Source organism: Vulpes lagopus, chromosome 21 (assembly GCF_018345385.1).
Source record: "Vulpes lagopus strain Blue_001 chromosome 21, ASM1834538v1, whole genome shotgun sequence".
NCBI lineage: Eukaryota > Metazoa > Chordata > Mammalia > Carnivora > Canidae > Vulpes > Vulpes lagopus.
Genome location: NC_054844.1, coordinates 23,028,581 through 23,153,468, shown reverse-complemented (window position 1 = coordinate 23,153,468; position 124,888 = coordinate 23,028,581). Strand labels below are relative to the sequence as shown.

The window sequence follows — 124,888 nt, the reverse complement described above, 5'->3', positions numbered from 1 at the left end:
ACTGAGCCACCCAGGTGTCACTTAATCCCTCTTCCTTGTAGGAAGGGAATGTTGGTCTAGTCCTAACCAGCTCACTCAACCTCTGATTTCATACTTCTGTTTTCAAATGGCTTCTCTTTTTCTCTGGGAACTCTATGTTTGTACCAGGGCCTCGTCTACTGATAGGTCATCAACTATATATGAGAGAGGATGCTTGTGTGCTTTACTGCCAAAAATAAGCCAAACATTTAATTAGGCTTCTTACCAGAGCCTTGGGTATAAACAAAATGAATGAGAGTTCCATATGAGAACTCTGAAGATATACATGACAAAATACTCCTTGACTAATTTCAGGCCTTATCCAGTGAGCACACCTAAGGACTGGCCACCTAGTGCTCTGAGCCTGCCCCTGGATACCATAAATGACCATGGGCTTTCTGAGACACATAAAAGGATAGAGTTTGGCCCTGGAGGTCACAGCCCAGGGAAGCCTTCTCCACAAGCAGCACATACCTGCCCATATGTAGTCTCAAGAGGCTACTAAAAGTTCAATCTAGATTCCTTATAAAAGTCCCAGCAAAGCAGATTTTAAAAGATCTATATGGCTAATTGCTATTCTTGCTGAGCTTATGTAAGTAATTAGCCAAGTTTGTTAAAATTGGACTTATCTTGCAAACAAATTAGTCCTGATTTGGCTCTCTGTGATTGTGATGAGGCTTATAGAGAAAAATTATGTTTCAATAACCCACTTTTGTAGATGTTAAATTCCAGTTCTCGTTGTCTTTAAATGTTTATTGTTTGCCTAAACTAGACAACTTGAGGTCAGCTTCCAAAAATTGCCCCCAAAATTCATGTATAGACAGTCGTGCCTGTTGCTCTATGGGCCATTCAAAAGGATCTCTCAACCTCCTCTGAAGATAATTCCACTTGTTTCTATGAAACAATTGAAGATCTCCAATTCTTAATAAGGGCAAGTAATCCACTATGAAGGTAATCCCTACATAAACCTTAACCATTACATGGACTGTAATCCAGGCCACCTGGACCTTGAAATGTACTATCTTAACATATGAAGTTATTTTTTTAAATAAATTTTTTATTTATTTATGATAGTCACACACACACACAGAGAGAGAGAGAGAGAGAGGCAGAGACACAGGCAGAGGGAGAAGCAGGCTCCATGCAGGGAGCCCGATGTGGGATTCGATCCCGGGTCTCCAGGATTGCACCCTGGGCCAAAGGCAGGCACCAAACCACTGCGCCACCCAGGGATCCCAACATATGAAGTTATTAATGTCACTCCAAGGATGCCCCTGAGTCTTACTTATTGGTCTGATTGTTCCATACCAGTAGGTCCAACAGTATGGAAAAAAGGAAGACATATTTTCCAACAAAGGGCCATGAGTTTTCCTCATTTCACTAATTTAACTGCCCAATTAAAGAGGCAAAATAAACGTTTTCATACAATTAACTTTTGGTACTTTACTAGACACTGGCAAATAGAGACTTGTCCTCCCTGCCTCCCGATTGTGACGACAATGTCATCCTCATGTCTGAAGGAGAAACCATAGCTTTTGTCTCTATCATCCTAGGAATTCCAGGCATGACAACAGGTTTACAACATGAAATAAGTGAAAACAGTCTGTCTTCTTAGCCAAACCTCAAATGACATGTCACCGGTATTAGATGCACTCAACCAAGAATTAAGTGAAGCCAGCGTGGGACTTTTCCAGAACCAGGCCACTATTGACTATCTACTATTGCTACATCATTTGGGGTATAAGCAGTTTCCTCACAAGTGTTGTTTTAACATTGGAGGAGATAACTCCTGCAAAGTGTCTCATTAAACAGAGAACATCCATGATCAATTAAGTAAGGTCAGGATGACCCCTGGTCTATTTAACAGAATTGGTGACTGGGGATTTTATCTAAGGGATGTGATCATAATTTGGGGCCTAATACTTGTTTTATGCTTATTCTTTTTCATGTGCTCATGCATGTACCCTTTGCTGTCCATCATAACCCCCCTGAAGCCATACTGCAGGACCTGGACCAACCCCTGAATAGATTCTAACTGCCACATAGCCTGCAGCCAGGAAGCAGCCAGACCCATTCCTTAAAGGCAGTTAGGGTTACTAATTGCAGGGAGGCTGAATGTATAAGGGAAAGGCAGGGGGTGGGTAGGTAGGGAAAGATAGGTAGGGGGCTATGTGATCAGGCTCACAGAAATCCCAGAAATGCTGAGGCCCAATGAAACCAGAGATAAGGGAGCATAACCAGACCATCTGGTTTGTCTTAAACATCAGAGATCAGATATTTAAAGGAGAAATTATCATGGTGCTATCAGTGGTGACATCAAGAAGATTTAAGTTCCCGGGCAGCCCCGGTGGTGCAGGTTTAGCACTGCCTGCAGCCTGGGGTTTGATCCTGGGGACCCTGGATCGAGTCCCATGTCCGGCTCCCTGCATGGCGCCTGCTTCTCCTTCTGCCTGTGCCTCTGTACCCCCCCGCCCTTGTGTCTCTATGAATAAATAAATGAAATCTTAAAAAAAAAAAAAAAAGCTTTAAGTTCCCTAATCAGTTTTCTACAAAGACTGACTATAAAAACTCTCAGTGGCAACCCACTCTGGATACCTCTCACTCTAGAGAGCCTTCTTTCTGGTCTCACCCTCACTTAATAAACTATCACTTCATCCTTGTGTGTCCCTGAGATTCATTCTTGACTCCATGAGACAAGAACCCTGCATCCCTATAACAACATCAAAAGAATCCTTATGAAGTTGTTGACAGGCATGCTCTAGGACTTACACATTAATTCATTCAGGTCTGTTGCCCTATTATGTTCTTTTCTCTTACCATGCTGTTTTCTCATGAAACTTAGCACTTGCTACTTGATTTAAAAAAAAATAACATTTTTAGTGGCACCTGGGTGGCTCAGTGGTTGAGTGTCTGCCTCTGGCTCAGGTTATGAGTGATCCCAGGGTCCTGGAATCAATAAAGTCCCGCATCAGGCTCCGGGCAGGAAGCCTGTTTCTTCCTCTGCCAATGTCTCTGCCTCTCTCTGTGTCTCTCATGAATAAATAAATAAAATCTTTAAAAAAATAACATTTTTATGGAGATATAATTCATGTATTATACAAATCATCTATTTAAAGGGTATAATACATTGGCTTTTAGTATGTTCAGAGTTGTGCAACCATTACCACAATTAAATTTTAGAACATTTTAATCACCCCAAAAAGAACTCCTGTACCCATTAGCAATCACTCCTCACTCCCCCATCTCCCTAGATTGGCAATGACCATTTTCTGTCTCTGAATCTTGTATTCTAGACATTTCAGAAAAATGGAATCACACAGCATGTGGTCATTTGTGACTTTCTTATTTCCTGTAATGTTTTCAAGGTTAATTCAAGTACCTAAGCATCTATCAGTAATTCTTTTGTTGCCAAATAATACTTTGTTGTATAAATACACTCATCATTGCGTGGGCATTTTGCTACCTGAATTAGTGTTTATTTTCTGTTTCCCACACTAAAATAAGAATATTTTTGTTGTTTACCACTTTATGCCTAGAATCTTGCCTGTGATAATCTGATATGTAATAAGAGATCAATAAGTTTGTTGAATGATTTAATCATTCATTCAGCTAGCCAACATTTGTTAAGCACCTCCCTACACACATTTCACACTGGGATCTGTCTTCAAGAATCTCATAATCTGGGGCACCTGGGGGGCTCAGTGGTTGAGCATCTGCCTTTGGTTCAGATAGTGATCCTGATGTCCTGGAATCCTGTTCCACATCGGGCTCCCCAGGGGGAGCCTGCTTCTCCCCTTGCCTATGTCTCTGCCTCTATTTCTCATGAATAAATAAATAAATAAAATCTTCTTCTTCTTCTTCTTCTTTTTTTTTTTTTAAGAATCTCATGGGGATCCCTGGGTGGCTCAGCGATTTAGCGCCTGCCTTTGGCCCAGGGCGCGATCCTGGAGACCTAGGATGAGTCCCGTGTTGGGCTCCCGGCAAGGAGCCTGCTTCTCCCTCTGCCCGTGTCTCTACCTCTCGATCTCTCTATGTCTATCATGAATAAATAAATAAATAAATCTTTAAAAACATAAAAAAAAAAAAAAAGAATCTCATAATCTCATGAAGTGCCATCAGTGCAAATAATGCAAAGAGAATGGATTTTTAAACAGGGTAAGGACAAAGCACACCCATACAGAAAAGGCTCAGGTTGGCTTGAGAGACTCGGTGAGACCTTCCTAGAAAAGACTTCATCTGAGATGAACAAAAACAGGAGGGTCCCAGAGGGGGTGATCAACCAGGAGGGCATTTAAGCAAAAGTTCAGGTGCTTGACCTGATCATCTGGTCTGGAAAAGTAACAGCCCTGGAGCTCTTGTAAACAGGGAGGATCCCACAGAGGATGCACCGGGCTAGCAGCAATGTTCAAATCAGAATTCTATATGCTCAAGGCAAAGGATTAAGGATTTTTTTTTTTCCCCCAGATCCAGAAGAAACTGGCAAAAAACGGTGGTATCCGAGGGTGGGCTGTGGCACTGAAACAAAGGCTGGGGGAAACAGACTGGCAAACGCAAAAACCAGACACACGTCCTCCACGTTTCAACTTTTCTGCTTTTGAGGATGGGAATCCACTGTGTGATTCTGGTCAGGACGTGCGGGAAAGTTGCTCCGGGGGAGCGGGCAGTGAGGCGGGCGGGCGGGCGGCCGGCGGGGAGGGGTGCGGCGTGATGGTTCCCTCCTGCTCCGTGGCACCGCGGCGCTCGCCGTCAGGAACTAGGGCGGAACACGTGGAAACGCGTCGGAAACTCCGGCAGCCCCAGGGCGCGGCGCTGGGCGAGACTCGACCCTGCGGGGCGCGCTGGGGAAACCCGCCGCGGGGCTCTTCCTGCTGATGCAATCTGCCCGCGGGCCCGCGACCTCCGCCGCCCCCGCCCAGGCTGCAGGCCCGCCCGCCCGCCACGTGGAGCAGCCGCCGCCGCCGCCGCGCGCTCCGGGCCCCGCACCACCGCCCCGGACGCACCGCGCTGCCCGCCGCGCGCCCCCCGCCACCATGAAGGTAACAAAGACGCGCCCGCGACTCCGCGGAGACACGGGGGCAGTGGTGTGTGTTATCGAGACCTTCCATTCCTTCCTTCCTTCCTTTTTTTTTTTTTTTTAAGATTTTATGTATTTATTCATGAGAAAGAGAGACACAGACGGAGAAGCCAGGCTCCATGCTGGGACTCGATCCGGGGTCCCCAGGATCCCGCCCTGGGCCGAAGGGAGGCGCTAAACCGCTGAGCCACGCGGGCTGCCCATGCAATCATCATCATCTTCTTCTTTTTTTTAAAGATTTATTTATTTATTTATTCACGATAGACAGAGAGAGAGAGAGAGAGAGAGGGGCAGGCTCCATGCGGGGAGCCCGACGTGGGACTCGATCCCGGGACTCCGGGGTCACGCCCTGGGCCGAGGGCAGGCGCTCAACCGCTGAGCCACTTGGGCTGCCCATTGACATTCGTTTTTATTTAAGATTATATTTATTTATTCATAAGAGGCAGAGACACAGGCAGAGGGAGAAGCAGGCTCCATGCAGGGAGCCCGACGTTGGACTCGATCCTGGGTCTCCAGGATCACGCCCTGGGCCGAGGGCAGGCGCTCAACCGCTGCGCCACCCAGGGATCCCCTCATCTTCTAATTGGTCTTCCTACTTATTTTCTTGTCTTTTTTTCCCCTAAGGATTTTTATTTATTCATAAGAGACACAGAGAGAGAGGCAGAGACGCAGGCAGAGGGAGAAGCAGGCTCCACGCAGGGAGCCCGACGCGGGACCCGATCCCGGGTCTCCAGGATCCCGCCCTGGGCCGCGGCGGCGCTAAACCGCGGGGCCACCCGGGCTGCCTCCTTTGCAAACTTGCTCACAGGATGTGCCCTCCTCGGGCTTTTTCACAGCTGCGTTTGTAAACGGGAGATGAAAGGCTGCTCGCAGCCCCCCTCCCTCCCCCCTACCTGTTTTGAAGTTTGGAAAGGAAGAGGAAGGTTTTTTTTTTTTTTTTTTTTTTTTTTCCAATTGCTACGATGCACGGGAGGCGGGGGGTTTGGGGGGGGGGGGACCAGGTCTTGGGGGGCGTTCCTGGCTGTAAACAGGGCTTTCCTGGCGGGTGTGCGAAACGAGGGAGGGATGGGAGGGATGTCGGTCATGCAGAACCCGGGATGACGGTGGGAGAGGGAGGGGAGTCTGCCTCAGCGCTCTTTAAGCAGAAGGCTGGTCTTTGGCTTGTGGAAATTCAAAGCTTCTATGAGTTACAAATCATATTAGCCTGAGGGCATTCTCTTATTAAACTGTGTGAGCCGCCTTAATGGTTCATTCTTATGCTAATCAATGATAATTAGCCTAGCGGCCTATTACTTCTGATGATTTAGGTGTAGGGAAAAAAGTCTTCCTGCTCTTATTCACTGGAAGACTTCAATTACGTTAAAAACTGAAGAGCAAAAAAAAAAAAAAAACCAAAAAACTGAAGAGCAGCCTTTTTTTTTTTTTTTTTTTTTTTTAAGGAAAGTAAAGGATGGGCAGGTAGGCCTGTCACCTAAATATCTTGGGAGGAAGAGCTATGCACAGTGAACTTTTAGGAGACATAAACCCACGTTTCAGCATTCTGAAGGAGGAAGATTGAAGTAAGGTTCCAACTTCACTTACCCGCAACCCATCCCAATCCACGATTTCACTTACCAGAAATAATGTGTAAACGGTGCCAAACAAAAATTTCTACTAAGATTAGTCAGGAATTGAGTGGAAACCCTCTTTTGTGTTAAAACGAGATCACGCTGCTGCAGTGAAAAATTTAGCACCCTGTATTTCCATAGTCAGATATTCTATTTCTGCCCTGCTCATTGCTAATTTCAACTGAAATATACACTTCCATTGAGTATAGGGTGAGTAAAAAGAGAATTATGAGATTAAACGCTTTTGCCTTTCCAGCTTTTCCCTATCCTATGTGGAGTTGTTGATTATGCCTTTTTGTTAATTCATGGATGCTTTAACATGAGTCCAAAAACCCCAATCCCTTTTGCAAAGAACTTTTATAACCCGGGAAACTAGAAGATATCTTCAGGTAGTCTCATATCTCTTTTCTGATATTTTGCTGAGATTAGGATAGAAAAGGTTGATTTCTAGGCATGAACTAAGAAGTACACGGAGTTCCTTTAAGTTTGTTGTTTTTATTTCAAAAAGATCTGTACCTTCCTTTCACCTAGGTATTGCTGCTCTGATTATTATTATTTTTTGAATGTTCTTTGCACATGGCATCCTTGGCATGTTTTCCAGGCATGGCTCTTTTCCCCAGGACCTTGTATGTTTAGATGGACACATACAGCATAGGCAACTGAATAAGAAAACTAGCATATACATTGAATAGAATGTGTATAAGAATAGTAAGTACATATTATGATTTGCTAAATTAAGGTGGAGATTTAAAAGAGCTGCATATCTAAAGGGGTAGAGACAGGAGAAGTCATTGTCAGTGATGTGAAGGAAGTGAGAGGGTTTGACTGGCAGCAGGGGTGGAAAGGGCCATTTGTCTGTGTGCAGGGGGTAGGACCTGGGGCCTAGCAGGGAGAGAGGTTTATTTTTCAGACACAGAATGGGGCCCCTCAGGCAAGGCTCAGGGATGCATAGCTAGTGCAGCAGGCCTAACAAAAGGATATGGGTAGAAACTGGTGGTGAGAAAAAAAGGACAAAGGGAGGAAAAAAAGAGAAGAATTTAATTTGGGCTTATATTTCATTTAGTGAGTTTCCATAATAAATCATTTCATTTGATTTTAGAACTACAGAGAGAGCGGTGCCTGGGTGGCTCAGTTGGTTAAGCTCTGCCTTTGGCTCAAGTCATGATTCCAGGATTCTGGGATCCAGCCCTGCATCAGGCTCTGCTCAGTGGGGAATCTTGCTTCTCCCTCTCACCACCTCTTACTCTCTCTTGCTATCTCTCTCTTGAATAAATAAATAGAAATCTTAAAAAGGAAAACAAAAATACAGAGAGAAAGGAAGGAAAATTTTCCATTTGTATGCAAGAATTTCTCTTGCCCAATCAGCTCATTGAACCCTGAGAAGGACTAATGATTAGAAACGGGTTTAAAATCTTATAAAAGAAAGTTGAAAACAGTCATTTGATTATTATAGAGATTTACAATAAGAATGAAAAAGAAGCTGTGATTTCCTTCAGTAGCTGTGTATTTCTCCATTGTTTTCATAATTTTGTTTTTTCAGAGATTGTCCTGTGTCTGACACCTCTCAACAATAACCAGTCCAAACTAATTATTATGCCAAAGAGCCATAATTTTGGCATGGCATATTCAACTTCCCTCAGGGTCCTTATTTCAAATGTCAAGATATAAACCAGCAAAGTGAACAGCTTAGTAGTACTGTTATTAACATGAGAGGTCTGGGCTTATGAGTAAACTATTTCTGTCCGTCAATGAAAACTTGTTTCTAAACTGGCTGTCTTGAGTGGGTTGGTTATATCTTTTGGGGTTTTGTGTTGTCTGCTTCTTTGAAGGACCTCCTCTCAGTGGGTGGAGGAAGATGGAAGTTAAGAGCTTTCTCTTTTTCCCTTTAGGCTTGGCAACCACAATTCCTATAAATAACAGATCCCCTTATGCCTAAGGGGATTTGGTTACCATCTAATGGAGAGAATCTAGGACCTTGCATGATACTTTATCCCAGGCATCCTCTACTTTCAGTATGGTACTGTCATTCTTCCTGAGTACAAGGGGAAACTGGTCTGCTCACTTTACAGTTGTAAATGTGGGCAGTCTTTGTGTTGCAACTTCATTCCCTCAACAGCTGTACAAATGCTCCAAACATTTAACATAACATATGGTAGACATTCCTACCGATTGGTTTCCTGAACCTCTGTAGCCCATTTGTAATACATGTCAGTGCCCATTCTAACACCTCTGTCATTAGATTCTGCATAAATCAACTGAGATATAAATGTGAGGTGCAACTCAGGTTTTGAAAATATTTCAAAAGTAAGCATTTGGGGGGGTGGAGAGGAATCCCTGGGTGGCTCAGCGGTTTAGCACCTGCCTTTGGCCCGGGGCGCGATCGTGGAGTCTTGGGATCGAGTCCCGCATCCGGCTCCTGGCATGGAGCCTGCTTCTCCCTCTGCCTGTGTCTCTGTTTCTCTCTCGCTTTCTCTATCATGAATTAAAAAAAAAAAAAAACTTAAAAAGAAAGTAAGCATTCGGGATGCTCTGATTTACAAATATTACTTTGCAAATATTTGTGGACATTTTAATCCTAAGATCTGGTCTGATTCACAATGGCAGTGGTGAATGCAAAGTCAAAGCAGAGTGCTAATTGCACCAATGCTTCTAATTAGTCCTCTCAAATCCACAAGCTAAATAATATTACATCTATAAATTGAGGGTTTTTATTTTAAAAAGAAGTTAAAAATTACATCACCATATTAATGCAGCACAGCCCATCCCATAAACATTTTCCCTTGTCATATTGGCTGTGCCTTTTTTGTGAGAAAAGTTACTTTGCAAAAACATTTCTCTTGTGTTCAGTGATTAATGGGTGAGAGTAAAAGATATTCATGTTTCAAAAATAAGATAAAAAGTCAAGAGAGGGAAAAGGGAAGACAAGTTAAGAAAATAGAGGAAATTATATTGCTACAAGCAATAAGTTGTACTGAAAAACACATGATTCTTTGTAATTGAAAAACTGTCGAATACTTATAAAATCCAGCTAGTTCCCTTCATACTTGTCATATAGTTCATCTAAAAAGAACCAATTTATTCATTATTTTGATATGTAGATCTGAATATTTGATCAATTGTATTTATAGTCTATCCTAGTCTGAGAAATGTTTTTACTATTTTAATTATAGGTGGTTAGTGGCCTTAGGAAATGCTAAGAAGCCTAGGATGTAATTAGAACATTCCAATTCTATCTGACTCCTTATAAGTCTAGACAGAAGGAGCACCTGTTGGGATGTTCAAGGCCAAACATGCCACAGATATCTCTTACATGACCTACAAAGATCTCAACACAGTTTGGGCATGAGGCCAAGGATGGATTTGCACAGGGTGATCACTCAGCAGTTGTTAGCATTCCACCAATACATTAAAGGGTGATTTTGTCTAGTATATTTTATTTTAGCTGATTCAGGTTCAAAGATACATTGTTTTGATCTTAGTGCTAGATGGTAGCTCAGGAATCTGAAATTACAATAAATGTTAATTTGAATTTTGAAGATAAAAAGTAGAGTTAAAATGGAGCTATAAAGTTTATGGTGGAAACAATGCATTCCTTAGGGATTCCACGGTTTTCTTTTTCTTTTTCTCTTTTTTTTTAAAGATTTTATTTATTTACTTGAGAGAGAGAGTGAAGTGCAAGCAGGGAGAGCGGCAGAGGGAGAGGGAGAAGCAGGCTCTCCACTGGTCAGGGAGGCTGACATGGGTCTGGATCCTGGACCCTGGAATCATGACCTGAGCTGAAGGCAGACGCTTAACCGACCGAGCCATGCAGGCGCCCTGATTGTATGGTTTTCAATGTTGTGAATGTTTTATATACTTGCAGGGTTAGTGCTGGTGTTTATAGAAGAAACACATTGAAGTTTGAAGAAGGACTTCTTTGCTTACCTAAGATAATGATGCTTTATATTTCTAAATGCCATATAAATTACATTTTGAATTGTAACCTCAAAACATTTGTATGTGGAAAGCATTACAGCTATTATTAACCCCATTTTACAGATAAGGAAAATAAAGATTAGAATACTAGAATCGTTTAAGATCACAAATAACAGAGCATAATAGAAACTAGATATTTTGAGTCCTAGTCCAACATGGTATCCCCTTTACCAGGGTTCTGGAATCACTTGTGTCCAATATCACGTTGTAAATCTTATGAAAAGTATAAACAAGGGCACCTGGGTGGTTCAGTGGTTGAGCATCTGCCTTTGGCTCAAGTCATGGTGCCGGGGTCGTGGGATTGAGTCCCGTATCGGGATCTCGCAGGGAGCCTGCTTCTCCCTCTGCCTATGTCTCTGCCTCTGTGTGTGTCTCTCATGAAAAATAAATAAAATCTTTTAAAAAATTTTTTTAAAATTTTTTTTTTTTTTAATTTTTTTATTTATTTATGATAGTCACAGAGAGAGAGAGAGAGAGGCAGAGACATAGGCAGAGGGAGAAGCAGGCTCCATGCACCGGGGGCCCGACGTGGGATTCGATCCCGGGTCTCCAGGATCGCACCCTGGGCCAAAGGCAGGCGCCAAACCACTGCGCCACCCAGGGATCCCCTAAAAAATTAAGTATAAGCAATCTCCAGCAAAATGTTCAAACATACATAGGTATAACATTTTGCATCTCAGTTATTTGTTATTAAAACCTGGACAGTAGAGTTCGTATAGCATGGGAGACTAATGGAAGATACAGAAATGATCTACTTATTTAGAGCAGTAGAGAGCTATTGGCTCTTACCTCTGTAATCAACTGAAGTATAAAAATATATAAAGGATCCACCCTGTCCTTTGAATATTGAAAAACCGCAAATAATCGCCTGGCTTTAGCTCAAACAGAAAGGCAGTTTCCTTGTTTTTTTTTTTTTTTTTTTTTTTTGTTGTTGTTGTTGTTTGTTTTGTTTTGTTTTGTTTTGTTTTAGCAGCATGTGAATTATCGGTTTTTTTCTTTATGTTTTATCTCATAAAGTTTTAAGGTATACAGTGTAGGAGAGTAATAAAAACTTATCCCCCATATCCTCTTATGTTCTGTGCCTGGAGTCATGCAAATTAGACTGATACAAGATAGATTAATGAGAGAAGAACCAGTTTATTAGCTCATGCAGTATACATGCACATGAGAAATATGGTGAGGAGTCACTCAAAGGGTGATCAGGACTTGTGCTGATCAGATTTAGTAACTGAACAAAGAATGATAACCTGGTAGAAAAGTAACAAGGATAAGGGCACAGGTTTTAGGCTTCCAGGTGAATCAGACCGTGCGCAGAGAACGGAAGCGCCAGGAAGGTTTCTTTCCACATCTCTTGTCTCCATTCTTGTTAGTTCAAAGTAATCCTTATGCCAAAGTGGCATAGTTTGGGGTGGCATATTTTGATCCTATACTATTCACAGAATAGAACTGGATTTATAGAATCTTCACCCTGATAATCTTTGATCTCAGTCTAGTTTTGAAGTCTGTGCATGGTTGTTTGGGGTTAATACATAATTTTTTTAAAAGATTTTATTTATTTATGAGAGAGAGAGAGAGAGAGAGATTGAGAGGCAGAGACACGGGCAGAGGGAGAAGCAGGCTCCATACAGGGAGCCCGACATGGGACTCGATTCCGGGTCTCCAGGATCACGCCCCGGGCCGAAGGTGGCGCTAAACCTCTGGGCCACCTGGGCTGCCCGATACACAGTTTTTTAGTGGAATTTAATAGTTTTGGATGCCTCATTTTCCCATTTCTTAGATTTAATTCTCTATGTGTAGTGCCTGTGAAAGAGGCAGGCCTACAAGGCCATGTTCCTACCAGGTGACCCTACCTTAGCCAATGTCAACCATCTTTTACTTCTTTCTTATTCTCTTGTCCCCCATATTCGATGAGATATCATATCCTGTGGATTCTATTTTCTCCATATCTATATGTTTTCTCTTTCCCATTGCTAATGGACTGATTTATGCTCTCATTGCTTCTTGCTTGAATTATTTCAGGTTTCTCAGCTGGTCTCAAGCTCAATTTCCTAAGGTACTATTTTAATAATGTCATTCCCTCCCTCAAAATATGTCTATGCCTTCCCTATTGTCTACTGAATGTAGCTTTAGTGCATGAGGTCTTTTTCTAATCTTCTCCCATAACCTTTCCGTCTGTGCATTCCTCTAGTCATAAGCTGTACCTTGGAATGAGCTGTTACATTTCCACATATTTGTTCCTAACCTCCTTTGCCCCATTTATACCTCTCCCCATGTGGTTCACTCCCTAAGCATGTTTTGAGAACAGTGACTATTTTCACAGTGAAATGAATTTAGGTACAAGGTGGAAAGGTACGAATAGAGTTCTATTTTGAAGTTAGGATATAAAATACTGATTATGTCCTGCAATCTCTCTGCACTCACCTTTCCTTTCCTCTGGCCTGAACCTTGTACCATCATTGGTGCTTTAGAGATATTAGCTGAGTTAAATCATCTACTATTTCTAGGCTTCATAGGTCAGATTGGTTTAATACCTCTTCCTTTTCAAACAGCAGCTACATCTTTCCATATCTGGATTTATTTAGGGTCAATGCTTTGGCTGACCTCCAAAAGATAAAGGTTTATAAAAACATAGAAAACAGTACGTATTTTCATGTTTTAATGCCTATTGCCAAAGTCATTTTATATAGAGCTATTTACTGATTGATTTTTTACAGAATGTAAAAAAGACTATAAGCATAAACATATAATAAATATTTCTGAGAAAATTCATAGCATTATGAACTGAAAACCACAAAGTTCCTAACAAATAAACCCAGCAGTGCCACTCTGCTAAATCACTACTGTTTTCATATTTAGGCAGTTTATAACGGGAAACCCCGGTCATATCTCAAGGAACTGACTTAGAATATAGAACAGTCATGTGTCTGGGAATGTTAACCAATTCCAATACTGTTTAACATGTTTTTTTTTCTGTTGTTGCAAACAATGCAGTTTTTAAGCAATCTAATTAATGCATAAACTGACAAACAAATCCAACAAAAGAGGCACTTAGAGGCAGTGTTCATTGAATACTGGAATTTTGAAAGAAAAAATCTATTAGGTCATTTTCGGCATTTACTTCTGCTAAAGAAGGATTGTTCTTTCGAGTTTATTTTTCTAGCATTCAATTCTGTTTCACTTAAATACCTCAACAACCAAGACTTTTCAAATCTTCTGTGGAAGGTCTGCCACTTAGTATATTTGCTGTTTAAAGTTTCCTGATAATCAACTTATTTCGTTTTCCTTTCAGTTATATACATCAACCATTTATGCTTGGCTATGCTGACTCATTAGTCACAAGTCTTTATGCTTTCTAAAAAAATATCATATAACATCATGAGCATTTTCATTACTTGGTCTTAAAGTACAATGTTATTTTTAAAAAATATTTATTTCTGTATTTGAGAGAGAGAGCGAGAGAGTACGTGAACGCCTGTGCATACACCAACGTAGAAGGGGTGGGCTGAGCCCAGTATGGGGCTCCATTCACAAGACCCTGAGATCATGACCTGAGCAGAATAGGACACTCAACTGACTAAGCAGCCCAGGTGCCCCATAATGTACAATGTTATTAACTAAACTGACATTTTGTTTTTCAGTAACATTTGAGCAAATTTTCTATCAGTAATGTCAGCAATTCCATGAATATGTAGCTAAAGGACGTCAATGACATCCTTTCATGCATACCTTTCCTGCATGCCTCTTAACATTAACGTCATTCCTGCTGTCAACCAGGCACCTTATTTCCTCTTGACCAATGTTCTGAGAACATTATTTACGGTAGCCCATCAGTCTACCACTTACTGTAAAGGACAGTACTTCGAAGCTGGGAATGAGGGGTCTTTTGCAACCATATGAACTTAATTACACGAGATAGGTGTGTTTTTTTTAGGGTGATATTATCAGTTATTATGACTAACCCATTTATTTTTAATATCAGTTTAAAATATTATTTCTAATATTTAGTATTTGAAATAATACAGCTCAGAGATCAATAATTCTTTTTTAAAGATTTTATTTATTTATTCATGAGAGACACACACACACACACAGATAAGTAGAGACACAGGCAGAGAGACAAGCAGGCTCCATGCAAGGAGCCCAACATGGGACTCGATCCTGGGACTCCAGGATCATGCCCTGGGCCAAAGGCAGGCACTAAACTGCTGAGCCACCCAGGGATCCCTGAGATCAATCATTCTTTGTTTATAAGATCACACTATTGGTATCTTAAATTCAAGTTAAATTTATTACACACCATAACTGATATATAATGTTACATTTATTTATTATTTACTTATTTAGTTGACAACAAATATGAACAATGACAACAAAATAAAATAAAAACTAATATCCTTTTCAGCCTTAAGTCAGTTTAATTTAGCTTAAGTTATCTATTTAAGCTAATTATAGAAATTAAATATTTAATTTAGCTTAAATTACTTATTTAAATTACTTATTTAAGCTAAATTAAATAGTATAATTAAGTTGTTTAGGATTGAAATATTTGGTTAATATGTTAATATATTTATATGATATGTTTTAGGACTTACGTGATTCACTAGCCTAATTGAGAGTCTTAAGTAATTTTGGTATAACAAGAAAAATAAGAACTCCATCCTTTCTATTAAGGAAAAATTTTTCAGCAAATACAGAGGAAAAATATGTTCTTACTTTTAAAATAATTTAATGACCCATCCTTTGGAGTAAGTATACTCAAAATATTTTACTAAAGGAGAGATCATTAAATTAAAAGTAAGATCGGGAGTGCTGGGTGGCTCAGTCAATAGGTGTCTGACTCTTGATTTCAGCTCGGGCCATGATCTCAGTGTTGTGGGATTGAACCCTGCATCAGGCTTCATGCTTAGTGCAGTCTGCCCAAGATTTTCTCCCTCTCCCTCCCCGCCTCCCCTCCCCACTGCATACATGCTTCCTCCCTCCCCCTCTCTCTCTCAGAAAAAAAAAAAAAGGAAAAGAAAAGTAAGATCATATTTTTCCTCTATATTTTCTGGAAAACTTATTTTATTCTATTTACATTCAATTAGTTAACATATAGTGTATTATTAGTTTCAGAGGTAGAGTTCAGTAATTCAGCAGTTGTATATAACACCCAGTGCTCATTACATCATGTGCCCACATGAGATAGATTTAATAGTTTGACATCATTGTTGTTAATACTTAGTTTAATTGGAAGTGCCTTGTATTTACTTATAAATGTGTGAAATGATGTATAAACAAGAGTATTTATTGCAGCACTGTTTGTAACAACAAAAGATTAGAACTCACCCACATATTCATCAGGTGTGAAAAAGAAGGAGGTAAAAAAACAGTGGAGAGAATAATCGGTAGGCTCTCTAAATATACTAGGAAAATCTCCATCAGACTTTTTGCTGTACATTTTTATGTATTGTTTGATTTTTGACACATAAGTTTATTATATTCAAAATAAAGGAAAAAAAAAAAGAAATGGAAATGCCTTATAGTGAGTCAACTTAGCTTGACTCTAAAGCCATTGTCTAGAAAATCTGAAATTTTGGGAAATTCAGAAATACCAGAAATACTGGGTAATTCAGCACAATTTGTGTAAGACCAAGGATATATATCATGACAAAATTTCTAAACTATTGTATTTAACTTTAACTAACTGAAAATGATCTATTGAGAAGGCAGGTTAAATATAATGTGTAAACCAAACTGCAGTAACTATTATATTAAGAGTATACAAACCCTTCTTCAAATCTAAAATTTATATAATAATGACTAGCAAACAATGATTGATTTGAGTTTCATTTGAGTTTCATTTGATTAGCTCTTACTAAGACCATCAGGCTTTGTACTAGGCAAATGGAAATAATTCAAGCATTATTTTTACTCTTGAGAAGTAACTATTCAGGGAGAGAAATGTATAAAGAGCAAATGCAATAAAGTATAATAGTTGCCACAGTAGGAGTCTGCACAGGTTACGATGGTACATAACAAAGATTAGAGAAATCAGGAAAGGCTTTATAGTGGAGATGAAGTTTGAGCAGAATCATGGAAGAAGGCCAGATGAATATAGATAAGAGCATCGTAGGCACCAGTTTTATCCAACCTTAGACTTTTGAACACAGATTCAACCGCCCATGGCCTTACCATAGAGGACCATGAGGAAGCATATACCTGGCCTCCCTTCCAGACCACTGGTAAAAGCCCTGAATATCCAACATCCTCTAGGGAATGAATTGTTGGAATTCACAACATTGGCAACCTCGCAACCAGTTAAATGCATCTGGTTACACCTTTTTCACGGTGCCTTCATTCACCTTCCCTCTCGATGCTCTGTGGTTTCTGTCTTGACTTAACACGCACTGGAACTTCCCACCCAAATTTGTCCATAATACCTTTTGCAACTCAATATTAGCACATTTCTCGTCACCTTCCCTAAATATGTCCTGCTCCTCCTGGCCTTAGATGAGGTCACTTCCTTACCTTCTACTGGATATTGCTCATTTTCTCCACCTTCCTTTCTCAGAATTAGAGGTATGTTGATCTCCTTTTCTGTGCCTAATGCTATTTCCATATCAGACTCCTTCTGTAAAACCCCTCTCTGCTACTAATACCATCACTCTGTGATACCCCATCTCTTCGTAACTATCATTGAAAGACAGCCTGGTCACTTTGCCTCCATTATCCATTGAAGATTTTAGCACCTGGTTCCTGCTTCTCTCTTCCAACCAAGTCTTATTTTCCTATATTATTTCAAGGTGCATGGATGGCTCATTTTCCTTTCTGGTATCTCAGTCCCTTTAATTTTTCATCTCCCTTAACTGGCTACATTTCCCAGATGCTACCCCACACCTATGGCCATACCCTGGACTTTTGAGTCACACTAAATTATAAGTCCTGTAGGTTATTTTTTGGTTCAAGATATATCTGACATTTGTACAATTCTCTCCATCTTAGCTGCTGTGTGCCCAGTTCAAGTGACTGTCTTCTCTTCACTGAGTATAAATGTTTCTTGCTCATCTCCATCTCCCACTCTTAATCTGTTCTCCATGGAACAAAGTAATGACATCATTCATCTGCTTAAAAGAATTCCTGAACCCCTAACTGTTATGCTTCGGGTAAAACCCAAAGTCTCTACTGTGCTCTAGAAGTCCCAGACAGATCTAGCTCCTTCCTCTTTGCAGCCTTACCTTGTTACTACTGTGTCCGCCTCCCTTTATCCCGCAAACTTTTTCTTCAGGGCCTTTGCACTTGCTGATCCCTCTACTCAGACAGTCTTCTTCTTAATCCTCATCTACCTAGCATTTTATCACCCTACCAGTCTCAGATTGAATGTTGCTACCTCAAAGAGACCCTCACCAACCCCTCTGTGATTCCCAGTCTTTCAGAGCACTAACTGCAATCTACAGTTATTCACTGGTGTGATTATCATTGTGGTTTTGGGATTTATGTTGGACTATCCCACTAGATCATACATTTCTTTTTTTTTAAGGTTTTTTTTTTTTAAGATTTTTTTATTTATTCATGAGATACATACAGAAAGAGAGAGAGAGGCAGAGGGAGAAGCAGGCTCCATGCAGAGAGCCTGATGTGGGACAGGATCCTGGATCTCCAGGATCATGCTCTGGGCTGAAGACGGCGCTAAACCACTGAGCCACCCAGGCTGCCCTGATCATACATTTCTTGAGGGCAGGGAACATACTGCTTTTTACCACAATGCAGCTGTCTTCCAGTGCCTGGCCCATTATATGTGGTTGGTGAGTGTGATAGGCTGCATACTGGCCCCTCAAAGTTGTTCATGTCCTAATCCCCAGAAACTTCTTATTATGAAAGAGATTTTGCAGATATGATTAAATTATGGATCTTGAGCTGGGGAGATTATCCTTGATCATCTGGGTGGGCCCAGTGTGATCACAAGGGTCTCTATAAGAGGAAGCAGGATGGTCATGGTCAGGAGATGTGATGATAAAAGCAGAGGAGGGCAGCCCGGGTGACTCAGCAGTTTAGCGCCACCTTCAGTCCAGGCTGTGATCCTGGCGACCCAGGATCAAGTCCCACGTTGGGCTCCTTGCATGGAGCCTGCTTCTCCCTCTGCCTGTGTCTCTGCCTCTCTCTCTCTCTCTCTCTTTCTGTATCTCTCATGAATAAATAAATAAAATCTTAAAAAAATAAAAAAGCAGAAGAGTGTGTGTGTAAGAGAGACAGAGAGAGAGTGAATTGGATTTGCATATTCTTCACTGCTTGCTTTGAAGATGGTGGAGGAAGGAATATAAGTGGCTTCTGTGGCTTCTAGAAGCTGGAAAAGCCCAGGAAATAAGTTGTCACCCTACAGCTTTCAGAATGAATGCAGCCCTGCTAACACCTTGACTTAGCACTTGTGACCTTTGAAGCCATAATAAATTTCTGTTCTTTGAAGCCACAGAATTTGCAGTAATTTGTTATAGCAGCAATAGGACATGAATACAGATTTTGGTACTTGGAAATGGGGTGCTGCTGTAACAAGTACCTAAAAATGTAGAAGAGGTTTTGAATTGAGCATTGGGCAGAGAACTAAAGAACTCTGAGGAGCAGGATAGAAAAAGCCTCGCTTGCCTTGAAAGGGACTGCTGGTAAAAATGTGGAAATTAAAGGTGCTGCTGGTGAGGACTTAGAAGGAGGTGAGGGATGTAGTAGAGAAAAGGTATAGGCCTGAGAGAATATCTAAAAAGTCACAGACTGTTGGTAGAAACATGGATGTTAAAAGCACTGCTGATAAGAGCTCAGAAAACATGGAAGAACATGTTCTTGGAAACCAGAGGAAAGGGGAGCCTTGTTATACAGTGGAGAAAAGCTTAGTGGAACTGTGTATTACAGTTACGTGGAAAGCAGAACTTGTACGTGATAGACATCGGATATGTAGTTGAGATTTTGCAAGCAAAATACTGGCTTTCAAGCAAAATATTTACCTCCTTCTTTCCGTTTCCCTCATACTGATGACCTCAATAGTATAATGCAGTTATTGAACAGATATATGAAGAGTGTGCATTTATGTAAACATCAGGCATGGCTGAAGATCTTGAAGCCATGAAGACGAAGAGCTGGCAAAGTCATGGCCCTCGTGGCCCTTGAAGAGAAAGGTCGTGTAGAATGGTAGGTACAAGCACAGACTGGGGCCACACTGCAGGTGTGTGAGTCCTGGCTCTGCTCTTGAGTGACCTCTAGCAAGTTATTTGTACCTCAGTTTCCCCAATTTTCTCATTTATAAAGTAGGGTTTATAGTAATAATATCTCCCTTATAGTGTTATGAGAATGAAATGTGTGTGGAACTAAAGGCTTGATGGAGGATGCATCTGATAGTGGGTGGCTGTTGTTATGGAGTATGTTAACTGTTCATATAAAGAACATCTTAAAAAAAAAAAAAATAAAGAACATCTTGTGTTTGTTGGTGTATGCACCTACCTGTCTCTTTGCGGGTAACACCTGACATATCTATTCCAATAGATTAGCTCTTAAATCATTGATGACTCATTTGATGTGAACAACAGGTTCACAAGCCAGTTTATAAGGACTCCTGGTTCTTTCACTACAATGTGCATATGTATGTGTTTACTACCTAACAAGTATTAAATACTTTGGGACTTGTTTCATGGTCCGAATGTGTCCCCACCTAAAAATCACATGCTGAATCCTCACCCACAGAGGGGATGGTATTGGGAAGTGATTAATCCTTCATGAGTGGGATTAATGCCTTATCAGAGAATCTGTAGACAGATCCCTTGCCCTTTCCATCATGTGAGGACACTGAGAAGTCTGTAATGCAAAAAAGGGCCCTCATCAGCCATGTTGGCACTGTGATCCTGGATTTCCAAACTCTAGAACTGTAAGAAAGAAATTTCTGTTGTTTATAAGCTTCTGCTCTATATATTCTGTTATAGCAGCCTAGATGGACTAAGACGGTTTTCCTTTTTTTCCCTTCTCTTCATGCTTTCCCTGGATACGTACCTGGCAATCTGTAAACACATACCACGTTAATGGCAGAAGGTTACAGAAGTGAGGAAGGGGCCTGGAGTGGATTTAGAGAGGAACTTCGCAGTGTCTCGGGTTGTGACTAATAGGAGCTATTAAAACAAAATGTACCAAAGATCCAGCATAAATCCATTCCCTCTACAACTATATTTCTTTTTTTTTTTTTTTTTTTTAATTTTTATTTATTTATGATAGTCACAGAGAGAGAGAGAGGCAGAGACACAGGCAGAGGGAGAAGCAGGCTCCATGCACCGGGAGCCTGATGTGGGATTCGATCCCGGGTCTCCAGGATTGCGCCCTGGGCCAAAGGCAGGCGCCAAACCGCTGCGCCACCCAGGGATCCCTACAACTATATTTCTTACAAAGTTTGTCCGTTGGCTGTCTTGAGGTGGAAGGAATGTTGCTGAATGTCTCATTAAATAATAGAAAGATCCCTAAGGTATGTGATATCTCTTATGATCAAGAAAGCAAAGCACTGAGGATTCTTCCCAGCTGGTATGTAACATGCCTCAACACTACAAGCCCCAGACTGCATGAAAGCTGACTTTGACGAAAAGTACAAATCATACTCACCAAAGGCGAAATCCCAGGCAATATTGGTTTTGGGCTCTGTGGCTCCAAATTTAGAACAGTCTCCTATTGAAAGAGTCCTCCATCCTTGAGAACTGTCCATTCATGCTTACATATATAAAACATGACAGGGAGAGGGGGAGAGGGAGGGGGAGAGGAGACTGCAGGCTTTAGAGTGAAAATTGGCCTTCCCTCCCTTGTCTGCCATCTGCCAACTGGGCAGTATGCAAAATTCCCCCATTCACTGTCTGCTCCTTTTTTTCTGTGTCAGGCCCCAGAGGGCTGGAAAATGCTCCCCAAAGGGCATCCTTCTTCCAGTTCCTCCTGTTCCAACCGATTCTGTACATTCTCAGGAGCATGATATCACCTGTAACTTCTTGAATAAGGTCCAAAGTTTCCCCATTGCCCATAGAATAAACTATTGGCATATATGTTCTTTTATTTTATTTATTTAATTTTTTTGGCATATATGTTTTTTAATAATCCTCACAGTACCTCCCCAATTATTTCTTATTAATATCCTTTATTTCACCCAACTTCCTGGGACTAATCCATATTTACTTTTTTTTTTTAAGATTTTATTTATTTATTCATGAGAGATACAGGGAGAAAGAGGCAGAGACACAGGCAGAGGGAGAAGCAGTCTCCATGCAGGGAGCCTGACGTGGAACTCTATCTTGGGTCTCTAGGATCATGTTCTGAGTCAAAGGCAGACGCTCAAATATTGAGCCACCCAGGTGCCCTCCATACTTACTTTGTACTGCTCTCTGTTTTAAAGAGTTGTATGGTGATGCTGAATTGCAATTTAGACCTGCCCTACAATATTTTATTTGGTCAGAAAAAAATTTATGACCAATAGGTCATTATTCTGATGATTTGAAGTAGCTGGAATCACCACAGCAAAAAACACCATGTAAACACAAGACACATGTATGCTAACACTTTTAAAACTGTCTTTTTAAATGGCAGGTGATACACTGGCAGAAGGAAGTGCAGTTCTTTACTGTTGAGACTATTTTTATATAATAGGTGATTACATTATTTTAAACTCATAATATCTGCTTTTATTTTGTAAGCTAAGCACATTCAAATACCCAAAGTGAATTGCTACTTAAAAGCCATCTATGGGGCAGCCCGGATGGCTCAGTGGTTTAGTGCCTGCCTTCGGCCCAGGGCCTGATCCTGGAGACCTGGGATCGAGTCCCATGTCAGGCTCCCTGCATGGAGCCTGCTTCTCCCTCTGCCTGTCTCTCTCTCTCTCTCTCTCTGTCTCTCATGAATAAATAAAATCTTTTTAAAAAAAAGCCATCTATGGCAAAACTTTTGCATATTAGAAACCCTATGATATATCTATTTTGTGAATTGAGACTGTTGTCTATTGGGCTTACTTAGAGTGGGAAAAAAATGTTTGTCATCGTCATTAGTGAGAGCTTCCCTATCAATTTTTTTCAACTTTTATTTTAATATTTTAATGTATTTTTTTTAATTTAAATTCTATTTGCCAACACCATATCAAGTTAATCAGACTTTTTGAGGAAGCAAGTTTTAACTCACTACTTGAGGACTATACCAAATCCAAACAGTAAAAGAGCCCCTTTAGAAAATTGCTTCAGTAATCTGAAGAAAGGCTAAAAAAACAGTGAACCTCCTAATACAATGGTAGAAGTTCTAGCCACATGGAATGGTCAACTTGCCAAGAGGATTTATGGAGCATCTAAGGTCAAACCACCACTTCTCAGCCAGGCAGCAGGATTCTAAGGAAGCCATGCCACAGGGTTTGGTTTATAGAGAAGTGAAGTATCTATGGATCCTTTCTTCTAAAGCTATAAATAATTTCAGTTTCACAGACACTGCATTTTCTCTAAATACCTTCAGATTCATACTGATGAATCTTCACTGTAATAATTATAACTAGCATAAACTGAGAATTCACTGGGTGCTGGCCTGGGCTTTATGTGAATTTCTCATTTAGTCCTCAATGAAACCTCTATTATTAGTAGCATTTCACAAATGGAAAAATTGAGGTACAGAGAGGTGTAGAGAGAGCTTGCGAAACTATGAAATCTGGCAATGTCACTCCGGATCCATATGTGTCACTGCTGTATTAAAGGGTCTCTATAAGCTTGATAACCTTATGTTAAAGAAACAGGGATGCCTGGGTGGCTCAGTGGTTGAGCATCTACCTTCAGCCCAGGGTGTGATCCTGGAATCTCAGGATCGAGTCCCACAGAGGGGATGTGGGACTCTCTGTGTGTCTCTCATGAATAAATAAATAAAATCTTAAAAAAAAAAGTACAAAGAAACAACTGTGCCATATTCCAGTCAGTGGTTTGCAAAATGCTCTCATTTACATACTTCATTTTTACCTTTATAGGGAAGGTAGCTGAGGTTCAGAGATATTAATGTGAGGTTTAGAGACATTAGGTGATTTGCCCAAAGTCATGTATCTACTAGATAATAGAGCTGTAATGAACTCAGAACTCATGGCTTGAAAAGATTCAGAAAAAAGTTCCAATGGGACTACTCAGAAATTAGAGGAGATAGGCAAAATGTCTTATTAATAGGTAAAAGCAGTTTCAGTAAGTTGAGTTCAATAAATCTATGACACAGAGCCTGAACAAATGACCTTACTGAAAACCTTTTTTTTTTAAATTCTTTTATGGCTAACACAATAGAGTTTATATAGGCTTCAGTCTTCTGCTCTTTTTTTCTCTCCTGGTGGGTGTGGGTATGGCTGTGTGTGTGTGCACAAGAGAGAGAGATGGAGAGAGAGAAACATATCAGCTTGTCTATCATTTTTTTTCAAAAATTTTTTGATTGCTACAATAAGTTTAGCTAACATCTATCATATCAATTTTTACTTTAAACAAAAACATGGTGGATATATACATTCAAACACTGTAATCAGAAAATATTTTTTGAGGCTTGCACATTTGCCTGGTTGTGTACTATGTACTGGAAATCCAAAAGAAAATGAAGTCACTGCCCAGACTGGAGGATACTGGTGTACAAACAAGCAGGTCAGTAATCCAGCGTCATCACTGCTCTAGCAAATGGAAGGCTCAACTAGCATCTCCAGCCTGCAGAACCTGTACCCCTGGGGATGCAGGATGACTTTCCAAAGCAGTACACTGGGCCATGTGAGTGTTGGGAAGCCAATCAATTTCCAGGTTCCTAACCTTCCTTTAAGTCTTTCCCAAGCCCTGCCTGCCAGAAAACGTCGGAGGAGGCAACATCTTGCCAGTTCTTTTTGCCACCTCCTGTTACACAATGGGCCTTCTCTCAGTCTACAAAGGAAAAGCTTTTCTTTCATTCACTCCAAATTGTCCAGCAAGCCACCAGAGCATAAAGAAATGGATGGTTCAGATTATTGTGTCAGCAAAACCTTCTCTAAGTAAGTCACCATAAACCCACTGCCAGGCTTCATGTCTGTCTCACTACTAGCTGGAGTATGGCATTAGAAACCAGAAATTTTGGTTTGTGTTACCATAGTCTACATTCAGATTATGTTAAAGATGGAAGCAATAGGAGCAATGACATTTTTTTTTGTTTTTTTGTTTTTGTTTTTTTCAGGAACTGGTATTTATTATCAAAGTCATATTCGATGAGCAATGACATTTTGTTGAAAGGTCTTGCCTCTTCTATTCCCTGATTCTAGTCTGAATCATCAGGGCTGGAGAGGAACACTGAAGGGGACAGGACCTTATCTCTTCCAGGTGACCGACACATGGCATACTTCTGTGCCTTATCTTTCTGTATTAAAATTAGAGCATTTGAGGTTTATAAAAAGCAGACCAGGAATGACAAATCTATGAGGTGTACCCTTGCATTGTCACCAGGAGGAAAGCTTAATAGATTCTCTTCCCATCTGTTTCTATTGCATACTTAGAATGTTCTCAAAGAGGAGGTGTTAAGTGCCCTGTTTACTTCTGATGGAGAATGGCATATCTAAGAGCAAAAGGGGTGTATCTAAGAGAAGTTCGTGTTTTATATTTTCTTGAACATGTATTACACTCACAGGAAAAGCATTTTTTTAAAGATTTATTTATTTGATATATAGAGAGAGCACAAGCAGGGGGAACAGCAGGCAGAGCAAGAGGGAGAGGCAGACTTCCTGCTGAACAGGCTCAGATATGGATCTCAGTCCCAGGACCCTGGGAGCATGACATGAGTGCAAGACAGATACTTAACCAACTGAGCTACCAGGCCAGGAAAAGTATTTTCATTAACTTTTTCCAAAAAATTACTATGTTCCAAAATACCAAATTTCCCTTTGTCCTTATCTTTTGCTGAGTTTCAATCATCAACTACTTCTCATTTTTTCCCCCCCTATTTACCACATAATTAAAACTAGTTTATCTTAGTGGTAGCATATTGTGGATTCCACTGTAAATAACACACTTAGCAAACATGAGTAAAACTTAATACATCTGGGTTGTGGCCTACTACCTTTTCTTTCTGCTGTTAATTTCCCCCAAATAGATTAATCTGGCCTCTTACCAGCACAGCAGCTAACTTCAGCTACCAGCAGGTACTGGTGTAAGACAAAATGTTCTCTAAAGCAATCCAGGATATAATACTCTAGATTTTAAAAAAACAAGCCTCATTTAATTAGGATTAATTTCTCCCTCTCAGAGTTGATATGTGATTCTATTTTGGTAAAAAGCAAAATTTTAAGCTTACTTATTTCCAGACATGAAATGCAATTTCTAGTCTAGAGTCTATCTGGAATCTTCAGGTATCTGTTCCTCTGTCCATCTTTTTAGGTTGCTGCAGGAAGACCTAGAGATTTGCCATGCTGAGGTTTCTTCTGTGTACAGAGGAGAATGGGAAGTGCAAATGAGGGTGAGGGGAAAGTGAGGAGGGAGAGATCAAGAATCCTGATGGGTAGATCTAGCAGGTGCAGAAGCCCCCCTCCCCCTCCCCCCCACACATACTGAGTTCAGGAGTCTGCACTTTGAGCTCAGGGGTTTCAAAGTGGAGGATGTGCCCTAGGATGTGCAACAGAGACCACTGGGGTGTCAGAAATTTTTGATTATATGTGTGTTTTCTTTAATAGGTAGGAAAAATTACTTGTATTGAACACATGTGGGTTGACAAGGGCACCCTCTGCTCTGTGTATCAGATGATCATACTGTCATAAACTTTCCTTGGGGAGGGGGAGGGGGAGGGGGAGGGGAGCTTTGTGGCTCTAAGGGGCCACTTGTGCGGCCTTCTGCATTTGCCCCTTTCAGCAGGTTGTGATTGTGGCAATTTATGTGAGCTCGATTAAGGAGATTTACAGATTATGCCAGCCAGTGTTAATTGATAATCCTTGAAAAAGGGACAACAACTGGCCTTCAAAGACTTCTGCAAACCAAACAAACACAAATAAGAAATCAAAAGCATAAAATCAGAATAAAGAATATATTGGTAATATAAAAACAAGGATCTAACAAAAATAAGACAGCTGACTTTTTTACACGAGTTCTCCATTATTCATGTTCCTAGATAAAAATGTTAATAATGGTTTAATCAGAGCTGACAGGCAATGGGCCACAAAATTTTGGTTATCATCAAGGAGACTGTTTAAAAGGGATTTATATCTACTGTCATTAATGATTACTTGGGTCTTGAGTATATTGGGCTTTTAGCCAAGGATGGTATAAGAAAACAACCATAATTTGGAAGATATCTTAAAATATTAATAATTCCGTGATTATGTCATCTTTTTTACTATTTGTGTGTGTGACTTATTACTTATTAGGTTATTTTCATAAATAACTAAATAAACATATTAGGCTTGTATGCTGCTTTGCTTAACATTGCTGTATAACCAACCAACTCAAAACTTTGTGGCTTAAAATAGCAATGTACTGTTGTCTCTCATGGTCTGTAGGTTGTCGGGCTCAGCAGGATGAATTTTAACTTGGGGTTTCTTATGTGGTGTCAGTCAGTCTTCTGGAAGCTCTACAGGGTTGGATGTTCAAGATAGACACTCACATGGCTGGCAGTTGATGCTGGATGTTGGCTAGGAGCTCATCTGGGTCGTTGACTAGTGAGTGAGTCTGCACTATGGCCTCTCTATGGGGTTTGAGCTTCTTACATGGTGTCTGGGTTCCAAATGGGGGAGACCCAAATGCCTTCCAAGAGGAAAGAAGCAAAAGCTGCCAGGCTAAAGTATGCCCCTAAAAATGGAACAGCGTTACTTCTACATTTGTGCCATATTATATTGATCAAAATAGCCACAGGGCCCAGATTCAAAATAGTGGGGAAAATAAGCCACCTCATGATGGGGTTGGCAGAAGAGCATATATAATGGAAGATAATATTGTGGCCACCTTTGAAAAATACAGTCTGCCAGAAATGCTAAATTTTTTCCTTTTGGGATGTACAATCATAAAGTTTGGAGCTGTTGAAATAACTCAGAATTGTAGGTAGGGTCATATACCTTGTGGCCAAACTGACTTGACCTGGAGCTGTTTGATCTTGTGAAATTTAGCTGACCTCTCTGAAAATTGAGATAATAGAATCTATAGGGTGGAATGGGGATAGGGATGCTTTTAGTATTAGATAAGAAAATGTGTACCCAAAACTCCCAGAATACCATAATTGGCTGGATCAGTAGCAGATATTATTATGGTTTTGAGTTGGGGAGTGACTGGTTTAGAAAAAGGTTTTCAGAGCAAGCACTCTGATGACAGCATGGAGGATGTATCAGATAGAGGAGAAGGTGGAAGATCAAGAATGGGGCCAAGGGGATCACCAGGGAGATGGTCATCACGTGACAACCATTAAGGAAGGAGAGAAACAGGTGGAGAAATGTGTAGGCAGAAGTCTCAGTGTGAATTGGTGACTTACTGAATGGGGTAAGAAAGGGAAGGGAAATATCTAGAGCTATGTTTTTATGCTTTTGTGATTGATCTTTTGTAGGCAGTAAATTTAAAAAAAAAATCTGGTCTCATAAAAATCATGGAGTCCTAGGAGCACTGTGTCAGAGTCACTTATTTATTTATTTATTTATTTTTGTAAACCAATTCATTTTATTGGTAAAAAATTATTGTTCAAAGTAGAAAACATAACATTAAACATGTCATGATCATTAAATTTAAAATAAAGATAGTTAACTGTTATGGGTTGACTTGAGTCCCCCAAAAAGATATGTTGAAATTGTAAACTCCAGTACCTGTGAATGTGATCTTATTTGAAAATAGGGTCTTTGCAGGTGTAATCAAGTTAGAATGAGGTGAAACTGCATGCATTGCGGGGGGTGGGGGTAGGGGCTTAATCCAGTATGACTTGTGTCCTTATGTGAAGAGGGAAATAGAGATAGACATACATACATACATTTATTTATTTGTGAGAGAGAGAGAGAGAGAGAGGGAGAGGGGGGAGAGAAACATAAGCACACTCCATACTCTGTACAGAGCCTGATGCAGAGCTCGATCTCATGACCCTGAGATCACAACCTAAGCTAAAGCTAAGAGTCAGGTCAGTGCTCAACTGACTGAGCACTGAGCATAGAGACTGTCTTGGGGCTCGATCTCGCAGCCCATGAGATCATAACCTGAGCCGAAATCAGGAGTCTGATGCTTAACGAGCCTAGCCACCCAGGCACCACGCTGCCTCCTTGGTATCTGTAGTTTTAAGCCAGCTGTTGTTATAGCAGTCCTAGAAAACAAATACTGTAACTATACATATACTACAATGAATTATTCATTTTACTTGGTTAAAGGGGCTTGGCATTAAAGTAAGCCCAACTAATTTTTTTTTTAAGATTTTATTTATCTATTCATGAGAGATGCAGAGAGAGAGAGAGAGAGAGAGAGAGAGAGAGAGGCAGAGTCACAAGTAGGCTCCACGCAGGGAGCCGACGTGGGACTCGATCCCAGGTCTCCAGGATCAGGACGTGGGCTGAAGGCAGCACTAAACCGCTGAGCCACCCGGGCTGCCCAAGCAAAACTAATTCTTTTGTCAAGATTTCTTTCTGGTTTACCTTTCCAGAGACATGAGATGGGGCTTTCTCAGGGCAGATAAAAGCTGTGCCTCATCTATGTGTGCCTTCCCAGTGGCAAGCAGAAACACGTAAATAATAGGTATGGGCAGTTTGATGAACCAAACTGAGCCTCTTAAAATTTTTTTTATTAAAACAACAACAACAAAACAAAAACAACAACAACAACAAAAACCACTTGGGGCACCTGGGTGGCTCAGTCAGTTGAGCGCTGACCTGACTCTTGGCTTTAGCTTAGGTTGTGATCTTAGGGTCATGAGATTGAGCCCTGCATCAGGCTCTGTGTGAAGTGTGTTTGAATTTCTCTCTATCCCGTGCCATGGTCACTGTCACTCTCTCTGTCTCAAATAAATAAATAAATAAATAAATAATCTTCGAAAAAAAAAAAAAAACTACTTGAAAGACTAGATATTTTTAAGATTTTCCTCCATTATAATATTGTCCTGATGATTAATATACCCAATCTCAGGGCTACCTATAAGTGAAAAAAAAAAGATTCTTTAAATTAAAAAATAGAAATATAACAATAGCTAATATTTATTGAGCAATACCAAGATGCTAAGTACTGCTGAGTCCCCTTATACATATCTTCATGCTGAATCTCATCACTGCCTTATTACCTACTCTGATTTTAAATGTGAGACTCAAAACAGGTTGGTAATTTGCCAAAGGTCATATAGCTGATAAGTGATAGAATCAGGGTTACAACCCTCCACTATGACCAAATAGATGACAATGCTCAAGGGTACACTGAGACAAGAGCCACATGTGGCTATTAAAACATAAATGAAAATTAATTAAAATTAAGCAAAATTAAAAATTCAGTTCCTTAGGCACACTAACCACATTTCAATGCTCAGTAGCCACATGTGGCTTGGTGCAGGCAGAGAACATTTTTAATATTGCAGGAAGTTTTATTAGAAAGCACTGCTCCAATCCCTTAACAGAATACATTGAAAGCCCATGTTATGGCCAGTTAAGGGGAAAAAAGGCATAGCAGAAGGAAGAGAATAGAGGGGGAAAAAAGGGAGATTTAGGGTGAGGGAGTGCCTTTAAGTGAAGAAGCCTATATCTAGGGGTAGAGTGGCCTCTGAGGACATTTTTAGTCTGCTGAATTGTAAATTTTGGCAGCGGAAATTCCAAAACATATTAGGGAGCTACAATTTAACAGATAAATCTCAACTGTGTGCCTGGCATTGAGTGAGGGGGCTTTTGGTAGGTGGACATATAGGCATAACTTATAAAAATTAGGGCAACATTAATCAAATAATTAGAATAAAGTATGACAGGTATTTTGAAGTGGGAAAAAATTCTATGGAGAGAAATAGCAGAGGGGCCCATGGTAGCCTTGATAGGGTTCAAGGTGCCTCGCTGAAGACAAAGTGCCACATAACCGAGAAAGGAAGGATAAGACAGCCATCCAGCGGCTTGGGGGTGTCTGAGCTGGTTGGCCAGCCTTGAGAAGGCCTGAAGCCAAGGACTGAACTAGTTAAATATGTGGCTGGAGAAAGGGAGAGTAGCAAAAGGTGAGCCAGGGAGTTGGGGCAGAAATCAGAATTTGGGATGAGTGGGAGAGCTTTCTAAAATATTTTGTCATAAGGGTGATGTAAAGCTTTGAGGATTTTCTAGCCAAGAAAGGATATGTGCAGATTTGCATTTTGAGATGATTTCTCTGGTTGCCATGCTAAGGATGGTTTAAGGGGAAGTAAGGCTGAAGATGGAGAGGCTGCTTAGAAGCTGTCGGTACTAGGATGGCAGTAATATGTCTGGAGAAATGGCAACTGTCAGGATATTTGGAGCTAGAATGTACAGACGTTGATCACTTATTTGTCTCTGAAGGACAACCTTTAGGTTTCTGGTTAGGGCAACTGCGCAGAGTAGAGGTCTGCAACCTGTAGCTGACCAGCCAAATCTGCTCTGTCCTGTTTTTGTAAATACAGAGTTTTTTTTTTTTATAAAGATTTTATTTATTTATTCATGAGAGACATAGAAAGAGGGACAGGCAGAGGGAGAAGCAGGCACCCTATGGGGAGCTTGATGTAGGACTCCACCCTAGGACCCTGGGATCATGACCTGAGCCACCTAGGTGCCCCTATGAATATAGTTTTATGGGATCCCAGTCATGCCCATTTTTTTATGTACTGTCCATGGCTGCTTTTGAAATACATTGATGGATCTGAGCAATATCCTCAAAGACCACACCGCCTTCAAAGCCTAAAATATTTGCTATCTGGCCCTTCCAGAAAATGTTTGCCAACTGGGATAAATGATCATTACTTTTATTTATTGAAATATTAACACTTCCCAGGCAATGTTCTAAATAATTTACATATGGTACAATACTCCATCCCAATTGGCAAACATGAAGTGTTGCTATGGTCCCATTTTACAGAAGCACAGGATGTGACATTCACACTCATAGCTTTGGTTACCACCTCCATGCCAGGGACTCATCAGATGTTGACTTCTAAGCCAGACCTTCATTGGAGCTTCAGACAGGCATATCTCTAACATCTAGTCTGAGAGATGGCCCAAAATTCAATATTCCCCAAATCAGACTCCTGTGTGTGCCCTCAAACCGCATCATCTTTCAGTTTTCCATTTTTCTTAGCAAATTTCACCAACCAGAAGAGCAAGCCAGGATAGAAGGAGCCCTTGTTAGCACTTGTCTCTCCTTGTCCCTTCTCTTGTCCATTCTATCTAAAGATTGATGAAATCTCGCTGCTTCTCTTCATCTGGATCATCTACCACCTGCCAAGTCCATCTTATTAATAAGGTCATTATTTGTGTAGGTTCTGTAAAAGTTTTCTCATAAATCCATTTCTCTTCACCCAGGCCGTCCTGCAATTTTCAAACTGCAGCCAGAGTGCACTTTCAATCCTATCAACCTCTACCCTCATTCCCCACCTAACCTACCCTTTCAAAGCCTTTTCTTGTTCTTAGGATTCTCATCAATTTTATCGTTTTTATGTTGTTTCATTGTTTTTGAATTATTCTGCAGAACTGATGGGAATGTATGATAATTCTTGTCAGTACACATGAAATAAATTCTGAAGGTCAAGGTTCAATTAATTTAGTTCCCCAGCTGTGGAAGAAGCCAGTTTTATGTCCATTGCAAATTCATGTCAGGGAAATTGTCCTTAACTCCCTTTATAAGGCACTAACTAGGTAGTTGGCTCTCTGCCAACTGTCCCAAGTCTCACCTGGACCACGCACCCTCTGTCTCCACTCCAGTCCTGCCTCTCTCCTGTCTCTGGGAAGCACCATGTTCCTTCCCTTCTCAGAGATGTCCTTCCCTGGAATTCATTTTCATCTCAGTTGTTTTTCATCCCTTCTTGTAGTAAATATTTTTTAATCCTCCAGGTCGCTAGTTAAGGATCCCATGATGGAAAGCCTTTCCAGACCTTTCTGAGTGGGATACATTCCATTATTAGAGGCTAGTAAAACACAGGCAGCACTGATTACTTTCGCAATTTTACATTTCTAGGGTTAATTAATGCTTTTTAACACAAGTGACATTTTTCTATGTGGCTAAAGGCAATGCATGATAATGGGATGGAGGTATGCTCACACTGCATCCTCAGTACCTAGCCCAGTGCCTTCCCCAAAGTTACATACACAATAAATTTTTTAGACAGATTTTTGGCTATAAGTACTCACTGCTCAGGAGAGAGGTGGATTGAAAAAAATATATATTTGGGAGCCATCACCATATAGGTTCAGCCATGAGAATGCACAGGAAGCAAAATCATTGGGTTGAGCAAAATGAAGGCTATTAGCGACCTTGTTCAGGTGGAATAATTGGCCAGAGGTCAAATTGTAGCCACCTGAAGTGGGAAGAACTAGAAGCAGTTAATACAGATGGCACTTGCACAAAGTTTGGCTCTGAAGAGATGAAAGGTATGGGTGGCACTGTGGGAATTCTTTAATAACCTCACTCTTGTATTATATATACATTCTTGACTGAAAAGCGAGGATTTACAAGTGACACTTAAAATAGCAATAAAATTTAGGGCACCTGGGTGGCTCGGTCAATTAAGCATCCAACTCCTGGTTTTGGCTCAGGTGGTGATCTGGGGGTTGTGAGATACAGCCCCGCTTCTCTGTTGTGCTTCTCTGATGTTGTGCTCAGCGGGGAGTGTGCTTCTCTTTAAAATAAATAAAATCTTTAAAAATGGAACAGCAAGAAAGTTGGAGCTGTGTAATGTCTTCCTTTAAAACAATAACAGGTTTTTAATACATGTCTGGTGTAGTCAGTTAAAGCATTTGAGTGCAAATAAATTGTTAATAACTCAACTAAGGATTTCTTATTTTTAGGCCTGGGGACAAGATTGGAAAATGGCAGCCCTAGAGTTTACTTGGTCTGTTCTTTTTTTTTTTTTTTTTCTTTTTTAAATTTGATTTTAAATTTCTCCAAAGGGTCTCTGGTTTCTAGGTTTCCTGTGACCTGCCTGGGCCATATGGTCCTCAGAGCTTCCCACTCCACCCAAGCATAAGAGGCTTTGAAGGGAAGAGAGGAAAGGAGAAATGAATGTTGTTCTCTGAGTTGGTAAGATTAGAGCTATATTGTCTTTAAGGCTGCATGAAATCAATTCTAAAACCAGACCAGATTGAACCGCTCTTACCCAGAATAAACGGCTCTCCCCCTTTCCAAGAACAAATCAGCCGGTCACCACTACCTATTAATTTAAAAGCCCAGAAGAGCTCATAACTTAGGCTGACGTTACCCTGGGAGAACACAGCAGAAGAGGCAGTAGCTTCGTTTTCCCTTTCAAAGGTCTTTTTATCAGCTCTCTGAATAATTGGTTTCATGGGCTTACATCAGAAAGCTAAGTTCGATTGGGAGCTCTTTATAGTCTATTTTGCCTGAAAACACTTAATGGGTGGGTTGGGTGTAAGTAGCATCGAGGTGTTTGGGCGGAAAGAAATCTTAAGAGATGTGAGCCTGGTAGCCCTGCAACACTCTGCCACAAATCCGGCTTGAGTAAGTAGCACAAAGAAACCTAAAACCCCGGGCAGCGGTTTAGCGCCGCCTTCAGCCCAGGGCCTGATCCTGGAGCCCCGGGATCGAGTCCCGCGTTGGGCTCCCTGCATGGAGCCTGCTTCTCCCTCTGCCTCTCTGTGTGTCTCTCATGAATAGATGAATAAAATCTTAAATCTAAAACCCAGATTCACGTTCTTCCTCAGCAGTCTTCACGTTGGGGGGAGAGGGGGTGCGATGGGAGCCAGTGCACAGCTAACCATCCTGGGCTGCAAACGCGGTTTTGTCCAAAGGCAGCTCTGCCCTGGCGTAAATCCATTTCCCCAAGATTGCCTTCGCCTCGGCCCAGCCAGTGGCGTTTCCAGCGGTTGTTTGGCATAAAGGATGCTCCCGAGGTGCCTGCATCTGGAAGGGCGCTCGCGTGGGGCGCGCGCTCTCGTGCCCCAGCCCGGGACCGGGTGGCAGGGACGAGGGCTTGGGTTCCCGCCACTCTCGAGCCAGAAGGACCCGGCGCTGCGAGGCTCCTCCTCCAGGAATGCTGGAGGGGCTGAGCGGCTCCCTGCGCTCGGCCCTGGCGCGGGGCCCCCGGCGGTGGCAGTGCGCACCGAGCAGCGCGCGCGCCGGGGCCTGGCCGCGCCACCTGCCCTCGCCGACCCCCGCGCGCCGCGTGCCGCCGCCGCCGCCCGCAGCCCCGCGCTCCCGGACCCTGCCCATGGCCCGCCCGCCGCGCGCCGCCGCGGCCCTCGCTCGCCAGGTACCCGGCCCCGGGCGCTCGCGGAAGGGGGTGGCGGGTTGCACCTGGGGCCTCCCGAAGCCCGCCGCCTCCTGCAGCGCCTCCGCCCAGGCGTCTCCTTTCTCCCCAGCCCTGACCCACATCTGCGCCTCCAGCCCGCGAACTCCGCTTCGGGGAGGCCCTTGCCGGGCAGGCCGCCGGCGGGAGCGCGAGGGTCGCCATGGAAGCCGCTTTGGGGGAGGAGGGGGACGCGGAGTTTCTGGGCTGCGAGACCTGACAGCCACATCGGGGGCCTTCGCCATCCCCGGATATTTTGACCGCAACCTTGTGCCTCCTTGGATTCCGCGCCCCCCCCCTCCCGCACCTCCTTTTTCCCTCCCACACGTAGCTATTTAGCAGATTAGGTTTCTTTCTTTATTTTTTTAGGTCTGCAGCTTTTTCCAATTCGCCCCACTTCCATTGTGTCCTTAAGTATCTCGTAAATTACTCCCCAGTTCCCTGAGGTTTGCTCCTTAACCTGCGAGGTTTGGTGTGGGTGCGCCTGCATTGCAGGACCCTGCCCTTGGGGGAAAAAAATGGTTCATTCTCGTCCCCATCCCTTCTCCAGTCTTCCTATTGTGCGCCGCTGATTGACAAGACCACGAGGCTGAGCGCGCCCAGGAGATTTTTCTATAAATGACTTAAAACCCCCCAGTCTAGACTATTTGCTCGGATGGAAGGGGGACAATCACCGTCTTGTTCCTTGCTGGTGAGCCCTGGCTCTGTAGGGGACCCTGGAATTTAACCAGGCTGCCCTAAGCTGGCCAGCGGTGGAGGATGAAAACAGCTGCGTCCTCCGGAAGGGTGGAAAGTGAAGGACAGCGCTCCCCGGGCGCCCTCCTTTGGGGCCGGTGCTTGGTGGGTTGATCCTCCTTTTCCTGTTTGCTTGGGTACCTGAGCGGAGGACGCAGTGTGATGGTGAGTGATGACTGATTACCCCAGGCCTCAGTTCCCCACCTGGTTTTACTCAATGAGCTTAATTCTTTTTAAGGACTGCAATAACGGATGCTCCCCAGAATGTACTGGAGAAGCCGGATCCAAAGAGATGGTGGGGACTTTCAAGGTAAGTGATTTGCCAGAGGTTAAGTGAAGCAACAGTCAACTGGGTGAATCAACTGCAGTGAATTTTCACTGCATTGGTTATACAGTAATTTAGATATGCTGACATGCATTTTTTTTTCTGACATGCATTTTTAAATTCCACTCTTGTGGGAGTCGTTTGGGGAGCAGTAATATCTTCATATCTAAAATTACCTGGCAGTTAATTGCTTATTTCATGAATTATAACTTTTTCTTGGAAAAACAATTAATTTGTAAATATTCACCTGGAGGTTTATCTGATTGTATAAATAAGTAGAACCATTCGCTAGTGGAAAAAGTTATGCTTGTAATGTTTCTCCTTAAAGCAACACCTAACATTTTACAGTAGTGTTGTGTTTCCTTATTTTCTCTCTGAATAATGTTAGATAATCTCATATGTTTGTATGTTACATAATCTCATAACTTCCCAGGCTACTAATGAAGAGCAAATGAGAATCTTGTAAAAAGCACTTTGAAAATCATACAAGTACAAATATAAGGTGTATTAATATTTTCTCTATGAAGCATCATCTCCACTCCACCCCATGGTACCCCCCCCCAACCGTGGAGGGTTTTGCTTCTCTTTATGTCCCCCTCTCCTCTCTTGCCTATTTCAGTCACTGTCAATTGTCATCCATAGCACAGAGTGTCCTAATGATCTCACATCCTGGCAGGGTTCAGAGAGGGAGTGCAAACTTGACTCATCAATTTCCCACACTCCTACTGTGCTAGGCATTGGAAATCTGAGGATAAATTCAAGATACAGTCTCCGATCTCAGGTTAAAATAAAAAAAAAAAAAAAAGAAATAGATTAGAATATAGTAATTTCCTTCCTAGAATAAGTTTGTGAGTTTTATTTGTCCATAATATTCCTGGTCCTTTAAAGATAATATCCTCTATAGCATTATAGCTGATATAATCTACTCTGCTAGCCTGTGAAGACTAAGTTCTAATACATTCTGTGGACTTAGATATTGAGAGATAGATTCTAGAAAGAATGAGATACAATGGACTATTTGATAATCTCTCAGGGTTATTTTATATAGTAGGTATATTCCTCAAAGGGTATATAGACAAATCCAATTTTTTCCCAAAAGGTCTTTATATTTTTATACATAGAAAATTTATAAAGTTAAAATTAATTTATAATGTAGAGTTGCCTGGGCATCTCGGTTGGTTGAGTGGCTGATGACTCTTGGTTTTAACTCAGGTCATGATCTCAGGATCATGGGATCGAGCCTTGTGTTGGGCTAGAGCTCAGCGAGGAGTCTGCTGGAGTTTCTCCTTCTGCCCCTTGTGTGCTCTCTCCCCTCTCTCAAATAAATAAATGTTTATTTATATCATGAATTAATTATTTTAATCTGTTGAATTTAGATTCCTATGTATTAGATTTTAGTTAAAGGGGAAGTGTACTGACATTGTATGCTTATATTTACATATTGAAACATGAGTTGTCATGGTGGTTGCATTTACCGTGCATATGTAATGAGGCAAATGAAAAATGAAATTGATATTGGGGGGTGGAAATGATGGATTTTATGGGACTATATTTGCTTTTGACAAAGTTATTTCTTTAATTTACTCCTTTTGTATTTTTAAGCTGCTTTTTGGGTTTCTCATGGGTATTTTTCATATTGCATCCCCTTCATTTTAATGCAGTTATCTTAAATGAGGATGCAGTTTCCCCACAAAACCCAGAAATGAGATGACTTACTACTTGGGAATCCTACAGAATCTTTCTGTGGACTCCAGAGCTGCCTTTGTTTCAAAGAGATCAGTTGTCTGTTTCTTCCACTTTCTCCTGCTTTATAGATCTCGACAGAATGTGACACTCCAAATCTCTAATTCTCCTCTTCCTACCTTTCTATTTTATTTAAGATAGATTGATTTATTTGAGAGACAAGCTAGGCAAAGGGCAGAGGGAAAGAATCCACAAATAGGTGTCTTTCCCCCCCCCACTCCCCCCATTGAACACAGAGTCCCTCACAGTGCTCTATCCCAGGACCTTGAGATCACAACCTGAGCTGAAACCAAGAATCCTCAGTTGCTCAACTGAGCCACCCAGGCACCTCTCTATTAAGATTCTAAATGAGTGTCTCTAAAAGATAATGAGCTTAGAACCTAACTTTCCAAATAGAATAAGAAAAATACTTATTATAGAACAAAGTCATGTGTTTTCTGATAGCCTTGTAATGCAGAGATAGCTTTTAAATGTTTAAGTGTTGTGTCCAATGCAGAGAAGTACAGATACTATATTGAAGGGTGAGCAAGAGACAGGGCCTGAATGCTGGCTAATAGAGCCCTCAGGTGCAGCCAGGTTGCGTTAGCGGGCTCTGGGCTTCCCCATTTCAGAGCAGATGGTTACCCAAGCATGGATTTTGAGTTAGGAAGTTGTTTTTTAAAGATTTTATTTATTTATTCATGAGAGACACAGAGAGAGAGAGAGAGGCAGAGACACAGGCAGAGGGAGAAACAGGCTCCATGCAGGGAGCCTGATGTGGGACTCGATCCCGGGTCTCCAGGATCACACCCTGGGCTGAAGGTAGCGCTAAACCGCATAGCCACTCCGGCAGCCCGAAGTTCTTGTTTTTAATATGCATTGTTTTTGTCAATGTTTCTTGTCATTTCACAATCCAGTCATATGGCCTTCCAAATTCTTCCATGAACATATGGCCTGAAACATCCTGACTTTGAAGTCATCAGAGAACATGAAGTATCGGAAAGAGACAGATTAATTATGCAGGAGAAAGTATCATTTTACAAATATTGTTATTTTTATCCATCTTTGGAAAGGAAATGTGGAAAAAGGTTTCTAAACACTGATAAAAATTGTTTGCAAAATTTCTTTTATGCCAAAGATTTTTTTTCCCCTTAGAACTAGATTTCACATCTACTTAAAGTCAGTCACAAACCTGTAGCTAATATTGCTTTTAAAGAATTTTTATTCAGTGTCCTAATTGTTTTAATATTCTTTGTTTCTCTTGGAGCTCAGGTCAAAGCTGTTTTAGTTTCTAGAATTACAGCATTTTTTTTTTTTTTTTTTGAGAGAGGAAATTAGACTTCTTGATGAAATTCTGAAGGCACTCAGTTGTGTATTACTTTGAAAATCTGCATGTAAGGCAGTCCTTAATTACAAATTAAAAAGTTAGAGGGTTGCTATTCATATCATTAATAAATCACATCTTACAAAGGGATGTAGTAGCTTACTAAAATAGAACTAATACCTGGTAATTTAATCATTTGTATTCAATTTCTAGAAACTTAACTAGTAGTACCAAGTTATAATTACAAGGGCACCAAGTCCAGCATAAAAACACCATATTCTGTGCCTTTGCCATTAACTAACTTGATTTCTTTGGGTCAGTGGATCACGGTGGGTGGTCCTAGAGCTATTTTAAGGAGAAAGTTTAGAAAAGTAAAAATTACATACTGGTCCATTATCATTCTTAAAGTTGGTTCTTTAAAGATTTGTAATAACAAAAGGGTCTTTTATGAAACACAGCAAGTACAAATGATTTTTATAAGAAGTATATAGCAGTCTCTTATTTTGACATATCCAAACCTATGAGGTCAATCCATGTTTAACGAAATTTAGAAAAGAATTACTAGCACATACTTGATGTGTATAATAGTTACTGTGCTAAGTGGGAGTCCAACATAACCCAAAGAAATGACTCATTTTTCCAACCGTTCAAATTCATTATAAGATTTTCTAGAGCCAAACCAAACACTTCAGTGGTTAGGATGTCTATGTAGAAGGGTTGTATGAGCAACTGCTAGGCCGTTTGAAAAGCTGAGGATACCGCCAGACTGCTGGGCCAGATGGGGTGCTACAGTTTCTACACTTCCTGCTGGAGGAAGAAAGGAAGTTTGGATAAACTGGCTGCACCACATGTCCAGTGTTATAGGTGGAGAAAATGATGGGGGGAAAAAGAGGTGAGGATGGGTAGGCATCTGTGGCCAAGTTTTAGTCCTTCCTTGTTAAACAGAGGCATGTAGACAAGAATGCTTAAAGGCTGGTCAGTGTTTAGGTACCAGGTCAGCGTGGACCCCAAATACAGCCCCACCCATGTTCCTTGTTATCAGGTTCTGTCCTGCCAGCCTCCCTTGCAGCTGGAGAGATCACTGTGACACATTTCTGACCCAAAAAGGCATACAGAAATTCCTGGGAAAATTTTGCTTTTCTGATTAGACGGAATAGATTTGTCTGCTGTTATCCTTTTCCTCCCATATCTTTGGACCTTGATGAAATCATTAAAGCCAAAAGCTATAGCTATAATGAGCCTTCTTTTGACCCTAAGGAGAAGGCTGAGAAAAATCACAGGGCTTTGAGATTGTAGGGGTATGGCCAGGCCTGGCTCCTCCAGATGTATGTGAGAAAGTCAACTCCTATTTGAGTTTGACTTACTTGCAGCTGAGTACATTAAGTGATAAAAGGCTAATGCAGCTCATTAGTGAGAGAAAGACTTGAAAAGACAAGTTAGTGCCATACTTGGGATACTTGATTTTGCATCTGAAGTATTTGGACTTATGTATAGCCATTTAGCTTCTCATGGACTTTGAAGATCCAGGAGGGACGCCTGGGCGGCTCAGCTTTAGCACCGCCTGCAGCCCTGGACGTGATCCGGGGTCCCAGGATCAACTACCACATCAGGCTCCCTGTATGGAGCCTGCTTCTCCCCTCTGCCTGTGTCTCTGCTTCTCTGTGTCTCTCATGAATAAATAAATAAAATCTTTAAAAAAATCCAGGAGCATGTGATTATGTTCAGAGAGTATAAGTAACAGATATAGGATATTTGCTATTGAACGGGTAGTAGAAATTGAGAAATCAGAATTCTTAAAAGAGATTATTGAAAGTACACGTCTTGATTTGATAGGGAAGCAGGGCTTGGAGAATGCTGTTGAGAATGATAAATTATCTTTTTTTAGAAAATATTTCTTTGAGAGAAAAATACAGCAGGAGAAAGCACGAGCCAGTGGGGGAAGGGAGGTATGCAGGGGAGAGGGAGAAGCAGGTTCCCCACAGGACTTGATCCCAGGACCCTGGGATAACAACCTGAGCTGAATTAACCCACTGAGCCACCCAGGCACCCCAAGAATGATAAATTATCTTGAAAGTAATGAAGATGTAAAGAAAATATAGGAAAAAACACAATGAGTTTGTTAACGGAGGTCATGTCTGGGAAGTGGGTGGCCAGGGTGCTAGTTAGGAATGTTATTTATTTCCTTATTTTTTGAAAGTTGGGAATTTTCTACTTTTCGTTTTTCTTCCCTTTACAGTAGAATTTTAAGATAATAAACACACATTCCTCTTAATAGATGAGTTAAGGATTAAATAGAGAAGTAGAACATAATATATCAGAAATAGGGACCTGGCAGCCTGGGTGGCTCAACGGTTTAGCACCGCCTTCAGCCCAGGGCCTGATCCTGGACACCCGGGATCGAGTCCCACATCGGGCTCCCTACATGGAGCCTGCTTCTCCCTCTGCCTGTGTATCTGTCTCAGTCTCTCTGTCTCTGTGTCTCATGAATAAATAAATCTTAAAAAAAAAAAAAAGACCAAGTTTCGAAGGAAATATATGCTCCATTTTAGATACATGAAGTTTGCAGTAACCAAGGTCTTGTGATTATGAAAAATTGTATGGCTTTTTAGAGAATTCACAAATGAGACTTGAATTTCTTAAGTGGTTCTCAGCCCTTCCAGTACTTTGGAGTCTCCTGGAGAGCCTTCTCTGAAAATTGATGTGAAGTCCCACTCCTGAATTTCTTTCTTTTTTTCCTGAGTTTTTGTGCATTGTGGTTATGGCTTGGGAAGTGGTTATTTCCTAAAAAACCCCAATCTAACAACAAAAGAAACCACCAAAACTTCCCAGGTGAACCAATTCAGCAGCCAATGTTAAGAACCATTGCTCTTCAGGTTGCTGAGATCTTTAAGGGAGATAGCATGGTATGGTTCCGAGCCTGAGTGCATGGTTAGAATCACTTGGGTATGTTTGAACAACCAACCAACCTCTCCCCTGCCCTATCCTTCTAAGATTCTGGTTCAGTTCTGGAATGGAATGTGATTTAGTGTTTTTAAAAAGCCTTACAGTTGAATCCAATGCATAGCCAGGTCTGAAGACCCCTGATGAGAGGAGGAAATGTAAAGGTTCAAGGAAAAAGCTCGGTGTTACCCAGGTTCTTATATTTTACCACCATCAAACTATCATTTTCTCCCTTTCTGCTTTGCTCCTTAATACTTCTTAGAAATTAGGAAATTACAGCATGGTAGCCATGTATCTAGTATTATCCCAGATGGCTACTTCTAATTGCCCAGAGTAAAGAGGTCAGCTGAGTTATTTTAATTGCTAAGAACTTCCATGGTAAGGATTCCTGGAGAAATAAGGAAGATGAGGTATAGTCTTTTTTTTCTTCAAAGATTCACTTATTTATGAAACAGAGTGGGTCCAAGAGTGGGGAGAAGCAGAGGGAGAGGGAGAGAGAGCATCCTCAAGCAAGACTCCCCTTGGAACCCAATGTGGGGCTTGATCCCAGGACCCTGAGATCAGGACCTGAGCCAAAATCCAGAGTCAGACATTCAACCGACTGAATCACCCAGGTGCAGATGGTAAACTCTTAATTGCACTGAGCCAGAACCCCTGGAGAATTAGAATGTTGATATACATTGGAATGTATACCATGAAGTACCTAGTTCTCCTGGCCCATCCCTTTCCCCTATTCCAGCAGCCACAGTGCCTCTGTGACCTTTTTTGCCACTCCATTTCCCCCACATTTCCTGAATTCCTGCCACACTGAACCTTTCCTGTTCCTTGAACATGCCAAGTCTCTTCTCTTCACAGGACCTGTGCTCTTGCTTCTTCTGCTTCAAATACTTTGCCTCTAGATAGCTCCATGGCCTACCTTCTTTCTTCATTCAAGTCTTGGCTCAAAGGACACCTCATCAGGAAGGTCATTCCCAACCCTTCCACTAAAAATAAGCTTTTTCCCCTCACTCCATCCTTTTAAGCAGCTTATATTTTCTTCATAGCACTAAGCATTTCCTGACCTCTATTTATCGACTTATTTCTTTATATTGTTTTCCCTGTCCCGAGAGAACAAGACTTTACTTGTTTTATTCCCTGAGAGTCCTTTGGGCCTATAGCAGTAAGGACATAGTAGCTCAACAGGTATGAGGTTGAATGATAATACTTGCTCACAGTGGCTACTGCCTGTCCATGGCTGAGAAGGATGGGGGCTGAGCCATAGGCATCTTGGTGTCTTTTGTGCTCGCTAAGTGCAGTGCCTGAGCCATTGTGCTGGTGCGATTAGTGTTTATTCAGTGAACAAAAGGGCAAAATACTGAGAATAATAAAGCAGATGAGGGAGAAAGAGGAGCAGGGAAAGGAAAAATAAAGAATCACCCTACAGTAATTTAATATGAGGCCATAGTCTCGTTTTTTGTTGTTGTTAGTTTTTAAAGATTTTATGTATTTTGAGACAGAACATGCACGCCAGCAGGGGCAGAGGTGAAGGGAGAAGCAGACTCTCTACCGAGCGGGGAGCCTGATGCAGGAGTACATCCCAGGACCCTGAGATCATGACCTGAGACAAAGGCGGACACTTAACCAATTGAGCCACCCAGGCACCCCCATAATCTCGTTTTAAAATATTATGTAGATTGTTACTGATATAAAGTATATATTCCATTGCCTATTTGTTTCATGGCAGGTGCAGTTATTGATTGGAGAGTTTCGAATTCCTGAATGGTATAAGGATCACGTGTAGTTGATTTCTTGTTGATTAGCTCATAGGAGAATTGGTTAGCTACTGATAGAAATACCTGGGAAGGTGATCTTTATTTTACTTTTGAAGAACCAAGTATTGGTTCTGTCACTGGGGGGAAAGGCTAAGGTCTGTTGCCCTGAAGTATTGAAGATGTACCCTGAATTCAGGTAGAGAAAAACATCTGCTCACGCTCTCACTTCTCCATTTTTACGTACTTCTTTATTTTTTATTTTTTATATATTTTTTTACGTACTCTTATCTTCGTTTTGGGTCTTACTGTCCTTCCCTGTTATTGAGAAACTTTTATTAGTAGTCTTAATAGGTGAAGATTTGCGTTATTTGTGTTACAGGTTTTTCTGTTTTAGCCCGGGACTAAGAAAAGCTGCTAAAAAAAAAACGACTTAAAGCAAAATCACAAGTGCTTTATTGTGCACCAACACTGTGAAACCATGTAATGAAAAATTTATGTTGCAATTTTACTCACTTTAAATTCGGGCCATCTTCTGTGGATGAATTTGTCAGGGATGGGGACGTACATCTGAGATCAGCCAAATATTTTTGGTATTTTAGATAACTTGTACTGTATTGCATGTGTGAAGCACTGTGCTAGGGTCAGAGACTTAACTGGAATATCTACTCAGAGTTCTTGTCTAAATAGTCTAGAGGGACTGGCAAACTTTTTAATGGGTCAGATAATAGTTTAGGCGTGAGGGCCGTAAGGTTTCTGTTGTTATTGGTGGACTATGCTGTCATTAATGGAAAAAGAACAGTGTGACTGTGTTCCAATTAAACTTTTATTTTGTAAAAACACGCCAGAAGCCTGCAGGTGAAATTTGCCCAACATCGTATCCTCTAACCTGGTCTAGAGGATAAAGGGAGAGAAATGGATGCAAGGAACAAAGTAACTGAGCTGGAGTGTATCCCTTTAAATTCATTTTCTTGCAGTTAGTAAAGGGTTTTAAGTTAATTTACTTACTTGGGTTACGTACTGGTAGAAGAAAGTCCTCCCCCTCCCCCCCCCACTTGGCATTTTATTGGCATATTCCAAAGTAGCATTACTAAACCTGAAAATTACAGTAATATGTTGTCTTTAGTGCCTTAGGCTTCCCTGTAATGTGAGCTTTCTAGGTGTTTTAGAATACATTCAGCATGAATATTATTCTAAAAATAAAACTGATTATCATTCATAATATATCAAATGACTAAGGAATGTGTAAAGTGAATTAATCAGAAGCAATTGTTTTTTTCTTTTTTTGAGAGCATGTGTGCACAATGATGAGGTGGGGCAGAGGGACTCTTAAGCAAGCTCCATGCCCAGTGTGGAGTGAAGCGTGGAGCCCAGCATGGAGCTGACACAAGGCTTGATCTCATGACCTTGAGATCACGACGCAGGCCCAAAGCAAGAGTCAGATGCTTAACCAACTGAGACATCCAGTTGCCCCTGCATCATTTCAAATATAAGGATAAGAACTGATGATCTAAAGGGAACTTCTGTCCTTGATTTGGGGGGTGGGGGATGGGGATGAGTACTTTTGTATATAGAGTGGAGTTTTTCCTTACAAGTCAAGGTTAATAAGTCAAACCTGTCCCTGGTTAATACTGTCTTTTAACCCATCAAAGAGCATCCCTTGTGGTTTTGTCAGCAGTCTACAGCTGTTGTGAAGTTAGTGATGGTACTGCGATTCGGGTGTATATGTGTTTGGCCATTTGTAATGGGCAAGCTGGCTATGTGGAGAGTTGGTATAATGCTGCTGTGTGAAGTTGTTTCCTATTATTCTTATTTATCTTTCTTTCAATAAGAGGTCCTTTGTTCACTGTTTCCTCAACACAGAATAGAGGATTTATGTCTTGGTGTTCATTCTCTACTTCTCTGTTTTCAAAGAGGAAAACATTTGTTTCATTCTGCTCCTTCTGTAATGCACCCAGGGGGTTTTGAAGTCTTATGCCAAGAATTCTTTGAGGGAGTTGGAGTACAACCATCGCCAAGAGATTCAGTTCTTTTTTTTTTTTTTTAAAGATTTTATTTATTTATTCATGAGAGACAGAGAGAGAGAGGCAGAGACATAGGCAGAGAGAGAAGTAGGCTCCATACAGGTAGCCTGATGTGGGACTTGATCCCAGGACTCCAGGACACACCCTGGGCAGAAGGCAGGCGCTAAACCGCTGAGCCATCCAGGGATCCCCAAGAGATTCAGTTCTTAATGACTTTTAGTTTAACATATCATTTAAGTGTTGCTGTCTTTGTTCTAGAAGACATCCTTTACCTCTTGCCTGAGTGCTCAAAATGAGTCCTGTGGTGAGAGTGAAGAAGGCATGCTCTTTTTTCCATCATTTTACTCCATCTGCTATTTTGTCCCTCTTTCTAAATATCACTGAATTTAGTTCTGATATTTATTAGGCAGTGTACAGTCAACAAGCCAAATTTTGAATGCCGATGTGATCGTTTGGCTCACAGATGTTAAATTTCTGAGTTAGTGCCACCATTTAAAAATCAAATGATTTCACTTTTCTGTGGCTGGTGACCTAAATTTTGTATTTTCACCGTCTATCATCCAGCTGGTAGATGTTCAGTAACTTTCCTTTAATGGTGCTGATTTCTCTTCCCCAGGCTAAAGATCTAATAATCACACCAGCCACCATTTTAAAGGAAAAACCAGACCCCAATGCTCTGGTTTTTGGAACTGTTTTCACGGATCACATGCTGACAGTGGAGTGGTCCTCAGAGTTTGGATGGGATAAACCATGTATCAAGCCTCTTCAAAACCTGTCATTGCACCCTGGCTCATCAGCTCTCCACTATGCTGTGGAAGTAAGTACATGAGAATCAATGATGGTGATGTACTAGATCTTCACTGTGAGTATGAAGTAGCTCTTCCCACTAAAATAGCTTTGGAGTAGTATGGGCTTTATCACATTTACTTGAGGAAATCATAAATGTCTTTAAAACTTTCTCCACAGACCGTTGGATTGAAGGTAAGTCTTGCAAACTAATCTTTCAGATAATCTTGAACTTTCCATAATGTCAATAAAATAATCATTTACAGCAAATGTGAGGACAGTACGTAAGAACATTAGCAATCAAAAATTCAGTACTGTTAATATTTTACTAAGTCATTTCTCAGATTTTCTAATGACTGAGAAGGTGCCATTGAGTACAGTATTATAGTTAAATGTTAATGCTTACTTCATATTTTTATGACCAGCATTAACTTGTAGGTATACGTGTTGAGATGTGTAATTAAATGTCATCCTTCAGGCATGAATGGAATAATCATAAGCATAAAATACTAAATATGTAGAGAATGCTTTCTCTAGTCCTTGTCAGGATACACAGTTAGATCCTCTGTATACTCCTCATTCCCTTGACCCACATTCTATTTTACTCATTTTTAATGTGTTGGACATTTTTCCCAGGATATTGGAAATTGGAAATAAGCAGTGGCCTACCTTTTAAGCGAGTAAAAATAAAAATAGTAGATATTCATAACAGTAACAATAAAATTACCTGTGTTTATTAAATTCTGGCAATGTACCCTGCACCTCATATGGGTCATTTCATTTAATTTAAGTGAGAAAACCTCTTTAAGTAGTCAGGTTCTATAGTCAGACTTTCTGGCTCAGATTCAGTCTCTGTTACTCCATAAGGTGCTCTCTGACTTGGGAAGCTTATTTAAAATCACTTTATGCTTCCAATTTCTTTACCTATAAAATTGAGGTAGTGGTAATACTTACCTCATAGTGCTATTATAAGGATAAGGTAATTTGTGTAAGCATATATGGCCATGCCGGGTGCATAATGAGAACCCAGTTGTTAGCTATGACTGTTAACCCTTAAAGCAGCCTTATCATCTGTAAAAGCAGGTTCAGAAGAGTGAAGTTTCTTGGCCAAGATTACGCAGTATTAAGGGAGGTCCTCCCATCCCTGTGACATCACTCTTAAACATATACACTAAAATTATGAGGAGTCCTGTCCAATTAATTTGTTTAAAATTATAAATTTGAAGAATTTGGAAACCTATTCAGTGCCCACGTGTATTCACTGGATGTTGAGTCTTTAGTTTCCATTCCCAGTTCTATCTACTTGGATGAGTTCTTTGATTATTTGCTTCACGCCTCAGTAGTAGCCATCCTTGCCTGTGTCATAGGGTACACTAAAATGAAATAAAGGAAGCACTTAAAAATTTGAGGGGCAGCCTGGGTGGCTCAGCAGTTTAACGCTGCTGCCTTCAGCCCAGGGCCAGATCCTGGAGTCTTGGGATCGCGTCCCACATTGGGCTTCCTGCATGGAGCCTGCTTCTCTCTCTGCCTGTGTCTCTGCCTTTCTCTCTCTCTGTGTGTCTCTCATGAATAAATCTTAAAAAAATTTGAGAAAGGAAATATGGCAAATTTTAGGGCAGTGGTCTCAAGCTTAGCACATGTCCTATCCTCAGAGCTTCTGATTTCCACTGAATTTCCAGGGCATGTTAATGCTGCTGTTCCAGGGACCACACTTTGAGAACTGGTAGCTTATGGCAAGTACATGAGAAAGGATTAATGTGATTTTTGAAGCTAAAAATGATTTTTTTTAAAGATTTTATTTATTCATTAGAGACACAGAGAGGCAGAGACATAGGCAGAGGGAGAAGCAGGCTCATCGGGTGGGGAGCCTGATGCACGACTCAATCCCAGGACTCCAGGATGACAACCTGAGCCAAAGGCAGAAACTCAACCACTGAGCTACCCGGGTGTCCCAAAGCTAAAAATGATTTTGATGACCTTGGTTTTTGAAAAACTTGTTGGAAATCTATTTAGATGAGTTGAGAATGCTAATTTGCCTAATTTTGTCAATTCAGATTTTTGTGCCCAGGATAGTTTAAAAAAATTTTAAATTACTATTAGCCTTTGTTAAATAAAAATTGAAAGCTTTTCTATATTAGTCTCCACTTACAATATAGATACAAAAAGTGTTTCGCATGAAGAAGTGGATTGTGTATGACATTAGTTGTCAATTGCAATATAACAGATTATAGCTTAAAACAATCACCATCATTTTTTTTTTTTTTTTTATCTTTCATGATTCTGAGGGTTGACTCGGATGGCATAAGTGGTTCATGCTTGGGGTCTCTCCAGCAGTTTCTGTCAGATAGTGACTGGGGTTGGAGTTAGCTCAAAGACTTCCTGACTCTTGTCTGGTGCCTGGGTGGGGAGACTCAAAAGGGTGGGTGCTGAAAAGCCAAGGCTCTGCCAGAGGCTGTCTTTCTCCATGTGGTCTCTCAAGTATGATGGCTTCAGCATAGTCAGACTTGGTAATTGGTGCCTCGGCTTCTCAGCTTTGTATCTCAAGAGACTGAACCCTGTTGGAAGCTCTACTTCTTTTAACATCCTAACCCCCAAATCACACAGCATGACTCCTACCATAACTATTATCATGGCCATCACAAAGCCCCACTCAAGTTCAAAGAAAGGAGATACCCCTTCTTGACAAGGAATGTCAAGGTTATAGATGAGCATGAAGGACTGAAAATATTGTGTGACTGTTGTTGGAAATATAGTCTTGTGATATGTATCAGTGATAAATGGGAAGGTAGAGGAATGCATTTAATTTGCTTTTTTATCAGATGGGCTCTTAGGTTTAGCAGGCAAAATATTAGGATATTGACATAGGAATTTAGGAAGTGTGATTGCCTTATGCAGAGAAAATGAATCCTGGAATTTTCTGAGGCATATTCTTTCAATTTCCTATTTACTTACTTGTTCAAGGGATGTCGAGTGCCTGCTTGGTTCCCTGGAACTGTGCAGTGTGCTCAGGATTGGATGACAAGCAAACTAGCCATGACCCTCAATTTTTTTTTAAAATTTTATTTGTTTATTTGACAGAGCACAAGCAGGGGGAGCTGCAGAGGCAGAGGGAGAAGCAGGCTCTCTGCTGGGTTGGGGGCCTGATGTGGGACTCGATCCCAGGACCCTGGGATCACAACCTGAGCCAAAGGCAGATGTTTAACCGATTGAGGCCCCCAGGTGCCCCTCAGCAATTTTTAGAAAATCTTTTAACCCCCCACTAATAGGCAGATACTTTATTACAAAAATCTTCTTCCCAAATGTATTCAAAACGCTCATGTTTCAGGCTTTTTCAAACCTATGACTGTTTCTCTTATACTGACCCACTTATGGATGCTACTTTATTGGATGCCAACCTGAGTTTAAGTTCAGTAACAATTGTAACTGTATTTTTTAAATCCCAAAGTGAGTATATGAGCAATCTTTTTTTAAAAATATTTATTTATTCATGAGAGACACAGAGAGGCAGAGACACAGGCAGAGGGAGAACCAGGCTCCATGCAGGGAGCCTGACATGGGACTTAATCCCGGAACTCCAGGATCACACCCTGGGCTGAAGGCGGCGCTAAACCGCTGAGCCACCCGGGCTGCCCCATGAGCAGTCTTCTTAAAATCTGTTCTCCTCCACTCATCAGCTCTATTGATTTTAGAATGCTTTATTTCAAAATCTGCAACTACATGTTGTTTTTATTAATTATGAAAATATTTTTTAATAGATGCGAAGATTTCAAATAGTGAAAAATGAACCATGAGTAGGGAACTTGGATAAAATATGAAACTTGATAATAGTTAATTTTCCAGTTGAAATACTCAAATAAAACATAATTTGATAAAAATGGATAACATATATACTATTATTTAATGAATACTTACAAATGAGTGCTCGTAGAGCTACCATCTAGATATAGAAATAGTACACTTGAACATCCCAGAAGGTTTCATGTGTTCCTTCCACATCCTAAATCCTGTATTTACTGGCAACCATTGCCTTTACTTTTGTGATAATCTTTCTTTGATTTTCTTTTTCAATTTTTTAAAAAAGATTTTATTTATTTGACAGCAGAAGCAGGGGGAATGGCAGAGGGGCTCCCTGCTGAGCAGGAAGCCTGATGCAGGGCTCGATCCCGGGACCCTGGGATCATGACCCAAGCTGAAGACAGATGCTTAACTGACTGAGCCACCCAGGCACCCCATGCTTTTCTTTTTAGGTTATAAATATCTCTAACACTATAGCTTTGCCTCTTTTTGAAACTTTTTGTACATGGAACTGTATTGTGTGTGTGTGCACCTATTGTTTGAGCTCAATATTGTGTAAGATCTATTCATCCAGAACGAGCACAAACATCTGTAGGGCCTGGGACAAAAGTGCAAACAGAGACGCCGTGGTCTACCCACTGTCTCTCTTCCTGCCCTGGCTCCATCCTGTACCACAAGGAGCCTCACACACATGTGGATGCTCACACCATCTGTAAACAGATGACCCTTGGCCATCTGCTGGTCAGGCACACCAGTGATACTACCTGTTTTCAGTGGGATGAACCTAAGAAGAGTCATTCAGGCTCTGAAAATGGGATCAGGGCCATTTGGGCAGGAATTCTATGGAAGTGGATACTTGGAGCCTGGTCTAAAAAAGGAACCTAGGTCCAGATGACTACTTGCCCCAAGGAAAGTTCACAGCTGGAGGAAGGCAGAGGTGAGAGGCCCTCTAAAGTGTGGAGCTCAGGGAAGAGGCCCCAGTTGCCTAGTTCTAAGAGTGGTAGAGACCGCATTGATGTATTCCTTGTATGCTGTTATGTGAATATATTCAGTTTATTGTTGATGGACATTTGGGCAGTTTTTTTTCTGTGAACATTCTTGTACATAGTATGCTGGTGAACTTGTTTATAAGTTTCTTTAAGCAGTTCTCAAAGTTTGGTTCACGTGCCCCTAGGCCTCCTTTCGAGAGGTTGGCAAGGCTAAAACACTTCACGTTAATACCAAGACCTTGTTTTTCTTTTTCACTATGTGTTGACGTTTGCAGTAAGGCTCTGACACCAGCTTCTTCTGCTAGTTAGCTATCATATTCTTTAGGGCCAAGCGTTATAGTATAAGGAGTGTCAGCTTTACTTAAGAATGTTCTTGGTGAAATGGCAATAATTATTAATTTTATTAAATTTTGACTCGAGTAAATGTCATTTTAATCTGTGTAATGAGATGGCAGCTTTGCCTAAAGCACTTCTATACTCTTAAGTACTACTACAGTTATCTCAAGGAAAAGTAATTGTGTGTTGTGGACTGAATCTGCTGCTTTTTTCACCTAGAACCATTTTACTGGAAAGAACGAACTATGGTTATTCAGACTTGGGCATTTTCAGGTGTTTTTCTTGAAAGCAAATGAAGTGAGAGCCTGCCACTTCAAGCAACACAATGGACTATATTTGTTGCCACTGATAAAATTCTAGCTTTCAAGTAAAAATTAGAATTTTGGAAAATTTGTATCTGCCACCACAAGCTTGAGCCTTTGCACTATTAAAGAGTTTTTTGATGATGTTAGTGGTAATATTAACAGAGTTGTATAAAAAAGTATTAACCTTTGGAAGATCTGCATAACTTAAACCAGTGTCTTCCAAATAATCATTGTGTGGCATTACAAATTTATGCATGAGTTAAGACCCATTCAAAATGCAAGACAGGGATGCCTGGGTGGCTTAGAGGTTGAGCCTCTGTCTTCGGCTTCAGTCATGATCCCAGTGTCCTGAGATCGAGTCCTGCATTGGGCTCCCTGTGAGAAGCCTGCTTCTCTCTCTGTGTCTCTGCCTCTCTGTGTTTCTCATGAATAAATAAAATTTAAAAAAAAAAAATGCAAGACAGACTGTGATGGCTTCTGCTGTGTCAATTTGGCTGTCTGAACTGCAGTCCCCAGAATTGAATTTTTAGTCTCCTTCTAGTTAGAACACCTACAAGACACTCTCTTGTGACTGATGGAGGACAGAGGGAGGCATGACCATTTTATTGAATACACATAACCTTCTTCTAGGTATTCAATCAAATGCCGATCTTGGTGCTGTGTAGAATTTTGTAGATATGATTGAAGTCTCTCTGATCAGCTGACTTAAAAGGATAATTTTTCTGGGTGAACCTGACCTTAGGATTTCTGTGAGGTAAGAGATTCCACACATAGTTAGACTTAGCTTTCTTTCACTTTGTGTCTCCCTTTCTGACTGCCCCTTGTGAATGAGGTGCAGCTCATGCCTGCGGTTCCCAGCCTGCTTGTCATCTTCTCTCCCTGTTGGCCTGTCTTCCAGATTTCAGACTTGCTCAGCCAGTTCCTTATAATAAATCACATTAGCCAATTTCTTATAATCTGGTAATAATATCTGGTAATAATATATGTATCTCCTGTTTTGCTTCTCCAGTTGAACTCTGATACACTATTGGATTTTACTAAATTAACACTATGAAACTTCAATGATAGGGTTTCAAATGCCACATTGCATCTAACCTTCAGGTGACCACTTGTCAATTTTTGAAGTGGTAGCAGAGAAGAAACCACAGTTATCTGAAAAGGCTGTCAGAAATACTTCTCCCTCTCTCAACTGCATATCTCTGTGAGATTGGAGTTTTCTTATTGGACTTCAAAACAATATACCGCAAGAGATTGAATGCGAAAGCAGATATAAGAATCCAGTGTCTTTCATTAAGCCACACGTTAAAGATTTGCAGTAGTAAAAACTGCTGCACTTAACAATAATCCTTTTGGAAAATACAGATATTTTTCATTAAAATATGTTAACACATCATGGTTCATTATTAAATGAATTTAAATGGCTCCCTTCTAATTTCTAATATGGTAATTATTGATTGAATAACTGCACATATAAAAGCTTTTGGGGGCCTTCATAATTTTTAAAAATTTAAAAACCTCCCGATACCAAAAGATTTGAGAAATAGTTTATAAGGATATACCAAGGAATAGTGCTGCTTGTCATCATACGTATCTTCAATTTTACAAGGTAAAGGAAATTATTTTCCATAGTGGTTTTACCAATTTTTATACCCAGCAGCCATGAATAAATATTTTTATGGTTCCAAAACTTTGTCAATTCCTAATATAGTCATTATTTTAAGATTTTAGCTACATTTGTATAATGGCATCTGATTATTGTGGTATTAATTTCCACTTACTCTGAGAGGTTGAACACCTTTTCATATATTTATTGGGCAATTGGATATCTTATTTAAATCTTTTTCTGGAAGTGCTTTATATATTTTGAGTATTTTAAGTATCTTCTTTTACTCTGTTCTTTTACTCTTTGTAATTTTTTGATGATAAGAAATGCATTTAAATTTTAAGTTGAATTTATCAGTCTTTGCTTTTTATTTGGTAGTTTTGCATCTTAAACACGATCTTTGAACAAAGATTTTTTTCATACCCTGAGATCATAAAGGTGTCTTTCTATATTTATTGGTTTTTGTCTTTCACAGTGAGGCCTTTACTCCTAGAAGGTGATTTTTATATGAAGTAGAAATCCAATTTGATTTTTTTTCTCCCAGTGGATACCCTGTTGTTCCAGCACCATTTAAAAGGACTGTTCTTTGGTCGGGGCTGGGTGTTGTAGACGGTTAAGTGACTGACTCTTGGTTTCAGCTCAGGTGGGTGATCTCAGGGTCATGAGATTGGGGCCTGCATCAGGCTCTGAGCTCAGTGCAGAGTCTGTTTGGGATTTTTTTTTTCTCCCTCTCCCTTTACTCCTCCCACACAAGCGTATGTGTGCGTGCGCGCGCATGCGTGCAGGTGCACATAGGCACTGTTTCTCAAAGTTTTCTTTCTTTGTTTTTTTTTTTTTTTTTTTTTTTTTAAGGACTGTTCTTTTTCCTCTCCTATGCCATGCCACTTCTATTACATATATATGGATCTGCTTCTGGATCTCCATTTCCCATTGCATGGTCTATCTGGATCTCTGTTCTGTTGTTTTACTTGTCTATTTGCACAAATACCACACTGTCTTAATTTCCAAATCATTAAGTCTTGATGTCTGTCTGGAACAAGTCCTATTTTATCTTTCTTAAAGATTTTATTTATTCATGAGAGATACAGAGAGGCAGAGACACAGGCAGAGGGAGAAGCAGGCTCCATGCAGGGTGACTGATGTGGGACTTGATCATGGGACTCTGGGATCATGCCATGAGCTGAAGGCAGATGCTTAACCATTGAGCTACCCAGGCATCCATTATTTTGCCTTTCAACCGTGCTTTGCATGTTCTCAGCCATTTGCTTTTCCTTATAACTCTTAAACTCGGTTTATCATGCCAATTAACTTGTAATTTAGTTTATTAAAGGAAAATAGAATCTCTGATGTGATTTCCATTTGTATTGCATTGAATATATACATCAATTTGGGAGAATAAACACCTTTATGATATTGAGTCTTTGGATCCATGGGTATGTGATTGCTTTCTGCATTTAGTTAGGTCTCTAATGACTTGATAAAGTTTTATATTGTCCTTATGGGTCTTCTTTTAGGCCCTCACTGTCCCCAAATGTTCCTCTCTCAATTCTATCATAAATAGTGTCTTTACTTTCTATTGCTGTTACATCAGAATACAATTTTGCATTTGGTTACCTTGCCTAAACAAATAATTTCAAAACAGTATGTTGTTTTTTCTGGGTTTTCTACATATTTAGTCTTATCTATGTTTCATCATCTATGACAGTTTTATTTTTTCTTTTCAACCTAATGCTTTTTATCTAATGATTTGATGTATTTGCCTTATTATACTTGTATAGTATTGAATTACAGTAGTCATAGGCAATTTATTATATCCCCACTCTGAAAAGGAAAGCTTTAAATTTCATCATTAAGCCGAATGTTTGCTGCAAGTTCATTGTAGATATTTATCACTTACCAAAGTTTCCTTTTATCTGGGAAACTTAAAAAAAAAAAAAACCTCAAATGAATGTTTAGTTTCATTAGTTGCGTTTATTATATATCTAATGAGAAGATCATATAGTTTTTTTTTATTATCTAAGCTGTTAACATAATGAACCTCATTAATTGATTTTTCTTTTTTTTTTTTTCTTTTTTTTCTTTATTATTTTTTTTTTAATTTTTTTTTTTAATTGATTTTTCTAATGTTAACCTCTGCTCCTGAGATAAATCCAACTTTGTCAGGTTGTGTTATCCTTTTGTATAATTTTGCATCTGTGTTACTTAATGAGATAATCATATAATTTTTACATATATTTGAACCTACATGAGGTGCATACAATTTTAAAATTAAAGTGAAGTAAATGGAACCCAATGAATTACTTTCTTTAATCTCCAGTAATGCTTCTTGAATTAAAATTTAGTTTTGTATTAATAATATAGCCTCACAGCTTTACATTAGAAAGAATTTGTGTGACATTTCGCTTTCTATGTCTTTTTGTTTCAGGTGTGTTTCACATGTTCTCTACTGGGTCCAATCTGACAACCTTCTCTTTTAACAGAGGCTTTACTCCGGATACATTTAATAAGTTAGATTTTTGCACTTAAATCTAATGTAGTGCTTTGAAATTGTGCTACATGATTGATTTCTTTTCTCATGTGAGCTGAGTTTTAAGGCTATAAGCTTCTAAAGGCCTATTATTCAGTTCAAAAATTTTCTAATTTCTATTATTTTCTTGACTCATACTCTATTTAATGATGAATTTCCTTTTTTCCAAAATGTTGACACTTTGTAGTTCTGTTACTGATACTGATTTCTTATTTATGGTTAGAAAATATGTGAAAAGAGCATGCATTCTGCAGGTGTTATGTGCAGGGTTCTGTATGTCCACTAGGTTAGTTTGTTGTTCCTGTTGTTTAAATCTTCCATATCTTTACTGAGTTTCAGCCTGTTTGTTCTGGGAGATATATAGAGAGCCAGTGTTAAAATTTCTCACTAAAATTGATTTTTCTCTTTGTGTATATCAGTATGTGGCTACTTCAGAATCTTTTAACCTCCATGCCCAGTGGTTTGTGTCATGGGGGTAGGGGGCATTTTGAGAAAAGTGGCATGCCTCTAACATAGGAAGGTCTTGAGCTGCTTAGTTTCTGTGATTTGGGGGCTAAACCAGCCCTGGTCACATCTAGATTATCTACTATCCAGAGTTTGAATGAGCCAGATTAAATGAAAGAATGCATGGGTATTTAGGGCAGGGTGCCGTGGATTCTTCGCTTCCATTTTCACTATCTGGGCAGTTAGCCCATATTGTGTGATTGGAGAGGTTTTCTTCCCACCTCCATTGAGGTGTCATTTAGCAATATGGCTCCTGCTAAGTCAAGGATAACTTTAAATTCCTATCAGATTTTGGTACTAAAAGAACTTCTTTTTAGCCAGCTATAAGACCCAGGCTGTCAACTGTTGGCTTTTCTAGATTTAGCGATCTTTGGTTTATGCAACAGCTTGACATGATGAAGATAATGGGTGCCCATAAGAAGTCAATCTTTTAAACACAGAGATTGTTTTCATTTAGTTATCCCCTGAGATTTATTTCTCTTTTTATCTTTAGTTATTTGAAGGATTGAAGGCATTTCGAGGAGTAGATAATAAAATTCGCCTGTTTCGTCCAGACCTCAACATGGATAGAATGCACCGATCTGCTCTGAGAGCCACTTTGCCGGTATGTAAGTTTAGGAGTTTCTTTTGTGTTTCTCTTGATGTAATGGGTCACTGAATTTACCACAAAACAGATCATTGCTGAATACAGTTGAACAATGCAGGATTTAGGAGCGCTGACCTCCAGGGAATTGAAAATCTGTTTGTAACTTCTGATTCCCTAAAAACTAAGCTAAGAGCCTACTGTTGGCTGGAAGCCTTACCAAAACACAAACAGTTGATTAACACATATTTTGTATTATAGAGACTTGGTTCTTAGAGTAAGCTAGAGTAAAGGAAGTGTTAATAAGAGAATCACAAAGAGAAAATACAGTTATACTACTGCACTATATTAAAAAAAATCCACATGCAAATGGACCCATGTGGTACAAACTCACGTAATTCAAGGGTCAACTGTAGTTAGATCAATACTCAGTACAAACCATCTGAACATTTAAGTTACTTCTTATCTACTTTGTAATCAGGTAAAAATACAAGGAAGTAACCAATACCACTTGGCAATTCCACAGTCTTTCTTCATGAATGTCTAGGTGTGTGTGGGGTGAGGGGGAGGATTAATGTGTATATAGGACATAATAGGATAAGGAAGAAAACTCTACCTCAAACTAAAATAAGTAAAATCTGAAGACCCTATGAAATTTATAATATGTGAAGTGGAAAATATGGTGTGCCATGCAGATATTTTGGGAGTATTTTGCCTAATTGCTTTGGACACTAGCAAGTTTGCAGTAATTTAATTATTTTGATACTTTGCCCCCAGCTTATTTAATAAAAAGACATCAAAATGGTTTTTCATGCCGTTGGTTACTGTCTATAACATTGTTAAAGAGCAGAATTCTTTATACGGTGGGTTAGATTTAGATCCTAAGGTTCACGTCTAGGTAGGAGGTGTCTTAGATTATTTCCCTTCCCTGAGACACGATCAGTCTGCCTTTGTGAACCAAAGGAGTCTTTTTCTTCTTTTACAAATCCTGTGTGCCTAACTTTCAGGAACGTAGCCAAAGCTGTGATTTGAAGAAGCCCAAGTAACTATTCCTTTTTAGCCAGGTTTTTCCTTTTCCTCCCTATTTTTGTAACCCATGTTTCACCCACTTCCTTCCGAGGCCATAATAGAGTACCAGAAGGAAAACGAAGGTAAGTTCTTTGGACTAGTTTCACTCTTGTGCCATTACGGACAAATTACCAGGAAGTACTTTAAAGTGGGGACAGAAGGAAAGGGAAGTAACATCTTTTGGACATCAGCTCTGCCATAAACTGTGTGATGTGGTTTTACATTCCTTCCCTGTTTAGTCATAACTAACTAATGTAAGCCTCAAGAAGGTATGTCTAAAAAAAAAAAAAAAGTGTGTTAAACATCTTAGTAGCAGCACCTTTGTACCTAGAAGAAAACTCAAGCCCTGAGAATTTAAATGACTTCTTCCACAGAGTAAAGGAACAGGGCGAGAAATTGGGTGCAAGTCTTCTTAATTCCTAGTCAAGTTCTATTTCCACTAAATCTTCAATGACTTAGGGTGATGATGTGTCTTATATGATTGGTGATCTCAATTTCTATATGTGCTGTGATTGCTGTTGTAAGTTCTCATTTAAGTAGCCAATTCTTGATGTCATGAGTTGTACTCGGATGTGTGTTTCTGACTCGTTTCAACTTTGGATAACCCATGACATACATCTCTGAAAGTACATTTCTTTGCCCTGTTAAGTGAGTAGAAGCGACTTATTTTACAAACTGTCACTTATCTAGTATATGAAAACCTTTTTCTCCTTCGAAATAAATTGCTCTTTGCCTTTGCCCATTTTCCTGTTGGATCATCTGTGTCTTTCTCACTATCTTAACATATTCCAGTTAATGATCCTTGGTTAGTTATGTGTTGGAAGTAACTTCACCCAATTTGTTGCTTCTTAGTGCAGAGTCTGCTTAAGGACCCTCTCTCCCTCTCACACTTCCCCTTCCCAATGCTCTCGCACAAGCTCCCCCTCTCTCAAGTAAATAAATCTTAAAAAAAAAAAAAAAAAAAAAAAAAAACAACAGCTCTTTTCTACTTTAAGGTGACCAAAGTTTTTTTTTTTAATTTTTACTTTATAAAAGTCTTAGTGTTTTATCACATTTAAATGTATAATCCAGCTATAGTTGATATTTGCTGTGGTAAGAGGTAGGGATCCAATATTTTCTTTCTTCTATGGAGATAATCCATCATCCCACCATAATTTTAGAGAAAAAAAATCACAGAAAAAATTTGTTTATTATTACTGGTTTTTTAACAGTCTAAAGCTTTCATGAGGATCATTTCTTATTGCTACAGTGAAGGAAAAACACTATTCATTATGATTTCCGTTCTTTCAGGTATTTGACAAAGAAGAGCTTTTAGAGTGTATTAAACAGCTTGTGAAATTGGATCAAGAATGGGTCCCATATTCAACATCTGCTAGTCTGTATATTCGTCCTACGTTCATCGGAACTGAGGTACAAATTGACTCCCTGTTTCAGGCTGGGCAAGTTATCATCGTTTATTCATATGTGAAACTTCTAGTACATAATTTGAAATAGCCCCCAGTAACACCATAAGTGATTCCTTTCTCCTGATTATCAAGACCAGGTGTCAGCAAACATTTCCTTTAAAGGCCAAATGGTAAATATTTCAGACTTTGTGGGCTGTATGTATGTATGTTTGTTTGTTGTTCTTGTTTTTATGGGCTGTATGGTTTCTGTCACAACTACTCATTTCCACCATTGTGGTACAGAAGCACCACAGTTACCAATGTCAATAAGTCAAAAAATGAGCAAGGCTGCTTAATTAAGATTAACCAGTATTTCCTCATATTTTCCTGAGTTTCCTCAGAGACATTCCTCAATGTAATGTCTCTTTTCTTGACAGCAGTTCTCCAAGGCAGAAGTGGTGATGGTTTTGAAATTTGGAGGAGGGAGAGCTGCTGCTTTTTATTTTCAGTTTTCTGAAGTCTTGGGATTACGGAGGAGTGGCAGTGGAAGGCCCTGTTCCTCCATAGGAAGTGTTGAAAATGAAGTTCACAATGGGAGTTAGGGAAGGATCTTGAGAGCTAGAGTCATAGCTTTAAACAACATGGCCATAAGATCTGCTGGTAGGTCACAGCATACTGATGAGTGCCCTTGAGAAAGGACATGCATGGAGAAGCTAAGGCTATTTGTGTGGGTTGAGTATGTTCTATAAAGACCCTATCACTTGTCTCCTTCCTCTTTTAGGCAGCTGTGGTCTTATATGGAGGGATAATTGAGGTGGGGAGGCTGCGTGTGGGTGGCAAGTAGAGGGACTGTGGCATATGGAGATCTTTAGGAATAGGGAGAATGAGATGGCAGTCTTTACTATAATCTCATCATTCTGCTCTCTACTAGGTAATTGTATGCCTACCAGGTTCTCTACTCTGCCATCTGAATGCAAGAAATAGGGAAATATGTAAGGCCATAGAATAAATACCTAAATGGTCCTTTGGAATCCTTTTGATGCCTTTTGAAAGACTATTAAGAATCTAGATAATGAATTTTGTGAATTGAGGTCTCCCTAACAAACTTGAAAGAACTGGGACAATTAAAAAAGTTATCTACTCCTTATGTCTCTGACATTTTAATATTAATGAACTTCTATTTTTAAATTTTATATATTTTTTCAGTTTTTATATTAATTTTAGGATAGGAAGAAACCATTTTTAAAGGTTGTTGAAACATTGTTAGTAATCTGGGAGCACTGTCTTACATTTATTCTGAAGTACTTTCTCACTCTAAGATCTGATTCTTCTATTCTGAGTTTGAGAGTTTTTGTCATGAATAAATATTGAATCTTGCTGATGCTTTTTCTGAATGTCTTGACATGATTATGTGGTTTTGTCCTTTAGCCTGTGATTATATTTATTCATTTTTTAGTATTAAAACAACCTTGCATTCCTGGACTAAATCCTGTTTGGTTACAGTGAATAACTCATATTAAATCTTGTATTCAGCAAGTATTTTGTTAAAAATTTATGTCAGTGCTCCTAAAAGGTATTGGTCTGTGGTTTCCTAGTGTATTTAGTTCTGTTATTTAGTAAGTTGTTAGGGTTCCAGAATCCTATTATCTAGAGTCAGATAAGCTTTTAAACCTGATTTTATAGTCCAGCCTGCTGTCACAATAATCCTCCTTATTGGTGGTCTTCAACTTTTTGCATTTGAATCACCCAGGGATGTATGTATATATGTATTTTTAGAGAGGGGTAGGGTCAGCGGGAGAGGGAGAAAGAGAATCTTAAGCAGACACCACACCCAGCATAAAGCCTGACATGGAGCTCAGTCTCACAATGCTGAGACCATGATCTGAGCCAAAATCAAGAGCCGGATGTTTAACTGACTGAGCCACCTAGGTGCCCTCACCCAGGAATTTTTTAAAATACATATTGACTCCAATCCCCAGAGATTCTCATTGAGTAGATCAGAATGGTGATTCTGATGCCTGCCCAAATTCAAGAATCTCAGAGACCAAAGCCGTGTCAAGTAGTTCTCTCCCACTATATCAACTTACCTATTTGATTATGCTTTGGACCTCAGAATCAAGAATTTTTTAAAATCTGCTTTGTAAGTAGTAAGTTAAGAATCAAAGGAAATAACTGATATTTGGTAAGTCAGCATTATTTATGTTTGGTTGGTATATTTATATCAACTAGAATTTTTCTAAGTAAAGGTACAGGCCAAAAAACAATTACTTATAATTTGGAAATGAGCCTAATACAAATAATGCTCATTAAAGCATATGGATTTAAACATTCGTACACCACTCAGATGTTATACAATCTAGTCTGGTAATTTTTATGCACTGTCTTTTCATGGTGGCTGCATTTGGTAAGTGAGGTACTGGCTGGAGGATTAGTCCCAGTGGCTCCCAGTTCACTGGGATTCTTTCATCAGGGATGACTAACTTTTGCTGGCTTTTTCTTTCTTTTTTTTTTTTTTAAAGATTTTATTTGGGGTGCCTGAGTGGCTCAGTTGGTCAACTGTCTGCCTTTGGCTCAGGTCATGATCTCAGTGTCCTGGGATCAAGGCCCACATAGGGCTCCTTGCTCAGCAGGGTGTCTGCTTCTCCCTCTGCTCCTCCCCACCCCATCCCCACCCCACCCCCTGCTTGTGCATGCACGCTCTGTCTCTCAAATTTTTTTAAAAGATTTTTTATTTATTTTAGAGCACAAATGGGGGGGGCGGGTAGGGGACAGAAGGAGAGGAGAAGCAGGCTCCCCACTGAGCAGGGAGTCCGACGGGGTGGGGGGGATCCTCTCAGACCCTGAGATCATGACCTGAACTGAAGGCAGGTGCTTAACAGACTGAGCACCCGGGTACCCTTTTCCCAGCATTTTTAGGTTACTTGACTTCTTGATGGCTCTGTATTGTCACTGGCTTCACAGAATAATTCAAGGCTCACCTCTGTATCAGTTACCTGATATTTTGGTCTTATCTGCTGCTGGCTAACATCAACATTTTTCTCTCATGTTCTTTTCATGGTTAGATTAACTGATTAAGTGGATCTTTGATCCAAGAAGTATTTTTGATTTCTCTGAATGAGCACATATATGTTGGGGTAATTTACTAAGTGATATTACCCCCTCCTTGAGCTCATGTTCTCAATCTCTATTCCTGGGTGTGGTATTCCCCTGTGTGTATAGAATACTCAGTATTCTAAACAAGCGTATTTGTACTGAGCTCCAGCTCAGATCCAAATAATCTAAATTTATGGAGCCAGGATCAGAGACTCTGCATTAAAACAAACTCTCCAGGGATTTCTTAACTACTTTCAAGAGTATCACCATCTCAAGCCTTGTGAGAGAATTAACTATACATCTAGCAGTTTTTACTGCTTTATTTGTTCCAGGGATTGCAAGCTGGTACCAGGTAGAGATATCTCTTTCTCTGAAAGCTCAGCTTCATCCCATGGGTAGGGTGTTGTTTTCACTTTCAGGGGCCATGATATAATAGTCTAATAATTATTCCTTCTCATGCCCAGTACAATTTGGTAGCTGCCACATAATAGGGTGGTTCTAATGCCAACTTTTGAGTTTCATTGTATTTGCAAAGTGTTCTTTTTTTTTTAATTTTTATTTATTTATGATAGTCACCCACAGAGAGAGAGAGAGAGAGAGAGAGGCAGAGACACAGGCAGAGGAAGAAGCAGGCTCCATGCACCAGGAGCCCGACGTGGGATTCGATCCTGGGTCTCCAGGATCGCGCCCTAGTCCAAAGGCAGGCGCCAAACCTCTGCGCCACACAGGGATCCTTTTTTTTTTCTTTTTGTTTTTTTTAAGATTTATTTATTTGACAGAGAGAATAAACAGGGGAAGCAGCAGAGAGCAAGGGAGAAGTAGGCTCTCCATTGAGCAGGGAGCCAGAAATGGGGCTCAATCCCAGGACCCTGGGATCACAATCTGAGCTGAAGGCAGACACTTAACTCACTGAGCTACCCAGGTGCACTGAGTTCTGTTTCTTGACATGTTTTATAATTAACTGACCTTACCTTTTTACAGATTTACATAGGTAATACCTATGTATGAATGTTTTTGTGCAATTCTTCATGTCTTTCAGGCTTCTTTGATAATGATTGGATCCATTACTAAAATTCTTTTTAGATTTAGGATTATAATAAACACAACAGTATTTTATTGGAACACTTATAATTAGCCTTAATATGTAACCAGTGGATAGAGATTGCCAATAAAAAATACCAGGCTGCCGGTGGGTAGAAATTTAAAAAACAATTTTTTCTATAAGGTTCATATTATTAAAATACTAAACAGCACATAAACCTCTTGTAATAAATTTTAAATTAGAGGATAAAATCATTCACATTACCAAAGGATTTCTCTTTAAAAAAGAATTTTAGCATCCCTTTAATATCTTCTGAAATATTTATAGGTAGGTAGAAACAAAGAGAAACTGAAAGCTAGAGTGCTTCAGGCTACTGCTGGTTGTGTCAACTGGAGATTAAGATAAAATCTGAAAGCCTAATATTTAAATAAAGAACATTTACATGAACAGTCTCTAAATTTTCACTTTATCAGACAAGAAGCTAAAATTATCTGGCTGTCAGGCTCAATACTGGGTACCGAACAACCTTATATTTTTGGAAGCTGGGTTTTGCTGATTTTAACATGTTTTATGCAACTTCATTCTTTTCAGTAACTCCAAGCAAGTACAATTATATAGACATACAAACAGACACAGGCTTTACTTCCTCAGTGATTCTAATAAGTGTATAGGTGCTTTGACCATAGTCTATAGCAAAATAAGCACAACCACGGAGACTCAGAAATCCCCTTGTGTGATCATGGCTCTCGGCCTTTCACTCTTCCAGTTTTGCTCAGGGTCCTCTCATCCCACTGGAGGTAATTAAAACACTGAATAAGGGATCCCTGGGTGGCGCAGCGGTTTAGCACCTGCCTTTGGCCCAGGGCGCGATCCTGGAGACCCGGGATCGAATCCCACATTGGGCTCCCTGCATGGAGCCTGCTTCTCCCTCTGCCTGTGTCTCTGCCTCTCTCTCTCTCTCTCTCTGTACGACTATCATAAATAAATAAATTGAAAAGAAAAAAAAAAAAGAAATAAAACACTGAATAATAGCAGGGCTGAGAATCAGTGTCACGGAGAAAGGTTGCATCTGATGGTCTCCAAGTCAGCCCACCCTGCCCCTTTGATACGTCCCTGGCTGACTGCCACAGATCTGCAAGCTACCAGCAGATTTGACTTTTTCTGTATTCCTAGACAAACTAACCTTGGCTTATATGGAAGGTGATAAATCTGTCCTATTCAGTTAACTCAGACTTCTACATTCAGACCGCCCCAAATAAACTTCTGGAGTTGAGCTCAACTAGAGAAGCAGTCTGCTTTTGGTTAATTCCAACCTCAGATGCACAGAATACAATCTTAACAGTGCAGAACATTTTCAATCACTTCACATAAACAGTTTCCCCATTCACAACTTCTGGAAATCTTTCAGGATGACGTTTTCATTAGAACTCGCATTTATAAAACTGCTGCTGCCAATTGGTCCACTCCTTGGTTTCTGGTTCACTGCAGAGGGAGCTTAAGGACATAAATTTCATAGACATGTCTTTCTTTTCCTTTTATCACCTTGTAAAATCTTTATATTACACATATAATGTAACGTATAATAATAACAGTTCCCATGAAAAGAATTCCCTTTATTCACTGTCTTTATTTATGCTCATACATCTTATATCTTCTTTTCTCTCCACAATTAGCCTCTATAACTGAAAAAATCTGAACAGATTTGAAAACTAGGTATAGCAGCAATTTGTGATCATATAACTTGTTTTGTCCACACTTTATTTACTTATTAAAAAGATTTTATTTGACAGAGAAAGAGTGAGCACAAGCAGGGGGAGCAGCAGGCAGAGGGAGAGAGAAGCAGGCTCCCTGGCAAGCAGGGACCCAGACACAAAGCTCGATCCTAGAACCCCAGGATCATGACCTGAGCCAGAGGCAGACGTTTAACCAACTGAGCCATCTAGGTGCCCCTTGCTCACACTTTTAATGTATTCTTTTGCAATCCTATTTGAGATAGATATAGATCTATATAGATACAGATTCCTTCATTCATTTGGCTGCTTATAAACAACATTAAACTCTCATTTGTATAACTCTGTTGACATGTTTCAGTTGTTTTCAGCCCCATCTAAGTATCTTCAGACCTTGAGTTTGTTTTTAGAGATCCAGCTTATTTGCATTGATGGTAGCCTGTGATAATCAGCTTGTTATTATCAGCTACCATCCACTGCTGCCAATGGGCAGCCTCTCGAGGCTGTTCTTGTCCATTTCATCCTTATCATATGGGATGATTGTTGTTGTCTTCAGTTTTACTCTTGGAGTTGTGGTGCAGCTGGTTACTACCTCTCAGTTCACAGCACTTCCCATCATGGACGCTGATGTTCTGCTCTATGTTTCCTTATTCCCTTCCATCTTCATTCCCTACTCTATTCTCATCTCCTCCTCCCCTCCATGGAAATCATCTCATGTATTAAATGAATATTCTTTCAGTTTGTGTTTTTAAGTGTATGTCTTATTATATGCCTGGCATTTTAATTTCTACAGATGGTTTTGTTCTATAATTCTTACATATCCTAATGTGTCCCCAAGGCACATTGTTTTTCATTTCTGTGTAGGTTACTATGTGTATATCCAGTCCATAACATCTGACTGCTGGAAAGTTCTCCAAGCTGGACACCTGCCACACTTGGCCCAGTTCCCTTTCTGGGATTCCATTTCCCTGCTACCTTATATAATACTGCAGGGAGCATTGACAATATACAACTCGGAGGATTCTTGAAAGAGTTAGTGTTTCCCAGCAAGATGTGCTTGGCCTGTCTTACTTTCACAATCCAGGAAAGTTCTGCTGCTTTTCAGGGAAGTCCTGGTTCTTTTTGATGAAATATAGTCACTTGTCTGATGCTGTTGCCAGCCCTTAGCATTATGAAGCTCTCCTAAATATCAGGTATGGTGTGTGTGAGTAGGAGCTGCTGATAATCATTTTTGAGATGAGGAAACAGCCCCAAAGAAATGAAATAAGAACCCCTGTACTCTTAGCCTGTGGGGCGGGGTCTAGGGATACAGTGCTGTGCAAAAGCCCCATTTCTGCTCTCAGGGAACTCAGTATCTGGTGCAGTAGTCCCTTTTCATAAGAGAAACCCACAAAATGAATGTGTACTGACAGTCCTGACAGAGGAAGGTCCATGCTGCAGAGATGTGGAGTGTGGCTCAGTAACAGCGGTCAGTGTGGAAAGGTAGTAGACCAGACTCCTAAGATCTTTTCCATCTTGTCTAATATCGGTCCACCTTTGTGTCGATTTCCTTTCCTTCTCTAACAGCTTTCCTGCTCTCCATTGTATTTGATCCAACCACTCCAGATATTATAATACATAATATATTTTATATTACATAAACACACACAATCATTCAATACATACACATGTTATAGAACACACCAACATCTTATGTTCAGTTATAATACTTCCAAGTTTAGGAATATCAGTTTTCACATGCAAACTTGTCAGTCTATTTCTGGGATTTTATTTTTATTACAAATTTTTAAAAATTCAGGTATAACTGTCAGCTATAGAACATAATAATCTAATACTTGCATATATTGCAAATTGACCACCACAATAAGTCTAGTTACATATGTAGTTACAAAAAATTTTTTTATGACAACTTAAAAGATTTACTCTTCTTAGCAACTTTCAAATGTACAATATGGTATTATTATCTATAGTCAACATGCTGTATGTTACCTCCCCAGGACTTATTTTGTACCTAGATGTTTGTACATTTTGATCCCTTTCACCTATTTCTCCCATCCCTTACCACCTGCCTCTGGCAACCACCAATCTGTTCTCTGTATAAATGTATAAATGAGCTTGTTTTGTGTGTGTTTTCATTTTTGTTTTAGATTTTAAATAGAAGTGAGATCATTCAGTGTTTGTCTTTCTCAGTCTGACTTATTTCACTTAGCATAATACCCTCAAGGTCTATCCATGTTGCAAGGCTGGATTCCTTCTTTTTTTCATGACCAAGTAGTATGCCATTGTATGTGTATACTACATTTTCTTTATTCATTCATCCATCAGTGGACATTTAGGTTGTTTCTGTGTCTTGGCTATTGTAAATAATGTGCATTAAGCATGGAGTTGCAGATATCTTTTTGAGTTAGTGTTTTTGTTTTCTTTGGATAAGTACCCAGAAGTGGAATTGCTGGATCATATGGTAGTTGTATTTTTAATTTGTCCGAGAGTCTCCATACTTGTTTTCCATAGTGGCTGCACTAATTTACATTCCTGCTAACAGTGCACAAGAGTAGTTTTCTGGGATTTTAGAGGAGCAATTTAGGGGAGGGAAAACTATCCGGTAACAAGCTCAAATATTACCAAAGGTATTTGAGTTGGAAAGCTTCCTTTCCACTCTCATTCTCATCCAGAGTTCCACAATTGGCCTCCTTCCAAACAATTCCTGTTGCCAGCTTTTCTTACATCCTTCCAGAGGTATATATTCATACTTTTACCTGCATACTTGTGTTTGTACATTAAATATTATCCTCCTTTTACGAAACTGGCAATAGTTCTTTGCTCAGGTTCCCAGACTCAAAGATTTTTACACACACATTCACATATACAAACAGAATTTAAAGAAAATAATTAAATACAAAAAAAAAAAAAAAAAGAAAATAATTAAATACAAAAATCTGTGCACCCAACACCCAGTTAACATTAGAATATGACTAATACAGTTGGGATTAGAAAATGACTAATACCATTAAAATATTTTTTAAATATTACCCTTTCTGAAATATTTTTCTTGATTCCTCTTCTCTCCCCAGAATCAACTGGGAGTAGTACTCCATAGTTCATTCTTTATTCTCTCTTCCTTTTATCTCCTACCCCCAAATATGGGATGATTTTATTATGGATGGACAATCGATATATTTGAGTTTTGGCTACTATAAATCTGTGCACATGTCTTCTGATGGACATATGTACTTTGGTACTTAGGAGTTAAATTGAATAGAAGGATATATGTGTGTTTTGCTTTACTAGATACTGCAAAACAGAATTCCAAAATGCTTATACTAGTTTATTCTTCCATCAGCAATGTTAGAAAATTCTATTTGCTTCATATCCTTGCTATCACTGGTAATATCTTGTTAATTTTACCCATTCTAACATATGTAGTCTTATTGTTTTCATTTTTATTTCCCTGAGGACAAATTATGTTGAGTACCTTTTCATATGTTTGTTGCCTATTAAAAATCCTTTTTGGGAAGCCTGGGTGGCTCAGAAGTTTGAGCATCTGCCTTTGGCTCAGGGTGTGATCCTGGATTCCTGGGATCGAGTTCTGCATCAGGCTCCTTTGTATGTAGCCTGCGTCTCCTCCCTCTGCCTGTGTCTCTGCCTCTCTTTCTGTGTTTCTCATAAATAAATAAAATCTTTAAAAAAAAAATCCTTTTGGGAAGTATTTTTGCAAGTCTTTTGCCATTAAAAAATGATTTGTCTTTTTAATTTTTCTTTTTATATTCTAGATATAAATCTTTTGTCAGAGATACATTTCACAAAGTAACTTTCCATTCTATGACACATCCTTTGTCAGATAAACATATTGCAAATAGTGTTCTAGTCTGTGGCTTGCTTTTGTGTCTAGTCTTTTTCAGTCTTACTGGTATCTTTTAGAGAATGGCAGTATTGGGGCACCTGGGTGGCTCAGTCAGTTGAACATCCAACTATTGGTTTCTGCTCAGGTCATGATCTCAGGGTCATGGGATCAAGTACCACAGTGGGTTCTATGCTCAGTACAGAGTCTGTTTGAAGTTCTTTCTCTGCCTTTACCCCCGCCCCTCTTTCCAAAATAAATAAATCTTTAACAAAAAAAAGTATTTATTTTTAATGTAACTGAATTTATTTTTTTCTATATATTTTGTGGGTTTTATGTGTTTTAAAGAAATTCTTCCTTACTCTGAGGTTATACTTCTGTTTTGGAGTTTTGCTTTGTCATTTAAGTGAAATTCAGTTGGGGATGCCTGGGTGGCTCAGTGGTTGAGCGTCTACCTTTGGCTCAGATCATGAACCCAGAATCTGGGGATTGAGTCCTGTGTTGGGCTCCCCCTGAGGGGCCTGCTTCTGCCTCTGCCTATGTCTCTGCTTCTCTCTCTCTGTGTCTTTCACAAATAAATAAATAAAATCTTAAAAAAAAAAATCCATTTGGAAGCAAACTTTGTATGAAGGATTCAGTTTTCCTTTTCTCCATATGGATACCACATTATTACTATTTATTGAGTGGACTAGCCTTTCTTCCCTGATTTATAGTGCCAGCTGTTGATATGTTAAGTTTCCATAGATGAAGCCTGTTTTTGGCTCCCCAAATGTACCTTTTCTCTTTCTCTCTACATTTGTGTTTGTCTTTTTTTTTTTTTTTTTTTACACAAATGGCAGCCATACTGTGAACAATTTTTTTGTATTACTGTTTTTGCATTCGAATTTGTCTTAAAGATCCTTCCACATCAGTGCATATAGATCTACCTCAATTGTACCCATTTTCTTAGCTGTAAGGTACTCATTCATACATATTTACCACTTAGTTGAATATAGGGTACCGTAAATTATAAGTAACAAATTGTTTTATGCACCAAAATGGAAAAGCATCGCTAAACTATGATGTATTACTTTCCTAACAATCCTGATTGATGAATTACTCATACTAGCTTTTTTTTTTTTAATGGGTGTTTTCAGAGGACATCTGCAATTCTTCCTGCCATCATTTATACTGCTCAGCTTGTGATAGGCATTTTTAGCTTTGCATGTATCTTAATAAAAGTGAACACAGCTTTATATTCATATGGATTTCTTCTGCCAGAGGTCTCATGAGAAGACTGGTTGATGCTTTGCAGGAAAATATTCAGTTGCATTTGTTCAAGGTTACTACAAACATTTATTTGACTAATACCAAATACATGTCCTGCTCCTGTTTTTGCACCTTTCTATGCAGTAATTTTTCTTTTCAGTGCCAAATCTTACTGTAACTTTTTAAAGAGATTTTAAATGGCAAACTCAACATGTATGGCATCACCAATGGCCATAAGCCATTGGAAGTACTATCAGTATGAACAGCTAATTCCAAGTCTGGTAATGCCAGCTCTGCCATGAGGACTACTTAGCCAATAGTAATTGTAAAATGCTAAGTCTGGATTTCAGACATGTTAAATGTGAGAAAAAACAGACATCTTAGAATTAATGAAATAAGGTTGCAGAATTTATGCAACCATTTTGTTGATATAACAAACATAAGAATAATTATTAGTAAATTGAATAAAATGAGACAGTTACATTTGGGAATCTTGAAAATGCAGGCTCTCTTCAAGGAATTCATGTTGTAGACGTATTCCCCCTAGTTCACATGAAGACGTATATTCAAAGATACTTATTGCAACTCACAAAATTTCTGACAGTTTGGATCTGAATATGAAAGGAGAAAGGTCAAGTTTTCCTTTGGGCCAGAGAACCTGGATAAATGACCATTTGTTGGATGGGGAAGAGTGAGGGAAAAGGTTTTTCTTGCATATTTGTTGGAGCAGTAATGGGTAGAAGCTAGAGTTCAGTTTTGGGCATGGTAACTTAAGCTTGAGTTATCAGCTTAAGTTGATAAATTCTAGATTAAATTCTAGATCTACAAGTCTGGAATTCAGAGGAGGGTTTGGAATTTAATACATTCTAGTGTTTAACATATAATACCTTTAGAGTCAAAGGTCTGAGCGAAGTTATTAAGTGAAGAATTCTAGGTACTGATGAAAAGGAGGTGAGGACTAAGCCCTGGGGCAGGCCAGCATTTAGAAAGAAGGGAGATCAAAAGGAATCAGCTAAGAAGTCTGAGAAGTAGCAACCTATAAGGTAGAAAGAAAAATAAAGAGGGCTTGGTGTATCAGATGCCAAATAAAGGATGTGGAAGCATTGATCAGTTGTGGCATATCCTGCCCACAGGACCAGAGAGGTGAGGCCCAAGAACTGACCATTAGATTTGGCAATGTGAAGGTCCTTGGTAAAATGGTTGTTCTGGAGTGGGACATGTGGTAAAGGGAATGTGTTTGTTTTAGATGGGAGATACTATGGCATATTTCTAAGCTGGTGAAATGATCCAGAGGAAAGGGAAAATTAATAAAATATTTAAAAGATTTCCCAAGCTCTACTTCTGACATGGTTCTACTTCTGAGGGTGACTATATAGGCAGGCAGCAATGTGTGACTAGATGAAGTTGACAGAAGTAGAGTGCATCTGTTTCAAACAGTTAGTTCTTAGGGCTTCCTTGAGTGTAACATCCTTTCCCTTGCATCAGTCTACTCAGGATCTCAACTTGGTCAGCTGGGTTGGGACTTGCCTATTCGGGGAGCATCTTCATTGCAGTTGTCAGCAACCTCTGTTGGTCTAAGTTGTCTCTCTATTCCAGGCCCATTTTGTGCTTGGCCCAGTCAATTGAACAAAACTAGATGGAACCCAAAGTCAAATCTGAGTCCTGAGGCTAGGTCAGTGAGGAGATCTTGGTTTTGAGACCATTCTTGATATAAGGAAAATGCTACAGGAGCATTTTCCTATCCTTTAGAGAACGGGTCAGCAAACTTTTCCTGTGAAGCCAGGCAGCTACTCATTCTGCTTTGTAGCACAAAAACCTCAATAGGCAACACATAAATGCATGAATGCACGTATTCCAATAAGACTTAAAAAAAAAAAAAACAGGAAGCAGGCTAAAGTTTGCTGACCCTTGATCTAGTCATTTCAGAAAGGGAAATGAAGCATGCTTTTTCTAAGAGTGACTCATTCTGGCTCTTCTGGGTACTTCCCTATCAAGTTTTTTTAACCACTTGTTTAATAATCCATGCTAAAATTTCTATTTAGGGTTGATTTCAGATATACCAAGCTGTATTTCCCAGGGTATTGGTATAATAATCTTGTCTTTTTCCCAAGCTCTCTCATTTCCCACAATTTCAACATTGAGTGTTGAATGTAAGTTCCATGGTCCCATCTATAGTCATCCTAATGTCACCTTCATGTTTTGCATGTTGTTTCATACTAAATTTTTTTTACCACTGTTACTGTTATAAGTGAGTATTTATAAAAACAATAATAATTGCTATTTGTTGAATGCTTGAAAAAGAGGTACTGGGTGCTTTCCACAGTTTAACTTAATTCTTGCATTGATGCTGTAAGCAGTTACTATCACTGCATTTATATAACCTTAGACAAGACAGGTAGGTGTTCTTTTCTCCTTATCATTAGTTTTCTTTTAACTATGTGTTTTCTGAATTTTATGGTCATTCTTATTAAAAGCTAAAAAAGAGTACTAGCCTTTCTTTTGTCGAGTGTTAAATATATACTGTCTTTCTCTTTGAAAGGCCTGAGATCCGCCTACCCATTTTACAGCCTCAGAAAATTCTGGACATTAGCTTCTCTCATGATATTCTTTGAATGTCTCCATATGATTTCTGTTAGCTTAGAGGTCAGCACTGAAGAAAATAAGGCAGGGGACAAAGGAACATTTTCTCTGTAGTGTCAGTGTGATATAGGATTAGCATATATTTTTTTTTAAATCAAAGTAGCTCAAATATGGCAAATAAGTCATCTAGGTTGTTTTCACACCTCCTTTCTATAAACAACTTCTTACTAAGATGAAGAGTCATTCAACAAATATATAGCAAACCTGGTATAACCAACACACAATGTTCTGTGTAGGGGACAAAGATGGCCTTGCACTTCATGGAGTGTAGAGATTAGCAAGAGGTAAAGAATTAAATATTTGTTAAGAAAGAGTGATAGACATCTAAATGCACAGAAGTGCAGGATGCTGTAATAGCCTATAACACAAGCACCGAACTTTGTGAAGAGGGCTCATTTTCTGGAATGACATTTAAATCGAGATTGAAGTATATTACTTAGAAAGGGGGGGGGGGTGTCTTAGTCAGCTCTGGCTGCCATAACAGAATAACACAGATTGAATGTCCTAAACACTAGCATTTATTTTCTCACAATGCTGGAGGCTGGAAGCCCAAGATCAAAGTGCCAGCAGGATTAGTTTCTGGCAAGGTTTCCCTGTAGATGTCCACCTTGCTGTGTCCTCAAAGAGCCTTCTCTGTGTGTGGAGAGACTGAATTGGAGAGCAAGTTCAGAGCTCTTGCTCTGATGTCTCTTCATCTTATAAGGACACCAGTCCTGTTGGATTAGGGCCTCACCTTTTGACCTCATTTGACCTTAACGACCTCCTTAAAAACTTTAGCTACAAATGTAGTCACATGAGGGGTTGAGGCTTCAGCATGTAAATGTTGTGGGTAGACACATTTCAGTCCATAACAGGGGACAAGGATAGTGTTTCAGGCAGGGGGAGTAGTTCAGGAAAAGATGAAGAGGCAGGAAAATGATGAGGTTTGAGCTTGGGGTACGTAGAGTGTGAAGACTGTACTTAAGGCTGTGGTAGAAGGAAGTGATGCCCCAGCTTGAACTCTTTCCAGAGTAAGAAATGTTGGGTACTTCTCTTACTGTTTTAAACTTTGATATTAAAAAAGGCCTGGATTAAGAGAAGATCTAGAGTTCAATAACTGAAACTTTGGACAAATCATTTGTTTGGAGCTTCAGTTTCTTCAACATAAAAATAGGAATGCTAACCCTTAGCTTCCTAAGGGCTTGTTGGATTTGGTAAGGAAACAACTGTGAAAGGTCTTCAAAGTCAAAAACTATAATTGAGGGTTTTTTTAATCTTTCACCAAACCAACTAGTTTTTCCTACAAAAATTGCATGAATTTATTATCCCTCCCTTTTGTGGCTCACACACTCAAGGCCTCGCATGGACCCCTGGCCCTCTGCATATATGGTGCCTCTCAGTACAGTATTCTTTCTTGTTTTCTCCTCTAAAACAAATTAGCCTCTTTTTGAAATAAAAAAAAGTCGTGTCACTCTTTCTGAAAAACGTTCCTGTCATTCCCAATTATCTTATTTCTTCTGTGCCATATTTGTCTTGCTTAATTAAACAGAATTTTTCTCAGGCCTCCACACCACCACCGTGCTTCTCTGCTTCCCATGCCACAACAAGGACTAATAGTACCTTTCTCAGCTCCTGGAACACTTTGTGTGATCTTTCATATAATCTCTAAAATTCTGCCTTTTTATACATTAATTTTCTGACTGACTCAGAAGTGGTGATTTTCACTGGACCACATCACTTTATTTTCCATCGCACCCAACTGTCTTGTTATTTTGTGCAAAATATACATGTACTTAATACCTTTATATATGTATTTGTGAGGTACAATATAAGTAAGATTAGTATTTTTTTGTACACATCAGAATTTCAACTTAAGTCAATGTGCTCTCCTAAGTTGTATACTTTGCATCTGTGAGATTTTATATTCCTCGTTTTCCATGGTTTTTTTTTAAAAACCCTCTTCAATTCCTTTTATATTGAAATAATCCAGGAAACTAGAAAAAGGAATAAAAAAATGTTCATAAGGAAATGAGACTTGTTGAAACTGATTTACACAACTTATCAGATGTTCATATTTTCTCTTTATGTAGAACAGAAGCCTGTGTCATCATAGCAGTATGTTTCCTGCCATGTAATTAATGTTGTAGAAGAAATTACTCTTAATTGTAGCAGTAGCACAGAATTTAAATTGCTTTCCAGGATGGAAAGGAGAATTAAGACAAAACAGATAATGGTTCCTCAGGCTAGAAACAGACCCAATGCCCAAGCTCCCTTCCTGTTGCAGTTACCTTTTATATATTTTCACTCTTGAAGCAGTGTGACAATTTGCAGAAAAGTCACAGCGTTCTTTTCATGAGAAGACGATCGATATAAGTAATCATTTAAAGATGAAAGTGACCAAACTATGATCCACAATAGTCCTTGAACTACTTGAAAAACACAGACAAACCATGAGTTAGCTTTGCTTAAATTTTGGAAAATAAAGTGTTAGTACACATAAACATGTTTTTTCTTTGCATCGAAAAATTCTCATCTATTATTTACCTGCTTGCTAAGAATAAAAGTGTTACATAAGAGTTTGATCCCCTCCCCCCCACGCCCCGCGAGATATAATGCAAAGATTATTCAGTTTTCCATCTGTGCTCTCTATACCACCACCTAGTGGAATAAATGCCAGTTTACCTGTCAATTAAAGTCGGGGAAGGAAATGAACAAGAGGAAATTTATCCCACCACAAAATTTCCATGATGACGAGTTCTTGCTTTTAGTATAATGCAGGTTGTGAAAAATACATGAGTTCAGAGTGCATAAAAATCCAGACATTTGTATGGTATCTAATTAGATACTTATGAGTTTGTCCACAAATAAGCAATTTTACTCAGAAACTTAGAAGCTAGATAAATTACTGAGGCTTTGTCCTGCAGATTGTATTTCTAAGTTATCTTGGGAAGCTTCTCTTTATTACTTCCTATAAGAGTCCATAAACATTTTCTTTTTAAGTGTTATGCTTCAAAGCTCCTCTGATATGAAAGTATCGTTGTATTTACTTAACTGATAGGTACATAAAAGTGTGGAGATAAGTTGGTCAATTTTTATCAAAGCTGGGAAAAAAGACAGGAATGTATTTTTCTAACATTCTCTCTCCCAAACAATAAAATCAAAAATAGGCAAATGAAGCTTTAAGACTTTTCATTCTTTACTGGTAGGGAAGTCCTGTTCAACCCTAACTAAGAACAAATCCAAACAAGTAAAAAACCAAAACCCGTCGTTGCTTGCTGACTCTGGCTATCCAAGCCTTTCTTGGTCTCATGGTCCCATGGAATGCAAATGGAATCATCTTCCCATTTTCTGAGAGTTGCATGCCTTTCAGATGGTATCAGTGTGCACATATACAAACACATTTTTTATGCCCATGAATATTTTACCTACCTGATTTTTGATGATCTGGGGATAAGTAGTGAATGAGGGACCTTGGGCCAATGGGTAGTAGAGGGGAGATATAATGAAATTCAGGAAAAAAAAAATGTTCCTAGACTCACTTTTAGACAGTTCATCGAACAAAGCCACAAAATCAGCTGGAGTGGAGTCTCTTCTTCTTCTTCTTCTTCTTTTTTTTTTTTTTTTTAAGATTTTATTTATCCATGAGAGACACACAGAGAGGGGTAGAGACACAGGCAGAGCGAGAAGCAGGCTCCATGCAGGGAGCCAGATGTGGGACTCAAACCTGGGACCCCAGAATCATGCCCTGAGCTGAAGTCAGAGGCTTAACCGCTAAGCCACACAGGCGTTCCTCTTCTTATTCTTACCATGACTGACTCTTACCTCCATCTACTCAGAAAGGACTCTAGTGAAGACTAGACATAAGCATTTTATATCCTGAGACTCTCATTGTAATAGTCCTATTTTCTTATTCCTGATGGTCTTGAATAGCATAGAATAGCCCAGTGACCTTTTTTGCCTTTAGCCCTCAAAACTTTCAGACTTTTAAGTTTTCCCCCTCAGTAAGCAACTGACTAATTACTTGTAACTCTTTCTGTGGGAGACAAAAATAAGTTTTGCATTGTTGGCTTATGATTTCCCAGTGTTTGTGGGAAAGACCGTTTTCTTTTCCTTTTTTTTTTTTTTTTTTTAAGATTTTCTTTATTTATTCATGAGCGACACAAAGAGAGGCAGAAACCTAGGCAGAGGGAGAAGCAGGTTTCTTGTGCGGAGCCTGATGTGGGACTCCATCCCAGGACCCCAGGATCACACCCTGATGCAAAGGCAAATGCTCAAACACTGAGCCACCCAAGTACCCTGGAAAGACCATTTTCTATCTTTGTCATCATGATATAAGTTCCTGAGTCCTTCATGTTCTGGCTTTTTGGGGAATATTTATCTCATCTGGTATCTTTGCCTCTAGTGAAGCCATACTCTTGTCTGCTCTGTGTGACAGCCAGGTGTGGTAATGGCACACTCACCTCTACCCACCACCTGCTGGAGGCCCCGGGCATGTCTTAGAGTGGTTAGTAATCTGTGAACACAGAAGGGGAAGTTAGAAAAGCAAATATTACATTTCCTCTCCAAAGACTAAAATCATGTCTGCGTTCTTTCCCTTCTCAATTCCCAATCAATGCAACATTGCAAAGTGTTATATAGCTAGTTGTCAAAAATATATTTCTCCTCTCAAAGCCCTACTCACAACAAATTTTGACAAATTTGCCTTTCCCCTAAAATCATAACTAAGAAGGCAAAGCAAAATGAAACCTCAGCACTCCATTCTTTGTGTTTTCTTAAAAGACCATCTGGCTTTGTGTAACTTAGCTTTAGAAGTAACAGCTCCTGTGCTTTAGACGGCCCCGCTGGGAGACAGTTACAGATCTATTCTAGACTTTGGTGTCTACATTTAAATTAACAGTTGTGTGTACTTTTCTCTATCGCAGCCTTCTCTTGGAGTCAAGAAGCCTACCAAAGCCCTGCTCTTTGTAATCCTGAGCCCGGTGGGACCTTATTTTTCAAGTGGAACCTTTAAGCCAGTGTCCCTGTGGGCCAATCCAAAGTATGTGAGAGCCTGGAAAGGTGGGACTGGAGACTGCAAGATGGGAGGGTAAGTGAGTCTGTGTTTCTGTCTAAAGAAAAGAGTCCTTCACAGCCACTGAGTTATTGCCATCTCAAATCAGTCTGAGTATGTATGATAATATTCAAGTTGAAGTGCCTTTTTTTTTGTTTTGTGTTTACTTTTCAGTGTCAAATTGTGCTAGTTCCGGGGCACCTGGTGGCTCAGTAGGTTAAGCATCTGCCTTGGCTCAGGTCATGATCCCGGGGTCCTGAGATCACACCCCATGTTGGGCTACTGCTCAGCCGAGAGTCTGCTTCTCCTGCTCCTCCTGCCTGCTGTTCACATGTGCACGCTCTCTCTTTCTCTCTCTCTCTTCTCTTAATAAGTAAAATTTTTAAAAAAATTGTGCTAGTTCAAGGGATAACCCATGGCCCTTTATAAGGGAGAACCATCATATGCTCTACAGAGGCAAGAACTAAAATAACTAAGGCAAGAATAACAGTGCTTTGAATGCACTGCCCCTGGAGGCTGGTGCTCTGGCTGCAGGCAGGCAGGTGCCCGTAAAGAGCATCTGGTGCTGGGATGGAGGCTCTCAGTTGGCTCCGAGGAGTCCTGTCTGGGGAAGGTGCCCGCTTCACTCAAGTGCTGTCTTCATTGCCACAGATTGTAGCCATACCTGCTGCCAGCTGGCTGAGGGACAACCCTGCTTTGGCTCTGTCAGGCCGGTTTCATTGGCCATATGTAGCTGGCTGGAAATAAAAGAGCATTTGAAAAGTGTTAGACAATTTCAGGGGTGGACTTGGCCGTGATATGAGAATGCCCCTATGGGTGAACAAGAATAGCCGGATTAACCGGTGTGAGCTCTTCCTTTGTATACGTTAAGTGCTGATGTGTATCACATACTCAGGCAGCAGCAGTCCTGGGAGGTGATATGATGGCAACTTTTGGGCTTGGGGAAAACTTGTAGATTCAGGGAGCTCTGGGAGTGTCCAGTGATGTGCTGCTAGGATGTGAGAGAGATGTTGACAGCTGGCTTTGAACCCTCTGTATCCTTCTGTATTTTCTTTTTCTTTAAAAAAAAAAAAAAAAAAAAGGTTAGAAAATTCTGTGTCCTGTACTCGTACAAGTTTAGCAGCTGCATTCTCTCAATGGCTAGAGAAATGGTAATGAAATCCATTAAACCAAGAAGTCCCTTTTTTTTTTTTTCCTTTTGGGGTAGACCATTCCTTCCTGACTACATTTGATGCTAGTCAGGCTGAAACAACTACTTTTGTTTATTCTCTTGGTATCTTTTTCACTTGTTCAGACTTCTTCACAGAGCATATGCACCCCTGCCCACCATGTGTATCACTTTGTTAGAACATCCCCTAGAATTCATGTTACACTAAGTCAGTCTTGATGAAGAGGTAATAATCTAGTTTTTCCTCTTTAAATCTTGCTTTCTAGCTCCCCCTACCTGCCCAGGGTAAAGATAACATGGGGACATTGAAAAATTGCAAGGAAATCTTTTTAGTATTGGGGATAGATTGTTACTTACTAGAAAGATGACATAATGCAGTATCACAGAATACATGATCACTGAAGGCCAATTAAAAACTGATATTTTCTATACAACACGAAGAGTGAACCCTCAAGTTACTATGGACTTCCATTAGTATTAGTGTATCAATGTTGGCTCATCAGTCAACAACAGTTCTCATCAGAACAAGTATACTTATTCAATACAGGAAGTTAATAGGGGAAACTGAAGTGGGTGACAGGGCATATGGGAACTCTTTTTGCTCACTTCTTCTGTAAACCTAAAATTGCTTTAAAAAATAAAGTCTAGGGACGCCTGGTAGCTCAGCGGTTGGCCATCTGACTTTGGCTCAGGGCATGATCCCGGGTCTGGGGATCGAGTCCCACACATCGGGCTCCCTGTGAGAAGCTGGCTTCTTCCTCTGTCTATGTCTCTGCCTCTCTCTGTCTCTCATGAATAAATAAATTAAATCTTTAAAAAAGTCTATTATAAAAAAATTAATACTTTGACTCATTAGGCTGAAGTGGACCATGATCAATGGAAGTTGGCTTGAAATCTCTTAGAGAAGAGAATATTGGATCTTACAAATAAAAGCATAAATGGCAAGTTGGAAGGCAGTAACCCAAAGGGTGGACTTTTAATCCATCTATCTGTTTCCAAGAGGTTCTAAAACTGTCTATCCCTGTGCTTTCAACCTGAATAAGTGCAAGGGAAACACAGGATTCTGCATTTAATATCAACCTATTTAGTTGGCAAAGACGTTTGGCAGCCCGCTTAAATTTCATTATTGCTTCTTCTCTAAACCAATTAATAGTCGCCTTCTAAGTTTTTTAGGACCTCTGTAATCAACTGACATTTATTAAATAGCTATTGATTCTCCTAAGCTCAAGAACTTTCTGCTTTCTCAGTAAATCTGAGGAAGAGAGAGAAGATTTTCTTTATTCTAAGATGATTTCACTTTTTTGAAGCCATCAGAGATAATATTATTCTTTTATATCTGTATGTGAGAAAAGTAACAGAAAGGCACACAGCTGAAGGGAGAGTCTAGCACAGTGGTTCTCACCTGTGGTCACAAATTGAATTAAGCTTTACCAACTACTACTCTCTGGGTCTCACAGCTAGAGACTGGTTTTTTTGGTCTGCTGTATAGCCAGAGTGTCAGAATTTTTTAAATTAATTAATTGATTAATTTTATTTAATTCAAGTTGGCTAATGTATAGTGCAATATTGGTTTCAGGGGTAGAATTTAATGATTGATCAGTTGCACACAGACACTCAGTGCTCATTACATCACATGCGCTCCTTAATGCCCATCACTCGGTTACCCCATCCTCCCTCATCTCCCCTCCAGCAATCCTCTGTTCTCTATAGTTAAGTCTCTTATGGTTTGCCTCCCTTTCTGTTTTTATCTGATTTTATTTTTCCTTTCCTTCCCCAATGTTCATTTGTTTTGTTTCTTAAACTCTACATATGAGTGAAATCATATGATATTTGTCTTTCTCTGATTGACTTATTTCACTTAGTGTAATACTATCTAGTACCAACCATGTCATAGTAAGATTTCATTATTTTCATTATTTTTGATGGCTGAGTAATATTCCTGTATGTGTGTGTATGTACACATGTATATACACCATATCTTCTTTATCCATTCATCAGTCGATGGACATCTGGGCTCTCTCCATATTTTGGCTATTTTGGACATTGCTGCTATAAACATTGGAGTGCATGTGCCCCTTGGCACTATTTTTGTATCCTTTGGGTAAATACCTTGGACACTCAGCTAACCGAGTCACCTAGGTGTCCCATTTTGAATGTCTTTTTATGGATCTTAGAATACCTTAAAGTGAGTAGATGTTATGACCCAGGTTGCTATAGCCATAGTATAATGCCTATTTCCCATAGTTTTTCTAGAATGTTTTAGTTATTAGTCAGTATTCTTTTGAGTTGCAAGTCAGAAAACCAATTCAAGGGGTGCCTGGCTGGTTTAGTCTGTGGAACATGCAACTCTGGTTCTTGGGTTTGTGGGGTCAAGCCCCACATTGGGTATAGCAATTACTTAAAAATTATAAATATATATATATTTTTTTAAGATTTATTTATTTATTCATGAGAGACACAGGCTAAGAGAGAGGCAGAGACATAGAGGGAGAAGCAGGCTCCTTGCAGGGAGCCCAATACGGGACTTGATCCCGGATCCCGGGATCACAACGTGAGCCCAAGGCAGGTGCCCAACCACTGAGCCACCCAGGCGTCCCTATAAAAATATATTTATTTATTATTATTATTTTTTAAAGGTTTATTCATTCATGATAGACATAGAGAGAGAGAGGCAGAGATACAGGCAGAGGGAGAAGCAGGCTCCATGTCGGGAGCCTGATGTGGGACTCGATCCTGGGACTCCAGGATCATGCCCTGGGCCAAAGGCAGGCGCCAAACTGCTGAGCCACCCAGGGATCCCCTATAAAAATATATTTAAAAAAAGAAACCAACTCAAACTATCTTAAAACAGAAAAGGGATTGAGTGACTCATGTAAGTGGGATAGTAGCAGTGGACTGCTAGGTAGGGGCTCAAATCACCATTGCCAAGTTTCTTTGGCCCTTGTGCATGTCCTGCTCACCCACCATCCTTCTCTTCAACCTGTTTCTCTCTCTGTCTCTTGCTCTTTCCTTTCTGTTTCCCTCTTCCTCTCTCTTGTCAGAGTTTCTGCCTGTGCATTAGCCTACAGCTCTCCTACTTCAGATGTTTTCTCCCCTTAAGGGTAGTGATCATGAACACAATAGACTCCAGGTTTATGTCCTAGCAAACAGGCTGCCACTACCCTCAGAGGGTAAAACAACATCTTTCTTTAGGTTCCCTACATTAAAATGAATGAGTGAACAACTCAAGGAAGGGCTTATATGAGTGGCTTAGGTTACATGCTCACCCTTCAATTCAGTTGTGCAGGGCAAGGTATCATGACTGTCAACCCAAGCAGAATGACTCAGCTCCAAAGGAAAGGCAAAGAGAATACAGTGGGAAGCAAAGCTGTGCAGATGAAAATGGCAGACAGCCACTGTGAATGTGGCTCTTGAGCTTAACTTATACTTTTAATTAGACAGTTTGGTCTGGACCAAATGTAAAATAGATACTTTAAAAGGCCTAAGGTGGGTATTTTGTGGAAGGTGACATTAATGCTTTGTAGTAGCTGTTGTATGTTTGGTTGTTTCTGCATGTTTGTTTGGGGCTAACATAATTCAAGGGTGGGGTTAGGGTTTCTTTCCAAGCCCTCGATTGTCATATGGTAGTGTTCAGACTTGTTTGCTAATGTCCCATGCAAGATGCTCAAACACTGAGCCACCCAGGTGTCCCAAAGACCTGAGGATTTTGGTACAAGAAGATGGGGGGGGAGGGGGAATCCCTGGGTGGCGCAGCAGTTTGGCGCCTGCCTTTGGCCCAGGGCACGATCCTGGAGACCTGGGATCGAGTCCCACGTCGGGTTCCTGGTGCATGGAGCCTGCTTCTCCCTCTGCCTATGTCTCTGCCTCTCTCTCTCTCTCTGTGTGACTATCATAAATAAATAAAAATTTTTTAAAAATGCTTTATTAAAGGCTACTTAATGTTAAACTTATAAAAAAAACGAAGATAGGGGGACTAGTATATTCATAATCAATGTTTCCTCTTACTTAAAAGGAATTATGGCTCATCACTTTTTGCCCAATGTGAAGCAATGGATAGCGGCTGTCAGCAGGTTCTGTGGCTCTATGGAGAGGATAATCAGATAACTGAAGTTGGAACTATGAATCTTTTTCTTTACTGGATCAATGAAGATGGAGGTAATTCACTCAAATTTCAACTCTTTGCAATTTGTCAGTCATTTTCAATAGGGCTGGAAAGAAAAGAACTGGGACCATAGAATAAGGAGTAAGTAGCACTAGCCCAGGGGCTAAGAACTACTATGCTTTTGTTTAAGTAGAAATGAGTTTAAATTCACAGAATTTATAAAGATTTTGTTTTGGGTTTGGGCTCTAGATGTGCTTATAATTGAGATATCAACTTAAGGAATTTAAATCTCCATGATTTGAAGATTTGCTGCCTTATCCCCTCTGCTATCTTCTAACCTGTTTTCCTATCTGAAATCCCTTGCTTTTTTCAGTGGTCATTCACCGTGTGCTATATGTGGAAAATGCTCTAGTGATAAGCGTAGTCTACTGATACTACTGATATGAAATTTAGTGTATCCTCTTGCTAAAAGTCTTTTCACAACTATTGCCCTTTGTACATATTTTGATAATACATTAGAAATCTTCAGATTTACTAGGGAGCTCAATTTGATTAAAACACAGTATATTTAAGGGAAGGCTTGTCCATTTTGGGATTATACATAGATCCTGATTCATTCAAGGCTATTAATATGTGTCTTCTATAAAAATTAGTATTTCTTCATTACCTTAAGTATCCTGAATACTCATTATCTTTCTTTTCTAATTAGATAGCAGAGACCATAGGGATTTAGCAAAGTGTTGACAATGGCTGTGGTATTGGATGAAATGACCAATAATGGGGAAAAATAGAGCAGCCCGGGTGGCTCAGCGGTTTAGCGCTGACTTCAGCCCAGGGCGTGATCCTGGAGACCCGGGATCGAGTCCCACATCGGGCTCCCTGCATGGAGCCTGCTTCTCCCTCTGCCTGTGTCTCTGCCTCTCTCTCTGTGTCTCTCATGAATAAATAAATAAAATCTTAAAAAAAAAAAAAAAAAAAAGCAATGGGGGGAAAAATAGAGGTATATGCATTTATTTCCATTAGACTTTTAATAGTCATAAAAATTTAAAGACATCTTTTTTAGGCTTGTTTATGTTCTTAGGCTATTAATTATATAATTATACAGTACTGAGTATAGAGATTAGAAATATAAGTTTCCAAATACTTATGTAGACTGAGTATTCATTTCAATTAAAATTTTAAATGAAATTTTTATTTTAAAGTCACCACAGTAACTTCTATTGCTCTTTTATTTTTTGGCTACTAATAGAGGAAAATGGTGATTCAGATGTGGCTGACTTCAGAGCTATGAGCATTAGTTGTAGATTAATAAAATGAGCCTTATATTCCAGTCAGAGGTAGAATAAACAGAAGGTGTGGTGAGTACACCTTGTCCTAGGGTTGACCATTGGTAATCCTTGGCATTTGAAAAGCCAGATGCAGAGCATGCTGATCCTTCCATTCCTGTTGTTTGTACTTGGCACTGTTTAAAAACAAAATTTATGTTGGAATATTCGTGATTTCTAAATTTGAGTCATTGCATATGACATACATCAAAAGCTAAGCTTGAAAGTTGACAGCCAGGGTTGCACTCTGTATTTAGGAGATAATAGATTAATTCAACTTATTCTTTCCACCTGCTCACTTCCACCTCTCTCCCCCACAAAAAAATCCACACAATTCTAAACAAAAACAATTACATCATACAGAAGTGGTACCATCATTATTTATGGATAGGAGATGTCAGGATTTAAGTACAGTCTGAATCAGAGCTACACAATTTAAACAGCAACACTAGAACCTTGTCCTGGTGAAAAATTATTGCTTATCCAAACAATCATCATGAACCATTTCTGCCATGACTTTTAAAGGTCAGAATAGAAATGAGTGAATTTGGTTTTTGACTCTTACAAAATATACCAGACCTTAAGAGTTCTATTCAGATTATGGTTGCCTGAGAGCTTTAGTTTTCATGCTCTTTCAACTTGAGGGTGTTCACCGAACAGAACAAATAAAATTTGAAGAAAGCGGGAAACGAAGTGGGATAAATGGACAGTACTATAAAAGAAGTCAGGAGAATGTCAGGAATAACCTTTGGGCTAAAAACAAATGAAGGCAGTGAAGGGAGCTCCACAGTGACTTTGATTTATACCATGTGGCTTTTGGAAAATACAAAGAATAATGAGTTGAAAATCAACAAAATATTGATTTTTCACAAACTTTACCCCTTGAAGGTATGAGTAGAGTTCTTTCAGTAAAAACCTGCCATCTTTCTATGAGCACACTCACTACCACTTTTGGACAAGATGGGTGCTCCACAAAAGTATATAAAGTAGATAATCTGTGTTTGCAGCACATGCACAGTAACTATCTGTGGCACTTGGCCTGTAATTCATGAGGTTTTGATTCTAGTAACAGTGACCCTGGGAGTAAGATCACACAGCACTGCTTCTCTGCTTGCTGTGTTGATGAGTGATTTACCGTACATGTTTGCCATTCACTGTTGGAACAATTTTACCTTGCACTGGATTCTGGAGCTGCCCTGAGAATAAGACCCAGCTATAAGGTTGAGGTTTTTTTTTTTTTTAAAGATTTTATTTATTTATTCATAAGAGACATAGGGAGAGGGAGAGACACAGAGAAGTAGGCTCCTCTCAGCGAGCATGATGCGGGACTCGATCCCGGGACCAGGATCATGCCCTGAGTCAAAGGCAGATGCTCAGTCACTGAGCCATCCAGGTGTTCCTGTGGTTGAGTTTAGAGTGAGTTTGGGAGGATGATCATGGCAATGAATGTTGGTGTTACTCAGGCTGCTCAGGCCCCATGATCCTTTTTCAGACATCAGGCATTTATAGACTTTGTTTGGAGCACTCTTCCCTCAGATGTGTGTGTGGCTTGCTCCCTGCTTGTGAGTCTTTGCCCACAAATCCCCTTCCCAGTAAGGCTTTCTTCAAGCATCTTAATCACAAACTCCCTCCCCTATCACTCCTAGCATTTCCCTTTGCCTTTCCTGTTTTTTTCTTTTATTTTCTCCATAGTCTAACATGCTATTTAACATAAATTATTGCTTACCTCTACCTGTTAGAAAGTTAACAGGAGTTATATCAGTTTTGTTTAGTGCTATATTCATAATGCGTAGATAATTCAACTGCACTTGGTATAGGCACTCAATATATATTTGTTGAAAAAAATAATAATTGTGCTGATGGTATTTGGGCACTTCCACAAACCCACATTCCTGGTTTTTGTTAGAAATTGACTTTGGGATGTCACAGATGACTTCTGCTGTTATTGCTTCGAAATTCTTCATCTCCTACAAATGATTTCTTTGTCAAAAACAAGTTGTATTTGTAGGCTCTGTTTTCCTCATGTTGGGCAATCTGGAGCTAGTTCTGGCTCTTGTAAGCATGTTTGTGGTTGCAGAGGAAAATGAATATTTCTCACCCAAATGTTGTCATGTCATCATCTCTGTCTGGCAACCAGAGAAACAGATGTTCTGTGCCTTGACCTTAGGCTAGTGGTTACAGTTTTGGGTGTTAAGTGTATTTCACAAAACTGCACTTGCACATGCGAGGCCTCTATTTTTATTTAACTTCATGTAGTCTTAGAGCTCAGAAAGCTTTAAGAAAGGTCCAGTTTGGAGGCACTGGAAGTATGTTTGTCTATATGTGTGGGGTCTGTGCACATATACAACACATAGATCCTACATTTATGTATCCAGCTAGCTAGCTATTGCAAAACACAGGTTTATTTTGAGATCAACACTTCTAAACATGACAAAAAGTAGCCCTAAGAACATTGCCAAGAACAAATTTTCTTCCTTCCAGAAAGTGGTTTTGAGCAGATGATTTTTAGAAACAAACTTCAAAAAAATCATACTGCTGTCTCCTAGCAAAGAGGATTATTCATTTATTTTATTTTTTTTAATTCAGAAACACTTATTACATACCACACTAGGCCAGGCAAAGTGCCAAGTTTGGGGACACAGGACTGAATATAGAGTTTTGGTCTTTTGGATAGCTTGGGTGTTGGGGACGTCTAATGTAACCATGGTGGAGTAGGTGAGCCTGGACCACAGTATACTAAAGGAAAGGACAGTGGCCCTAGTGTTGGGACACAAGTTCTGATCCTGACTGTCCTCCATTGTCACCAGTCTTGCAAGTCATTTAAGTTTATGGAGCCTCTCTTTTTCTATAAAATATAAGGATTGCATGAGGTGATTTCTGAAGTCCTTTTTAGCTGCTTAAAATCGCTTAGGGGAGCTTAAAGATACCAATGTGATTTCTACAGTTCTTGCTACCTGGTGATCCTTTCAAGCATACATTGTTTATTCTGCAAACACATGATAAGCAACACATCTGTTACAAGGTTCAACATCTTTATAAAGTGATGATTTAAGTTTTAAATTTCTCACTAGATTTAGACTCCTGGGTGCCAGATGTGGGGAAGAGAAGGGGTTGTTGAATACCAGAAACTTTTTCTGTGAGAAGAGCTTGTGTGGTTGTCAGATCATGTTGACTTTTGTAGACAGATCATCATACCAGCTCTCGTGTTGGTTAGGAAAGCACGTAATCATTCTCATAGTAGACTAGTGTCTCAGCCTTGCTCTCTATAAATCACCCACGGAGTTTTATTTTGATCTTTGGATTTCTTTTTTCCTTCTTTCTTTCTTTTTTTTTTTTTTTTTTGGTAGCCACATATATATGCTTTAGCCTATCCTGAACGCATTAACATTTGACTTGCAGAGGGTGAAGTTGTTATCTCCATATTTGATGTGGATACTCCTCCAGGTTTGAAAATCATTATAGATAGATAGACCTGTAAAGGGCAGTGTGGAAGCAGTGACCAACCTGAACAGGCATACGTGCTTCTTGAGGCTGGGCTCCTCCACAGTATTCTTAGATGTTTGGTATTGACCAGTGTTCCTGAGTAAGATCTATCTACGTGAGATAAGATCTAACTAACCAGCGTTAATCCACTGAGGTAAATTTTGACTTCAGAATGTTCCTCTTACTGTTTGTTAGTAGAAAATCATTTCAGTTGTTACTAGGTTAGGGTAAATCAAAAACAATTAGATGAGTGCCTTTCTTTCTTTCTTTCTTTCTTTCTTTCTTTCTTTCTTTCTTTCTATCTTTCTTATCTTTCTTATCTTTCTTATCTTTCTTTCTTATCTTTTTTAAAATAAAGATCTACTTGAAGTGTGAATTGATTTGGGAAGTCAGATAATGCAGAACGGTAGCATCATCTTCAATGTTTTTTACTAGCAAAGTTGAGAGAAACAGTTCTTAAAAATGGCTGTTGATGTGTAAGGCATGGTGAATGTAGATAAAGATTGAAAATACTCCAATTTCTAATTGACAGAAGAAGAGCTGGCAACTCCTCCGCTAGATGGCATCATTCTTCCAGGAGTCACGAGGCAGAGCATTCTGGACCTGGCACACAAGTGGGTGGGTGCCCCTGACATGAACAACTTTATAAGCATGAAACAAAAAGTAATCGAAATAAGCCCAGCTTAGTGTTGAAATAATCTTCTGTGGTTCCATCCAGTGTTTTCTAATCTTTAAATCTTCACACAAGTGGAGATAACTCTTCCAGAAGGACTGTCTTGGCAAGACTGTTAAGTAAGTATTGTTTGTAGGAAGGGCAGAGAGAAAAGAGTTTGGCAGGTTACCCTAGTGAAGAAGTATTCAGTACTAATCTTAAGCTCTATCCCAGGTGTCTCCTATGAACTCACCTGGGTTATACTTTGTGTGCTTCCATTTAGCCAGTCCTGAACTTTTCCAGTCTACGAGTGTTGTTTCCAGTTGGCAGTGATTTGTAGTTCTTCCCTTCCTCTATTTATTCCAGTGTAACCACGCTAGTCAGAGAAATTAAAGAATTTTACTGGCATATAAATGTTTACTAACATAACATTATTAGTTTGGCTGCCTTTTTTTCCCCTCCTTCCTGCCCCCTGTCCTCCCCGATTCACATACATGCTTATTTCAAAGTCAAAACACTCAAGCAAATGTAGCTGTTTTCAGTAGAGTTTCTGATCCATGTGACACGGGCAAGCATGTGAAACCATTTGGTATTGAAATGACATTTATAACATACTCAAGATGAATGTTGGATGAGTTGGTTATCTGGCAAAGATTCTTGGATGGAACTTTTGACCTATGTGTTAAAATGGTCTCCAAGGGACATGAAAAGACTTTGAGCACACTGTGGTCAAACAGTATTAATAGGACAAATGTTTAGAAATGCACATATTATCTAGGAGAGTACTAGCATAGTTTCTCTGGAAAAGGCTTTGGAAATAAAGGAAATGTGCTATAAATAATTCTACAAAACCCTGAAGTAGACAAGACCCAACTGCCACATGCTGGCTGGCACATTGGGCATGACATTTACAAACTGTTGGTATAATTTCAAACAGCTTGCCCTGTCCTAAATATGTTTGCAGTTGGAAAGATGTATTTTCGAAGCTCAGTAATTTTTGTTTTATTAAAGAAAAAAATCAACCAAGTACAGAAGGTTTGATGACAAGTTGCAAGTGGAAATGGTTTCCCACACTAATGATTTGCTAGCTTGAAAAATAGGTTATTATGGAGGAAGTTTTTCCTTGACTCCTTAGCTGTAATTTATTTTAAAAGCTATTTTAAAACAGTGAGACATAAATGCCAAGAGGCATGTGGGGGGTTACCATTACTTGCCAGACAGGGGAAATTGTCCAAAGATAAGTAAGGGTGAGCAGAGTAAAAACAATTCTGTTTATTTACAAGAGATTTTTTTTTTCTTTACCAGAACACAGAGCTCATCTTGTTTTCAGTTAACTTGGCTGATTTTCTGGAATTTATTTATTTATTTATTTACCTTTGAACAACATAATTGCAATTGCAGACTGAGATAAATTGAAACTTGCAAAAAGCCATATTTCTATTGCAGGCGTATTTTCCTACGCTTCCAAATCATACTTACAGCATGATGCCTTCTTTTTCTAATGTTTTAAATCTTGCCAAGGACTGTGATTTTCATTTTTATCTATTGTGGATCTGTAAGTTAAAAACAATACTCTTATTTAAAAAAACAACAAAGAATAGATAGATTTTTTTTTAATAAGATAAGACAAACTTTGAACTTTAACCACTAACATAAAAGAATGAGAATAAAACAGATTGAAGAATGAGTATTAAACAGATCGTTTAAGCAGATAGCTTAAAAACATCATATTCTTTTTTTTCATTTCCTCTCTTTGAGCATGCTCAAATGGTTCAGAAGTCAGTGAGGTTATACTAATAATTCTGTGATGAAATTTGACCAAATGAGATACTAAAGAGAAGGAAGAGGATTTCTGCTATCAAGTCAGCCGAATCAGTGAATTTAGTAAGAAAAGAAATACACAGTGCAATTCCTCAAAGTCCAAATATACTTTCTATGTTTTAAAATAATGAACGCACCTGGGTTATACTTCGTTTTAAAATAATGAAATAAAAAATAATAATAAAATAAAATAAAATAAAATAATGAAATATTCCAGATAGTGAAATTCAGTCGATAGTTTCACTCCATGAAAGAGTGAAGAGACGAGGAAATTTGGAACCAGTCAGATGAGACCTGAGTTTGAGTTCAGTATCTGCCATTTTAGTAGCTGTGTGGATTTAGGGACGTTACTTAGCCTCCCTTTGAACCTTAATTCCCTCCATCTGTAAAATGAGCATGATAATACCCACCTTAAAAGTGAGAGAACTTGGCATGCCATGGTGCTGAATAAATGATAGCTAATTTATAATTATTATTATATATTTTATGATAGAGTTCAAGACACTGTTAATATAGGGCACGCATTAAGTAGCACTGGGGGTGCCTTATCTTATGAGACTTCAGGCATGGCAACAGATAAAAGGCCTAAAAAGCTGGCAGTGTATGAAAAGGTAGCATGTATTTTATAGTGATAGTCTTATATTCTCTAATCATCTCACTTAGAGATGCCATGACCTTGAGTAGGTAGCTTAACACCGCAGTGTGTTTACCCATATGGTGGTGGTGGTCTCTTTAGCTTTCCCTTAGAGGATGATTCTCACATTATTTGAGTTCAGTCAGAATGTAAAGTAGGAAGCTAAGTACCTCAGGGGGGGGGGTGGGTTTTATGCCCTTTCCTTGAAAATATTCATATTTTAATTTTTTATATTGCCAACAGGGTGAATTTAAGGTGTCCGAGAGGTATCTCACTATGGACGACTTGACAACAGCCCTGGAGGGGAACCGGGTGAGGGAGATGTTTGGCTCCGGTACAGCCTGTGTTGTTTGCCCAGTTTCTGATATACTGTACAAGGGTGAGGTAAGACTCTTTGTTTCTTCACCGTCTGTCATTTCCAAGCATTTGCCTATAATTTAATTCTTTAAATGTGTAAATGAAATGCTAGCTGGACCCAAGATGCAAGGGATTTTTTTTTTTTTTAATAACTTGGCAGTTTGTCGCAACAAACCTGTATTACCAAATTACTTACCCTCATCTTTTCAGTGATTTTTTGTAAGCTTCAGTCTTGGGGGGAGTCAGCTTTGTCCTTGGACAAGTATCACCTCTGCCTTATCTCAGTTTAGGGATTGGAAATGTGCTACTACGCTTCCACTCTGATTTCTTTCTACTAGCTTACTAAGAAGGTCCTACAGGTGGTTAGATTTCCATTTCCGGTTTCCAAAAGTACTCCCAAACTACTGGAGCAGCATTGGTAAACAGCAATGGGAAATTCATTTGAATAATCAACTCCTACATTTATTGTTATTATTGTTGCTGCTGTTATTACTATTTAGACCATTTTATGAAAAGTTTTCATTTGGCAAAGTTAACACTTACTAAAATCCTCCAAAAGGAATTTAGTCATTTGCTTGAAGATATTATCTCCTCCAGTAAATTAGTCTGATTATATATGTGCTGTATTTCCATTCTGGAGTGGGGGTGGGTTGGGAGTTTTTACTTTGTTCCCCGTTTATGACAGAGCTCTGATATTTAACATCATCGTCTAACTTTATAGCCTAGAGGCACATGGGTATTATTCTTACAATGTGAATTGGCTTAAATTAATCATATCAAATACAGATTTGATATGATTTAACATAATTATTTAACATAATTTAACATAATTATTTATCTTCAGTGATTTTCCTTTTATGATTTTAATGGCGACTGCTTCATTGCTTGAGATTTTCAAACTCGTAAGCAACGGCTTTTGACATGATTCCATCTAAAGATGGATTGTTTTAAGGGAGAAGGATTATTCCATTATGTATCAATACGTGTCCTGATTATAAAGCTACTGTTTCACATTTTATTAGGGTAGTATCTTGGTAAATGCATTATTGGTCCCCTTTAATAAACTAAGTTGTCATTAAGTCAGATTTCTTAAGTCCAGTTATTTCACCTCTAGACACAGGAAGTTGATAAAGTTCAATGCATTTTTCTAATAGTTTTGTTTCATAGGGCATTCAGAGCTAAAAGGTACATCTAGTTATCCTGTTATCCTTTTATTTAAGATTTCATTTACTCATGAGAGACAGAGAGAGGCAGAGATATAGGCAGAGGGAGAAGCAGGCTCCCCAAGGTGAGCCTGATACAGGACTCGATCCCAGGACCCCAGGATCATGACCTGAGCCAAAGGCATATGCTCAACCACTAAGCCACCCAGGTGCCCCTTATCCTGTTATCCTGAAGAGTATAAGAAGAAAAGTGATAGCATGGGCTGTATTTACTGAAATCAGACTGTCAAAAGCCTGCAAGCCAGTGAGGCAGGAATGGGCATGACTCAAATGTAAATAATGGGCATGAAATCTCGTAGCCCCCGATGTAACCATGCTATCCAGCCTTGTGGAGGCCGTGGCCCCTAGAGGTTTGACTTTGAACAGGCATAGGTTTAGTAGCCCCTTTTGTGAAGGCATAGACTTGCTTTAATTTATGTTCCTGTAATGACTTGCTTTAATTTGTGGCAAAATGTTTCTGAGTTCCCATTTCCTGCCAGAAGGGTTAGGTAAGGAGGCCAATCATTCCCCCTATAGATTCTCAAAATTTGGAAGAGTTAGGATTCTTTACATTTTTGCCACTATTTTAGGCACCCCTAACTTCTCTTTGGTTCCTCAACTCAGCCTGAAGACTGGCATATATGCCAGTTGGGCCCTAAAATAAGTTGGCAGGCAAGAAACAACCTATCGTTGGCTCGTTGATTTTTATTTGAATTCAGAATAGAAAAGAGTCTTTGGCATAAGGAGCCAGCATACATGATCAGGTTATCATAGTGCCACTCCTTATCTCAGTGGAATTGCCTTGACAGAGTAGAATTGCTGAGTGTCTTACTGTTACTGTATACATGGATATCCTCAAATTATGTTGCATGTGGTTTTCTTTCGTAGACCATACACATTCCAACTATGGAGAATGGTCCTAAGCTTGCAGGTCGGATCTTGGACAAATTGACTGATATTCAGGTAAGGGCTTCTTTCTTTTAAAATGTCATCTTATTTCACTTAGAGCTCAAAGCCAAATCATATTTCAGTGGAGAGAAGAAAGTAAGTAGTAAACTCTGCCATTTGGGTTTAACAAATTAAATTTGTAGAATAAAGCACAGAAGAAAACTTACCTGTGGTTACAACACTGAAACATAACCATTGCTAATTTTTGATGTCTCAACTTTCATTATTTTGTGTATATATACTTCTGGATTGTTTTTCTAATGAAATGGGGTCATACATGATTTTGTTACCTGCTTTTTTTTTTTTTTTTTTTACCTAGTAAATCATTTGCTTTTTCATATCATTGCTAGTCATTGAACATACCAAAGGGAAGCTGAGTTTCATACTGAAATGTGAAATAAAGTTTGATAGTTTGAGTGATAGCTGACAGTGCCAGGTCATTAAGCAAAAAAAGTTGGTCAGCAAAGCAGCAGGCCCCTCCAGAGTGACTGAAGTCCAAGGATGGTGGTAAAAATGGAATTTCTGGAAGATTTGCTCAGCAACATTTATGCAAAATTAATGATATTAAAAGGTAAGAATGATTGTGGTTTTTTAATCAATCTTCAGTAAAGGCTTTCTGTGAAGGAATCTTCCATTAACAAAATAAAGGAGTTTCTTAATATTAGAAGACATAATTTACTGTTTTCTACTTCTGTACACTGAAACAATTTGGAAGAAATTAAATAAAAATTTAATTTGATTAAATGAAAAGTATTTGGATGTTTTAATTTTTTATATCTGAGTAAATCTGATGAAAGTAATAAATTATTAGTGTTTTGCTCAGATAAAAAAAACATACATAGAATAAAAATATATAACTGGCTAGATAATGAAAGCCTTTCTCCAAAACAGAGGTTGAAAGATTTTTAAGAGGGGAGGTAGTTGGCATTATGGTGATAAGAAAAAAAAAAATCACTTTGGAAAATTTTCCTGAACAAGTTGTACAGAAGAGACTGTTTTCATTCTATTGAAGTTAATACAGGAAACCAGAGATTTCAGAGTTACCTCTCAGAGATCATATGAAATAGGAAAATTTACACTTAATTTGATTTGGTTGTAAAGGATTAAAGAAAAGAGAAAGAAGTCAACTAGGCTTCAGGGGACATCAAGCTGTATTAAATTTGAACTGGAAGAAAGATCTAAGAGGTATTTTATAGACATAATCATGAAGCTTTTTGCTAAGGCAGGCAAAAGCAGAAATAAATGTGTGTCATCCCCATTGAGATAGTGACAAAATATTTACAAAACCCTGAAATATAAGTAAAAGAGAAGCCCAAAGATATATTTTTGGGGCAAAATGACATGCCATTACAGAGATTGTCAGAGCATTTTGAAAGTAAGATTAGGACTGAAGTGAACGTTTTTGATTAATTCATTCAATAAATATATGTATTAAGCACAAATAGTATGCAGGAGGCTGTTCCAGGTGCTGGTGATGTAATTGTGACAAAAGGAAAAAAAAAATTAGAGAAGTCAAAGCCATAGAAAGACAAATATTCAACTTCAATGTGAGACCACATGAATATGTTTAAAAATAAAAGATATATATGAAGCAAAGAATGAGAAGAAACATTTTCTTCTTACTTGTGTATATTCTCTATAGGGCCTGCCTATGGCTAACAAGAAACTACTAATTACTCTTTTTACCCTAAGTAGTAGAGTAATAATGGTAGTAACACTGAAAATTAATGATATGTTCAGAGCTCCCTAGGAACAAAGAAACAAAGGGATAGAGTCACAAGATACATGAAGTAATAAAATGATTCTGAATTAAACCACAAGCCAAAAGGATCAACTGGCCTCCAAATTGTTAAGTAGCAAAGGACCATCCATTCAGAATCTAAGACCACATCCTTCGTTTTCAATTATTTTACGCATGGATCCTAAAGTTTCAAAATTAGTCCCTTACAAGATGGCAAATTGGTGCTGTCGATGAAGCTACGAGTGTCTGTTTCTTTCCATGAAAAATAAGTGATGATTGAGGAAAAAAGCATAGAATTACATCATGTTTTACATTTGACCTCTTTGATGTTATATGGAAACATGGATATTTCCTACAAAGTTCTCTGGTAAATTGAAGAAGAGAGTGACAACAACCAAAAAACCCTTAAGATTCTTGCCACAGTGACCTAGGGGGGAAATTCCTTCTTTTTTTTTTTTTTTTTTTTTTTTTTTTTAATTTTTATTTATTTATGATAGTCACAGAGAGAGGCAGAGACACAGGCAGAGGGAGAAGCAGGCTCCATGCACTGGGAGCCCGACGTGGGATTCGATCCCGGGTCTCCAGGATCGCACCCTAGGCCAAAGGCAGGCGCCAAACCGCTGCACCACCCAGGGATCCCGGGAAATTCCTTCTTAACCACAGATTTGCTTTTCATTTAGCTTGTATATTTCCTTATATGAGTAAGAACCTCTGAGGTTAAGTATTCACTCCATTTGGCTAATTTTCCATATAATTCCATGGATTTTAGATTGCCCTACAAATACCTCTTAGGAAGGGGGCATTTCAAATGAAGTTTTTTTTTTTTTTTTTTTAAGCAACAAATAAAAACACTTTTGTGTTACTTAACCAAACTTAAACTTAGAGAACATTAGCCATATTGCCAATGTTTCTTTTCTCTCCCATTCCTCTTTGCTAATCTGATTACTCACCATCGTATTCACCTATGTGCCTGCCATTTAGGGTCTTCTCCTTTCTCCATTATGCTCTGCTCTCTGCTGCTGCTTTCTGCCTTTCTGTACCTTCCACAGTTTGCCCACTTGAGAAGTTACTGGTTGTCCTCCAAGGCACATCTCCTTGAGGAACCTTAAAAATCTTTTAAATAATGTACCTTTCCCCCAGTACAAACACATATTCATCCATTCAAATGCTAGTTCTTCCACCAGCTTGCACAGCACCTGGAATGATCACATGTGGGCTTTATGTTTAACAAGTCACACACTTGTCTTTGTTCCAGGGTTATTTGAATGTAAGATTGTTTTATTCCTTTCTGGTAACCCCAATATTCAGTGCAAGGAGGGCCTGGGATGTTTCATGGGATATCAGTCATGTTTCTTGCATAAATGAATTAAAAGATTGAATAGTGAATGATATACCCGCCAAATACTGAAAAATAGAAACGTGTTGCACATGTTATATTAACACGTAGGAGAGGTGGGAGGGGGAGATCTTGAGTAACATAAAATTACTTTTCAGGAAAACTTTCAGAGGACCTGGTTTTATTCTAAAGGGAAATACACATGCCAAGACTACAGTCAGGATCAGATAAAATCTAGAATCCAGGTCTTAAATATCAGGACAGTATGTTTGTGGAACTAGCAGTGCTGCTATTGAGATTGTAGAAAGTGGGAAGTAATGATTGTAAAACTTGAGAGGTGGAAGTCTTAAGTAGTTTAGGAAAAGGAAAGCCCAGTGAGATAGGAGTGAGATCTATATTGACTGCAGGCCACCAGATGGAATTTCTTTTAAAAAATCTGTTCTCCCCACTAGTGGCTACAGCTTTGCGAGAATAAATGACCATTAGTGGTTATTGCATTTTTCTTGTTTTCAGTGGAACAGCTTGATGGTTTTTAGTTACATAAGTTTAAGAGCCCCACCACTTTTCCCCGCTGATGCCCTGAATTATCCTTCTCTTTGTGCGCACACTAAGTGAACACTTCCAGATTGCCTTGATGACTCAGTCTCTTGACCAGCTTCCCAGCCCCTCCTTCTCCATGTTACAGGATTATAGAGCTTTGCAGGCCATTGAATAGGATTTAGAACAAGAATAGCAAATTGTTACCTGGTGGGCAGCCCTGATTATGTTTTTGTTGGCATCACAGAGAGTAAGTGCATGACACATCGATTGTCCTTTTATGTTGCTAAGAACTTTCTGCTGGACGTAAAAGGCATTTTAGCAAAGGCCATGTAAGATTTTTGCCATTTGTATGATGAATGTGAAGTAACGAAACTTGTCATTAGGCATGTTTTAGTGTAGTGTTCTTCCTGGAATTCATGAAAAATGAAATTTCTGCACATCACACTGTTAGTCTTCCACATGGCCCAGAGTACCACCCCATAGGTTCAATCTGATTTGCTGTGTTGCTTCAACTTCATCTTTGATTCCAGTGAACAAAGTCAAGTCAATGTGATTTAGAGTAGACCTGCAAAACGCCAAAGGTGTGAGCCTGCTGCTATGTTTGGTCATCACCCTGATAATGGGATAATGATAGTCTCGCCCATGCAGACATTCTTTCCCCCCCTTCTCTGGACACCTACTCCTGAGGAAAGAAGATAATTTCTCTCTCTGCTAAAATCTGTCATCTCCACTTTTGAATTATTCTGCCTTGAAAAATTAAATCGAATTATCTATCATCCAAATGAAAAGTTTGATTGCTAACTGTCTAGGTCTAGATATTATGGATTACCCATATTATCACATCTCTTAGATGCATCTCAGAAAGCTATATTTTACATAAAAGCATAAATTACAGAATGAGAGGAATAAATCTTAATATATAATATGTGGGTTCTTAGATTGATATGGCCTGTGACTTGTCATTATAACCAAAATTGATATTTGACCATTTATAAAACTAAAACAGCTAATTGAAAGCAAATTTACTTTAACTGATGAGATTCAAGATGAAATTATGGTGGTCATGAATCACAATAATGTAGATCTGCTAAAATATCAATATGATGACACACAGTTGTTATTAATGGCATAAGTGTCTAATGTATTGGGAATCCAAGTAAGAGAAATAAAACACATATTTTGATCTTAGCTTAAGTCATGTTGGCATCATACGTAAATCAAGTAGCATTTGGGGATCACGAATCAACAGTTAATAGTGGGAAGCCACCCTCTTCAGGCAACTCTTTCTGATACGGATTCAGCAAGTCACTTACAGTCACTGTGCTTCCTTCATTCTTTTTCTGTAAACCAGAAGGTTGTAAATAGACCTGTTCTTGGCTTCCAGTATTTTTTACCAATTTGATTCTGTTCTCCGAGGTCTTTAAAGGTCTTTTCAGAGGAACGCAGAACATGGATGGTGGTGTAACATAGGAGAAATAACATCAAACAGGCAAGAGCCCTGGGCTTGTGATTAAGAGTTATCTAGAGCCTTAATGTCCTCATATGTAAAATGAGAAGGTTGGCTTAAAAACATCATTGCTTTTCATGCTTGATTTTTAAAAAAAGTTTTATTTTTATTTATTTGAGAGAGAGCAAGAGAGGGGAGCATGAGCAGGGGAGGAGCAGAGGGAGAGGGACAAGCAGACTCCCCCACTGAGCATGGAGTCTGACACAGGGTACGATTCTACGACCCTGAACTCATGACCTAAGCCGAAATCAAGAGTTGGATGCTCAGTCAACTGGATCCTGAGCCACCTGGGCACCTTCACACTTGATTTTTAAGCAGCAGAATTTTCCACAAAATAAATCTTTCCTTGGAGTCCCAATACACAAAACCAATCAAAGTGGAATTGTTCTGAAGTAAAAATGCAGAGCCTCATCCCCTGCATTTCATTTATTTATTTTGAATGCTTTAAGTTATCTCTACAACCAACATGGGGCTTAAACTTACAACCCTGAGATTAAGAGTCATATGCTCTACTGACTGAGCCAGATGCCCCAGATCTTCTACATTTTAGATGATCATTAAAGTTCTTTCCAATTCAGAAATTCTAATGTTTTGTGTGAATTTCATCTTGAAGTTATATTAGGACTAAAAAGCCAGTCCATGTGAAAAGGGAACATCATATGAGTGATTTAGGCAAGCACACGGTGACAGACTTAATGGCATGCTACTCTGGGTGGTAGGGAAGATGTGTTCCAAGCCTACCTCCGCACACATGACTATGTGAACATGTGGAGGGAAGTCCAGATGGTAGTCAAGAACATGTAATTTGGTGTGAGAGAGATCTTTGGCTAGAGTCTGAGCTCTACCATTTACTAATTGTCTGAGTAAGTGTTTTAATCTCCCTAATACAGTTTTCTCATCCATAAAATGAGATTGATAATGGCACCTACTATCTGAGGTTACTACAAAGATAAATTTAGTCATAAGTCTGTAAAGCTCTTGACACCATGGCATTAGCATGTAGTACTTTGATAAAGAGTGAGAGCTCACTTAAGCACACAGATGTGTGTTGAATGAATGAATGAATGAATGAATGAACAAATGAATCAAAACTAGCTTTTTACTTCTGACATCTGGAATATCTTTATTTCATTTAATTCACTTTTAAGTACGAAAATTCAGATATGTGAAAGTGAATTACTTGCTGATGCAAATAATCAAATTCTGATTATGATGTAGTTCCATAACTTTTGAAGGAATAAGAAAAATTGTGATGCTAACATAACACAACACTAATTTAGAGAACAGAGTTGCTCTTCAGAGCCTCATGGCTTGTCAGTTTAATTTTTTTCCATAAACCCAACACACTCTCAAGAAGGAGGGCTTTTAGAGCAGTGACTCTCAAACTTAGTGTCAGAATCACCTGGAAATGCCTCCTGAAGCATGGTTGCCAGGACCTCTCCCCAGAGTTTTCTGATTCAGTGAAGTCTGAGCTAGGGCTTGAGAATTTGCATTTCAAACAAGTTGCCTGGTAATGCTGATGCTCCTGGTCCAGGGGATAAAATTTAAGCATCACTTCTGTAGAGTACAGATGACAATAATTAAATATAACTTACTTTATTTGGAAAGCAGAAGCTAAATACAGAATAGTAATAAAAAGACATTACTTAGAGACTATACCAGCTATAAATTTGAACACAATTATAAAATGTGTGATTCTTTCCAGGTATTTGATTGTTTCTCTCTAAATTTTTAATGTGAATATGCTTTTAATGTTCAAAACAGGAACATATCTTTTGTATAATATTAGTTGTGTTACCAAGTTTCTGTTAGCTTTTACACTTAAACATGTTTTCTTGCTTTTGTTGTAGTATGGAAGAGAAGAGAGCGACTGGACAATCATAGTGTCCTGAATGGAAAATACGGGATATCATCTGTGTGCGATTGAGACACTTGCAGCTGAATTACGATAGATTTATTTAGCTCTCTATTTTTAGTTGTGTGTGATGTAGTTTGTATTATCAGTGTTTCCAGGGTGATTTTTTTCCTCCTGCCAGAGAAAATGAATTGCAATCAAGTGGTATTTTGTAAACCTCGTAGTAGAAGCTTACTTTACCTTCTCTTGGAAAGATGATCATGTAAGCCATACAGCATAGAATATTCCTCAATAATCATAGTGCCTCCCTCAATACTTTACTCAGATACAAAGATGTTTGTTCCTTAGCATAAGTTATGTTCTGCTCCTCAACCAAATGAGTTTCTTTGTGTTTGAAAACTGATCTCAGTAAATTTAGTAGGTGACATTTCCTGTTATGTATCTTCATCTTCAGAAAATGGTTGGGTTTTGTTTTGGATTTTTATAATCAAGACTTTGAAAAGCTGATTTTCTTCCCATCACATTTGTTTTGCAACCCACACCCTAACTCCCACCCCCACCCCTGCCATGTCCATCTTAAGGTAAATCTCTCTCTTCCTGATGTCACAGTCTGTGATGGGCTCTCCTTGTACATCAGCAAGACCTGTGCATGTTTCTACCATTGTCCTTTGGCATTGTATTGTAATTGGCTATTTGTCAGTCTCCAATACAAGACTGAGGATCTCGTGCCTTAGAGATCTTTGTATCCCCCTACCTTGCACATAATAGATACTCATTAAATAATGAATTGAACATTTAGCTTCTATAGAAGTGTACCACCTTTGTTTCTATATTATGAAACTTCTTAATTAGAATTTGTGGTTGATTCTGACATTGTGTACATTTACCTCATATTGTCATTATTTTCCAGGGACTGTTAAGTCATTAGAGATACTCAAAGTCATAGCTTGTTGGGGATTATTTTGTATTTGAAGACTGTCTTGGAATTGAAATAACAGCTCTAGAGAGGTCATGATATCATACCAACCAAATGGAAATGACATTTGTTAAGTGTTAAATACAAAATAAATCCTCCTATCTAGCTTTTTGGTAGAAAGCAAAGAGGTATTCTTTGCTTGTGAGGTGTTCATTTCTGTTGAATGAAGATTGGATGATTACATTGTCAGGGTACAGGGAGAGCAATTCTAGATGTTATTTTCCTCATTTAGGAGCTGTGAGTTAAAATTGAATCCTGGTTTATCTAGGGTAAAGTCAGATCTTGCTAGAAAACATTTACCCTTGGAAGGTCAACTCTCAAGCATTATATTTTGGTTTCCCTCAGTTCTAATAACTTTCATCTTGCTGATCATATTTCATTCTCTTTTCAGAGCAAGGAGAAAAAAAAAACACTCTAAAAGTTTGATGTGTTAGAAAAATTTCCTTAAGGCATTTAGCTGCACATAGCAAATGGGGCTTTGATTCTTTTCCAAGACTTTTGGCCATAGGGTCCTTTTAGGTAGGAATGGTAAGATGGAAATTAGGGAAGTACAAGATGAAAAGGAATTGTAAAAATATCTTTTAGGGGGCTTTTAATTGGTGATCTGAGGTCTTGGAAGAGTATTCTTTTCAGGCCTCAGGTGCTTTAACTGTCCTCTACATATGTTTACCTAGTAGTATTCTAAGGATATGCATTTGCCCTGGCTAAATCCTGTGACCTCATTTTTAATATAGTGGCCTAGAAAAGACTTAAAGTTAATTCTAACTTGTCAAGTAGCACTTAATAACTAGACTCACATTTCTATGAGAAACGGAAATCATTTGTTTGCCATAAATACATTTTATACTTTGCATCTCTAAATTTAGTATGGCAACACATGTCCGTTGTAAAAGTTAGAGAACAATATGTCTTGACATTATGTCTCTATAATTTCTTTCATCAAACCTTAAGAGCATTTTAAGCCCTTTCTACCAGATGGAGTGAAAACTAAGGATATACATTTTAAAAAACTGGAGGTCTCCTAAAACAGAGAACACAATCTGCCATTCTCTTTTAAGTAATAAGACAGAAAATTGACCTTGACACTAACTTGTTAAATAGATTTAAAAGGAACATCTGCACATCTTTTTTCCTTGTGCACTATTTGTTTAATTGCAGTGGATTAATACAGCAAGAGTGACACATTATAACTAGGCAATTATCCATTCTTCAAGACTTAGTTATCCTAACACTAATTGATCATTTATGGCGCAAGATAGTCTAGCATTAGGAACATGTGAGGCTAATCTGCTCAAAAAGATCAACAAATTAATATTGTTGCTGATATTTGCATAATTGGCTGCAATTATTTAATGTTTAATTGGGTTGATCAAATGAGATTCAACAATTCACATGTGCATGAATATAAACAGAACTGGTGGCACTTAGAATGATAATGATTAACTTATTTTGCATGTTCCCTTCCTCCCACTTTTTTTCAGTTTTTACATTTCAGACCAAGTTTGTCAGCTTTTTTCTAAACACATGGGTAGAAACCAGGATTTTAAAATGAAATGTTCAGACATAAACAAAACTTGGGCGTTTCCTAAAGATATTTGCTATTAGAAGTTGTCTTTGTTACATTTATTAAGGATTTGCATCATGATATTCCCAAAGAAGCCTCAAGTGCAGGAGTGTGCACCCTGCTGTCTAGGACTTGGTGTCTCATAGGATGAATGCACTAATACTTGTTTTCACCTTTGCTTTCAAAAGTACAAAAGAGAAGTAAAAGGGAAAGAGAAATAAAACTTGTAAGGGAATCACGTTTTTTTCTGCTTAATGCCCTCTATTCTTTTCTCAAAATATTAAAATAAATAAATAAAAAGGTCACAGATGGTAGCAGCAAGAAAGCCCAGCATAGCACCACCTATGTGACATGCAGTGTCCACGCTCCTGAAGTTAAGGGAAGCCTACGTTAGACACCACAGGTTAAAACTCTTCATTGTATTGGTTTTATTGCTCAATGTAATTTTACCTAAACAAGGGATCTTTCTTTCCTTCCGTCAGCACTCTTGAACACTGGAGTCAATGAGCCTATCTTGATCAAAGGTTGTAGCAGGCTTTTCATTAGGGAGGTAGCATCAGCTCCACTTTAGGGAGTTTGTGTTACAGCATCAGCTGCCAGAATAAAATTCCCACTCAGGGCTCAGTCACTGGATTCTTTCTCCTTAAAAGGTTCCTTTTTAAAAGTATATTTTCAGTTTACTGGTATGATTGGGAAAATGTATTTTAAGCAGAAAATGACAACACTTGTTCACTTTATATTTTCTAAAATATTTAGGGCAATCAGTATTCATGAGATGGACCAAAGCAAAGGGCTTAGAGGTTAGAGAGACATTGTAAGGATCCCCTATTTCATGTTCTGATGCTAAATGTGATCCAAGAATTTTGTCATGTGGATTTCTTATGTGAATATGCAGAAACTTATAAATAGTAATGCTCACAAATAATTTTAGTGGACACTTCATAACACCTGTCACTTTGCCTTACCAAAACAATTAGAGTTTGCTCACATCTTTTTCCAGATATCTCCCCCAAAAGGAGACGGAGTAGCAGCTTTTCAGTAAGTGGTAGCTATGACAAAGATCATAGAGATTATAGTTCATTTGGTCAATTAATTTGATGAATATTGAGTACCCACAAATTTATATCTAATGTAACTAGCAGTAGGGATTAGGAAGTTAGTTTTAGAAAAGACATACTCATGGAGTTTTTACTCTACTAAAATTTTTGGGTAAAACTATTCAATGCAGTTAGCTAGTAAGGAGATGACAGGCTGAACACATCTCTTATCAAGAAATCACAATGAGCATTTTCATCTCATTTTTTAAATAAGGAAATTTGGCCCCCCTTTCATTCCTTCTAGGGCAAAACTACTCCGTGAGGGTTAGTATTTAGAGGTATTCAGCCGCTATGTGGTGTGAATTCCCTCTATTCTTTTCTCAAAATATTACCATAAAAAAAAAAAAAGGTCACAGATGGTAGCAGCAAGAAAGCCCAGCATAGCACCACCTACGTGACATGCAGTGTCAGCGCTCCTGAAGTTAAGGGAAGACTACATTAGACACCACAGGTTAAAATTCTTATCAGTTTTATTGCTCAATGTAATTGTACCTAAACAAGGGATCTTGCTTTCCTCACATCAGCACTCTTGGTTTATCACTTATTGCCAACCTACCTAGTATATTTATTAACTGCATTCTTTGGAGCAGTGTTAACTTGTCATGGTTCATCTAATGAAAGATTACAGCATCTTTGCTGATCTTAATCTCAAAGTCAGATATTATTGAAATAAAATGTTCCTAGGATGCATTTTTTCTGGAAAATATCATGAATCAAAGCGTCGGGAGTGTTTGCTTGAAAATGATGGATCCACCTACTCAAACTTACAGGTGGAAGACTAATAAATCAATGATTTTTTCATGGTTTGAAGTTTTGCAAGGCCATTTAAAGTACTGCAAAGACATTAAGGAGGGCACATGATGTAATGACCACTGGGTACTATATAAGACTGGTGAATCACTGACCTCCACCTCTGAAACTAATACATTATGTGTTAATTAACTGAAATTAAATTTAAAAGTATTGCAAAGAGAGTCATATTCACCATTGCCAAAACATACTTTAAAAAATTCAAAGGTAGGACAAGGTGATTTTTCTCTTCAGCATACACAGTGTATGAAAAGACTTCTCATATATTAATTTGGGGGATTTAATTTTTAAAAAGTTAACAAGATATAATAGCATTTGTGGATAAATAATTCCCTGGGATCAGATATAAGTAAACATATTTGCTTTAGTGAATGATAAAAGCATGAAATTCAGTATTAGAAAATGAAGCTGTCTTTAAAATCTGCTGGACACAATTACTGAAGTCAAGTAAGTGACTTCTGTCTGGAGCTGTATTTTTCATGCCGCTGTAGACCTTGTTAATAAGGCCTGAATCTTGGGTTGTATGATGTTCAACTTACTCCACTGCTGGGATGATAAGAGTTGACAATAGGCTGTGGTATGAGAATGAATTGAAATGTAGTTTCATTGACAGATTTCTTAGCACATCCACTTCACAGTGGCTGGGTTCCTTGTTACCCATTATTTCTATGGGGGGAAGAAACTTTTAATTAAAGACGTCAGAAAAAAACAAGGTAGGGGAAGGAATAGAACAAATCAGACTTAGTTCTGTGTTGCCCAGAGAAGCCTTTTCCTTATTTTGTCAGGTAGTGGCATCTTCAGCTTCCAACACAGGTGCCAAATACAAACAGTGCCAATTAGGAAGGGGTAAGTGTAGTGGCCAGTTAATCAGGTATTAAGATTATGCGTTGATCTTGAGGTAATAATCTGATGGTCTTGTTATGTGGAAACCACTACAAATCTAGGTAAGACTTCTGTAATTGCATAGTCTGTAAGATCTATTGTGTCATCAACCATTCAAGATTTGTGAAGCTTCTTAAGGCTGAAAAAATAAGTGACAAGGAGTAGATTGTGACTTTTGCCCTGCCCCCACCCCAACCGCAACTCGCCTTAGAAATACAATTGACCACCTTCTCCTTTTCTTTGGTGAAGGTCAACTGACTTGGAAATTCATTGAATATGGACAGTTTTTAACTAAAATCATGCTGCAGTTTCCCCAAGTTGATTTCACAGTGGTTATTAAAGTCTTTCTCAGGGCTAACAAAGGAATGCAAATAATCTGCCTCAATTTTTACTTCATTGATAACTTTTTGAAGACTGCAGGAATTCTCTCCAGTGGATGGCTGTAAGTGGATTTTGGGGTCTTAAAAATAAGCTAGCTAATCTATACATATCTATAAATTCTGCAGATGTTTCCCTGGTGACTTCTGAGAATAAATGAGGATTCTGTAGTGGACTTGAGAAGCTAATAAACAGAGCCTAACCCACTGTGATGAAGAATTTGCACTTACTTGGTAATGGTGGCTGAGAGAAAATAAGTAGTTTGAGGAAGTAGTTTTTAAATCAGAGTTTATAGATAAAAACAGGAGAAAGCAGCTTAACTATGGAGTTTTTAGAATGTGTTCTCTTTCACCTAAATCTAATTTCAATGAAAAAGCCCAGCCCATTGATTGTCTCAAATTTTTCTAGTTGTGTAGTAATTCTTGAAATTCTCTTTAAGAAAAATCAGATGGAGAGAAAGAAAGACTTTGTAAATAAGGCTTGGCTTTCAGGAAAAATTATTTAAAGGTTATGTTAAAGGATTTAAGCTTATTGAAAGTGTAATGGAAATGTGGAGAATAACGTGGGTAAAGGAAACTACCTCACTCTTTGAAGGTTTTGTAGAAGCACAATTAAACATCCTAAAATGGCTTTGTCACATATGAACCATCTGGTGTGAAAGAACTCTATAATTGTAGCATCTAAAGGACCTGGAATAATTGTATTTTGCTGGCAGTGGACACATTCTTTATTGTTTGCAGATTCCTCATCAAATCTTTAATTATGCACTTGTTTCTGTCATCAATAAAACAACTTAAATGAATCCTGTTTGTGTAGTCTCTTGAAATCGGCATTTGTTGGATGCATGAAATAGAATGCTTCATTACCACTTTTGTGATGTTCCAAGGCTTTTGGTCATAGGATGTAAATGTAGTGTATTTTTAAACCAAAATGACATTGAGAGTGGGAAAAGAATTGAACACACCAGAAAGACCTGAAACCATACACCTGTGTAGAATCTAAATCTATTTTAAGACATTGGGATAGAAATAAGTGGGCTTTTAAGAATTGTCCTTTCCTCTGAGTATGGATCTGTCTTTAGTAAAACTTAGCTTTGTCTATTTTTTTTTAAGATTGTATTTATTTACTAGAGAGAATGACTTGTGGGGAGGGCCAAAGGGAGAGGGAAAAGTAGACTTCCTGCATGATCTCAAGGACTCTGAGATCATGAACTGAGCCAAAGGCAGACACTTAACTGACTGAGCCACCTAGATACCTCAAATTCAGTTTTGCTTTAAATTTTGCACAGAATAAGGGGAATAGATTGCTTCTTCCTAGTGACTGTCATAATGGATCTGTATCACAAATACTGCACACCCGTATGTAGCTAACTAGCTTTAGAATTAAAAACACAGTATAAAGTGAAAGGCATTCCATCGAAACTCACATCAATGATGTGTCCTTTCAGTCAAACCTGACCTTGTATAAACTGCCCTCATGTGCACATATCTGAGAAGATGAAGCCGAATGCATTCTGAGGGTCACATATACTCATTTTCTTGTGATTTGTCCCAATGATTGCCAAGTACAGCAAAACCTAAGGTTTTTCAAGTTACTATAAACTGACTTAAAAGTGTCAAAGTGCTCAGTGACCCTCTTCTCCCAACCCTGTCAACCTGTGAAAATATTAGCCTTTATCAAGATCTTTATTGAGGAGTTATGTGCAGAGTTTGGAAGGTCCAGGTGAAGGTTATTAGTCAAGTTCTCTTACAACATCAATGATCAAATCCCACAAGAGTGCAAAGATAGACCTGTCATTCCTGAGGGTGATGACATACATTCACTGGAGCTTATATGATTTATCAGTTGAGACAGCAGTCTCCTTCAGGGGAGAAAGTGTCTCTTCTACATCAGTTTACTAGCAAGCAAAAAAAAAAAAAAAAAGGGCTGGAGGAATGAGGAATTTTCAATCTTTATAATTATTTTTTTTTGCTAAGCTGATTGAATTTGATCGTAAGCATATTTTTAAAACCAAGAATCTGATTCCACACATGGCATATCATAGTTGCCTTCCACCATGATAACTTATCTTTAGATGAAATGTTCTTTTGTAGCCTGACTTTATTTATAATGATGATGACTTGCAGGATCACATTCTTGTAACCAAAAAACCCACAACCAAGATGTAAACGCTTCTTATGTGCATGGAGAACAATCACTGGGCTTATTCTCTAGTAATGTCTGTATGCAGCAGGGACAATGTTGACTGAAATCCATGGTCATTCTCTCCCAAGTCACTTAGTCTCCATAGTCACTGTTAATAGGATTTTTGAAAAATCTATGAGAGTAACTAATGAAAAAAATTTTAGGGTTCCAAAATTCAAGCAGAAAATATCTTAAGTGCAGTGTAGCTATTTTTAAGCTCTATTGATTAAATTGAAAAGAGGCAATTAAACTGCATTTGTTTTATTTTTTATTTTTAAAGATTTATTTATTTGAGAGAGAAAGAGAGCAAGAGAGAACTTGAGTGGGGGCAGGGGAAAGGGAGAGAATCTCAAGTAGACTCCCCACTGAGCACAGAGCCCGACACAGGGTTCAGTCCCAGCACCTTGGGATCATCTGAGCTGAAGCCCAGAGTTGGATGCTCAAGGGACAGAGCCACCCAGATTCCCCTAAACTGCATTTGTTTTGAAGATAGCTACAATAATCTAGCAAACATTTCTCAATATTCATGATAGTGATAAATAGGTGGTAGATACTTTTAATCTTTGATTTTTTTCAAGCCAAGGCTGGATGTAACAAAACCTCTTAATATACACGTTGCCAAATAATAAAGACAGTGGTTAAGGGGCATCAATTGATCCTGTGATTTTAAACCAGTTACTTAAATTCATGAAAAGAGTGGAAATCATAGCAGTATCTGCCTCATGGATTACAAGGATTAATGGATTACTATTGTAAAGAGTTTATAATAATTCATGTGTAAAGTGTGAGCTAATGGAATTTCATTAAAAAATAAATGAATGAACCCAAAGACAGAGAGGAGCTAATACATACTTCACAAAAATGTACAAAGAAGCTGCAGTGCTCAGTTGGTCCTTCCATGCCTGGTAGATGTGGTGAAAGTTCCTAGATCTGGACCAGGGCACAGGACAAGAGGCATAATCTAAGTTCCCCAGGCTGCTTAGGGGAAGAAATGTGTGATCCAGTCAATCCTGGAGGTAAAATACAGTGCTAGACTAAGCAATGATTGATTAAAACCATTGAGAAGTATTTAGGTGGCTTGAGTTTTTAGAAATATAAGCTTAGTTCCATGTTCTACATGAATATGACCATGATGGTTAATTGTATGTGTCAACTTGTCTAGGCGATCGTCCCTGGTTATTTGGCCAAACACCAGCCCAGATGTTGCTGTGCAGAAGCTATTTTTTAGATGTGATTAACATTTAAATTGGTAAAATTTGAGTAAAGTAGATTGCTCTCCACAGTGTGGGTGGGCCTGATCCAGTTGAAGGTCTTACAAGCAAACACATAGGTTTCCCAAAGAAAAAGGAATCCAGTCTTAAGACTGCAACATAGAAACCATGTCTGAGTCACCAGGCTGACTGGCCTGTCATGCTGATTTCAGACTCAAGACTCAAACTTTGACTGCTTACCTGAGTTTTCTGCTTGTCAGCTTGTCCTACAGATTTTGGACTTGCTAGACCTTACAATTCTTTAAAAAAAAAATATATATATATATATATATATATATGCATATTATACATATATATTATATAAGTTATACATATATATTATATAGGTTCTATATATATTGGTTCTGTATCTCTACAGAATCCTGAGTAATGCAAAAACAAGTAAGATTCTTAACATTCCAAACAGAGTTTCCTCTCTTTTTTTTTTCTTTCATTCATTTATTTGAGGGAGGAAGAGCAAAAGAGAGCATGAGTGGGCAGAGGGGCAGAGGGGTAGAGAGACAGTAGACTCTCCCCTCAAGGAGGAGCCCCACTGGGGGCTCAATCCCAGGACCCCGAGATCATGACCTAAGCCAAAGCCTAATGCTTAACTGACTGAGCCACCTAGGCACCCCTAGAAGTTTCCTCTTTTAAGAGAGCAAATCATGTATTGTATAACTCCCTTTGACTCTGGTTTTTAAGGCATGCCTAGCATTCAGAAAATTGATTGTGTAAGGCATCAACAGTAGCCCGCTCTAATTGCAAATAGTACTTAGGAGAAAGTAAGAATTTTAGGACAAGAAATGTTGCACAACCCCAACCAACTAAATGAAGGCAGATACCAGAAGTGAAGTTTCAGATACCAGTGAGGGAAGTATTTGAGTGCTGGGCCACCAATACTGCATAAAATATTGTTCATGTTTCTGGCCTCAACCTATGCCCTGAAAATGCAGTGTGGCCAGTAGATGGAAAGAACTCCCTCTCTGGTATAACTGAGGGATGGGATTATTCTGACAGGTAAATAGCCTAATGATGATAAAAATTAGCTTCATAGATTTACTAGATGTATGGCTACAGCGATCATCACAAGAGTCATCTGGACCCTGCTGACTTCACACAGCTGGCAACCAGGTTCAACCTCCTACTCACTGATACTTTCACTACCACACTTAATTTAAGAATCATCTTTTATAGTCGCTCAGACTTTTATTTACCTATCTTCCCAATATATTAAAGTTCTATTTTGCAAGACAGTTTCTGTAAATTCCTGAATAAAGAGAATAAATCGATCTGCTTCTCCAATGAGATTTGACAAGGCAATTTAAAAGGCAGTAGGAAGCCAAATGATGTTAAGTAATGGGGACAGAGATCATCCTGAATAGGTCCCCACCAGTTTGGTTGTTCTCACAGAGGAGAAGACGATTTCATATTTTGTATGAGAAGGAACAATATTTTTCTTGGGCTTGCTTGTGTCATAATCATGAGGTTAATGTTTGTATATTTATTTTTTATTTATTTACTTATTTTGAAAAGATTTTTATTTATTTATTCATGAAAGACACAGAGAGAGAGAGAGAGGCAGAGACCCAGGCGGAGGGAGAAGCGGGCTCCATGCAGGGAGCCCAACATGGGACTCGATCCCGGGTCTCCAGGATCAGGCCCTGGGCTGAAGGCAGCGTTAAACCGCTGAGCCACCGGGCTGCCCTGTTTGTATTTTTTAAAGATTTTATTTATTTATTCATAAAAGACACAGAGAGAGAGAGAGAGAGAGGCAGAGACATAGGCAGAGGGAGAAGCAGTCTCCCTGTGTAAATCCTGATGTGGGACTCAATCCCTGGACCCCTGGATCATGCCCTGAGCCAAAGGCAGATGCCCAACCACTAAGCCACCCAGGTGTCCCAATGTTTGCATTTTTTGCAAAGAGTATCCCCAACCCCCAAGTCTAATACAAACTTTCTTTAATGGCAATAATCCTCCTCCTCCTAATACTATTTGACAATTATTTTTGCTAATCACTGAAATGGTTAGTCTTTAGTCAAGTGTGTGAAGGCCACAGATAGTTCTGCACTTAAGCCTCCCCTTTCATCTAGGTGGCTATGAGAACTTGTAATTATTTATGCCAATGTTTGCCTCTCCCACTTGACTAGTAACTCTTCAAAGGATTACAACTCACTCAATTCTACATTCCCAGAGAAAAAAATCTTTAATCATATAAAAGTAGTATGTACTAAGCACCTTGCCTAGTGCCAGCATCCAGTAGGCAGCTTCACACCTTCCTTTCTCAAAGTACCACTTAGCTCCAAATATTGAAGACTTCTTGGCTGAAGGCTAAATCTCACACAATTCCTGAGTTCATTAGGAATACGTCTAAGAGTGCATTAACAGCTGAGGTTCAGAGGCATGAAATTAGCTTTGCTACTCTAGTTCCAGCATCTGGTGCCTCTTGGAGGAGTCCCCTGATGCCACCCAACTTTCTTCCTAACTCTCAACCTGCACGTCCATTAATCCTGATTAACTGGATAGTTCTCTGTGGTGGTCACCCTGCTCACAGTCTCAGCCTTTTTTGACCAGGCCAGACACCTTCTCAAGCCTCGACTTTGTCTCTTCCCATCCTATAGCTGACGAATCCAGTTTAGATAGAGATTGACACTTTTGGAACAAAATCATTGCTGCCTGGCTCAATACTGGTTATTGGTGGACCCCATCAACCAGATTCTTTGTTATTAAAAATGACCTTGATTAGACCTGAGCTTGCCATACCCCCTTGGGCATGGTGATTTGGGCTGTTCCCTACTTCCTCCACAGAGTAGAGGCTTGCCTGGCACTGCTTTGTCTGCCAGCTTGCTCTTGAGGTCTCAACTTGCAAAAGCTCCCTTCTTGCCCTGAAGAGACATAACCATTTAGCATTGAAAATCATCCTAGCTTCCTGTAGCCTGGGCTTAATTTAATCTAATTTAATTTAATTTTTTCAGACAGTGTCTTGTAAAATCTAAAATAGCAGCTGCCAGATGAGTTTAGAAGTTATCTAAAGCCTTGCTACCCAAAGTGTCATTACTAGACCAGCAGCATCGGCATTTCCTAGGCTCTTGTTAGCAATGCAGGATCTCAGGCCCCTGAACAAGACCTACTGAAGCAGAATCTGTGTTTTAACAAAATGGTTCATCTGTACGTTCAAAGTTGAAAGCCCCGATCTAAACACTTCCCAATGAACAGAGCCACATCAAACGTAGCTACTACCAAGAAATCATTGCGGGTTTAGAAACAAGATTCATTTAAAAGGCAGAATCAATTTTATAAAGAAAGACATTCATTCTGACAAAGTGATTTTACATCACCGTGCTCAAGGTAGCCCTGAGTTTGCTCAAAACCCAGCATATGCAGGTCTGATTATGAAATGTGCCTCCTAAATTGCTAATTCCTTCTAACTTTTCTCCTGGCACTTCCTTTCTGTCTCAGCCTCAAGTGAGTAAATTATCATGGTGGTCTCTGTGAAAATTACCACACAGGAAACAACAGGAGACTCTTAATTACTGAATTCCTGCACACTATTTATTCTTTATATTTAGAGCCATTGGAGAGCCTCTGGGCATATATACACAATTAAAAAGATAAACAAGATTCCCAGCCAAGTTGCAGCTGTTCTTAAGTTTCTTGGAATATTAAACTAGATAAGTGCTTCCTTTTATATTAAAGTAAGTTCTCTGCCAATGATGGTTGGGTTGATCACCCAAGGGACTCAAGTGTTCTTGCAAGGTACTACAGGTACAGCACTTGGCCCAAGTGATCCCAAGTGAGTTATCCTTCCCCAATTCTGGGTGGAGATTTCCTAGAATCTGAAATTACGATGTTGAGAATCAAGTCAGTTAGGTTTAGCTCTCACCAAAAACGTGGTTCCTTGTTATATTTGCAGACCAGAAGCAATTCTTAGATTGGGCTGGACTGCCTCTAAATAGCAAAGATATGAAGAATGTATTCCTTTTTAACTATCACCAGAACAGGAAAAGCAGCTGGCCCTTTTTGGAGATCATTCTAATGTCTAAAGTGTTAAGATTATTTTTTTCTCTAAAGTCTAAATCCTTTTTGATGCCAAAGACATTTCTGTGTTCTATCTACAGACAGACATTTACAAACTGAAGAAAAACTAACTTTCCCCATATAGCATATGATATAATATTCAGCTATCAATTTTTGCTTCTCTAGGTGAAGGTATTTTCTTTTTTGCATCTCATTTTTTTCTCTTGAACTTTTGTGCCTATTCTTTTAAGCCTCGGAAAACTCTCTGTTTCTTTCACCCTTAGACTCTGCACCTGGACAATGAGTGTTAGTAACAATATGGTCAATGGAGAGGACATGGTCCTTTTAAGTGGTGTTCCTTTTGTACTTCCTGATATGATGCTCATCTTACTACATTGCTTTCCTCCTTCCAGGTAACCAGTTGCAGTTGTTTCTTAAGTGTCTTTTTATTTTTGACCATAGTGGTTATCCTAATCATTGCCCATTATCATTATTGTTTAAGATACTTCCTCCAGTTTTCCAATCAATATCATTTTGAGGTGTACTTCTAACTCATAGATGTTCTTTTGTCACAAAAAGGAAATTTGGCACCACCAGTGACTAAACAAAAAGGAAACTCAAGGAAGTTGTGTAATGCTGAGCACAGATTATGTTTGGGAGTTCTGGATTTGAGATTCTTAGTCCCATGTCCTCCACCAGCTCCATTGATTACATGATTTCAAACAGATCAACTCTTCTTCTTTTTAAAAACTATTTTATTTATTTGCAAGGTAGAGTGATAGAGCATAAGCAGGGAGAGTGGTAGAGGAAGGGGGAGAAGCAGGCTCCCCACAGCTGAGCAGGGACCCCAACATTGGGCTCATCCCAAAACCCTGGGATTATGATCCAAGCTGAAGTCAGACATTCAACCGACAGAGCCACCGGGGCAGCCCGGATGGTTCAGGGGTTTAGCACCACCTTCAGCCCAGGGTGTGATCCTGGAGACCCGGGATAGAGTCCCAACATTGGGCTCCCTGCATGAAGCCTGCTTCTCCCTCTGCCTGTATCCCTGCCTCTCTCTGTGTGTCTCTCATGAATAAATAAATAAAATCTTTAAAAAATAAAATAAAAAAGAAGGGCTTCTACTAGTGGATCCTAAAGTTCCTTCTTGCTCTAAGCCTCCTCAATTCTGAGAAATCTGTCATTAAAGACCACTCAGTCTTTTCCATCCCTTCCCTCCTCCTTAATTTCCCTGTTTTAAGAGCTTACTTGTTTAAAAATGACTGTTAAGAGAGACGCTGAAGGTAATCATCTACTTAAAAAAAAACAATTAACAAATAGACCAATTCCAAAACATTATAGACATGAATCCTTTATCAATTTATGCACCCACTTCAGAACTTCAATAAATAAAATATTACCATGAAAGTTTAATTTTCTGGATATCCTCTCGTCTATAGCAATTATCTCTCTATCCCTAGGAGATCCCCTCTCTTCAAGATCACCACATAGTGTTTAATGTAAGTTTAAGTCATAGTGTTATTCCTACAAGAAATATTATATTCAAGCCTAATCTCTATTAATAAAATAAATAGGTTGTATATACCCGTAGCAGAATTTTTGGCAGATGGAAAACATGCGGGGAGCAAGGTGTCCTTCCCACTAGTAAGAGCTAGCTCTGAGAATCATGATATATTTTGTTCTCCGTATAGCAACAAACGGATTTCCCCTGTTGTTGGTACTTTATTCACATATGTAGGGCTCTACCAACAGGACTAATTCCAGGAAAAGTATTATTTCTAACAAAGTGATGGGGTTTGGTTTGGTTTGGACTTCAAAAAATTTCATTCTCCATCTCTTTCACAAAAAAACCTGGGGTTTATAAAAAGGACAAATATGCCATTATTTCAAAAGTGGATTACAAAGGAGAAAATGAGTTTAAAGGCAAATATGAAAATATATTAACTCTTGGGTTGTGACCTGATTCTGTGCAAAATCAACAGATCCTAACTAATTTGCGGCTGGAAACATACCAGTGCTTGACAGGAACACAAAGACTTTTTTAGTTCCTAAAACAAAAGTTCTTATAAATGACAACCAGGTATGCTTATATGAGATACAGTTTTAATCACCTTCCTTGAGTTACAGAGATTGTAACAATAAGTGGAGAACCACAAAGCTAACTCATTAGCTACATTGCTACTTCATATGATGCTAGAGTTTATCATAGACCTTCAGGGTCATTCACATGTAGCTGAAACACTCACTGCTAAATTCTCAAGCTACATTGTATTATTAAACTCCTATGTGTCAGTCACAGGGAATAAGCAGTATGGTAATAATTAGAACTATTCACAAATATTCTGGTTTTCCTCCTTCTGGGCCCCTGTTAAGTTTGCAATTTCCTGCCCCACTAAAGTTAGACTTGGTCAGTGATTTGCTTTAGCCAATAAAATCTGAGTGGAAGTGACATGCGTCACTTCCAAGTGGAAACATTTAATTGGTGGTGCTCAACTGCAAACTTTCTTTTTCTTGCTTTGGTGATTATGGGATCAAGGGTTAGCATGCAGCCTCTGTCATCCTGGGTCCCTGGGAGAACAAAGCAAGCAAGACCCCTGCTGACCCACGCTGGACATGTTGCATGAATGAGAAATCAGCCTAGATGGAGTCATTGAGATTTGAGGGTTGTATATTATCATAGTTTCAGATAGGCTCTCTTGGTTATTATAGAACAAAGAAATCCCTTAAAATATATTTATTTGATTATTCTGTCAAATCAGGTTTTATTTCTTGAGACTAGGTACGCCCACTTCCTCCCTTGACGAGTGCAAAAAAGGTTGGTTACAGGGTCTATGAAGGGATATTGCCACCTGTTTAGCCATAAATATGATTTACCCATTTCCTGTGAAAATAATCCATGCATGAGCTCTCCATGGAAATGGCTCTAGCCACACATGACACTTTGGGAAGATCTCATGACTAGTTCCAGGAACTAGTTGACTAGTTAAAGAAGGATAACAGATCATTACATTCCAAATCTAGGGGCTCAAGTGACAAAGCAAGATAGAAGGAAATTGGCCATGTTTGCCTCTGAGACGCCTGGCACCTGCCATTGATGTGGACCGCTTCCTTCTCTTCATCCTTATGGGCACTCTTTGGTGATAAAAGAAAGGAGGGGAAAAGGTACTCACATGAAGCATTTTTAATTATCTGTTAATTGGATGAAATGGCAATTAAAGTGCCTAAAGGCCATATGCATATTCATAGATTGTCTTCAAAGGGTACAATTACCAAAGACGATGAAACAGATTATGAGTTAATATTGGATTGTGATTTGGGGCGGAGGAGGGCCAGGCATGTTCAGATATCTTCCTCCAAATAGCTGCTAAGATTAATTTGTCTCTCCAGTTTTATATGATAATGTGTGGTGGTACAATTTGCCTAAGAGCATAACACGTTTGTCAAAAGAACAAGTTCCAGAGTGGGCAGTCATTGGCAATTTTCCTGATTGCTCGATGTGTACAATACTCTTGAGGTGCAGGATAAATTTCTTACTTAGTATAAAAGTTTAGGTAATATTTTCCATGGTACTCATGTCTAATATCATTTCCACCAGAAATAAGTATTTCTGCTTGTGGTAAAGATTAAATCTAATATTCCCTTTGTGAATTTCCACAGGAACATAAAAACAATATTTTTGAAAGCAGTAGCAAAATTTTCTTTCAGAGCTCCCAAAAAGAGTATGGAAAAGAGATCTGGGGATATCTTGGTAAGTCCTCCCTCTGCCCTGAGGAATATTCTGACATTTAAGATTTAATGTTCAAGTGACAATGCAGGAAGCATAAGTTCAAATTCCACAGGGCGCAGGAATGGATGGGAATTGCAGACACTATATTCTATCTGCCCTTGTTCTGCTCAGCTGCTGAGGTTGGTGCAGGAGACGATGTGGAAGGGAAAAAAAGCCACACGCATCCCTAGGGTACCCTCTAAGTGCCTGAGTTTTTGTCACTATTTTCCTGCCACTTCAGATAATGTAAGGCAGCCGGTGAAATATAAATGCCCAGTGACCACAGTTTGGAGATTTCCAACAATAAAGTATTTTTACTTACTTTGTTGAGTCCATCTGAAAGAGCCATGAACTTTATAAAACCTGTATTTTAAATTAATAGACTTTCTTTTTTAAAACTCTGTTGAGTTTACAGAAAAATTAAGCAAAGGTCCAAAGATTTCCCAGGTACTTTTTCCTCCCCATCCTTCTAATTATTAGCATAGTGCAATAGTGTGGTACATTTGTTACAACTGATGAACCAACGTTAACACATTATTATGAGCTAAAGTCTATACTTGGTGTTCACTTTCTATGTTGCATGGTTTTATGGGTTTGAGGAGTGCATAATGTCATGTATCCACCATGCAGTATTATACAGAATACTTTCACAGTCCTAAAAATTCCCCGTGAGAGACAGTGACCGTGTGGCTATTTTAGAAACGTGTTCCCAGCCTTGTTCCCCTTGCAACACAGTCTAGTTCCATAAGGGTGTATGTTGTGTGCTCTGAAATAATGAGACATGAAGCAAGACGGTCAAGTAAATTGGCCCTGCTCTACCACTGCTGAGTCTTTTAGCCATTCTCATCTGTAAATGGAGATAAGAACTGTACTTAATGATGGGACGCCTGGGTGGCTCAGTGGTTGAGCGTCTGCCTTTGCCTCGGGTCGTGATCCTGGGGTCCTGGGTTCAAGTCCTGCATCATGCTCACCATGGGGACCCTGCTTCTCCCTCTGCCTATGTCTCTAACTCTCTCTGTGTCTCTCATAAATAAATAAATAAATAAATAAATAAATAAATAAATAAATAAATAAATAAAATCTTTTAAAAAAGAGAACTATGCTTAATGAGTATTGAATGAGATTATACATGCAAGGAACTTTGGACAGTGCCAGGCAGATAGCAGGCCCTCCATACAGTTTTTAGCTGCAATTACTATTTAAAAATGAATGTAGGTACACAGCTAACACACACACACACACACACACACAAGTACAAGTTAAACTAGGAAAATCTGAGTAAGATTAGTGGATTGTATCAATGTCAATATCACCTGGTTGTGATAGAATCCTCCAGTAGTTTAATATAGTATTTACGATCGAGGAAACTGGGTAAAGTATATCCCCTATCTTTCCGTATTATATTATTTCTTACATGTAGTATGTGACTCTAGATCATCTCAATAATAATACAAATAATTTCAGTTTAGAATAATTAAAGCAAGGAAAGGGGGTGGTGTTGGAGTTGTTGCTTAAGATTTATAAGGGCATTAGAGATAAAGCAACAGCAGTGTGGGATGATTGATCACACTCTGGCTGGGAACCAAAACCAGCTGTCAAGACCTTTGGGAAAAGTTGGGAGAAATTTGAATATGGAATGGAAATTAAATGCTCTTAGGGAACTTTCTTCTTTATTTTTGTTAGGAGTGGTCCAGGTATTCTAGTTATAGAAGGGGAAAAAAGTGAATTTAGCTCCCTGCTCTCCATGTCCTTAAGCTGCAGGCTGTGACAAACTGATTATTAGGAAACCTCCTAACACAAGTCTTCACTTTGGAGTTTTAACCATTGCCACACTCGCGGTGTCTGCTCGAATTTTCTAGGAGAGACACTCAATAAGCTACAGCAGGCCATTATTTCACCCAGGACCTAAGCCTATAGATACAGCAAACAAAAAGTCTTTCTCTAAGAGGGTCACCGGCTCTCCAGGACATATTCTCAACAAGGGATTATTAATCATACATCATGAGCAGGCTTTCTCCCAAAATGAACTACCCAGATATGAAACAGAACAACAGGCTCTACTGAGCATTCGGCTTCCTTGAATTTAAATGTCACCCATGTATTGCCAACAAGAGAAATGAATGAGTAATTATTGCTCAGCACAGCAATGGCTTGTGTATTTTAGACAGCTTCCTTTCGACTTGACTTTAGCAGAGGCGTTTAATGTCCCTGTTTATAAAACACTTTGTTCACATCCACAGCTGTATCTTGGGAGTCCTTATTGTCTACTTTCTAGTTCTTGCAATTCATGCGAGCGGTACCAAGTATAAAGTTTGGGGAATGCCTTTTCACTACTGAAGATACACTGCTTAGAAGTTTCAGATAACGAACTGCTCTATGGCAGCTTCAGAGAACTGTAAAAACATATGCTTTTTTTTTTTTTTTGCTAAAGAGCTTTTGTCAATCAGGCTCCTCTCTCCTTGATCATTTTTGACAGAAAGTTACCAGCATGAACATGCTTGTGGTATTTTTGAACTTACATTAAACCAAAGTTTTAAAGGTCTTTTAAAGTCAAATATAAGAATAAGCTCCTGTGAGGTTTTTTTTATTGAATATAAATATAGATATTTCTATTCCCATTTTAAAAATTATACTATATGTTTTTAAATGTATGCTTTACAGATCAGATATTTATGATAGGTACCATCCCCACTGCCGCCCCAGTAGCAGCTCTGAACACTCATGGAGTCATGGAGTAAATAGAAGAGATAAATCACAGACAAGTAAACTGAGCCACTGAATTTAGTTTTTCTCTTGGTTAGTATTGTTTCTTTCACCAGCCTTAGCTATATATTATGGGTTATTACGCCTTTGTTCTCAATGATAATATTATCTGATGCATTAGTTGTTTTTTTTCTTTTTCTTTTCTTCTCTCTTTCTTTCTCCCTTTCTTTCTCTCTTTCTTTCTACATCCTGAGAATGGGGAGGTATTTTTTTTTAGGTGATAGTTTAGCCATCACAATTTTCCTTCTTGCAAAAAAAAGTGGGGAGAGTGGGGAATTATAAACAAGTACTTTCTAAATCCTCTTCAGATTCTATGTTCTATGAATCAGCTCAGTGTTAGTCCAGAAGAATACCCAGGAAACTATAGCATCTAATATCTCTTCAAAAAGTATAATTTCAGTCTTCCAAACTACCTTTCTCAACTTGAAATGTCCCAGTTGGTTTAGCTTTCCCCTGATTTAAATTTTTCCTGGCACAAAGTTAAAGCCATTTTGATAAATTTTAGCTTGCTTTACCTTGAAACCCATTGGAGCTTGAAGGCAAATATTTTCAGATAAATAAAATTATCCTTTTTCCTATGAGTAAGTGGACATGAAACATTACTTTGAGAGAGGGAAAAGGTACAACTTACAACTATATTAAGTCAAAAAAGATTTTAATAAATTGCTAAATGAGAGCAGCAGCACTAGTTATGCTAAGAAAAATATGGCTCTTTAAGGTAAATCTATCTTTGGAAGATGAAAGTAAGGAAAATAGCTCTATAGCTTTCTCTTAGATCCTTTCATTGAGGGCATTTGAGTGCTTTCCCTACATATATGCGTGCGTGCGCGCACACACACACACACCCCCCCACACACACACTGTATTGTGTATTGTTACTTAGAAACTAAATACCTTGATTAAAGTGTGTGAATAGACAGATAGATACATAGATAGATAGATGATAGATATAAACTACTAGAGTGTCATTTATAGTTTTAAAATTATGGACCATGTCAGTTATACCCCCATATAAAAAATAAAGAAATATTTTAAAAATATATAAACTACGTTGTTTTTCTGTTTTATATTGACTCTATGGCTTTAGTTGAAGTGCTTTCTCTCATTTATTCTTTGTTATAGGTGTGTGACAGTTGGTCATATGCGTTATTAGGTGGTTCCCCCCCTCTCCGTTAAGTGTCAATTAACACTGCCCCCCTTCCCGCCTCAAGTGTCACTAGATTTGTTTAGCTTGATTTTGGATGTAAGCTCCTAAAAACTTGTTTTTTCAGCATGGTCCTAAAAAGTATCACGTTTAGTACTGCTGTACCTTATCTCACAGCTCAATATTTCGGGCTTTTTAAAAGTAAAAGGGGAATTTTGTTCTCTTCAAAGAACAAAATCTGTCCTCCTACAAAATTGCTCCTTTAGTAGAGAAATCTGCATTCTTCAATGTGAAGAAGATGATGAACAATTTCATGGAGTATAGTTTCTGTACCTTCCTCCAATAAGAGTCTAAATTAATATTTTATTTTGAGGCCTTCCCAGGGAACCTCTGTTATTTTCACTTTAACTTGTCCTTATTTTGGCTTTTCTAAAATAATCTAATTTTCATTGCTTGAGTAGCTTGAGCATACATTTCCTGATAAAATGCACTTTCCAACTCCTACCCATTTCACTTAACATTTAAAACTTGTCTTATATCCAGCTATTAGAGCAGTCCTCATTGATTTTGGCTGCCAGAATCACTCAGGGTTATTCTTTACATCAGACTTTGCATAGGGTTTTTTTTGTTGTTGTTGACATAGACACAAATTACTTCTTTACGTTCAAAAAGCCATGTAGGCCTTTTCTTCCTCTCTTAAATTAGCTTTGAGGTCTGAGTTGTTTCTACTTAATTCATAGAAATATTGCTCCTGCTGTATATTTTCACGCCTCCTAATCAGTGACTTCTCTCAACATCCTTTTCCTATCTTTAAAGCCCTAGTCCTTGAGAGTAAGTCCCTGAGAATTCTTACAGTTTAGTAAACAGAAAATGATGTCTTTTCCCCAAGAAACTAATAATTTTATACAAGGAAGAAGGCTAGGGAAAGTCAAACATTACCTAAACTTGTTAAGAATGGGTAGAATTAATATGGGAATGCTTCTTTGATTATGTGGACTTGCTATTGTAGTTCAGGAGTATAGTTGGACAAATAACTTACAGAGCTTTCTCACTTCCTTGTAATATTAGAATATTTCTTTAGCCAATTTCTTATATTTATCAATTTTGACTTTACAGCCCTACTATGGCCCTGGGGTTGAAACCTATTTGATTGTTCCTGTGGATTGCATATGGGGACCTTTAGTTTAATGGATGTGAATATTTTTTCCTCCTTTGGGAAAAGCAGAGAAGTTCAGAAGATATAGTTTTATCAATGTGATTTTATAAGTTCATGTTAGTTGAGATCAACTCTCTTCTTTCTAGGTTTGAATGAGAGGTGATTAAGACAGAAAGGAACTGAACATCTGAGCAACAGATGTTCCACATGAAATTCTCAGCGGTAAACCAGGGAACACAGAAGGTGTCACATGCAACACACACAAGTGGTGAGAATGAACAAATGGATGCCAGGGTAGGCAGAGGAGTAACGAAGTAATAGGTAACAAAGAGGCAGGGCCAAGTGTGTGAAAAGAATGCTTCCAAAAAGTGGTTGATGAATTGTGAAGAGGAGGTACTGTTTATTTTTACTTAATTTAGGCTATGTTTAGGTGTTAACCTAATTACTGTTTACTTCCAGGCAAAATGAAAGAGTATGTCCTTGCAGAGAATGTTTGCCTAATGCCCATAAGTCACAAGTTTTGTGGGTAAATATTTCAAAAACAAAGTATTTTCTCTAATAGGTTTTCATTAAGATACTGTTTGAGGTATTTAGGGATTCTCTTGTAAAAATGAAAATATTCTCTCCTTGGCATTCCTCTCTCCTTGCATCTCCTAAGTCCCATACTGTTTTCTTGACTTGCTTTTGAGTACCTTTTGCATGCTAGGTAGGAAACAAGTCCAGGGCTTATCAATGTACTATCTCTGTCTTCATGGCCTTAATTCTGCCTTAATTTTTTTAATGGGTAATTGGTTTATGCCGGTGTTTTAGAAATATTTCAACTAAACACCAAGAGCATTGATTAATTTTTGGATGCAGAAAAATGGAACCCATTTGACTATTGTCAAGGAAAGATTAAGGATTCCTCTTTGGTTACCAAGAAGTGTTAATTGTGATCATTGAAATGTAATAGCCATTGTCCTACTACATAGAAATAAATGAGAATTCATTTAAACTTGAAATATAGTGTTACATAAATAATTTTTTATTTGGATTTAGTAGTTGATTATTTTAAAACTAAATTGGTGAAAAATATACAAACTTGCATAATATTGCTCTGCTTATAGAAAAAGAAAAAGATAAGACCAAATTCTAAAAGAATGTGATCATACCTCTCAAGTGAGTTGATAACACTTAAGCTTTGGAATGGAAACAAGGACAACTTCACCAAAGAAAATGCAATCACCAATTGCCATTGAAGCAACCAATGATTAAATGCAAAAAAAAAAAAAAAAAAAAAAAAGCATTATTCCTTGCATTTGACTGAAGAATGAGCTGCAATGGTTCTCACTTTAAGAAATTAAACATCTAAAAAATAACATGCAGTGTTTCTCGCAAATAAGAATTACATCCTCTGAATTCTCCTCTTTAGCTAATTTTCAAGATAGGTGTGTTTTCCTTTACTATTTCCTTATCAGCATTTAAATCATCTTAAAGTTACTATTAAATCTTTTCTTTTATTAATTAATTTTTTTTGAGAGAGAGAGCATGTGCTTGTGGGCACCAAGGAGCAGTGACGGGCAGGAAGAGAGGGAGACTCTCAAGCAGGCTCCATGCCCAGAGCCCAACATGGGACTCAATCTCAGGACTCTGAGATCATGACCTGAACCAAAATCAAGAGCTGGATGCTTAACATATTGAACCACCCAGGTGCCCCACTATTAAATCTTTTACATTAGCTGTAGTGATTTGAAACACTTCATATGACATTAAAATTATTTTTGATAGTTTTAGTATCCAGGCTTTGTGTGTACATGTCTCTAGAAGTGCTTCTATTTTTTTTAACTATTCAGTGAAAAATTTTAGAGAAAAACAGATTTGGAAATTTTTATATGGAA

General features: G+C 38.9%; 1 protein-coding gene across 3 annotated transcripts; it reads left to right on the top strand.

Moving 5' to 3' along the window:
- The first annotated feature begins 4,565 nt into the window (after nt 1-4,565).
- On the top strand, nt 4,566-107,536 carry BCAT1 (branched chain amino acid transaminase 1). Of its 3 annotated transcripts, none has more exons than XM_041736841.1 (11): nt 4,566-5,054; nt 36,011-36,082; nt 46,472-46,672; nt 57,194-57,304; nt 59,642-59,761; nt 78,229-78,392; nt 83,537-83,679; nt 88,967-89,052; nt 91,785-91,925; nt 93,989-94,063; nt 101,023-107,536. In XM_041736841.1, exons 1-11 carry the CDS (start codon nt 4,890-4,892, stop codon nt 101,062-101,064), a joined length of 1,320 nt encoding a protein of 439 aa, XP_041592775.1. In that variant the 5' UTR covers nt 4,566-4,889; the 3' UTR covers nt 101,065-107,536. The 3 variants fall into 3 exon arrangements, with proteins under 3 accessions (XP_041592775.1, XP_041592776.1, XP_041592777.1); XM_041736842.1 differs by lacking the exon at nt 4,566-5,054 and adding an exon at nt 34,960-35,001; XM_041736843.1 differs by lacking the exon at nt 4,566-5,054 and adding an exon at nt 35,920-35,937.
- Nucleotides 107,537-124,888: the final 17,352 nt, after the last annotated feature.

Coding starts and splice junctions, on each gene's coding strand:
- BCAT1 (XM_041736841.1), top strand. CDS start 4,890: ATGCAATCTGCCCGCGGGCCCGCGACCTCCGCCGCCCCCGCCCAGGCT. Junction 57,305..59,641: donor CTCTGAGAGCCACTTTGCCG/GTATGTAAGTTT, acceptor CCGTTCTTTCAG/GTATTTGACAAAGAAGAGCT. Junction 94,064..101,022: donor ACAAATTGACTGATATTCAG/GTAAGGGCTTCT, acceptor CTTTTGTTGTAG/TATGGAAGAGAAGAGAGCGA.